General features: G+C 38.9%; 1 protein-coding gene across 11 annotated transcripts; it reads left to right on the top strand.

The window, feature by feature from the left end:
• Window positions 1-34918: 34918 nt before the first annotated feature.
• On the top strand, window positions 34919-129565 carry SATB1 (SATB homeobox 1). Of its 11 annotated transcripts, XM_072328287.1 has the most exons (13): window positions 56178-56927; window positions 57020-57089; window positions 59822-60057; window positions 63934-64110; window positions 65031-65157; window positions 65885-66008; window positions 84063-84174; window positions 86637-87091; window positions 95489-95701; window positions 104109-104264; window positions 124432-124635; window positions 125128-125223; window positions 127843-129565. In XM_072328287.1, the coding sequence occupies exons 3-13, from the start codon at window positions 59847-59849 to the stop codon at window positions 128323-128325; spliced, it is 2358 nt and encodes a 785-aa protein (XP_072184388.1). In that variant the 5' UTR covers window positions 56178-56927; window positions 57020-57089; window positions 59822-59846; the 3' UTR covers window positions 128326-129565. The 11 variants fall into 11 exon arrangements, with proteins under 11 accessions (XP_072184386.1, XP_072184393.1, XP_072184390.1 ...); XM_072328285.1 differs by lacking the exons at window positions 56178-56927; window positions 57020-57089 and adding an exon at window positions 34919-38349; XM_072328291.1 differs by lacking the exons at window positions 56178-56927; window positions 57020-57089; window positions 125128-125223 and adding exons at window positions 38310-38349; window positions 40557-40698 and having other exon boundaries at window positions 127840-129565.
• The last annotated feature ends 14614 nt before the right edge of the window (window positions 129566-144179 follow it).

Here is a 144179-nt window from a genome sequence, read left to right as displayed (position 1 = left end):
TTTCCAAACTAGTGACATGTTACAGAGTAGATTTAGACAGCCATTTTCTCACCTATATGCAAAATTAGCCCTTTTAATGCAACCCAAGTTGCAAAGTGGCAGTGGAAACTCTAAACTTGTGCAGGAAAATTAAAACTGGTAAGACAAAAGCCAAAACAAATCCCCCAAAAACACTAGTATTCAAAATGCTATGAAACCATAATAAAAACAGAGCTATTTAAGGGAACGGGACATCAGTATGACTACATGCAGAAAGAAAACTAGCACATGCATATCAATACAATGTTCAACCTCTCAGAAATCAGTAAAATCAACAGAGTGTCTGAAACTATCAGCCTAACCAAAAGTGTTGTCATTTCCAATGTGCAAATAAGCAGACTGTGATAAAGGAGTTGCTCCTCTGGCCCAAAATTTCTTGCTGTACTCTATACATCAGGGTTGCTTTAGCAAAGTGAACTGATACAGTGGGAATAGGAATGCTTAATCTCAAAGGCAGCTGTATTTTTAAATATATTTTTTAGCACTTTGTGATGTATTTGCCTGTGTCAGGAGACTTAAATATTTAAACAGGGTGACAAAGTTCATTTCAACCTCAATGACAGTCAAACCCCCTGACATCCCCCTTTTGTAATGTGAGCAGAATTTTCTTCATAGAAATAGCCTACCTCAGAGGAGCAAGGAAGGCAAAAAAAAAAAACTTCTGTTCCAACTTTAAAGCCCAGGAAGTCTTTGCAATTTCATTCTCACCCTTACCTACTTAGTCACCCCACCCATTTCCTACATAAAACCATTTACATATCTGACTAGGCAGTAAGTACATTCTCCATGGAAAATCAGATGCCCAGCTCACTGCCTGACACACAGGCAAGTGGAAGCTGGCAGCATTTCATGTTCCCCCAGGGACCAGGTGCTTTCAGGCTGCTCTTGGGCCTCCATCTTCCTGGGGCAGCCAAGGCTGCCTTTCCCTTTCCCAAGTACATGGAGGGGCGTGCCTGTCCTCAGGCAGACCTGGGGATGAGCAAGTGCCTTTAAAATGTGACAGAACGAGAAATGTGGATTTGCTGGATTTGTTTTCTCACCTGGTGTGGCCTCTGGGGTTTGGCGTGTGCTGGGTCACCTGTGTTGTCTCATGGTCTGCAACTAGAATGGCAAGCAGCAGGGCCATGTCATCAATAAGCACATCTGTACACTCCCTCACACACCTCCCTCCACCTTACACTTGCCATCTACTCTCTCTCACCTTCCCAAGGAGACATGATAATCCAACCCAGTGCTGGCTTTTCTGCACCCACGCAGATCCACACACCTTTATGTCCCCTAATTTAAATTTCTCTCAGGCATTCTCCAGTCAAGAGCACTGTTCTGGGAGAGTTAGTGGCCATCACACTGAAAAATATTAACTGCAAGGGGTAGTATCAGCTCAAGAATGGCAAGGTTTAATCAAAAGGAGCTCAATCTGCTGGAAATGTTTGGCTTTTTTTTCATCCCATCAGCAATTTAAGGGAATAAGACATTAATATGACTCAAGCAGTGGGTGTGTGGAAGGGCTGAGAGAAAGAGGGGCACTGGGAGCTCCCTCCTTGCTGTACACTCCTTCTCTGCAGCCAGGAAAGGAAACAGAAACAAAACAGAGCACCTGAGTGCTCACAGAGAGTTACTTTGCATGGAAAACAAAAATCATGGATAAATGGGAAAATCATGCTGCAAGTTCTGCCAAATCCCTCATCGTGTCAGGCTGGCTTTTCCAGCACTGGGATATGAAAGACGGTTTGCTGAACACCGACACAGTAATCCTCCAGACCTCACTTCTTCAAACGTGAGAATGACTGAAGCAACTGATTGCTCACTGTTTTGACATAATTGCCCACCTTCACCACTTCTTCTTCCTTCCTTCCCCCTTAGTACCTTCCTTCCACATTCAGCCAAATTGGACATGTTAATCCACACAGTGGACAAGATTTTAATTATGCCTTGTAGGAATAGAAACAGGAACTGCCTCCCACCACACAGCCAGCCATGTTGCTGGCCATAGGAATAAGCGGGGAGAAGCTGCAGACAGGAAGGGAAACCATAATGAAACAAGCTCTCTTCTCCCTTCTCCTGCTGCTTGCTCTATGCAGTAGTCAGTGTGGCTAAACTAGAACAAGAGGATCTTGTTATTTCAACATATTACCCTAGAAACAAAGCAAGTCTGACATGTTCCACTTCTCCCATGTTGCACGTTAGCTAATGACTGTCTTTAGCTGCTTTTCCATCATGCCAGTGCAAATGCTACTGTGCTACTCAGTAAAGGAGTGACTGAAACAGTACAGACTGAAGAAATGCTTTAAACACAATGAATGAAGGCCCACAAAACACTTGTATCCACTGCAGTACTGCGTGGAGTTGCTGGTATAAGCAGAAGGAAATCAAGGGAGCAAAGGAATCACAGAAACAGAATCACTGTATCCTAGAATCTTTAAGGTTGGAAAAGACCTCTAAGATCATCTAGTCCAATCATTAACCTATCACCACAATACCCACTAAACTATATCCCTTTGTGCCACATCTACACATTTCTTGAACACCTCCAGAGATAGTGAGTCCACCACTCCCTTAAGCAGCCTGTTTGAATGCATCACCACTCTATCAGAGAATATTTTTTTCCTAATATCCAAGCTGAACCTACCCAGCACAACTTTAGGCTATTACTCCTCATCCTATCACTGTTAACTGGGAGAAGACACTGAACCCCACCTCACTACAACCTCTTCTATGGCAGATGTAGAGAGCAATACAGTCTCCTCTGAGCCTTCTCTTTTCCAGACAAAACAATCCCAGTTCCCTCAGCTGCTCCTAAGACTTGTATTCTAGACTTTTCACCAGTTTTGTTCCCCTTCTCTGAACACACTCCAGCACCTTGATGTCTTTCTTGTAACTACAAGAATTTTGGGGTCCCAAAAATGAACACAGTACTTGAGATGCAGCATTATCAATGCTGACTACAAGCCAAGGTGCCATGGCCCTTCTTAGCCATCTAGGCAAACCAGTGGCTCATGTTCAGATGGATGTTGACTAGCACATCCAGAACCTTTTCCGTTGCAAAGTTTTCCAGCAACTCTGCCTCAAGCCTGCAGTATTCCATTGGGTTGTTGTGATCAAAGTGCAGGACCCAGCATCAGGTATTGCTGAAAATCATGCAAATGGCCTCAGCCCATCAACCCAGCCTGTCCAAGACCCTTTGTAGAGACTTTCTAACCTCAGGCAAATGAACACTTCCTCTCAGTTTGGAGTGATCTGCAAATTTACTGAGGGTACACTCAATCTCCTTGTCCAAAACATCAATAAAAATATTTAAGATGTCTGGCCCTAATACTTACCCCTTGGAAATACAACCAGTGGCTGGTTGCCAGCTGGATTTAACACCATTTGCCACCACCCTGTGGGCCCAGCCCTCCAGCCAGCTTTTACCCAGCAAAGAGTACACTTGTTCAGGCCATGAGACCTTGAAAGAATACTGTGGGAAACAGTGTCAAAAGCTTTACTAAAGTCTAAGTAGACTACATCTACATCCTTTCCCTCATCCAGCAGGCTGGTCACGTGATCATAGAAGGAGATCAGGTTGGTCAAGCAAGTCCTGCCTTTCATGAACCCATACTGACTAGACCTGATCCCCTGGTTGTCCCGCACATGCTGCATGATCTCACTCTTTATATTGTTAATGCGTTGGTAAAAACACTTCTTGGTATCTTGTACAGTGGTGGTCAGTCTAAGTTCTAGATGGACTTTATAATTTTCTCTCTGCATATCCTAGCACCTTCCTTATATTCTCACAGAGTTAACTGTCACTTCCTCCAAAAGTAGTAATTTTTTTTCCCTAGTTCCCCAGAAAAGTTTAGCCAGGCTACTCTTCTTCCCTGATGGCTCATCTTATGGCACATAGTGACACACTGCTTCTGTGCTTTCAGCATTTCCTTCTTGAGGAATGTCTAGCCTCTCTGCACCAATTTCCCCTTTAGGACTGTCTCTCATGAGACACAGCACTTTGCAGCCAGCTATCCCTTGATAATGTGTTGGCTTGGTTCCACTCTGTGATATCATCAGTGCCACAGTAAATAGGAAGATGTTGCTATTATTCTTGTGTGCAGTGCAGATATGGATTTCAAATCCCTGTTATAGTGACTCCAAGGCAGTCCTAAACACTCTACAGAGCCTCAGCCCTCCTCCTGCCAAAACCAGTTTCTATGTTTGAGACAGAACATAGCCAAAATCCATGACACACTCTGACATAGTCAAGACAGAGACCTTAAAAACACTGGAGCCAGAAATTCCCCTGGTACCCTCAGGCAAGTGGCTCTGGGGAGAATTTCTGGCTCTGACGGATGGCGGCCACCCAGGCCGGCACAGCAAGCTGGCACAGGGCAGCCACGTCAGCATGGCACGGTGCCCAGTTCATAAGCTCTTCCGAGTGAGTTTCCTCAGTGCCCTGGGTCACATCTTTCTCATGAAGATTTTAAAGGGATGTCATAACTATACATCCTTCCATATGCACAGTAAAGAATTAGAGCTTTCCCAGCCCTGTGTAATTATTAACATGAGAGCAATTAGATAGACAGATCAAATACCTTGTTATTAAAGCACCAATAAAGAACATTAAAAATGTCACAATTGGTGTAAGAAATCTCAATTCCAGAGCACTAAAAAAACATAACCTATGGACTGTTTAGTTTATACCCTATCATTTATGTGTTATAGAATCTGTTTTTCAAATTACACCTGTACTGTGCTGTGTGAAAAACTTCATTCGTTGTGTGAGCCTTTAGTTAAAGTGGAAGTGAAACCTAAGGTGCCTTGATTTTGGCTGATTTCATGCTTTTATGATCAGATCTTAAAATATTATTTTAAGTTCATCTAAAATATTAATTGGAGATTCTAATTTATAGACGGGTTTTTTGTCTGTTATGTTGTTGTTTTTTTGTTGTTGTTGCTGTTTTTTTCATCATCAAACTGATAAAGTAAGCTGTAATGAGAATTTTTTTGGATGATAGATGTCATTCTCCTGAGTAGTGCTATTAGCACTTGTCCAGTTTCGAGAGTATATATTAAGGAAAAAAAAGACACACATATGGCTTGGTGTAATTATGTAGCCCTTCAGATTGAAAGAACTATTTAAAACAACACAGCATCGCAATGCTACGTCTATCTTCTTTTAATTTCTATTATTTTTTCCAAGTCTGTCAGCTTTACATATGAATTTACATTTTGCCAAATTAAGTTGATAACACTAATTTCACAGAAATAAAGGCCAATATTCATAAAGTACAATAACAAGCCTACACATGCCTGAGTCTCTAAATGGGAAAGAGGATAAGAAAAGGGCTTGTTTTGGTAGGCAAACAAATTTCGGTTTGCATTTCACAAGGGATTATCATTAGGCTTGAGCAAACTCAATGCCTGTGAACATCTTACATTTTTTCTTATGGTCCACAGATTTTGCAGAGCTAGTTTGACTCTTTGAAGTAATTTAAACTTTTTATTTGTTTTTCAAGTAAGAATTAGAACTGTACTGTAATTTAGCAGGCAGGAGAAAACACACAACTACCTAATGTGCTGAACATTTCCTTGATCCACGTGTAGAATATAATACTATTATTCCTTTCAGAACCTCTGTCTGCATTATCTAATCCATTCCTCACATTACATTCATCTCTCTTTTCCTATGATGCTTTCTTCTGTTCTACTTTCCTTATCATTCGATATTATTGTTTTGATGGTCTTCTAAAAAGAAAAAGATACTAATTTCTGGGTCAGAAATGATCTTTGAATATTCTTATAATGAGGTAAAGTGACTTCACCATCCCTAGTTTTTTTCACACAACATTTTCTTAATAGTAAGGAGTACTCTGACAGAATATCCTTAATTAAAACATTCAACAAAATGAGAGTCTGTGATAGATGACTTTGTGGAGTTACATGGTACTGTCCCTTAAACAGTCACTGGGTCAAATTCTAGTGATTTTTGCTTTTTTTAACCCCAAATTATTTTATACTGTCTTGGTTTTCTTTTGGTGTACTCAAGCAAATTCAGACTTACTTAATTACCCAGAATCGTTTTGATTCACAGTCTTTGACTAATGTGTGTTACATTCTTGTCCCACTACGTGAATCCTCCCCCTTCAATCCATTTTGCTATAAAGACTCTGATAATGGTATGGTGTGATTTACAAGATGTGGTGTTGTTACATTAATGTGCTTCCAGTGAATAATTCAAATATTAACAAATTGTTACTCTGTTCTATGAATCAATTACAATTTCTTAATTTTAGAGTAGATCAACATTGCAAGTGCTGGTGGGTTTTTCAGTGCTTTTTATTATTTGTTTATTTTAAAGTGAAGGCATACAGATACTACTTAAAGATAGTTCAGTTGTAGAGAGATTTTCATCTAATGAATGAAGAAAAAGAAAAAGTAAATAACAATAAAAGATATACTAAATAAATGAAAACTCTTCCACTGTAATATTTGTAGCCCTTGATCACAAGCGATCCGAAATTTGGAGGAAACTGTCTAAAACTGGCACAAACAATTTAAAACATCCAAAAATACAAATCTGCCAGAATGTATGTATGCCACTGGTTGTAAATGTAAAAAGAAAACCCACTGAAAATGGCAAACATACCTCTGGTGCCAACTTTTCTTCAACTTCCCTGTAGCTGTAACTCTTCCATTTTCCAGAAAGCTGTGATGGCCAAGGGAGGGAGAGTGTAGTGTCTGTCTAAAGCTGCACGCAGAAGCTGGGTTGGGTTCAAACAAGTTCATTGATGATAATTCTTGGAATGACTTGTTTTTGGTGGTGTACTTTGATTAACTCTTTGAAAGAAAAAAAAAAAAAAAAAAAAAAAAAAGCTACATTTAGATTTTATGAGGTGGAAACCAACAGTCATTCTGTAATAGAGTGGAAGTTCATAGTTTACTCAGCAAAAGCTTGCTTGCTGATGAATTTTAGAAATGTTGGTCACCTCAGTACTTGAGAATCCACTTTCCTGGATTCTCTTAGTTCTCTGGAATGAAAATTAATAATAAAGTTTCAAAGTTTGAATTTCACTTATTGATCTCAGTATTCCTAGAACCATGATGTGAGCAAGGTCTCTGAGCAACAAAGTAGTTATGAACTTAGAGCAGTTTGTCCCTGACCCAGCAAGACACTTAGTTTCCCCTGCACTGATGATTTCAAGGACAGAGCCTGTGTCTCGAGGAACTAGCACAAGTAATCCAAAGCCCTCTGATGCCAAGGAAAGACCTTAACTGACCAATATGTGGCTCTGGGCAGCCTGATATGGTGGTTGGTGACCCTGCACATGGTGGGGGGTTGAAATTAGATGATCACTGTGGTCCTTTTCAGCCCAGGCCATTCTATGATTCTATGACTTCAGTAAGCTGTGGATCAATATGCAGTTTCAGACAGGAATGGGAAGCGCTTGATCATTAGTAAAGTAATATTAATATAGCATGCTAAACTTAGTTAAAGGTACAATGTAAAATCACAAAAAGCATTTCTACACATATGTGTTTGGGAATTTCAACTACAGTTTCTGAAGAATTATAACCATTTGAAAAAAAAAAATACATCACAGTCTTAATCTGAAAGGAATTACAAAGCTGTTCTCAATTGCATGTGTCAGAAATGAGCTTGTCAATTTTATGAGGAGAAATTATGTAATCTTGGTAGCAGCCCAGTCTTACCTTGAGTAGGCTACACCTATATTCTCATCTCTGCCTCTTATCCTGGGCCTGAACTAGTGTTTGTCTGTGTTCAGCTCACATTCCCAAAGGTCTGCCCTGTGGAATAGGGAACAAAAGTCACAACATGTTTTTTTCAGTCTTATGGGAATGTAAGAAGAGAATATTCTTTCATGGTATGCCACATGCCCATGTCCCTTGATGCCAGTCATCAGTAAATGAAAACAATATAGTGCAAGGTACGATACCTTCCATAGGAGAACATAAACCTGCTTGAGCCATTTATGTCACACTACATTGGAAATATCAGGCAGAGAGAGTATCTATATTTGGTATGTGTATATGCTATAACAATAGGAACTAGAAAAGCCCTAACTGTTTTTGTGATGATGTTTCTAGCATACGACAGTTATGGGAAAAGTCTCTGAATAATTTTCAGAATGAACCAGGTGTTGGCCAGCATTTCTCAGCATTGAAGTGGTCGGTAATAGAGTTGCAACACTGAATTATCAACATTCATTTCCTCTCACAAGAGGTAAGAACAAAAAATATATATATGAGTAATAAAAATAGTGAGAAAATATTCACAGTTGAGTCTAATGACTCAAAAAAAAAAAATTGTTAAGGTCTCATTTTATTTAAAGAGGATGTAAAATTATTGACTCAGGAATACCTGCAGAAAATTAAGAAAATGCATGAATATTTGTGTATTTGTGAGGAGCTACTTAGTTTTCTAAATTAACCAAGTTTGCCTCTTAAAAGTAATAAACTAACTGCATATTTATACATTATTTTCATGGAGAAATAGAAAGACCATATTGTCTTCCTGCTTGCTACAACAAGTTGCAATGTCATCAGTTAATGAGAGAATTAAATTTATCCTGTGTTTTTTAGCTTCATATAAAAGCCATCCTGCAGATGCTTTGAATGTCAATGTTTGCTTTTTCTTCTGCGGGAAATACATTTTGTGTTGTTACTTTGTGAAAATATCTTTCTGCCCTGCACTTCTCATGTATAAGCAGTTGTAATAGAAGGTTTTTATCATACCCAAAGTTTTTAAGTCATGCAATTTAAAAGAAACAACAAACTGGGGGAAAATGATAATGATAATGATAATAATAATACAATAAATAAATAAATAAACAGTGCAACATCCAGCTGTTTGTGCCCACTATGTGCAAAAACCATCAATCCATTTGCAGATATCTTCATGTTTCACAGATTTTTCTACAATTCTCATCACTTGTTTCCTATGTGTTGTTTGTTAAACCGTTCTTATGTGTATTACTCTGAAATTTCTCCTCCAAATGACTGTGAAGGGCAAATAGTAATTAAATCAGTACCTCTGAGTAGTGGAAACCCTGAGGCCACATCAAAATAGTCTTGGTGACCAATACCTGACGACTCAGATTGAACTATGCTTTTCTGAGAATCTTGTCTCAAAACATAAAATCAAACGTTGTTCTTTCCTTCATGTTTGTATGGAAAAAGTTATATAGAGAAAATGAGTTACAGCATGATGATGAGGTAGCTATCTTCTGCCTTCTGATTTGTTTCTAGTTAAAACAGAAAAACTTTATCTGACCTTGTAGATGCGTGGGGAGAGCTCTGAGAAAGCACGTACTATTTGTGGTATAGCTTGCATCCTGTCTGCAGCAAGGTTAATGAAAGTAGAGCCCAGGCTCAGACCTGCCCCCGAGGTTAACCCAGCTGGCCTTCTTGTGAAAGGGCTGTTTGTTTTGAAGCAGCAGGTTTTTGGTCTAAAGATAGTAGAGAGAGATGTCATTAAGTCATCATTAAATGATACAGAAAAATCAGCAATGAAAAAATGTTTCCTCCTCCCTATTCCCTATTCACAGTTTGCCTCCACCAGCTAGATGTTGGGCTATGAGATAAGCCACCAGATCCCTGGAATGATCCATGTAAAAACTCTCCTTCCAATTGCTGTGCAGCTGAAGTATTACTCTCACAGAGCTCATGCAGACCAAAGATCTCCGAAGAGCCAATGCAGACCATTGTGTCATATTCAATTCATGGATGTTTTTTCAGTCAAAAGGGATTAAACATTATGAAGACGATTTCAGGTTCATGGAGGAAAATGAATTGGATTTTGTGTGAGAAACAAACACTGACCCCCTAAACTTGCATCTATATTGGCAATATATATAAAAATGTAGGTGTGGTTATTTCAAAAAGAGAGAGTGAACCTTAGCAATAAGAAAACATGCAGGACAAAGTGTAAGTTTTGAAAGACAAGTGTTTTCAACTAATATATCACTACTACTTGCAAAATCTATCTCTACGCAATTTAAAGAGATTGTTAAAAAACTGCTAAATAATAGACATGCGAAAATGTTGATTGTATGCATGTAAGGTGAGCATCAGGGAAATAAGCAGATTACCTACAAACAAATGTCCACTTAAGTGTTTTGCAAGAATAACTGTGAAAGTAAGTTCTCAACGTCACAAATAAATAAATAAATAAATAAATAATTGAAGGTCTATGGTATTTTGGTTGCTAAAGTATTTGTATAACATGCACTGTATTGTAATTCTGTTACTTTCCCAAAACACATATCGTGCTGTTTGAGCTAAAGCACTTTTTCAAAGAGCTGCCTGCAGATGACAAAGTGAAAAGATATTGGCAGAAAAAATCATTAAGTGTTTGCCCTTATCAGTGCCCCTGATAGCAAATGAAGTCTCAGAGGAGTTTTTGGTCCTTAACCTGAATGTTGCAACTTTCTGTTTTTATTCTCACCATTTCCTGGATTAGAGAGCTCAGTTTCAAAACAACTATTTTATGAAATTTCATTTTGATTCCTGCAGAGAGGAAGATTTAGCATCATTTTCTCATCTGCTTCTTCATTTCACCTACCTTGCTTGGACAACTTTCTCTCCTGTGCTCTAGTTGAAGCAACGTTCCTCCTGCTCGTTTCCAACAATCTCTTTATTTCAGCTGCAGCACTATCAGATGGTGGTGCAGCAGTAACCTCATTATGTTTTAGAGCCTCTCATCCCATGTGGTAAGTACTCGAGACTTCTCTGACTAGAGAAAACTATTGGTGGGAAAAGCTTCATAATATCCTAGAGTGATTTAAAAAGAAAGAAAGGGAAAAAAAAAAAAAAAAAAGAAAAAAAAAAAAGAAAAAAAAAAAGTGAAATAAATAAATAAATAAATAAATAAAATAGATAAAGCCCATATTTATTGAAGCCTTCTAGATTGCAGGAAATGTTATAAGCCTACCAGAGCTCGGAGGAAAAGAGGAATGGTGAGCAGCTTCTCTACGATGCAATACAATGATTAAGATACTTCGCTGTTTAAGATTATGACTGTTCATCTTTTTCTGGAACAGAAATATAACTTTCAAAAATGCGAGTGTCATTTCAAAATTGCTGAGCTATAATATAACTTTTTCTTTAGTGTGTCATTTTACTTACACATATTCATTAGGGTCTTGTTCTCAGCTGTAACTTTCAAGATCTAATTTAACATGAATAAAATAATATTTAAATAATTAAAAAAAAAATTGAACTGAGATTAGAGTACTCCTATCTTCTGCAAACTCTTTGCCTCTCTGCCAGGTAGTGTATTTCTTCTGGTTGTGTGATTACCTACATGGTTCTAAGTGGCAGATACCTTGGCAGTATTTCTTTCCCACATCCGCACCTATGAAAAATCTTTAAAAAATGCTAATATAGTCTGAACCACTGAAAAGGAAATACCAAATAAAGGAACAAATTATACAGGGTCAAGTTTTTCTTTTGCTTTTCTGTTGTACTTCGTTTTTTTTTCAAACATTCCATTTTAACACCTGTTAGTTTAATTTGTGTTCCAAGCATTTTGCAGCCATTATTACAGTTTGGAGAATGACAAGAGGACAGTGAGAGGCTTGATGAAAGAGAAGATTTACAACACCTTTTTCGTCGTTAGTTTCATCCATATAATTATAGCAAAGCACTGAGTGGGTACCACTTTGCCATGCACCTGAAGCAGTTTTAGCTTGACAGTGCACTGATAGTTTAGTAACACAGCTCCTACTGTGACTGACGGTTGGTTTTGGACTAAATCACATACATTTCAATAGGAGATGGTGGCTATTGGCTAGTTCAGCCAAAGTCTATTTGGCAGAGCATATGAACCTTCATGAAGCTCTGTTCTATTTCACAGTTCCATGGGATGCTGCTGACTGCAACACACAGGTTTACCCTGAGATTAGCTACAAAGAGTAGGCAAAGGCAGTGCTACAGAAAGGCAGACAGCCACAGAAAAAGGTGTCTTTAGCTCCAGTGAAGATTACATATATGCCAGACAAAACATGGCAGCTGACCTGGCAAAACAGGTAGTTAAAACTATTTATAAAGTTTCTAAAGTTCAGCTGTAGGAAAGTCGTTTCTAGGGTAAAAGCTCAAACATCAGCTCACTCAAGAGAAAATTATTTTGGAGCACCATTTCTATATTTAACCTCTTGGGAAGGCAAAATGAATAAATTAATACTGTTCCTTCAACCCTTTCATCTGTTGTATTTAGTATTTTCCAAGAGACAGTTCAATGCCATATGAATTTGTAAATTACTGAAATGGAAGGCATTAAGTCTGTTGATTGGAAAAGGAGCAAATACAGTATTTCTATTGAAGAAGCCAAATCTGAAGGTGATCCAAGAATTTGCGTTAATGCAGGCTTCAGCCCAGAATCACAGATGAGTCTAACCATCAATCACCAGGGAGTGAAGAGAAAGTAAAATAAGACAGTGAAGAGAGATTAGATGGAAACATGAAATAAGTCCTGCCATCTGATCTTCACCAGCAAAGCCCAGCATAGTGGGATCTTCTGCATAAGCTTTCCAAACCAAGTTTTTCTTTCTGGGTGCACCAAGACTGAAAATTATGCCTTTCCAATTATCTGCTCAGACCCAGGAGAAAAAGGAAATTTTCATACCATCTATATATGGATACTTTATTCCAGGCATCTAGACCAGTTGCAATTCCAAGTATTTCAGAGTGGGAGACCAGGATTCTATTACTTTGTTCAGAATTAAGTATCAAATAATTTTGTCCAAATATCAGCCAAAGGCTGACAGGTATATCACATATCACAAGCACAGGAGAGCTTAGTCCTGAAGCAGAAACTGCAAGCCAGGCAGGAGTTACAAGAGTATCTCAAATGGTGCTAAATTCCTTCATTCAGACAACAGATATGAGAGCCCAACTTCTCTGTATAGCCCAAAGGAAGAAATAGGCACTTTAATTGTTTTGTTTGGGGCACTGAACTTAAGACAACATGATTGATTACAGCCCACAAAGTATCTCCAAAGACAGGCAGTCTTGCCTGCTCATCCTTGTACAGATGCATTTTCCTCCATGATAGTGACCTGTCACCCCTGCCAGCAAGGCCAAGAGATTGAGTCTACTTTTGGGAAATGCTGCATTCCTTTTCCCTTTGCTATCAGTCATTCTTCCCAAGTCATTATCGTCATTTGCTAAAAGCATCAGTAGTGTCATAACTGACTGAAGTAGGCCAATGACAACTTGATCTCTCTTAACTCTTCTACTTGGCCTCTCTCTGACAACCTGAAGAATTCACACAGGGAGGAGGAGAGATCTGTGCAGAGAGGTGGAGAACTTCTCACTCTTGGAAAAACTCTATGCTGTAAAAAAGGGACACCTGCCATATATGCTATCTGGTTGGTTTGGTTTGAATGAAGCAGAATCAGAGCTTGCAACATGACTCTCTGTCCTCCAGAAGAGTGTCCTAATAGCCACAAGGTTGTTGGCTTCTCCAGAGTTACCTTAGAACACTTGTTTCATCCTGATGTAAGGAGGGAAATTTCTGAATTTTTGGCAGGAGAGTAAAACCACCCAGCTACAGTCTCAAGGCATGCACCTTCTCTCCATGGGAGGTGAGCAATCAGGCTCCATGCTGTTCCCTCAGGTACTGGCCCAGCTCCATGGGCTGATAAGGAAGGATAATAGGTCTATGGCCCCACCTCTTTCACTTGCCTTTTTGACATTCTGCTCCCTAAATATGAGTGACAACAAAGCTGAGTGCAGGAGTTCTAGGGCTGCCTAGGACACCCACCAGGCAGCCTGTCAGGTCCTGTGTGGATGCCAGGGCTTGACTGGGAGGAGAACCTCAGAGTACAAATAACTTTGGAGACTCGAAATCACTCGCTTTCATTTACAGCCACCAGCAGCATCATCCTGGGTTACCTGAATTATGCCAGGGTGCAAAGTTTTCTGCCTATCCTGCTGTCCCTCTCCTGTCCAACATATCTCCTATGGATAGCTGGCAAACATGCCCTGTTGGAGGGGCAGGAAGGATGAGGAAATTAGGCAGACGTTAAGAAGACTCACGCAAAGCAGAAAGATAATGACTACTCCAGCCAGCACTGGCAGTCGCTGTGCAAACTTCCCCGCACAGCAGTGCCAACGCAGCTCGCTCCTGACTGTGACACACCTGCTTGCTGAGAGCTGTGCATCCCCGTGCCAGGGCTGCCCACTGCACCGTGCCTGTGACTGCACTGCTCCCTGCTCCCAAACAATGCGTGTGGTGAAGGGGAAACAAACATCTTTCTCTCCACTTTTAAGTGCAAACATCCAAATTCAGACCTGTATCTCCAAATAACCCATGCTTTTGCATCTTTGCTGTGTATATATACCAAAGCAGGAAGTCACAATTTTCTGTGCATAGAATCTTCTGTGTGATTTACAAAACATCACATGGCTCATTTTAGGAGAATTCATTGCTGGAAAATGATTTTCAGTGAATGTTTTATTAATCAACACATGTAAAATCATATCTGCAGAAAAAGAAAAAAAAAAGTGCTAAAATAAACACAAACAAAAATAATAGAACAATTATTGCTTGAAGATTCTGATTGACTATAAATTACAACTCTATTCAGCTCCAAGACAATTTATGTTTTCAGTTATGAAACCATTCTTGTTATTAACTTTCAGTCTAGTTTACTGGGGGAAGTAGGAACACACCACAAAGGCAAGTCATTTTAAACTATGTCCTAGGGTAGAAGTTTATTACCATTGTTTAAAACACAGGATAAGTTTTAAATAGGGATTTATTTCAAAAGATCGGGGCTGCTCAGGACAAGGCCAGTCAGCACGACCGCAGCTCCAGATGCAAAAGTGTCATCGTGCTTGGTATATTCATAAAGTGTTTACTCTCATTACAGTTTTCAATTTGTCAGTGTTTTACTGGCATGCAACCACAGAGCATAGACTGCTATTGCTGGTTAACCTTGTTATTGCAGACAAGTTACAAGTCCTGACAAGAGTTTGATAACCGTGCCTACTTATTTTAAGCTATACATGAGGAAAGGGTAGGAGGTTCAAAGTAAGTTATGCTTTCCTGTGTGAGTCCCCATATGATCACTCAAAGTTACTGTAAATATAAAAGCAGAAGGGTCTGATTGCCACTTTGTCATTATGACACAAGACAAGAAGGTAACAAAAAACACACACACATAAAAAAAGCAAACCAGAATCAAACATGAAGTTGAATTTAGAAAAATTTTGAGATCCTGAGCCTCTGAAGTAAATGTGTGAAATTAACTACCTATATGTGTGTTTGCAGGATGAAAGACTCATTAACTTGAACCCGGAAAAAAAAAAATAAAGGCCAAACAAGAAAAGAGTGGAAATTACTATTTTATACTGAAAAAATATCCTTTCTCCCCTTGTCCCTCTTCACCTCCTTTTTCTCTAACTTCTCCTCCTTCTCTTGACATATTTACAGTCCATTCACTTATCTCAGACCCTTGTTATATCCTGTTGATTTTAAAATTGCTGCATCAAAATAGTCTTTTTCTTGTTAATTAAAAAAAAAAAAAAAAATGGCAAAAAGTTATCATTCTGGCCTAATCCTTGACAGATCACTGCTGAAATGTAAGTATCTTACTATATGACCAAATGCTCCACAACAGTTCAATAATAAAGAATAAAATGTTGAGGAAAAAAAAAATAAAAAAAGAAATGAAATGTGGCAGGTCCTGGATGCTGCTTCACAGATCATGGTAAATTGGATAACATTCTAATATCTTCCCAAAAAGAGGAACCTAAACAAAGTGGTTTAGATACTCAGAATCACTGGCCAAGTCCTGTTTGTTTTTTTTAAATGTGAGAATTGTAGACAAATAGCCCTACAATTGGAGGATTCTTTTCCTATTTACAGTTTGTCATCTAAATTAGAAGGTCGCTACAGACTGCCAAAAATGAAAACTAAAAATAAAAGGAATAAAAAACATGAGAAAAGGTTAAAGAAAAGAAAAAAAAAAAAAGAAAAGTCATCCATCTTTAACAAGCATCTGCCAGTGGCTATCTGCACATCAATTCTGATTGTTGTCCTGCTGTGGAGAGAAGTGGTGCTGCTCTGTGTATACCTTTGATTTGAGCAGAACTTTCTTATCATTAAGGTCCATTAGTGTTCATTAGTGTCGCTACAACAAGAGCAGTTGAGCAGCCGACATATGGGAGGCAGAGAGGGAAGAGGCAGGATTCTGATCCCAAACAGCATCTAAAGTGGCTGGGAAATCTTGGAGTTCTTTTTCAATATAGGAGCATGCTGTCTCTATAAAATACAGTATCTTCCACACTGTTTTACATCAAGGGAGATCCATGTTACCAAACATCTTGAAAGAACAGAAAGGTTTAGCAGCTAAAAGGGGTAAATATCTTTTCCCATTCATCTGTTAATGTTCCTTCAAATTAGCTGTAGAGAAAAGATAGCTACTGGCTTCTCTTTCACCCTTCTCCACCCTATCATTTAAGCACAGAAAAGACTGACTGCTAATCAGTAAATTCTGTACTATCAAATACCTACTGTTTTACCTCACAGAAGCAGATACTGCAAACTGAACACACTGCAAGAAGTCATAACCATTTTAATGAACTACTTCCAATGTGACTATACTTCTGAGAATGTATGGTTTTTTCAAATGTGTTTACGAGTGAAATATGTTTCCAAGATTCATTATAACACATTTTTTCTTCCTAAAAAAATAAAGTTTATTATGTTTTAATTATTCTTAAGTATTTGAAAGCCATTTATTTTTTCTTCTGAAATCTGTTTTGACTAAAGGATTGTGGGAAAAAAATTAATAATAATAATAATATTCAAAATTGTCAATTTCTGGCTTTGTTGTGTACATGATATGGATTTTTGGCATTAGGCTACTTTAAAGTAGAAACTTCCTACATAACTTCAGAAGTTGAAGGTAGAAAATATATTCTTCTCAAAAATTACTTAGAAAAACTTCTTTTTCAAAGTACGAGCTCTCTAGTGCCAAATTTAACACCTTGGTAATTTTTTATAGATGAGTCACATGGCTCTAAAGTCTTGGATTGGGAACCTGACTCAGGCACTGCTGGTAATAAACATATTCGTGTTTCACATGCTGACCTTGTATCTGCTACAATTATGGGAAAATCAAATGCTTCTCTATCTTACATTCAATTTCTGTCCTATATTTCAAGCCACTTCTAAACTGCTTTTTGAGATTCATGCTGATGTGTAAACAGAACATTTCTTTATGAATCATACAGAGATGTCAGCACCTTTGGTTAACTTGGGTAAAGTTAACACATATGATAAACCTAAATCTTAAGGGACTTTTTGGGTCTGTGAGAGTGAAATGGCACATTTGAATTGATTCTGTTTATACATAGTGCGTAAGGGAGACTTATTTTTATACTCTGATACACTCAGAAGGTATCAGAAGGTGAAATATTAAGAGTAGTAAGGAATCAAGGGGTTACAGTCATTCAGGCAAAAGAAATGTGCTTCATTATACATGAGAGGCCATGCCAGGGTTAATCCCATTTTTAGCTCCATGGTTGTCTTCACGCAGCAATGTTACATAGCCTACGTAACTGTCATTGGGACAGTAGATTTACATGGCAACATGCTGTTTGGGAAAAATACTGCAGTTTAATTAAGGTTCAAGATTTAAAATTGTTGTTTTTTTTTTTTACAAATGAAGTGATGAACAGAACTTAAGAACTGGTATGATTAGCATGAGGCCCAACACCACATGATTCTTGCCCATCTATTTTACTCCAGTTATACCACTCACTGAAAATGTAGTCTGTCTCTGCCCAGGATCAAAACTGGATTCCGACTAAGGTTGTTGAAAATTTCTCTGAAAGAAAAGAAATAAAAATAATAAAGTATTCACTGCAATCATAAAATCATAGAAACAGAATCTTAGAATGGGTTGGAAAGGACCTTAATGGTCAGCTAGTCACAGACCCCCTGTCATAGGCAGAAATATCTCCCAGTTAGTCCAGGTTGTTCAAAGCCCCATCCACCTGGACTTCGATATCTCCAAGGATGGAGCATCCACAGCTTCTCTGTGCAACCTGTTTCAGAGCCTCACCATTTTAATAGTGAATGATTTCTACCTTGTATCTAATCTAAACCTATTATCTTTCAGTTTAAAGTCAGTACTCCTTGTCACATGACTACACACCCTTGTAAGAAGTTCCTCATATTCAGGAAGCCAAGATCTTTCCATATACACCAGTCTCAGTGCCCTCGATGAAACTGGAGAACCAGAGACCACAGATGTCTGGCTGGTTGTTTTGTATATCTCTGCAAATGAATGCTGGAGACATGAATCCAACAAAAATCGCATTCAGAAAATGAGACATTCAGAGGAAAGTACAGAATATGTTGGAAGATTCTTTTCTCTCAGTCATGCCAGGTAAAAATACAATATCTAATACATTGCAGGTCTGTACAGTCTTCCAGAATTTTCAAGTCTCAGAATGACTTGCATTCCTTACTTACAGAACAAAAACACACTTTAAAATTAAGAACATTATCATTCCCATTTCTTCAGAGTTTATATTTGGAAAGATGTGTCAGAGAAACCTTAAAGTTAAGGAAAAACTACACAAAATAAATTATGCATTAATAATTAAAATAGTTATTGCTACATCCCCTCTAGTTGGTGAACCAAGTGAAGGCTCTTTTTGCAACTACAGAAAAGGGTTTGAGTGGACATTAGTACAAATGTGTTACACACTAGAAAGTGAGTTATACCATGTGACCTGCTAACATGACTTTAAACCACTACTTTTGCCTAAAATGTCTGTTTAAACATGGTATGCAGATAGCTTTGGAAGTAATTCCTCCTATTTCCTTTCATGGAAATTACAACAGATACAAAGAGCACAATAGCATTGTTTGATAGAACAAATTTGAAGCTACAAAATGCTATTCCTCAACATAGTCACCACCATTAGCTATGCATTTTTGACAGCAATGTATGAGAGCACACTTGTAAAAATGTGCATCACCATCTGGAACATGGTTTTTCCTTCATGTCCCTGCTGCCACTGCTAAAACACACCACCCACCCCTCATTGAGATGACATCCAATGTCTGATCTTCATAAAATTTCAGCAAGCATTGATGAATGTCAATGACTGCCATTTTTTGCTTCATGAAGGAATTCAGTTCCACACCTTTGCTTCATACACACTTTCATGTCAGTCACCATTTTGTCAGACTGCCTCTCTGCTGCCATCTATCACACAGCAACACCTTGTAACGGGATATTGGTGGAAAAGCTCATCCTCTACTTCCACACCATCAGCATCCACCTCTGATGTTGTGGACTGACATAATAAAAGAAGAGGCATTACTTTCAGAGCAGCCCTTGTAATTGTAGCATTGCTCACTTTCCTAATGTTAATGATCAGAACTGAAGAAAGGAAAAATATGAAAAACATAAATAAGTACAAGTCAATAGGGAATACCTCCACAGTTTCTGGACAGACTGTCCAATTTAATGCAAAGTCACTAACTGTAACATTCTCTTATGGTATTTGAAAGGGTAAAAGGATTACCCTTAGCAATATCAGTTAAGAAGGTGTGCAGAAACAAGCTGATTACCAAAATCAACACAAATACTTTATTTTCAAGTCTGGAAATAGCTGAAAGCAATTGGAACTAGTACCTCATGCCAAAAAAATACGAATGATATCACTCTGGCATGGGGTTTATCAGCCAGCTCTCAAATTTGAGCCCAAACATTACTGAAAAATTGGAAATAAATAAGCAAATAAACAATCAAATAAATAAATAAATAAATAGAATTCAGTAACTTTTTGTTTGTTTATTTGTTTGTTTTTTAATCAAACACTTTTGCTATTGCTGTTTGACAAAGAACATATAGGAACAGGAGAGGAAAGGTCTGGCTGCTGTGTTCAGCAAGATGGAACAACAAGAAGTGCCAGAAGACTCATGAAAACAAACAACCCTCCCAACCCTGTTTGGTTTTATGTTTCCCTAGAAAGGAGTGAAAGTGTTCAAATATTGAGAAGCTTCTCCCTACAGAATTTGAGAAGGTCTTCTCAATGCTGATTTTTAGAAAAATATTTATTCCTTCCAACTGCACGTGTCACCTTGAACTGGATCAGGATCATACTGAGGGAAACTTCCCCTCCATATTTTCTGGAGCAGCTGAGGAGAGGTGGAAGAGTCTCTGGTGGCAGCGGACAAGCTGTTGTTGACTACACTGGTTATGTGGCTGCAGGAGTAAGTCATGCTCCTAGGAGGTTGCACAGACTTCTCCACCACCCTGTTACAGAGATTCACCTCCTGACTGTGCTCAGCCAGACAAGGAGGAGGGATGAGGCAACACAAGAGGGCTTTGTATGGGAGGATTTTGCCAACGGCCCTGCTGGTGGTCTAGTTCAGAGCAAAGCATGTGTTCCATGGGTTGAGTCTAAGGGAAAGCAGGCTAGCAACTGGTGCTGGTGGTAACATGGGGACACAGAGACCAGCAAGAATGGCCAGGCAGCTGCTTGTCACTCTTGTCTGCAGAGAGGAGAGATGGAGGAAGTGTCCTGAGCACTGTTGGGGTGAGATCTGAGAAAGGAGCAGGGGCTGAGGCTCTGGAGAAAGCAAGAGGCACAGGTGTCCGCAGCCGGAGTGCCGGAGGGAGGGTCACCTCGCCAGCGTGGGCCCAGATGGCACTGCACATGTCTCAGTCCTTGCTGGAGCCGTGTCCACTGAGGCAGCACCTAAGGTCACTGCAAGGCTTGGCAGGGACCATACAGAGCTCCCTCTCCCCTGCAGTCATTTGGATTTGGAAGGGCGGTGGGTCTGCAAATGGCAAACTGCTTTTCTCTGCTCTGGGGAGGGTTGCCTGATGACCTTGTAGAGAACAGTTCTTACCAGCAACTGCCTTAAATGGACAACATGACTCCTGCAGGTAAAAAAAAGAAAGCAAAGCAGAACACAGCTCTTCTTCTCCACATATACCCAAACTACAGACTTAGGTTCAACCAGACCTTGCCTAGGAGGCCACCTTGGCTTTGCTTGGTGTGAGATATGAAACCTGAGCAGCCATGAATAATTGGGACCTGCACTAGGAGGTGGAAGTTCTCTTCAGCCAGGCCCTGTGCATCAGGCACGAAAATGGCTCTGGTACTTGATAAAGGTCCCTGGCATGTGGACATGATGGCTGGTTGACCCGCTTTGGTGCTCTCAGCAGAGCTGGCATACTTTACCTTGGGTTTGAGCGTTATGTTCCTCCCTATTACCTCTCCCAGCTGCTCAGGTTGCCACATCTTCTAAGTGTGCGCACTGAGTGGGCAAGGCCAAGAGGGCTGGGCCATGAGTGAGACGGAGTGTTAGAAGGGCTTTGCCAAAGACACCACCATAATGGTGGGGGTAGGGACAAGTCCCAAGGCACAGAATAACACAGCATGCTCCAGGGGCCATGTTGACACACTGAGATCTTCCAGACATAGTGTAAGAGGGCCTCTGTCATAAGAATAGCACAAGGGTCAGAGGAGATGACCCTAAATGAGTTACTCAAACTTAAGGGAACCTGGAGTGACATGAAGTGGTAAGGTATCACAAATTCCAGAAATTGTCTGACTTGTATTGACTTGTTTTAATAAAAAGAAAGTTACAAGAGGATGTAAATAGGACCCAAGTATAAGTTGCAACTATACACCATTCAGCTTGACACAAGAGGGAGTGTAGGCTGCCCTGTGTTTATCAGTAAAGTTCTTAAAATATTAATATAACAGGAGGGGTACCAGTTCAGCTAATAAAACACTCCTCTTTCTTGTTCTTGCGTTTAATTTGCTGTTGAGGCACATGCCAAAGGTCTAGCATTTCACCTCATTTAATGAGTTATGACCCAGCACCATACTGATGCTCCTATATTCCAGAGATTGAGCATAGCTTTTAAGTACAGCTTCCCAAAAGATCCAGAGGGGGAATATCAAAAACCTGTTTGGTAAGCAGTGTGCCTGCATTGAGTAGAGGTAAAAGCTCAATTTTAAATATTTGAAAGTAACTTTTAAATCAGAAAAAAAGGTGTGAATTCTTATTACGCTCAGTTCCACAAAAACCTTTTACTGCTGCTATTACCATGTACTTTCCTGGGATGAATGTGTGGTTTACAGCATCTACATTACAATGTAAAACTTTTAGAATTCACACTTTATGCTATAACACACGCATAGACACTTTTTCGCTTCAGTCTTCTTTTGGATATGATTTCTTAAGGCTTGTCTACATGGGGGAAGTTAAGCAGCATAGCAATTCAGGGATAACTACTCTGCAATAGCTCCCTCTGGACATTTCATTGCAATTAAAAAAAAAAAAAAAAAAAAAAAAAAAAAAAAAAAAAAGGCTTTATTCAGAAATAATTACTCTGCCTTGTGAGTGGAACATTCTAGAATAAAAATCATCCTAATTCCTTGATAAATTGTATACAAGTTTTTGTCTCTTTGGTTAGGTTTGTTTGGTTTTTAACCACAGAATATGAATACTATACTAGAATACCTAGGTTGATGGGCCTTTCCTTGACACAGTGTTTTCCATTCTTAGTAACAGGGGATTTGTCCTCCTCTGTGTATCCTTCAGATAGGAAATCTGTAGCTGGAAGCCAAAGTGCTACAGATTTTGTTTTGAAGATTCGTGCTGGAAAATATCTTTTTCTCTGTGCGTTTCTAGCAAAAGAGGGCAATTGTCTCTGCCCCATAAATCCAGAAGAGTCAAATTGTAATTGAAAAGCTCGTATCTAATAGTGTTTTATCTCTCCTCTCTCCCTAAATGCAACTGGCTATTTATTTCAAGCAGTTAGGTAATGGAGATCAGAGAAGGCCATGATGGTTTAAGCCTGTTAAGCAAAGCTGAAATAGCTCTCCACCTGGCCAAGATGCAGGCATCTCTCCTGATCTTTTGTCACTGATCTTCCTCCAAGTTCACTCAAGCATCCCTTACCTCCTGTATTTATGACCTCTTATGTCTTTGTATTTTAACTGGCTTTGCTCTCAGGCTGTGGGTGGAGTAAAATGTGTAAAACCACCTGCTCATGATGCTGTGTTTCCATTCAGCTTCAGGAAAGAAGGGTTTATTTAGTTTAGTTTTTCTTTCTTTTTTTTTTTTTTTTCTTTTTTTTTCTTTTTTTTTTTTCTTTTTTTTTTTTTTCTTTTTTTTTTTTTTTTTTTTTTTCCCCCCCCTTTAGATGTGCCTAAGTGTTTCTAGCAGAAATTTACACAAACCTATCCATTCCTCATTCATCTTGTCGGCTTGCCTTTCCCTTTTAAAGACGTGTAATTCTGTTTGTAGATGATCCTCAGGGTCCTTAGTCCTTTCATAAAATATCCTTTCATTACCCTCCTTAGCATTTTTAAGATCTGGCATCAAAGACTGTTTCAGATACATAATGTACTAGTCCAGTGGAGATATTTGAAATATCACATGAGCCATAAAGAGTTAAATTCAACTAGCTTCAGTATGAATCAGAATGTGTAGACAAATTGCCAGGCAAAGAGCAAAATGCAAATATTGCTCCTGATTCTGTGTATACCAGCCTTTTTAGTAATTTTTAAACATTCTATATTATCTTTTAAACAACAGATGGTGTTAATAAAATTATAAACCACACCCCACAAAATGCCAAACAGCAATAGCATTCACCATGGAAATTATACAAGGTATAGTATTTCTGCATTTATGAAAAGCTGAGCGTGAAAAACATTCACACTGCAAAAGATAAGACCCAAAATACTCCATTTCTTGTTAGTGCTGCTTCAGCATTTAAATTAGTATCAATTACTGTGAATACAGTTCTAGATGTGCTTTAGCTTGTTCAAAAGTTCCAAAAAAGTAAGTTGTTATTTGTTATGTATTAGTCTCTCTCATTGCGAGTTCAGATGTGCAATGCAAAAAATAAAATAAATAAATAAATCTGCTTTAAGAAATGGAGTTTGCTTTGAATCAATTAAAATGAAAGGGAAGGATGACATGTTTTCTGTGAGCTCTGAGTATTAAATTACTTAATAAAGAAAAGTTAAATTTGGCAACACTGGGTAAGTAATCAGAAAGTAATGAAAGCGCTCTTAAATAGGTGACAAGTCAGAGCTCTATCAAGGGCCAATTCTTATTTGAGGAAAACTCACATTAACTTTGATCAAAATGAGAGCTTTTGGTAATTCCACAGATGGAAAAGAATAAAGCCCGGTTAATGTAAAGATCTTTATTCTACTGACATTTTCCAAAATTTTGTAAACTAGATGGAAACAGACTGGCTTTCTTCTTCAGCTTTAACTTGCAGCCTGAATATCATATGAACACTACAGTAGTTTTTCAGCTACAATATGGAGACATATGGACTAAACAAGTGTCTTCTATACATGCAGGAGAATGCCACCAAGCCTGTCATCACTTGGGTCATTCCACACTTCCTCTGCCTATTTTGAGCCCAGCCTGCTGCCTCATTGCATTATACTGGAAGGGGAATCTGTTTCTTCACTCCTCATACTGTCTTCTTGGTATTCACAAGCCAGTCCCCTTCCTTCCAAGAAGCCAAACAATCATGGCAGCTCAGCTAGTTATCTTAAATGAAAGTGAAGTATGCTTGTTAGAGAGCAGGGAAAGAAGTGTTGTATGGTGAACCTGAGTGTAGTAAGACTACAGCTTGTTAAGTGTGAACTCAGTCAGACTCTGCTCGTAATTATGGAAAGTAGTGATTATGTAGGATGAAAGTCTTGTCTCAGGCAACTGTTGCCAGGTCTACGTGTCTTCAGGTGTTCAAGCAAGATGTGTGGCTAAATCTTCCTAGCTCCACCTTCCTTTCATATTCTCCTGTGGCATGTGTGCATCTTCATTTTATAGTCTTCAGGGCTAGTCCTCTGAGTTTGGTTTATATGGGTCAAGAGACTCATGCTGTTGTTACCAGGATCAGAATCTAGCCATTTGTATGTCTGAGCACATGTTCTCCTTGAAACAAGTTTGTGTTAGTATATTCAGGAATGTTTCACACTTGAGTTCAGATCTGGTTCCAGCTGGAGTTCCCTTTTAATATTCCAAATCACATTAAGTTAATTAGAGGGTTTTTTTCCAGCAATTTCAGAGGGATTCCCTGTTTCTGTGTGCACATCTTCAGCTCGGCAAGGCACACAGAAAGCCAGGGTGAGTTCCAGGAACAGGAGATCATGCTCCGTCCCAGTCCCTCACCTCACTGCAGGACACTGAAAGGAGGTACCAAAGAAGGCATGACAGAGGTGGATGGGTGGTAATGTCACCTGCCTCCTCTCTCTCCTTGCCATTCCCCATTCCCCAGATTTCTCAGAGATTTGGATCTCTTTGGAGTTGGAGCTAAGAAGTTTGCACAAGCAAAGGAAAATAAAAGAGAAATTGCATGTGTTATAAGGCTTGGGCAGTGCGCACTGGTATTGTAGGGATGGGCAGTGGTGTAACCCCCATCTGCAGGTCAAGTTTGATCATTTAAAACAAGTGCCCTTTTCTGTCACATCTGGCTGCCTTACTGGATGCCATCCTCTCAAAATAGACAGCACAAACAAAAGAGATTCACCTCACTTGAACTGGGGTGATGGCTGGAAATCTTGCACAGCTGGTGACAAAGCTTACTTATTTTCATGGAAAGAAGACTGTAGCAATCAGGACAGTCAAATCAGTGCCTTTAATGAGAACTAGATTCACCCACACAAACAAGTTGTATGGACTCAGAGATACATATCTTCTCATACCCAAATCATATACTTCCTATTAGCACTACAATTATTACACAGGCTTACTAAGAGAAGACTATCTTCCTAAATATTTATTTAGTGTTGATAGAATTGCTTACAAAACCTCCCTCTCATTCTGAGAATCTCTTACAAGACTCCCTTGTTCCCAAGTTCATTATAACTATGTATATTATTACTGTAAATCTTTCTAATGCCTGAAATGCTTGGCTCTGAAGAACATTTTTATAATGAGGGTGGGGCAACGCAAAACCTTTCCTCTCCTAATTCATTGCTAAATTGTATTTGCAAGTTCAAATGCCAGAGTGATGAAATCACAATATTATTCATTGAATTTTGTTTGATTATTTGGTAGTGTTGTAGGGAAGGTATCCATAAAATGACATGAAAAGCAAAGCAAAAGAGCTTTAGGGGTTTTCCGGAACTTTTCTTCCGCACACATCAATTTTACTGTATGACTGTCCTGAAAGATTTATGCTTTGTGTTTTGAGGGCCAGGTTTTAAATGGCTTCACAGAATAAAAATATTAAAATTTAAATGCAACTTTAAAAATGTGTGTTGGACCTTTGGGCCGTCTGAAGAGGTCAAGTTCAAGACACTTATAAAAAGACCATTCCCAGAGCGACTGCATGGGAAAGCCTATTAACATTGCTGCTTTCCCTTTATTTCCCCTTTGATCATAAAATAAGGTTATGGGTGGCAAAAGCTGTAGCGGTGGGAAGATCCCAAATAGGATAGTATGATTTAATCTGCTGAATACAAAAATAATAAATAAAAAGACAACAACAGTGATACTGAGGGGTACCAAGCACGAGTATGAGCATGAAGTGTCTTGCTACAAGGAGAAGAAAAATAAACAGACAAACATAATTAAAAAATAAAATAATATTCAAAAATAGCACTGTACAATTTCATAATAGGAATCGTTGGTTAAAAAGAAAGAAGAAAGAAAGAAAGAAAGAAAGAAAGAAAGAAAGAAAGAAAGAAAGAAAGAAAGAAAGAAAGAAAGAAAGAAAGAAAGAAAGAAAGAAAGAAAGAAAGAAAGAAAGAAAGAAAGAAAGAAAGAAAGAAAGAAAGAAAGAAAGAAAGAAAGAAAGAAAGAAAGAAAGAAAGAAAGAAAGAAAGAAAGAAAGAAAGAAAGAAAGAAAGAAAGAAAGAAAGAAAGAAAGAAAGAAAGAAAGAAAGAAAGAAAGAAAGAAAGAAAGAAAGAAAGAAAGAAAGAAAGAAAGAAAGAAAGAAAGAAAGAAAGAAAGAAAGAAAGAAAGAAAGAAAGAAAGAAAGGAAGAAAGGAAGAAAGAGAGGAAGGAGTTTTTCATTGGACTTCTTCTTTAATTAGATCCTATTTTTTTCACATATTAAAAAGAAAAAAAGGAAACAACAACAGCAGCAAATATTGTTTAGAAAGCTTGTAATTTCTAAGTCAAAATAAAAAGAAATCCGCATTTGGCATAAGAAATATCATAGGACAATCTTCCTCTCATGCAAGGGGCATCACTCAAAATCTTTATGTTCTGTAAGGTGAATATACAAGCTCCCTTTTCACTATTTCTGAAGGCCAAGTAGCGACAGTGACTAATTTAGAGGAACAGAAGAAGTATATATGTCAGCATGAGTATCTCTGGCCACATTTTCACTCTGACTTTTTCTCAACTGAATTTTGGCTTGTTAGATAAATTTCATTATAGAAGTTGATTCTTTTTCCTTAGTTTTTCTGTCTGTGGTGAAGTTTATAAAATCTATTATATGAACTCTCTTCCTGATAAAGACATTTTGAACTTTGTGGATAATAAAAGTCTACAGTGCAGAATAGACTCAAGATCATTGATTTTAAATGGTTTCATAAAAATAAAAACAAAATTTGTCTCTCTAGCAGAAAACTCTGTTATTGTCATGGATATCTTAAGTGTAATCATTTTTTCTTTTAATTAGTGTTCTAAAGAGAAGAGGAAGTTGGAAATCCAGATAAATCTGTTATGAGTCAATTATGAAGACAGGATTAGCATATGCAATCAAGATGGGTGCAGCAAGATTTCATGGAAGAGTTCATGAGGAAGCAACTAGAATGCGTCATTTGCATGGGCAGCCTCCTTGGATTGTGTTCTTCTCAACCTCAGTATTGTTGACTTGACTCACTGCATGAATATTGCCAAGCAGTAGCAAACTATGATTTCATTTTTCTACTCTCACTAGTACATCTTACCTAGATGTGTGGTTTCGAAAAAGACAAACCATATAAATTATGGCAAACAGTAATGCTCTTTTTCTCCTTTCTGCAAATATACTTTTTATTATAGAATCTTCTCTATTAAGATACTGCAAGCATTAGGGATGGGATACTTCATCCACAGGTCACCTGAGCAAGTGAAAACTTAATCAAGTAGTAACTGATTAGTGAAAGATATAAAAGCAGTTGATGAACTCTCACCAAGTAGTATCAGATAACTGTATATATTCTAAAGCCAGTTGGAAGTTTACATGATAATACAGTTATTTATTCTTTGTTTTCCTTCTCCTTCTCCTTCTCCTTCTCCTTCTCTTCTCCTTCTCCTTCTCCTTCTCCTTCTCCTTCTCCTTCTCCTTCTCCTTCTCCTTCTCCTTCTCCTTCTCCTTCTCCTTCTCTTCTCCTTCTCCTTCTCCTTCTCCTTCTCCTTCTCCTTCTCCTTCTCCTTCTCCTTCTCCTTCTCCTTCTCCTTCTCCTTCTCCTTCTCCTTCTCCTTCTCCTTCTCCTTCTCCTTCTCCTTCTCCTTCTCCTTCTCCTCCTTCTCCTTCTCCTTCTCCTTCTCCTTCTCCTTCTCCTTCTCCTTCTCCTTCTCCTTCTCCTTCTCCTTCTCCTTCTCCTCCTTCTCCTTCTCCTTCTCCTTCTCCTTCTCCTTCTCCTTCTCCTTCTCCTTCTCCTTCTCCTTCTCCTCTCCTCTCCTCTCCTCTCCTCTCCTCTCCTCTCCTCTCCTCTCCTCTCCTCTCCTCTCCTCTCCTCTCCTCTCTTCTCTCTTTTTTCCTTTTTTCCTCTTCTTTTCTCTTCTTTCCTTATTCTTCTCCTTTTTGTTTTCTTCTTTTATTTTTGTAATAAATCAAATAAAACAAAAATGCCTTCTACGTGTATGAAGCCTGAATTCTCTAACATTTTAGAGCTGATTGTTTTACAGTTGCATCACCATGCAGTGTCTTAAAAGTCCACTATCTTGGTGGGGTATCTGTTTTATAAATAAGCTGAAGAAATGAGACTCCTGGGAGGAAAAGCTAATGTTTTCGTCACTTTGCATTTCCCAGAAATAAGAATTAGGCCTTTTAAAACATGATACTCAACAGAACATGTGTCTGTGATCCTAATTGTCCTGAAAAAAAAAGCTGTTCATGGCACTGCAGAACAATACATAGCAGAGTTTCTGAAGGACAGTCGCTGCTGAACTTGTTTCAAAAATATAGCATGTTTTTGCTTAGCTGTACAGATTGAGGGAGCTTGATAAAATCTAAACAATCATTTGTAAATCTCAAGCCTCAGTTACCATGGTTCACAGGAAGCCTTGCCCTTACTGCCAATTAAAACAAGCAGTTGTTTTGTGATGACTAGAACAGTATTGAATGTGAAGAAATAAGGAAAACTGCATTTAAGACACCACAGATAAAACTTGGCTAGAAGTTCACGTCTGTTTTTGGTGAAGTTCACACTCAGTGGTTAAAATATGTTTTGTGTAATATTGCTTTTCCTCATACTGCCCAAGATTTATTTCTTTACTAGTTCAAAACAATAAGTGATTCCTTCAAATTCAGTACAGAAAACAATACTACTTCACTACTAATTCAAAGTTTCTTGAAACAAAAACTGCTTGATTTTTATTTTGTTTTGTTTTTTTAAAATCATAGTGCACAACCAGAACTGATTCAATGAATATGAAAGATAGCACTACAGTAAAGACTCCAATCACTATAATCATGTTAATAATAAACCCTTATTTTAAGACAGAAACTTCAAAGTATGAAAACAAACACATCTTTTGGACTTTCTTTCTCTTACTGAGTCATGCTCCATTACATTTCTCTACACTGTAGTTGATCTAAAAGCAAAAAAGAGTTACACTACGTCAGAAATGCCCTACGTGGACTACATTTGGAGAGGGTGTAAATACATTAGAATATATCAATGTATATGATGAACAAATTAGGAAGGAGGGGTGTGTTTCAGAGACTTTTCAGTGTGTGCTCACTATTAAAATCTGTCTGAGATCTGCTTGGAGAAAGCAACAATTATATTTCTTATTAAAGAATATGCAATTACAGCCTTCTTTACACTTCCTGCTTCCTCCAACAATGAAGACCTGTCTGCGTCAAAGATTATAAAGTACTGTGCTGTTTCACTGGGTCACCAGACTGAACAGGCCAATCCACTTTCATGGCAATTTATTCCTGATTTTCTCCTGGGCCAACTTCTTTTATGATTAAACTGAGCCTAGCTGGAGATTTACAGCCTTGTCACTGAGAGAAAGTTAGTCAGAGTGAAATTAAATAGAATACTGTTTAAACTTAAACTACAAAAACTTTTGTGCATTCCCTTATGTGTTATTCTTGCATTTACTATCTTTAAAATCTTCTTTAGACACTAAAAAATAGAGCTCCAGACCTCCTACTTTTCCAGGAAAGTTGTCACAACCATAGCTGCTGCAAATGCTTTATTTATTAAACCATTATTTTAATTCCTTTTTGTTTATGGTATTTGTCTGTCATCAGAAAAAACCAGAAAGACCACAGTTCAGATTTCTCAGGATCATAAATGGTTTGATTAAACTGCAGATACTAATTAAGACCCAAATCTGTATCTCTATGCATATCCAGAATAACCAGCTTGTTAGCTAGGGAAAGCCCATGATATTTAGAATATTCCATGTTGTACGATGCAGATCACAAGTGGGAGGCTTTCAGGACAGCTTTTGTAACCTCCTCTTTAGCTACATCACAGAGGTTTGGGGAAGTTTGGGGAAGAGGTTTGTCACACATGTGACAAATGGTCTGAATTGTGCCCATACATCCTGTACGTGGCAAAAGCAGCCAGTTATGATGCAGCAGGGTTAATCTGTGCTCTGCACTGTTGTCATTTTGTCATCATTTTCTCAAAAGTATGTTGCTCCCTGATTTAAGGAGTAGACCAAATGAAATGTGTTTTTTTTTTAATGAGAAATAAACAACTTTGAATCACACTGTACTTTTCCTAACAATAAATAAATAAATAAATAAAATTAAAAGTGTAAAAGTTTTCATTTTAATTTAGTTAGCTTCTACAAATATATAAACTGAACCTTGTAACCTAGAGAATTCAAACCAATTTGAGTGTCCTAACCGTTACCGTTTCTAATGGGAAACACAGTGAGAGTTTTCACTCTAAATTATATTCAGTCCAACATTTTTTTCTGTGCTGTCCTTTGTGATACAAAATTAAAATGGACCATAAAATCTACTGAGGGAACAGTTACTAGCAGGCACTAAGTATTGGTGTTGATAAGGAACCAACTGCTATGAACAGACAGATACTAATTTAAATGGCTTATGGTGTAATCCAGTAAAGAATTCTGGTGCTACAAAACCTTGGTGTTCCAGCATCCTGTTTTCAAGCTTATTGTCCCCTATCTGATATCCAGAACCAAATCTGTAAGGTGTTGTGCATGGAGAGAGGTTTGGGCAGCCTAGAAAACAGCCAGCACGTTGTACTTTGAGCCCAATATAAGCTGACTGGCACTAGCAGAGAAAAAATACAGAGGTTTGTCCCAAATACAAAATGCTTCCTCACTCTAAAGCCAGGCCTTTACCCAAGGGTTACCTGTAAAGACAGGGCTCTTTACAGAGTTTTACAGGGCTGTCTGAGAGATGCCTCCATCCACTCAGTATCTACACCCTGATTCTTTGTATGAAAATAGGTTCCTGTGATCTTTCCTTCAAAACTGATGTTTCATTAAAACATAGCTAGAGGAGAAGCTGGCTTCTCATCTCCCCCTGTATAACAACTCTGTGATTAGAGCAGTCAGAAAATCACGGGATTCATTGCTCTTGCCCTGAAAGGCTCCAGTTCACCCTCCTCTCCCCCAGGGAAGGACTCTGACCATCAGTCTGATGGTTATTTTAGAAAAAGCATTCTTGACCCTTCTACTGAAAAGTGCCCTTGAGGCCCCACAACACATTCAGGATTCCTTAGATCATAATCTAATGTTTAGGCTATTCTCAGGCTTGGAACATAAGCTGAATTTTCCTGGGATTATTTCTGTCTACTCTATCTGAAATTGCTGTACACAATGCCACCCTCGATTAAAAAAATAGAAATATTTTTTAAAAAATTAAAAATATATTAAAAAATGGGAGCCTAGGAGTAGGGGTCAGGTTGTGCCAATTAGGTGATTTGGGTGGAGGAACAAAACATAATAGAGCTGAGTTCCAGAGGACTTGGGCATGAGCAGGCCCAGAAGGTAGTCTGGGATTACCAGATGGATAAGGATGAATTATGAGGACTAATGAGGTTGAGCAACTGCCTCTGTTTAGCAGAGGTTTTCTGGATCACACCTAAATTCCACATGAACTGCACATTTCACTCCATCCAGATTCTCCTGCAGTCTGAAATATCAATACTGACAGAGACATCTTGAGCACAACAAAATACTTGTTTATTTATTGGGAAAATAAAGAAACAAACACAAAACAAAACAAAAAAAACTCAAAAACAAACAAACAAACAACAACAAAAACCAGCAGTTGTTGAGGACAGTTTACACTGAAAGCACTGAGTTGTTACCTTCTCAGCATAATCCTGGCCAGCACTCAGTTGGCAGATTCTTCCAGGTGTGTCATACCTATGGTTGGGAACCATCTTGCAAGATTTAGAGCTTTACACTAAAACTGTCCTGTCTGTAGAAAAACTCAAAAGGAAGAATAATGCTAAATCCTATTTTCACTTCGCAATATTCCTGAGGTGAAAATACTTTTTTGCAGAAGTAACATGCTTGTTTTGACACTGTGACTAATGTCTTAGCTGCATGACTGAAACATTAGAGGAAGGCCATACCAAGTAGATGTGATACACACTAGACCAAAGACACGTTACTTTAAAACTTCCTTTTTTTTTTAGGTTATTTTATTTTGTTCTTTGTAAATTCTCTAAATTCCCAACAACAAGATGTACTTGTATCTCTGAACAGCTCTGTGGTAAGGTGTTTATATTGCCATCTAGAGTAGGAACAGCCCTTACACTGGACTTGTCAGGAATACAAGGAAAAGAGGTGATTTTCTTTTATTTCTTCTTGTTCCATAAGCCCATTTACTAAGATCTGATGGTACACTTTGTAATTCCTAGGCAGGTACTCAGAATAGCAACATGTGTATAACTTAAATATAATTTGTGAAATATATGCCATATTTGATAAAAAATATATATATATATATATATATAAATGCATGCAGTCAGAATCATATGATGACTTAATTTGCATAGATGTAAAACCTGAATTTATTATACACAACCTATATTTGTAAAAGTAGACAGTCACCTGGCTTCTCTGTACTGGTTTAATCTGGCAGTCCCTCACTAGAGGCAACAATTTTTAAAAGCAGCCAAGACAAACCAGACACCAAGTAGAAGGAGTAGACAATGTGCAGGAAAAAAGTGGATAGCACAAATATTAATACAACTCCTTCAATCCTTTCCGAAATGAGAATTTCAGATTGAGAGAAGGTGGAGAGGGCAATTAGGCAACAGAGAAGTGAGTCTGACATCGTTGACGCATCTGTAACAAGCTGATCTCTTCTGTGAAGCAGAAGTTTTAAGGGGAAATCTACAGGATGCAATTCACTTTTTCAGGTAATCACAAGATCTTCTGCAGCAGAGATGTGGAGCGGAAAGTAGTTACCATCTTGAAGAGAAGCTGAATGAATTGAGGTACTGTGCAGCATCAGGGCCTGGAAACAAGCACCTCCAGTGAACAGCTGGAAGAAACTCAAGACAGGCTGCAGAAGGACAGATGAAATTGTTATATTATTGGCATGATGTCCTTCTGAATGAACAGATTTTTTAGGAGAGACATGGGTAGTGAGGTGACACAGGCCTAAGTTCAGGAGGTTGGTGTCTAGCCAACAGATAGTAAATAAGATAATCAAAAGATTAGATAATCAAAAGATTGCAGAAATGCACTGAAAGGAGTAGCTGTGTTCTGAAAAAGTCATCTGAGTCTTTTCCACAGAGCCACCACTAAGATCAGAAATCAGATAAAGCTATGATACAGCTGATAATGGCCATTTGCATTTAAAATATGCATAGGACACTCCAGCATGGTTGTATTTTTTTACTGACATCTTCAACTGCAACCAGTTATAGTCATACTGGTTGGAGAATAGTTGTTGAAACCAAGTCTTAACATGTTATTAGGGAGCTGGACAATGATGGGCAGACTTTGCTAGTGAGCAGTCTTGCACTGTTTCACAGGTAAATAGCATGTAAGCACATTGCAGAAGTAAGGCTGCTGTTCTTGTAGGTTAAGAGGGGAAAAAAACCCTCAAATGTTATCTTCAGTTTCTGATGTGCTTAGCTTAAAACAAATGATGAAGAAAGCAAAAACATCATGAGAAATGCTACGTAGCATGCAACGGTTTTCAGTGCTATAGCTGTAGCTACACACTATGAGCTGGAAACAAGTCATACTCTATAAGGTTTGCATTTCTTGGGTGAAGCAATCTGAGCATTATGGAGAGTTCTGTTTCTCATCCATGATGAACAGCAGAAGATGACCCTCCCTTTTAATTATGGGTCAACATAACTCTTACATATACACACATTTATGCAGTATTTCTTCTTAATACTGACCATTTCAAGCTTCAGCTAACATCAGATAAGAAAAAACAAACAAACAACAAAAAAAAAAGAACACACGTATTTATTTGGTTCCAGGATCTATGAGGAAGCTTTTAACCCCACCCTACACCCTGCCCTACTCCACTCCCCAACTCTACTCTCTGCTTATGTCTAAACATATTTACATGTCTGAAAGGAACTGGAAAGTATCTGTAATGTTTCCCAGAGGATCTGATAGCTCTTCTCACACAAAAGCTTATTTCCAAATCATTATGCCACAGTAACATTTCAGTAAGGGGCACCTCAGGAAAGGCTTCTGACAGTTTCAGTCTGCAGATTCAACAGTTTCGTCACCTCACCTGAAAGATAAACATTTGGACAGAGATAGTTTCAGTTAATATTGTCCTTTGCTTGAATAGGTGATAGATCTGCAGTCCATATAAGACAGATAATATCAATAAGATAGTCTTTTGCTAAATATACTTTTACCACCATTCAAAGTCCATGAAACTCAGGAACATCATGTGGATTTCTAATGCTCCTTCGCAGGCTTTAAATCCACCAAATCATGAGTGAATTATTGTGATTCATATGCCACTTTTATTTTTGGCAGGCAATGTTGATAGTACTGGAGAAAGATTATTTGAGTGAGATCTGTATCCACTTTCCTCAAATCAGGACTCTGAAAAAAAAACCTCAGAAAGGAGCTGTCAGCATAAATGCATACAAATATATATAAACACATATTCTGTATGGGTTTTGACGATACAATTCCAGACATGAGGGATAAGCAGGATGAGCAGGACTTTCTATAGTTCCTGTAGAAGGTTGGGCAAGCAAATGTCTGGGAATGGACACTGAGGAAGAGGAAATATCTACGTGTCAGTAATATGAAAGTTATATTGTACACCTGCTTTTTAGACATGCCATCTGTGCTCAGTCATACCATAATGTAGCTTTGATGACATGCCACAGTTAAAGGGCCGGCAGAATACTTCTTGCTTCATTGACATGAGTGACACAACTCTACAAAACTCACCGCTTAATGATATAAATCTTAACTCTCATGGTATATGGTTGTCCCACATGCTTTTCAGTGCTTAAACCCACACTAAGTATTTTGCCGCTGAAAGCACTGAAGGAGAATTACGGTGGAAACCAATGCATACCAGGTAAGCAATAGCACCTTATCTACACTAATGCTGAACTTCTCTTTATATTGTGCTGGCCTACAACAACACTGTAACATCCAGTGGATATTGTTTACAATAACCTAATAACAAGCAATTCTGTTCCCATTACTGCTCACAATCTCACAGCAAATGTTTCTTGTTTCCACAGTAAACTGACTGCAACTGAAAGGTACCACCGTGCCTTGTCAAAAGTCAAATAAATCTTGTATTTAGAAAAGGAAACGTGATATATATATAAATATATATATATATAAGCATGAAATTTGACCAGTATACCAAGTCAATGAAAAATAATGTTTATACTACATTCCTTTCTTTAAAAACATTTTCCACAGCGTGCTTCTGAATCTTTAAGAGGAAGCATGGTCTAAATTCAGAATTCAGTTCCAGTGCTGGACCTACTCTTAAATCCACGTGTGGCCTCGGGCAAATGTGTTAATTTTCCTGTTTCGGTTTCCCTGCCTTTAAAGTGGGGATAACACAATGAACCCAAACAGCTTAGTTGCAATTTATACGAATGAGTAACTTGATTATTAGATTTTTGAGACATGAAACATGATTGTTATTAGGATTCACTGACCAGCCAGACAGGGGTGTGATACAAATAAAGGAGATGGGTCTTGGACAACAGGAGCATTCTGGTTAGGCAGACAGAAAAGATCAGCAAGGAGGCAGTGGAGAGTTGTGCCTGTAAAAGTGAGAACATCCCCATTGCACTGACTTTCTATTTATTGCCCCGTGGTACCTAGAGACCATGAAAAGCCAAGTCTTCTCTGAGAAGCGAATAGGTCCAAAGCGCTACAGCAGACCAGCTGCAGGCAAATAAATTTTTACCAGTGGAAATGTCAGGATTGATTAAAGCTTGAGCATTTCTATTTAAAATGAGAGCAGTGCTTGATACATTTTAAAGGGAGAAAAAGTGAGAGGCCTGACAGCGTGGAGATAATGGGGAGGATTCATCTGTGGGCTTGCTGCAGTAAAGTGGTATTCAGTGCACCAGGGCCAAATTCACCTCTCCATACATAGTATAAATGGGAGTGCCTTTTAATAACTATGAGAAAATAGTCTCCCTGCTAGCAAAGTCACTATTAATTGTTATTATTAACCTTTGGGCTCATGTATCCTCCATAGATTAATGATTATTCAATAACTGTGCTACAAGGTTGCACTTTCTAACACCAATTTATAGAAGAGCATAGCTAAGAAAAGCACCGAGGTATCAACTTCACAGTCTATGTCTTGATGCAGAGTTGCCTACAGGAACTGTATCTGCCAGATCCCAGAGCAGGAAGAGGAAATGCGCCTCAAAGTCAAAATGAAAGAGAAAAGAAAAAGGAAAAAAAAAAAAAAAAAAAAAAAAAAGATGGAGCTGACATCCATGGTCCCCTCTCTTCTCAATAGGGAATAAGCAGCAGCCTCAGCTTCCGGGGAAAGCTGCATTCATTGCCAGCGTTCACTTTCCAGGAACTCCACATTCAAATTGTGTGCAGTGGCAAAGATGGGAAAGAAGGTCTTAAAAACAAAAGATAAAAGTCCCTCCCCACGGAGAAGTTCCACGGATAAAGACAATTCTCAAACAGCGCTGTTGAGGAGCACATGGTGCCAGGTGACACAGCAGCCGAGACCGGGGCGGGGGGGATGAGGGGGATGCGCGGTTCCCGACAACGCGCGGCGCGGCGGGACCTGACAGGGCGGTGACCCCAGAGGCTGCGTGCCCTTATGCCGTACGGTCCGGTCCCGGGAGGTCGTCACAGCGGCTCGGAGGTCGCTGCCCAGGAGGGACTGCGGGGGGCATCGTCGGAGGGAGGGCGTGGAAGTAAATAAAGGAGCGAGGGAAGGATGAAGGCAAAGGAGGAAAGCGGGGAAAGAGCCGGGAGTGCGGTGACAGAGAAAGGGGGGGGCTGAATGCGCGAGTGTGTGTGTGTCCCACCTGACTCCCCGTTCGGCGGGGGGGCACACGCACATACACACAAACACACACGCAGCCGCCGCGCTACAGCCGCCGCCGCTCGGTCCCCCCACCCCTTCTCATCGCTGCCCCCCGCCGCGGCGCGCAGTAGGGAGGCGTAAAGCGCGGAGCCCCGCGGCCACGCTGTCCCCGCCGCCCCCCCGCCCCCTCGGGGCAGCGCGCCCGTCCCCGCCCGGAGGGGCCGTGCGAGGCGGCGGCGGGGAAGGGGGGGGGGGTGCGCTGGCACACGCGCAGCCATCCACGCACACGCACGGGCAGGACTGCCCCGCGCCGGTACCTGGTGCTGCCCTGGTGCGTTCCGGCCGGGCTCCTCCTGCTGAGGCAGCGCGGGAGCAGGCGTGCGTGCGCGTCTGTGTGCGTGTGTCTGTGTGCGCGTCTGTGTGTGTGTGCGTGCCTGTGGCTGTGGCTGTGTGTGTGTGTGTGCGTGTGTGTGTGTGCGAGAGCGAGCGAGAGCGAGAGAGGCTCTCCCCCCTCCCCCTCCTCCTCCTCGCTCTCCTTCCTTTAAACGCCCACTCCTGATGGGTGAAAAGACAACTTGAACTTCAGTGCAATTAACTTCGCCGGCGCCTCGGAAGCCGGAGGTGTCGCCGGCCTCGCCCGCCGCGCTCCCATGAGTGAGTCGCTCCCGCTTCTTCGGCGTCGCTCCTCGGGGACGGGGGGACAGGGGCAGCCGCCGCGGGTCCTGACGAGGCAGGGGCCGTGCGGGGGGCGCGGAACGGGGAGGGGGGGGGGGGGGGGGGCTCCGTGCGGCGCAGCCTCCCGGCAGCGGGACGCACACCTGCCGCCGCGCCTCTCCCAGCCACCGGCCCCGTTCCGCGCCCCGGCCCGCCGCCTCCGCCACGGGAAGGGGGGAGCGGGGATGGGGCAGAGGGAAAAAAAGAAAAACCCGAAAAGTTTGGCAAAGTTCTTCCGCGTCTCCACGCGCCTTTCTGCCGCAGGGAGCAGAGACGGCAGCAGCCCCGACAGCTCGGGGTCCGGGGATGGGGTGGAGGCTTCTGCGGGGTGCAGAGGGTGCGCGGGCGGCTTCGGGGAGCCGAGCCCCGAGCAGAGCGGCGGAGGGACCCGCCGGAAAGCGTCCCCCCTCTCCCACCCGTGGCACGACCCGGTGCTGTTGCTGCCGAGGGGAACGGTGCCAGCAGTTTGTCGCTATGATCCGGGATTTTATTTTCATTTTTATTTTATTATTATTATTATTTTCCGTTTCCCGAGCCCGGCAGCCGAGAGTTGGCTCACATCGGCGCGCCTTGGTCGCCGTCTGCGCTCGCTGCTCGGGGAGCGCTCCCGACAGGCACCTGCCCGGCATGGAGTTTCCCTCTGCCGGGCTCCGGGCTTCTCATTGCTGGAGAAACTTCACTAAAATGCAAGTTTGCTGAAATACTTTGCACTAGCTCCTATACCGAAACGACTCGCAAATGATGAAAGCTCTCCGCTGGCTTTAGTCAGCCCAACTGAGCGCGGTGCTTCAGTGCTCAGAATTCAGACGCAGATGCTGAAGGCGTGTGGTCGGGCAGCGCCCTGCCCTGTCCCTCTGCTCCCCGCCACCTGGGCAGCAGCAGCCTTTTACTTCTACTTCCTATTATTTCAGTGCAGTGCATTCGTGTATTTGTCTGTTGTAGTCTGCTGGCAAACATTAGCATTCAAGCTTACATTTTTGACAAATGTGCAGACAGGAATAGCATGAATAGGCATCTTAAATATTAACAACCTAAGCATCTGTTGTAAAACAAGTTTAATATATTTACTCTGTTTTTCTCACATTGTTAGAAAAGGTTACAATAAGTGTAAAATTTCAGCTGTAGTTAGCACAAGGAGTGCTTGGATCTTTCACTATCTCCTCAAGCATTCAACACAATCACCAGATAGAAATGTGGCAAATCAGGCGCACCATTCAAAGCCAGCTTGAAACAGTAACCGTAGAGTGTAAAGATGTGAATATAGGGTGTTCTTCCTCATTTGTACCTGCAGCACAATCTGCAGAATTGTAGAGTGCTCTCGTATTCCTATATGCTCTGTAATGCATTTGTACATCCACTCATTTTCTAATTCGTTCTCTATTTGAGATTGTTATTGGCATTGCCTCACTTTCCAAGTCAAAGCAATGGTTTGTGTAGCAATAACACAGAGCAGGTAGCAAAATGAGCAAGCAGAAATGTAACATGTTCACGCACAGGCATGAATCTAAACAAACAGCACTCAGACATCATGAGGCAGTGGAAGAAAAATTAAGATCACGGGCTGGTGTGCTATGTGTGCCCACTCCTGAATACAAACAGCTAGTGGAAAAGCTACAACCTACTCCCAGGAATTCCTTCATCCCTGGAATAACATTGTTCGGAGTAGAACAAGAGCACAGAGTAGTGAAGTCTCCAAGCAGAGTGTAGAGTTATTTCAGGAATCAGTGCATTCCTTCCCTTTTTCCCACAAGTTCAAATATGTAATAAATAAGTCCTTTGTATGCAAAAGAGTTTACTGGAACAAAAACTATTTAAATGGAATGCTTTTTGTGTGTACACTTTGAAAAACTAGCTGTTTCCTTTTTATATTCTTTGTTCCTAATACTTTAAATAGGAAAGTGGCTGTCTCAGTTTCTCCTCTCCTGTTATTTCAGCAGCACACACCAACCCTAACCTGCTGCACGCTCCCAGAAAGCACTGTAAAGCAAAGCCAACCTGTAACTCACGAATGGGACGCGCTGCTCTGCCAGATAGAGGCTGTGCCACATGAGCCAAGAGCCGTGTGTGAGCAGAGCATCTCTCATTGCGCAGCGTAGGCCCCGCGGGGCAGCTGATGAGCATTTGCCCTCTGTGGCTGCACTTCACAGCTGAAAGCGGTCCTGCCACTGCCCAGTAGCATCGCAGCCTTCGTCCTTTGGGACCACTGGCAAGTCCATCCCAGCCCTCAGCCCGAAAACCTCACAACAGTGGGAAAGTCCTGAGCGAGCACTGACTCATCCTACGTATCAGGTTTGGGGGAGAGAGGGGTTCAGATGCGTGCGGCTGCTGTTTAGGAGATGTTGGGCTGAAGTCTAGTGTTCCTTGGGAGTGATGCCACATTTTATTGTCATCATTTTTTTTTTTTTTTAGTCATTTTTTAATCATTGTCAGATAAATTCAAAGTCCTTTGTAAGGTTTCAAGTGGTACTTTGGGGAAAAAAAAAAAAAATCAAGGAGATTATTTTATTAATAAAATAGATTATGTTATATAGAAAAAATATTAAGGATGTTTATTAAAAGTAGATTTCTGAATTAAAAATGGAAGGAATGTGACTTCTGAAATGTTCATCGCATTTCTAGGAACTACGCTATTTTAGCATAGGCACTACTGAAGCATTTTATTGCCTTCTCGTGCATAACTGCCATTGCTCTCTCTAGATATATTTAATATATATCCAATGAAGCCACAAACTTTCCTTCCACAACAGTTTAAACACATCTGGAACATTTTACTTTCTTATAATTTATGTTAATAGATGTGGAGTGTATATACAATCTTCTCAGAAATCATTGCTTTTTCCAAAGGGGAATTTTTTTACTTTCAGTTGGGGAATATATTTATAAGAACAAAATAACTCAAAGTATGGGCAATTCTATATATCATTTTATTTTCTGTTATATTAGCTTGATTATATAAAGCTTTCATTTAGAGCAATGGGATGATGAAATTACAGAGGAGTGATTGGCTTTTGTTTTTTCAAATGGTTCAAGTTGAGGGCTGCAAAAATGAATGTTTTTGGTTAAGTTCGTTGGGTATGTAATATTTTTCATAGAATTTTGACAAATTAATTTAATAGAAAAGCCACAAGCCTCTTAGCACGAAATGCTATATTTTCAGGTAAAATGGGAGTTCTGCTTTTGCCATTATAGGCATCAGGCTTCAGTAATCTGCTCCTCTTGTGGAATGAACACTTTCTACTTAAAGCTATCATGCACCTACTGTTTATTTACGCTGCATTAAACTGACAGCACAGCAATCAGAGGAAAAATATGACTTACTTTCCTGAAGTAAACACCGGTTTATAGGTTAGTGCATGTATTTATATTCCTGTCGCCACTAAATAATGGCTGTCTCCGTTTTAATATCTACCTGTGGTGCTATCCATGGCAGCTGGCTCTTCCTTGTCTGAAACGGAGGAAAAAGAAAAGGAGGGCAGGGGAAGAAAAGAAAGTTTTCTAATCATTCCTTGGGGACTGTAGAAAACTGATTCAGTGTTCCTTTCTGTGGCATTCAGAAGCCAGTTTTAAAGACACAGTATTCGGTTTTGCTGGGTGTATTTGAATTGCATCTCAAACAGTGAAAACAGAATTCCTTAACAGTATTTGTCTATCCAAGTCACTGAAATTGTATATTCAGGCAACGGCAGATTAAGGGCAGAAGCATTTTATTAATAACTGAAAGCACATATGTGTGTGTGATGAAAAATGTTCTGCAAATCTGTCACTATGCAATCAAGTGCATTTTTTAAACTTTGGTTGTCACAAAGTTGCTACTGATTCTAAAAAAAAAAAAAAAAAAAAAAAAAAAAAAAAAAAAAAAAAAAAAAAGGAAAAAGTAAATCAGTTTGATGGATAAAAAGTAACTTACAGTTCTTATTACTTACTACATTGAAATATTGCAATTTTATTAAGTCCATGTCAGTAAACTCCATTGGTACCGCTACTCTTCTTGATCTAGAGACCTAAGTATCTGGCTCTTTAGCTGAAGTTAACTGCAGAGAGAGTGACTCTCAGTTTACAGAAAGCATCCCTAAATTTTCCATCAGAGTGTTCCATTAATAGTCTCTATCCAAGATGTCCATTTTCTTTTTTTTTCCCAAAGAGTCTCCAAATTATTATATTTAACACTAAGTTAGCTTGTATGTCACTTCTCTTATGAGCAGTACTAGCATCACAAACTCAGTAGCAGCTGACCACAGTTTTTAGTTCATACCTCAAAAAGGATACGCTGTAGTGATCCCTGCTGAAATGTAGGTGTTTTCTAACTCTTGCCATCCTGTGGCATCTCAGCTTACCACAGTTATCACCAACACTTTGTTACTTAATTGATATCTACTTGCTGCTTCACAAATGTTGACTTTCTAGTGGCTCCTGTGCTGCATACTCTCAATAAGTATAAATTTAGAGATTCATTTCACAGGGAATTGCCAGTCTTGTTGCCCATGTGCTCTGATCTGGTTCTTGTGCTTTATACCAGCTGTAATCTGTGTAATATAGTAGGAGTAGCATAGCAGTAGTGGAGTACGGATGTAGAGCAGAGTTACATACCTCAGGCACTGTCTGAGTTGTAAATACACTCTTTTAAACTTGCTGGGCCTGACTTTCCTCTCAAGCATACTGGGGGATATTTGCAGAGGTCTGTAGACCTCTGTTTTGACAGTTCTGATATGGGCTCAAACGTTACGTGTTTGGATGGATTGAGGGACATACTAACAAATGATATAGCATCCATGTCAAGGTCCCCTTTCTATTATTTATTTAAAATGCCAAAATACCACAGTTTCTTCTGTAATAAATTTTCCAGTAAGACTATGGACAAGAGTTTATGCCAGGGTTGGCATAGGCCATGTGAAGGCCCCTCACAGGAGTGTGGGCCTGCAGCTGACATTGAGCTGTGGTAAAGCAGTGTTGAAAATGCTTTTCCTCAGCTGTAGGTTTGCAAGTGTTTAGCTCTAGCTCTCTCCTGCTTTTCTGTTATGAACTGCAGGCTAGATGAACAGATGAATCTGCTCATCTGAAGGTAGACCTCAGTCACCTGAACTGCACCTGGGAGCAAAGCTTCAGGATGGGCCCCATCTATCAGCCGTGTTGGCCTTGCATAACTCCCAGCCACTATCTGCTCTATCTCTTTCCCTTGGCACATTATGACATGATATGACCTGAGGAGATGAGGGAGGTGCTTTAAACCTAGAGTGCACCTCATCTTCCCAGGATCCTGCTCTGACAGGATTTATTTGGCCAGCAGCAATCATTTGTGTGTCGTTCCACTTGCCGTTCCATGTAAGAAGTGGTGGTGCATTGGGATTGTGTATACCCAGAGGACTGTCTCCTGACCTTTTGTGGTGCCCGGGGTCCTGGTTTCAGCTCTGACACTGGCAAGATATATGGTTTTAGGTAAAGCACAAACTGTAGCATGTTTAAAATCCTCAATGTCATGAGCCCATGGAGTGCCAAAGCACTCAACTTCATACAGAACAAGGGGAAGCTGCAGTACACGGTCTCTCTCAGAGACCTTAATATGTCTTTGGTTTATTTACCTATTCGTAAAATTAACAATACACATGTTTCATAAAGCACTAAAGGATTAATTAATTCTTTATATTTGTAAATCAGTCCCAGAATGGAAAACATGGTAAATGCACAAAGAATTGCTGCTCTGAACTCCAACCCGCATGCAAAGGTATTTCCTTTTCAGTAACTGCATTTAGAATATGTCTGTTTGTAACAGCCAAGTAATTAAAAACATTTGCAAAGAGCAGGATAAAAATTCTAAATATCATACATGGCCCGTATTCCCAATTTTAATGCATCAAATAAAAGGCAGAAAAGAAGGAGAGAAGGGAGAGTGAGAGAGTGTGTGCACACAAACTCGCGGGGAAACCGAAGGTAGATAAAAGAAGTGAAGAGAAATTTTAGAGTGAGTATTTAAGTGTTTATAATCAAAGATTAAATTAACATCTTTGTAGAGATCTGTATTAGAAAGACTTCAAATCATTAATGCTTTTCATCATAGGTGGGCTTCCTTGATAAACGTAAAGTTTCAAGAACAATTAGAGGCATCTTAAAACTTTAAAAATGACAGTTCTAGCTCCTAAGGATTCAATGTAATATAATAATACTGTATGCTTTTTAGTCTTCTTTCTGCACTAGACATTTAATTACAGTCTTTGTGAGACATGTTATCTGTACAGTAACCAGTGCATAAAAAGAATGATATATACTTCTACATACAAGCTCTTGCTTGCCAGCTTTCTTTTTAAGATTACAGATTAAGATCTCCAACCCAGAATGTTCATGTCTTCAATCAAAACAATTTTAGACAACTTTCAAGAGGAATGGGACATGCACTGTAATAGTATTTTTTCTCTAGTTAGCTTTATTTTTACAGTAATACTTGAACTGTTGTTTAGCAAGGGTTTCTTTTCTGTGCAAGAGCCCAAAGTCAGCATTTCTTTGCTTGTTCAAAGGATGGACTATAGAACAACAAATGAAAAAGCATGTTTAACTTGCTTATTGAGATGTAAGATTAAAAAAATGTAAGAGTAGTTTGGTAGGTTTTTCACATATACAGTTTAGAGATTGGAGGAAGTTTTGAGTTTGCTTTTCCCGTATCAGGTGTTGAATATCATCTGAAATACATTGCAGGTAAGGTAAATTTAAGAGGTTTCTTACTTTGTCCACACATGGCTGTGGAATAGTGAATGTGTTTGTGAGGAAGATCGAGTACAAGAGAGTTTGCTATGTGATATATTTGCAGATTCTGGTAATTGTACAGCATGTGGAAGATGTTCCTCCACACATAGAGCTACCCTCAGTTCCCATGTTCTGCAATGAAGTCTCTTGCAGGACAGGGTAGAATGGGATCTGCATCCAACCATTTCAGAGCAGAGCTTCCCCTAATTTCAGTACTTGTAAGAAAATCTCATCATAAAATCAATAAGCTAAAATCAGTCTCTGTCCCATTGACTGCATAGTATTGACTTTCTTTTTCTTCTTCACGACTTGCTGAATGCCATAATCCTTTTGGCCATTTCATTATCTTTTTAGGATAAAGGATAGAATCATTTTATAATATCATTTTTTGTATTTGAAACTTGTGATTCCACTACTTTATTTGAATTGCACGTCCTGTGAGAACCTGACTTCTACATTACCAATTAAAATAACTATTAGGATACTCACAGGTGCAGTTATTATTTTCTAAGGATTCCAGAAGAATTTCCTAGATACTATGCAGGAAAACCAAACTAATGGAAGTTTTCTATTTGTGTGGCATGAAGAAAAATATGCCTTAAGATGTGTTGTGCTGTTTGATAAATTGCATTTCCAAGCAGTATTTCATATGGGTTCTGTCTCTTTAAAAATGCAGTCTCCTCTATTTGCCCTATTAATTGTTGATATGTTGCCATCCACGAGACAAAAATTAGAGCTGTAATTAAATAATCATGTGATGCTCCTTAGTGCCAGTGAGAGCAAACTCATTTTTCCAGGCCCTGATGGTCACTGATTATTGTATTACTACTGGCTTGCTTTATTTTTTTTTAATGGCTCTGTATTGCTGGGTTACCTAACCACTGCCCTTCTTTGCAAAATTAAAGGAACTGAAGAACATTAAGACACTCAATTGGCCAGTAGTCTACAGGGACAAAAACTAGTCTTACCTCCTCTGCTTTTTGGTCACTCCATTGGTTCTACTGGGAGCGCTACATCAGTGGTGTGGTTGTGTGCCATTTAATTTACACTGGTGTTTTGGCTGGGATGGATGCATATAGGGAATGCCAGGAGAATTACAAAAGGAGCAGGGTATTAAAATTCAGAAATGATTAAAATTGAAATAAAAGGATGCTGCTTCTTTGCCAGTACTCTGGCAGTCATAATGACACATAGAGATTAGTTTCCACCTTCATCTTTTCCTTCTTTCTCATTTCCTCTTGTTTATTGTTGACACATTTTCCTTATGTCTCTGCTTCTCAGTGTTTTTTTTTCACTGTTACATATTCCTACTTTTTCTCTTTCCTTCAGCATGGAGAAGCTTACTTAACCTTATTATAACAATAACAGAATAGGTTATTAATATTTAATATGCACATGATTAAAATTTCTCTCTTAAACATAGGTCAGCTCTATTATTAACTGACATGTTATTTTTCATTAAAAAAATTTTTATTCTGCCCTTACGGTTTCTCAAACACCCTTTACTTTGGTGGTGATTTAACACATAATGTTTAGAAAACTGTGTTAGGCTAGTGAAAAAAAAGAACTTACCAGTCATGGATAATCAATTATGCATGAATTCAGATATAACAGATGGAAACTGGTGAGTTAAAGTTTCTCTTTAGCTTCATGATTTTTTTGTTTTGTTTTTGTGACACCTGTCTCTTATGTATAGATAAACATCTAACATAGCATACTGCTTTTCATGCATCTTTGTGTTTTTTGTTTCTGGGTTTTGCATTTCTTTTTTATTGTTGTTGCTTCTTTTTGTTTCTGCCAATGTGGCATAAACTCATTTTCCCTTCTTTCTAACTTAATATTTTTAATTTGTTTGTCTGCTAGCATTTCTATACCACCTTTCTTTTGTAGAGGTGAATTATCTTGTGATGAAGTTAGTGTTTAAACTTCTCATAGTCTACACAGTGTCATTTAACCCTAAAATTGTGTCAGGAAGATATGTTAAATTGCATGAGTTCACTTTTGCCTTCAGCTGCCCATGGCCTATAGTGTTACGACATGAAAGCAACAGGGTAGACTATGGCTGTGCATATGTATTCATATATGCATATGCACACATTCTTGTGATTGTGATACTTATATAGGCGTTCCCTTCGAAGGCATTAATTAAATTTCTTTCAATCCTTTGACAATGAAACAGATTGCTTTACTGCTTTTTATTAAAAACTTCAATACAGACTGGGCATGCCATTTGTTTTGGTCATGGAGAGATTTTCACAGAACTAAATCATGCAAAAGACAATAACCCTGTGCTATATCCCCACAGCAACAACCAACTGATATTAAGTTAAATATTTATTTTCTCTCTCTCTCTCTCTCTTTTTTTTTTTTTCCTTTTAACAAAAAATACTGAAAAGAGCTCAATACACATGCACAGATGTGAGATGGTAGTTTATTTATGTAGTTGACTCTTGTTGCCATTATGGGGAATTCTTTTATTTAAGGGTGTTCTGTGTTTCAGAAATGCTTGGGTAAGTCAATTTGAACTTTACTTTTCTGTGACTGTAAACATTTGGAGCACTCCTATGGTACAGAGATGTTTTATACCTTTATAACAGTGAAAGAAATCTCAGTTGAGAGAATGCATCCTGTATTTTTCATGAGCAGAATATAGAAAAACTGCTCATGAGCATGTTACCTACATTTTTGGAGGAAAAGTGATAGTATGGGAATGAGATTGTAATATAACCTGCCAGAAACAAATTATATAGAGAAGAGATCCCTAGAAAACGAACATGGACACCGTGAAAATAATTGACTTCATTGAAGCTGGAGCTCTGCTAAGAACCTTCATGTCCATGCCTCAGTTTATCCACTCATTTGTTACTTGGATATTATTACATCAATATAAAATGCAAACATTTTTCATTTAGAGATCATTTTTTTTTTTTTTTTTTTTTTTTTTTTTTTTTTTTACACTGAGACATTTCTTTCAAGTGCTTGTATAAGCATAAATAAACCATCATGAATACTATCCTCATTTTCCCCTAAAAATGCCACATTCCTTTGGGTTCCGAAATGCTCTTGTGCATTGCGGCCCATTTCCATTGTAGACTCTAGGAAGGAAATTTTGAAATGTAATTGGTTTAAAAAATAAATACATTAAATATTGGATCATGTTTTTATTATAGTTTCACTTTTTCTTTTTTTTTTTTTCTTCTCTGAAATCATTTAAAATCAGTGCAAGTATTTTGAATAAGGTACTTGGAGTAACATTTTAAAGTGACTTGTTTTTGCCTTATGTTGTTTGCATTTAAACTAAGCATACTCTTGACACATGTATAGGTGACCTTTATCTTAGTGACACTGCATATGCTAAACATTTTTTATTTTAGCGCCTAGATATTAACAGATACCTTGTTCCTTAAAAGAACTGTGAACATTTAACAGCTAATTGTTCCTGAAAAGAACTGTGAAAAACTCATTCATTTCGTCTTCCTTATTGCGGAATCTTCTGAGTTTGAAATTGGAGCAAATCCTAGAAGAAAAAGTGAATTCGGCCAAAACCACCAACTTTCAATTTGTTTTACACCAAAACCACACATTTTGCATGTATTTTATGTACAGTGAATATTGACTCCTGTCAAGTTTGGCCATAATTAGATGCAGTTTTACTTAAGAGGTTTTGAACCTTAAAGAAAGTCTAGAAGAACCTGGGCAGAGTTCTGAGTTAACAATGAAACTGGAAACAGGACATTTCATGTGGTTTTGGGTTTCATAATGAAAGTTTGACATAGTTCAAATCATCAATCAGTTCTAACCATTTCCTTAGACTTAAACTCTTCCATATTTTTTCAGTTTTTATTCACACTATCAGGTCAAAGAAAAAGATGATTGTTTGCCCTGTTGATGAGACGTTCTAATGTAACAGATCGATGTTGTTGGAGCACACAGTGAAAACACCGGAACCCTAGCTGACAGTGTTAGTCCTCCTGCAGTGCTAACCGCAATGGTTCAGATTGTTTTCTGCTATACTATGCACTTTTGCTTGGGCTGTGTGAAATCCTTACTCAAAAGTGTCGCAGCAAACTTTTGTCTTCTTTAAAAGCTCTTTTTTTTTCTTTTTTCTTTTTTCCTTTTTTTTCCAGTTGAGGAAAGAAATGCAGTGGTTGGTGGTGATGGAAAAGGAGTCAGGAAAGGGAAGAGAAGCTGTGTCAGTCAATCAACAAACTGCAAAACACTTTGGAGATAACTTGATGTAGCCTTGCTCTTAACGAGCAAAACCAACAGAAACACCACTGGTTTATGTATCTGGGAGTTTACATATCTTTAAATTAAGAGAACTCCTGTTCAGATATATCCCTAACTGCTTATCAACCAACTCTTCTATAAGGCAACAATTACATGCTAGTCTCTTACCTAGGAGTTATCTAGCACTGTGATGATCCTGGCTTTAACAGAAACCATTCCCTTTTCATCTCCTCATGTCTCATATTAAATATCTTCTCATTATAGTCATGAAAATTATACCTCTAGGGGAGAAATTTGGGAAATTAGTGACCTGCAGAACACACGATTATGACATAGGTAACTTGGCTGATCCTAAGATGCTGGCTTTCCTCCTTCCTTCAGCTGCTTAATTGCATTAAAACAATTATATAAAACTCCATTGCTTTTTTGTTGTTGTTGTTGTTGTTGTTGGTTGGTTGGTTGTTGTTGTTGTTTCTATGTGGAAGTAGTTTGCTGCAGTTGCCACATGGAAATTACAAGCGTGACTCATCAAGAATCTACTCTACTGTTATGGATGGTAGAGGATATGGTCTAGAAAATGCTTTAAAAAAATAATAATTGAAGCTTGTAATTTGAGGTACTTTGGAAATCCATAGTTATAAAAATATTGTCTTATATTAAATACCATGCCGTTAGTGTTTGTGGAAGCTGCAATGCTGATATGCTTGGGGAGTGAAATCTTCTTACCCACAGAGCAGGTAGCGATTGGGCAAGTACAGAGTAAGAGTTATGTGATTAAGTCATTAATATTCATCTCTGTAATCTTTTATGGGAATGTGGATGCCTGCATACTGCAGTTTCAACCATCTAGACTCCTCGTGGCAGTCAGGGGTAGAAGAATTCCTATTCTCATTAGCAGTCATGTTCACCCTTCAATTCCTCCCCATGCCAACAGTTTTTGGCTTTTCCTCCATAATTTTCTTCCAATAATTTGACTTGTGTAGCAGCAATGGGCAAATCAAAATGACTGTTGGGGCCTCATTGGTATAAATGTATGCATTTACTTTGGTTGTATCTTAGTCAACATAAATACAGAGCTATGAAAGGTGCTTGTGCAAAATGGTGCGGTAGTTTGACTAAAAGCAATTTGTTTTACCCTAACTGCATCTTGCATATTCCTGTTCAATCCTTCTTTTAAAACAAAATTCCATTATTGAAATACACTGCAGAAAATGTTTGCAGGAGTAAACGAGCCTCACCACATAGGCAATCAATAGGGAGATGTCTGTTTGTATATGATTTTACATATCTGCAAGCTGGCGGAGACATCCAACTACAAAATACTGCACCATGGGACACTGTGTAGATATCTGATACTTTCCAAGGGATTTGGGGTCCGTAAACTAATGAATGCACTACATGTAGCCATATATGTAGATTTTTCACCTCTGGCGAATATGGTAAGGATAATTTACTTCACTTAATAAGCAATTAAGTGCAGTTCAATACAGCTGACTACTGTAAGTTAAATATCCATTTTACGTAACTGTTTCAGGACACTGTATGTAAGAGAGCACAAACGAGCAGAAATTGCTCATGCAAAATGTGAGAGGGGACGACAGCTTGTGTGTGATGCCTCTCGGTGCTATGAATTTCATTTCATAGCACTTTTGCTTTTTGACAGGCATACTCTCCAGGCTGGGGCAGGTTGCAGTGAAAAAAAAAAAAATCTAGATCGGTGTGTAACTTGGGAGCTCAGCGTGGGGAATGCGGCTGAGCTCTGTGATTCCCATCGGGGTGCACGGAGACCTTGGGTGGGGTGAAAGTTGCAACTGATGCAGCCAGGTTGGCTGGAGAGTTTCAGTGGTGTCAGGGGAAAGACAGAGGGGAAGTCAGTTTGAGGAGATTGAGAAGCAACTTCCATCAGAGGTGCAACACTTGGTAGGGTTTCAGAACTCAGTCCACAGCACAGCACCACTGTGCTGATGTTTGCACGGATAAACATGGGAAAGAAAGGATGCATCAGAACCTTTAATACCTCTGTCTACCCCACGTAGCAATAAGGTGCAGGCCACTAGGGTGCAAACTACCACATCCTTCAGAAAGTCAAGGACTATTATTTTCATTGTTTTGCTGTCCAGCAGTCACTGCTACCCACATATGTCACCTCTCAGTGGGGAAAATACTGTTCAAATCCTCAGCAAAGTGAATTTCTTGATGGTTCTGCTGCTACAGCACTTATCTGCAACACCTCCAGTATGGGATGGAGCTGATGAATTACCCAAATGGCTGCAGAGTTGTCAGAAATACGTACATGCAAAACCCAATCAGCCTGATCTCCCCAAAGAAATCTGATATAAGAGAATACATAGCCATACTGGTTTTGCTCTGCTTTCAGGTCCTTTCTGTTCTCCTTGCCCAAGAGCCAAGCCTCAAGACATGCCCTCCTATTTCCTTATTTATTTTAAACAAGAAAAGATTGGAATAGAGATATTAGAAGGCACTGAGGTACCTAAGCCACAGCATAGAACTTGTTTTGTTTTGCAGCCACTGAGACTGCTGCTCGAGAGTTAATTCACTGTGAGGTTGAAGAAGCGCAGTCCAACTTTTTAACTATTTGTCTTATTTCAGCATAACCCAGTATGAGACACATTTACGTATCAGACATACAGTGCAGCAACTTTATTAAGGATTAATAAGCTTTATTAAGCATATATTTGTCCGCTGTTTGTTGACAGGAAGCTATGAAAAATGTGATGCTACTCTTGCTGCTTGTTTAAATGATTGCCTGCATACGTATCCATGACAATATCTATTCATCTTCTCTTCTTTATATATGTTTTTATTATAAATATCTTTATTCTAGTGGAACATTTTAATATCAAAGTTGACACAGTGAAGTGTAAATTGAAATAGGTCAAATGAAAATCAGATATCTTTATCTTGAGTTTATTCCAAGTTGGGTATTGATAAGAGAGATCCGATTGCTGCCCATACATTAGGATGCAGCAGCCCTCAGTTACCCATGCCTGCTGGTCAAAGCCCGCATTCCACGCTCCGCCTGCCAAGTCTGCGGCAAATAACTTTCCCAGACATAGGTGATATGCAGAAATTAAATTAATCCGCGTTGTGGGGAGTTTACAGGGCTTAGCACATATATGCAGTTTCAAGAAGGGAGTGATTTTCTGTAATCATTTATCTCAAGCATAGGAAGCATATGCATGATTATATAATTAACAGAATATTTGTTTGTCAGTGTTTGGTTAGTGCGCATAATAATATCATTATTAGGCCTTCTGTGCTCCTGTATTATCAGATTGTTATCTCCCTGCTCCTTTAATTCACCATCTCTGCTTTTTAGATTAATCACTTTGTTTAATTCTGAACATTTTAAGGGCTTTTTGACCGTGAAGGGAATGGCTTGTGACACCAAAGCAGAAGTTACTTTAGAGCAGATTCTAATCTTTTTGTTTTCTTGGCTGTTGTTATTGTCGTATCCGGTAATCACTTCTGTAGGGTGGTGCTCGAGTCCCTAATCTTGTTCCAAATCGTTATTTTTTTTAATATCTGCTCTATTCTAACCAGCTCTGCATCTCTCAATTACCCTCAGTGCCCCTTCTGTCCATCGCACTGCAGGCAGCAGTCACCCAACCCAAAGCCCCTCTGCTTTCACATTTTTCTTCCGTGGTTGGCGCTGCTGCTGCTGAAGACGAATGTACCAGGCTTTCCTGGAACAGATCAAAACTGATACAATGCTGATACTTTCCATTGTGCTCATGAAGTTTTAATTCTTCAAGTTAACACTATCCTTCCTCCAAGGGCTCAGAGATACCGTTAAATAATTATTCTTTGTTTCTTTTTTTTCATTATTTTATTTATTTATTTATAACATTCCATCTACCATCCTGGAAGAAGATAGGTTTCTAAATAAACAACCGCGAGGTATTTATCCCTTGATCGTGTATCATGGAAGGTGTCGTCAACATTTTGCCTTGTTTTTCTTTGTGAAATATGTTTCTTGTTGGTGCTTTTTTTCTTCCCACCCCTTTCAGCACTCTCAGTAGCGGTCTTAGTAACCTTTTTCAGGACATGCAACATCTGTATAACTTTTCATGTTTCCTATGCGTTCCACCTCCACTTCTCTGCCTTGACTAACAACGTTATGTAACATTGTACTCATTTTCGAGCATTTCATTTCTTTGCTTCTGAGACTATAATCTATTTTGTGCCTTGCTAGATATGATAAATATTTCATGTATTTCACCCTATTACCATTTTCTTTTTCTCTCTGTGCCGTCTGTGCTTATTTCAGTAAACATCAGCTTCTTTCTTTACCCAGCCCTGATACATTCCCCTTGTTTTACAGAAATATACATAGTGATAATTTAGCTCTTCCTACATGTATTGATTTGCCTGTTCTTTGTGCAGAGGCCATGCCATGCTAATCAGCCTCCCCACTCCCCTGCCTTTGCTCCTTCAAGCGTATGTGTGCAGTTCACGAATCCTCTAAGTTGCTACCCTAACAATTCTGGCTGTATGTCTGCTTGTGTAGTACAGTTCATCCCTTCCTTGCTTGATGATGCAACTCTCCTTTTCAGACACAGCCTAGGCAAACAGAGTGCAGTTTATCAATAAAGAACTTTAATTTCCCCCTTATCTCGCGGCTTGTACAAACTTGTTGCATTCAAGTTTGTCTAGTTGGGTTACTTTTTCCCGAGTGCATTGTGGGAAGCCCTACGTCTGGCTGGCAGCTATTGATTTTGTCCCCGCGTTACCATCTTCCAGGCTTCGCCCCTCTCTGCGCACCCGGCGGTGCCAGTCCCGTCCCGCGCTGCGGAGGCGGAGCCTCAGGGCCCGGCGGGGCGCTGGGGGGTGACCCCTCCGGGCACGGGGGGGTGGTTCCGCCGCGTGTTGGCAGGCGTGCCCGCCGCTGTTCCTCCAGCTCTGTCGGTATAAAGCTAGGAGGGGGGAGAGCAAACTTCCTGCCCCGCTCGCTCCCCCGCCCGCAGCTCCGCACTGCCGCCGTGCACCTGCCCACCGCACAGCTCCACGAGGCGGGGCGGGGGCCGCGCCGAGCACGCAGGCAGGATATTGTTCAACCTTCACCCCCGCCCCTCTTCCTCCTCTCTCTCCCTCCCCGACGTTCTTCGTCCCCCACACCCCCTCCCGCCGCCGCAGGCCCCCATCTGCCGCCTGCGGGCGTTGCGCGGTGCTGCGCGCTGGGCATTGTGGCGGCGCGGCGCAGTAAGGGCCGCCTCACCCGCACCCAGCTGCCTGCAAATTCGTGCGCGCCCGGAAGCCGCACGCCCTCTTCCCTCGGCCCCCCCGCCGCTTACCTACCGGCGACCCCCCCCCAGGCCCGGCTGGCCCGGCCCGGCCCGCTCTGCTCCGCTCCCCGCTGCGGCCCCTCCGCTCTGCCCCCCCACCCCCGGCTTCCCAGCTCCCTTCCCCCACGCCTTCACCGCCGCCGCCTCCTCCTCCTCCTGCTCCTCTGCCACTTTCTCTCTCTCCCTCTCAGGACGCGTCGGATGATCCGGGGCCGCCGGGGAAGGGCTCCGGGCAGCAGCAGGGAGGCTGCGTCCTCCTCCTCTTCCTCCTCCTCCCGTTTTGGGGGCTGTGGAAAAAAAAGAAAAAAAAAAAAAAAAAAAGAAAAGAAAAAAAGAAAAGAAAAAAAAAAAAAAGAAACCGGTGGTGGCCTCGGTGTTATTTTGTATTAAAATGAGGAGGAGGAAGAAGAAGCAGCGGCAGCGGCGGCAGCGAGCGGTAGCGGAGAGGAGGAGAGGCTGTGAGCAGGGGACGGCGGCGGCAGCAGCAGCAGCAGGAGGAGGAGTAGTGATGAGTCAACTAATAATTTAATGGGGACAGAAACAGGGAGAGGGGGGGGGAGCGGAGCTAGCAGCTCCGGCCGGGGACACACATACACACACACACACACACAGATATCCGTGTAACATCCAGCAACAACACCGAACCGGCCTAAATCACCACCGTGCCCAGGCAGCCAGGGGAAGGGAGCACTAAAAAAACAGACAGGGAGGGAGACAAAAAACAAAGCCTGCCATTATTATTCTTTTTTCCATTATTATTGTGGTTGGGTTGTTGTTTTTTTTTTGTGTGTGTGTGTGTGTGCGGTTGTTTTTGTTGTTGTTGTTGTTTTTTCTTTTTTTCTTTTTCTTTTTTTTTTCTGGTTCGGATTTTGTTGTTGTTGGCTTTTTGCAACCTTTCTATTTGATATTTTTCTTCCCCCCACCCTCACCCCCCCATCTCGCTAATAACTCTTATCGGGAGTTCCCAGATTTCTATTTTTATTTTATTATCATTCTTTTTCTTTTGCTTTGCAGACAGGGAGCCCGATTTATTTATTTATTCAAGCACTGATCTTTTTGTGATTTTTTTTTTAATTATTATTATTTGATTATTATTATCGTTATTATTATTATTATTTCCTCCCCCCACCCCCTCCCCTCCATTCTCGTTTCTCCCGGCTTTGGACTCGCAGGGAGTGCAACCTCGTCACTTTTTGTAGTGGTGCTGCTGGGTGCTTCCTTCCTCCCTCCGCGCTTTCTCTCCCTCCTCTCTCTGCGCTCCCCCCGCGCCCACAGCAGCCCCCGGTAAATGAGAGGAGACAGGTCCTCCTCTCTGCATTTTCTTTTTTTTTCCCTTTCCTCCCGGGACCGCAAAGGCGAGATTAAAAGTGGCGTTTTAGTGCCTTTTTTTCCTGCGATTTTCTCGACACTTTTTTTTTCTTCTTCTTTTCTTCCTTTCTCTTTTTTTTTTTCTTTTTTTTTTTTTCTTTTTTCTTTTTTTTTTTTTTTCTTTTTAATCTCCAGTAGCGATCTGCGAGGCTGAGGTTTCCGCAGAAAGTTTGGGGGCTGTTACGGTGTGTATTTCTGCGGAGGGGGAGGGGAGCGGGCTCCTTCTGTGTGTACTGCTCCTCTGGGTGCCTATTGGAGAATAATAGTGTAAGTGACAACCTAGAAGTAGACTTTCTGCTCTTCACACTGGATAGAAAAGCTGCCTTTTTTTTTTTTTTTTTTTTTTTTCTTTCTTTTTTGGGGCTTTGATTTTTTTTTTTTTCCTAATACCCCCCTCTCTCACTTGCATTGATTTTATTTTTGAAAGGACAGCCAGACTTAAGTCACCTCCCACCTCCATTTAAACCTGCTACTTTATTCTTATTTTTATGATTATTCTGAATTTTGAGCACTTGTCTGATCAATTGCTCTTCAGCTCCTTCCTCCGCCGCTCTCTCAAAAGATATTTAATATAGATTTTTATTTTATTATTATTATTATTCTTTTTTGTCCATTGCCATTTTTGCTCATGGCTACTCTGTTTCTCGCTACCTATTTTTGCCCCTCCCCGCCAAAAGGAAAATAGCAACAAGAAAACAAGAGAAAAACAACAACAAAAAAGAATATTAGGGGAAGTAGTCTCAGGTCTGCTGCCCCCCGCGCCCCCCAGAAAGGGGGGACCTAGGAAAACATCACTCTCGAACTTCTTCCTCCTCAAGAGCTCGGGCTGCAAAGGAAACCTCCTTTGTTTTTGTTATTTATATGCTGTCAAGTTTTGAAGTGGTGAGTTTCGGGTCGGTTTTGCTAATTTCACTCCGAAAACTGCAGTGTTTCTGTTTCTAGATAAGTACTTTGCTTCTTTGTCTCTTTAAAAGGTCACAGCGAAAGCTTGGCCTGGATCGCGAGAGCCATATGGAACGGATAAGTGCGGAGCCTCTCTCAAATGTGATTATGGGGTTTTATGGGGGAGGGAGGGAAGAGGAGGGGAAACGAATGGGGAGGGGGCTGGTTCGGGAGGAGAGAAAGAACCGGGAGAATAGCGTCGCGACAAAAGGGGACCCCGGCCGGCTCCCATTCAGAAATTGCGCGGTGCGCCCGGGCGCTGGGAAACCGTGCCTCGAAATTGTGCTCGGCCCCGAACGCCCGTGCTGAGAACTTGTAGTTGGGAGAGATGCCTGAATGCGAGAGCCGGGGACAGTCGGCCTGGCAGCGGAGCGGAGAATAGTTGCTCCCTGCAGCCCTCTCCCTGGGCAGGCCCCGCTGGTTGGTGCTCATCACTATTCCACGCTGAGGTTTCAGTGAACTTTAGCCTTGGGCATGGAGTTTAAATGAGTAAATTAGGTGTTTTATGTGCATGTAATTTTGCTTTGTAACATAAAGCTTTTTACAAGATGACTAAGCGGGGAAAGGATGCCGATGGGTGGGTATTCCGAGGCCGAGTGAAATGCCCCATTTGGTGGTTGGGTTGCAGTCGGGGCAGTAACTGAGCAGCAATCTATCACTTTTATGCACTGTACATGATGGAGTGCGATTCTGACTCATGATGACTAGATACTTTTTGTAGCAAAGAGCCTCGGTGCATTACAGTACTTCTGAAGTAGCCAAAAGTGACGAGGATTTTCTTGTTTGAGGCTTTTTTGTTGTTGTTTATCCCCCCTTCCCTTTTATTTTTATTTATTTTTATTTTTAATTTTCAATCCTCTTATTCTTGAGAGGGACCAGAAAAGCAGCTCTGTGGCACATCAGCATCGTCAGAAACATCGGAAGATGTTAAGGGTTTGAGACTGTAATTTTCTCCTTGGGCTGCAGTTAACACAGTAAAAAAGGAATATTCTTCCCAAAGTGGCTAAAATAGGCACGTTTCCCGTTAATGAGACATGCGACCTAAAGCAGATGGGATCGAGATGAATGGGAAACCTTAGTGTGTCACCTTAGACTGCAAGGAAAAATAATGATTTTCTAAACTTTGACTGTTCTCTGGAATTCTTTAGGTTGCTTGTAAACGTTCAGATTAATATATTACCTCCTTCTTCACTCTATCGAGAAAAGCAGTGCAGTGTTCACACAAGAAAAAACAGCTTATGGAATTGTCATTGCTGTATATACCAATGACATAGAGTAGTATATATGAAAAAAATCCCAAGATGTTTAGCCTTTAATAGCTTTGCGATTGAATGTGCAGAAAACGTGCTGAATTACTAGGCAACTGAAAGAAAGTAGCAATTATCAGATTCACACCAGTCTTTCTAAACAGAACTTCCCCTGTATTAGTAGCTGCGCTCAGTAATGTAAATACTAGTTCATAAATTAATGTCTAGTCACCTGTCCTTAGTGATTATCTTATATGCATGGTGCAATTGTCAGCGCAGTCACTTCTTTCTCTGTCAGAGAAAGGCAGGGTAAAATCCCTGACAATCATAACAGTATTGATGAATGAAATCATAACCTGAAAGATGTCTCGCTTGTCAGCAATTGATGGCCCCTGTACTTGGTAAAATAGATTCTGATGAGTGGCAAAAATCCTCGAAACTTACTCCGTTATGTTCTAGGCAAGGGGGATTTTTAGTGACTTAACTGGAATTGTTACTCACGGACTGTGGTTGCGAAAGTTTGTGAAAAGGGAAATACAGGCAAGCTAACATACACCTTTTCAATAACAAATTACGAAATTACTTCCGAATTTGGGTTTCATATAGCTGTGTGAGTAGGTAACTCCACATCACCATGAAATCCTTTGTATTTAAGGCTTTCAAAAGTCCTGTTGAAATTGTGATATATATATATATACATATATATATATATACACATTTTCTTTTTCAGCGCTGTGTTTTGTAAGATGCTGCCTTTCTTCCCGCTTAGTTTTAAAATATAAACTAAAAATAAGAGACTGTTCTATCTAACAATTAAAGCCTAACGTCGTAAGAATTCTTCATATGCTTATCTTAAACTTTGCAGAAGTTGTTGAACTTTCCCTAAAAAAATCAATCAGGCAACTCAAAGCAACCGCCTCTCACCGCTCTTTTCCGAAGTGAAATTCTCTTCTAATTTTTATTTTTAAAGTGTGGGAGGGAAGTTGTAAATGGACAATGTTCTACTTCAGTAACAAATCTGTTGCTTCCTCAGCTAAAGTTTGAACAATCTCCCTTTTGTTGTGCATCCATTTTTTTATCAAGTAGATTGAGAATAGTTTCACTGGTATCTGTTTCTTTCTCTGTTTCTCCCCCTCGTTTTTTGTAACGCAACAAAACCAGCCAGGATTAATAACAAACCTTCCTGTGCGATTTGTAACAATAGCTGTGTTGGAGCACGTATCTTGACAAACATCATCATTTCTATAAGTCTTAGTCTCTGTCAGCTTTATAAGAATATCTGTGAAGGTTTTAATAAAAGGTTACTGTAGTTGGCTTGTAAAAAGTAATTCCATCAGATTATGCTGTAATCTCTCTGTAAACTGGGGCACGGGGTCATTTTTTTTTGGAGAAGTTTTCGTGTTGTTTGTTTTTTGTTTATTTTTTATTATTTTTTTATTTTTTAAGGCATCTTCTGCCTTGTTTAAAATAGTTATTTGTTCTTCCTTATGGGCTTATGATGCATATAGATCTCTGTACATGTGCAGGCTGTGTACGTATACATATGCGCACACGTGTACAACATATATTTTTTTTGAATCATGGCAGGTGATCTTTAGAGGCGGGACTGAGTATGGATCATTTGAACGAGGCAACTCAGGGGAAAGAACATTCAGAAATGTCTAACAATGTAAGCGATCCGAAGGGTCCACCAGCCAAAATTGCGCGCTTGGAACAGAATGGGAGTCCATTAGGAAGAGGAAGACTTGGAAGTACAGGAACTAAAATGCAAGGAGTGCCTTTAAAACACTCTGGACACCTGATGAAAACTAATATTAGAAAAGGTAACACTTTTTTTAATTCTGCATTTGAGAAATATGAATTATAATATTTGTGGGGGGAAGCATACTTTTGCGGATTCTACTTCATTTATATTTCAGGATTAAATCTCCATTTGAAAATACTATATATTCCCAACTCTGATATAAATCACATTTGGGAAATGTAATCTTCATGCTTGGGTGGAGCATCTTGCTTTACAGGGTGGAGTCTGATTTTTGCTAAGGTAAAGGCTAGCTGTCCCGATTAAAGCAAATTCCTATATTGAAATAGAAGTAATATAATGCATTAATTCTTTGAGTAAGCGTTGGGCTCAAAAACGCGTATATCTGTAAGAATAAAGACTGAACCCCCAAAACAAATTCTCGCCTTTCCTCTGAACGATGGTCCAATCTTGGGAGGACAGCAGTATTTCCATAACAGCTGCAAGATGCTTCTTTTTAAAGAGAGTGTGGAAATCTTGAGGTATCGCATTGGAAAAGTCATTTATGATGTCAATCCTCGCAGTTTATTTTCTTAAGTACAATTCATTATTGAACAATGAACAACTTGGGTGTCATATTTTTCAGTGGCTGGTTTGCAGTAATTAGACATTTACACAAGGAAAAGGCACATTTAGAATCACTGGTGTTTGTATATGGATGGCTTTTGTTTGCTTTAAAAATACTTTCAATGGACAAAAATCTATAAATTTTGAGTACTGAAATATATAAATCCCCCGCTTTTTTTTTTTTTTTTTTAACCATGTTCTGTAGGCTTGTTAATTTAAATAAAAACATGCTGTATGTAGTTTTGCATGTGTGTTAAAGCAGCCTTTACTTCTGCGTAGTCGGTACATGTTTATAATCCAGATTTTTCTTGCGTTTGCTAAGCTAAGTGCAAAATGCAACCAAGACTATAAAATGCACAAAGTTAGAAGGCAGAGGAATTTCATTGTGTCTGATGCATAACATTTATCGTACAATCATTTATTTTTTCCTTGGTTTGGCGAAAACAAAGAATATATTGATCCTGAGATGAACAGACACAGCAGTCCGTATTGTTAGATCTTTATCTATTAAAAATGGCAAAACAGCACTTCAGCAAATTCTTTGGCCTCTGCTCATGATTACCCTATTTATTGATTGTTTGCCAAGAATGTACGCATCTTAAGAAAGCCAGGGTAAGAGCATTAAAAATATAATTTATTACGGCTTTTCAAGCAGAGTGCATTAATATTGTACAGTGAAGCAGTGGGGCTATATAAAAAGGACTTTCTGACGCCTGCAAACATATAAGTTCCATAAATTCCTAAATAGGAGATTTCAGCTGTCTCTGGTATTATGTGATATTTGCACAGCAAACTTTAATGCCAGGACAGTTTTAGACAAGGATTCTACAGACTTCACTGCTCCTTATGGTAGACGTGCTGTTTACACAGACTCATAAACCTTCAGCAAAAGCTCTAACACTGCCTTCAGGTTTAAATCATGCTGTATTTTTAGCAGCGAGCACTGACCAGTGCTCTCCCCTTTAATACTAGAAGGTTATGGAGTTGCTGCAATTGGAGGTCTTGCCAAGTACTAGCAGGAGAGATCAGCCAGCTAAGGTTGTGCTCTCCTGTACAACATTTTTCACATTAACAGAAGGACACGAGTGACAGTTTGCTAAAAGATTTAGTAGCTTGGTTTGTAGTCAGATGATACCTGTGTCGATGTGCTACCAGGATCCACCTCTGATATGCTACACCGGACATAGGAATGTGGCCAGGAGCTTCTCCTGTGCTGTTTTAAGTACTTTTTTTTTTTTTTTTTTTGGAATGCTTTAAGTCCTGGGAGCACATACATGTCAAAAAGTGTGCTGACACACAGTACAGTACCTGTGCATTGCTAGCTTTATCTGATCGTAACCTGATTTGTAGCAACTGATAAAGGAAAGGACAAATCTGTCTCAGCTGTTTTTGAGTGTGTATGCCCTGTTTTTTAAAATGAAGGTTTTGTTTACTTTTGATCTTCAGGTATTAGCAGTGAAACTACTTAAGAATTTTGAGCCCTTTCTTTCAGTCAGATGTTAGTGGGTGAAACATCAATTGTGAGAGTATGAAGGGGAGGGGGGAAACAAAACCTTTTTGCAGATGAAGTGTGCGTGTATGTTTTGGAAAGCTCTCTACAGCTTAATTAAAAGCAATGAAGAAATCGCCAGTTTGCATGTACTGCTTTTGCTTTGTTTTTTTTTTTTTCCCCTTCCTGACCAGTCTCAATGAGATTTAAAAAAAAATAAAATTAAGGAAAAACAAACAAACAAAAAACAAGACAAAAAGACAAACAACAACAAAAAAAACAAACATGTAACCCCCCTCAAAAAACCCTCCTTCCTGCACTGCCTAAATATTGGCAAGCCTTTAGTCCTGTCTTTCATGCTGAGCCTATTGGGCAAATTGGAGTGAGTCTGTGAGCTTTTCCTGCAAGCCTGAAGGGGTTTGTTTGCCAGGGATTGACTCTCTGGTGAACAGATGTAGTTTAAATATACAAGCTTAAAAGGTATCTTTTTTTACTGTGATTTCTTGCTGAATGTTAGAGCACAAATCAACAGACGTGATCTTAAAGCATTTCTGTTGTCAACAGTTAATCTCCTCTCTCAGCTGCAGGATGCCTTGTGCACCAGAGCAGGCTAGGAGGCTCTGTCAGTCTAGAGGGCAGTGGTTATAGAGGCATTAACATTGTAGGACTAATTGGAGTTCCTGGGTGCCCTGTTAAAATAACCCTTGTCATCATTTATGCTAAAGATGATACCCCTCTGGCAGGCTGCCATAAGGCGGTTTGGTACATCTGCTTTTAACCCTTTGGTTTTCAGTCTCGGGGAGATTCTATCCTGGGACAGGGCTAAACCTGAGGCTGTGGGATAAGGTGCCCTTTATAGGCTGGAGGAAGGGAAAGGTGGTTTTTTCCAAGTCTCGAAATCTGACTGCTGGGAGGGATGTTGTCTTCCCTAAAACAGCCTGGGTTGTTGGTTAGTAATTCTGCCTGCTGTCAAGAAGGAATTTAAAAAACAATCAATAAAAAAAGAAGGGAAATAAGTTGTTTGCTTAATATTCAGCTCAGAGGCAGAGGGAAGGGTCTGTCGTGAGATGCTACGAAACTGGAAATTAGTAATTGGTTTCAGGCATACCGAAATAGCAGTGAATAGCAGGAATGTTGAATGCGTGCATATGAGGCAACAGGAAAAAAAAAAAGCCTGAACTGCAGGTATGCTCCTTAAGACGGCGTTGGAATCATGATTTGTTTCTTAAAGATGCAAGTGAAAGTAGTGTTGAAGTGCACTCAATGAATGAGGCATGAATTAGCGTTAACTTTTGCCTTGTTTCCTTGGGTGCCCTTTTCAGAGTGAATGTATAACACGCGAGGTGATTTGTTGTCAATGCTGAAGGTAACGAAATATTTTTGGCAGAACAGAGAAAGTTTTAGTGTTAACGAACAAAATTATGTGGCTGGTACTAAAATGGCTCACACTGAAGACATCTGCAGTGTGTATTTAGGTTCTCGTGCTGCCTGCTACTCACAACAAATCAGGCAGGACAGAGAGAATCAACTTCTCTTCAGTTAACCTTGTGATTCCTGCAGCAGGTAATTTCTTCATCTCTATCCCATTGAGGAAGAAAATTTGCATTTCTGCTTTTCATAGAGAGTGATGTTTTGCAGAACTTTATCTTTTTGAAGGAGGGCGAGGGGAAAGGACGCCGGGAATATGTTTATCAAATATTTGTGATGATTCCTGGTGCCTGATCTGCCTGTTCATACAGGTTTTATTTACATAACGCTTTGTAGACCCACGGACTCTACTATTACTTCAGTTTAATATGTGAAATTTATTATTATTATTATGTATATGTATATTTTTTACAGGAAGTATGCTTCCAGTTTTCTGTGTGGTGGAACATTATGAAAATACCATTGAGTACGATTCTAAGGAGGAGCATGCAGAATTTGTGCTGGTGAGGAAGGACATGCTTTTCAACCAACTGATCGAAATGGCATTGCTATCCCTTGGATATTCTCACAGCTCTGCTGCCCAAGCTAAAGGTAAATAAGGTGATGAAATTGTACAATTAATTGTGTTAATTTGAGGGGCTGTGGGGGAGGGGCAGGATTTCTTTCAAGAATGCAATGCAAGTCTCACTTGTTAAACTTCTAGCAGATTCTGTCTTTATCTTTTTGTTTTTTTCCTTAATGCATTTTTGTTAATGCATAGTTTGTTTGTGTGGAATGTTGAGGTAGGTTGTTTTTTTTTTTTTTTTTTGTTTTATTGTTTTGTTTTTCTTCCTTTTTTTTTTAAAAAAAAAAAAAAAAAAAAAGAAGAAGAAGAAAAAAAGACTTCAACTGAATCATTAGTATGCTTATTGACCTTAATAATCTGCTCCACTGAGGATCCACAAGGAAGTGTAAAGCATATTTGAGCAGATGGACTGTTGAGAGTCAACTTGCATTTATGACTGAATATCCAGCTCTGTATCTTTTATTTTGTTCATTGTCATTTTATAGACTGCAAAGTACTATTATTATTTTTAACTCAGTCCTTGCATTGCAAAATCCTTTATAATTTATTAAGAATGGCAGCTATCATATCATGTCCTATTGAATTTGTGGGTACTTGAGAAAATATGCTTCTATGCATATTAAAAGGTTCTCTACTGTAATGCATTTCTATAATTTCATAATATAGATAAAGAACATCCTTGGTGATGTTGTTGGGGGGGGGGGGGGGGGGGATGGAATTTGGGGGAGCTGCTTTTCTGATGGTTTATTGTGCCAGATGTCCAAGGCTAGAAACAAAAGTAATGATTTTGTTAGAATTAGGTATTTCTTTTTGCTCCTAGGAATTAACAGGTAAATAACTTTTTATTATTACTATTATTATTATTATTATATTTTTATTTTTTACTTTCCTTCTTGCACTCCCTCCCCTTACAAAAATAATGTATATATTCATATGTATCCCACAGGGCTTATCCAGGTTGGAAAGTGGAATCCAGTTCCACTCTCCTATGTGACAGACGCCCCTGATGCTACAGTAGCAGACATGTTGCAAGATGTGTATCATGTGGTCACACTGAAAATCCAGCTACACAGGTAAGTTGAGTACCAGTTCTGGGAAGTGAACTGTTACTTGTCTGCTCTTCAGGTTAATATTGCTTGTATTTAATTCCCGCTGTGCCATGTGCTCTAAGTACAGAGGCTTATCTAAATTCCCTTTTAGTTACCCTAATTCTTCTTTAACTTACAGCATACCATTGCAGAAAACTTTTATAGCTCTGATACATAGATTTTCTTTGGATATCTCATTAAAACTATATTGCATTTTAGTCAATTAAATGATGCATTACAAGAAGGCATTTTACATAAAGTTTACTTAAGAGAAAAATATTTTTGCATATCATGAACAGTACCATCTGTGTGCATTTTGTAAAAGAATGACTTGCTTGCACTTATTGTTGCTGTCTAGGTTCTTAAATTTTGTGGCAACAAAAAAGGAAAAAATGGTTAATATATTAATGCTTTTCATGATCAGTCGTGAGAAAGCATTACACCTTAAATTGTTTTACCAAGCGCATCAGAGCAGGAAGGTAGAAGTAACATGAAAAAATAGTCGCCACATGCAGCTGATGTATAATTCATGCATCAATACAGCAGATGTGTTGTATAAAGTAATTAACTAATCGGAACAATCAGGAGACCGAGAGCAATCTCCAGATGCATCTGCTTGATGCGCAAAATGAAATCTGTCTGTCTTAAAGGAATGTTCTGCAGCAGGATGCAATCTTGTAATAATCCCTTTTCTAATCTGTGTTTCAAATAGTTGCCCTAAACTAGAAGACTTGCCTCCTGAACAATGGTCTCACACGACAGTAAGAAATGCTCTGAAGGACTTACTGAAGGATATGAACCAGAGTTCATTGGCCAAGGAATGTCCCCTTTCACAGGTACTTAGCATAACGTGTAATAAATAATAAAGCACTATCGGCAACACTGATGTGAGATTTGAGATTTCTACAGACTGCAGCAAGTAGTATCTGTGGAGCAAATCTGCCAAAAATGCAAATTCATTTGACCACTTCATGATCTTTATAAATATGCCTGATTCATTTTGAACGTAGTCTTACCACGTTTCCCATGGGGAGTTAAGAAAGGCTGTTTACACCACACCAAAATTGTCTCACGGCAAACTGGATTTTAACTGGTTTTTGTCTTCAGTCTTTGAACTGCTTTGATGTAACTACTTTTTTCAAGCACATGTGTTCAAGATGTTAAAAGACTCTCTACTTACTGCTGTCAAAAGTACTACTGAATCTGAATGCTTGTTAGATAACCTGCAGTAGTTTTAAATGCTAATTCATAAAATGAGACAGTCGTTGGCATGCTGTATAAGAGGGGAATGAAAAATAAAGCTCTTTGGATGATATGTTGTTGTTGCAAACAACCAAAGGAAAATCAGCCATTTATTAGTTCTAATCAAAATAGATCTAAACAAAAAATGAAATCTCTATTTATGCGTTGTTAAATGTTGAACCAGTGCTTCCTTGAAGCCTTAGTCATATTATCGTTTCTTTGTTGTTGTTTTGTCAAATTACTATGAGGGAGCAACTCCTTTTTCTACACAGTATGGAAGTCAGCGGTACTGTGGTGGGAACTTTGTATTTACTGTTACCGTTTAGATTTCAAATTGTATTTTCTTGTGGTGCAGTAGAGACATAATTTGAGAATTTCAACTACATGATACAAATTGTGGTAGGGAGAAGAAAAAGGAAGTCGAGTTATTTTTATGGAGATTTTATTTCTTTTGCTTGGAATATGCAGTATTGGTTTCTGAAAGACTTCAGTTAATCTATAGAGGACCCGACTCTCTCTGTTTTTCCAGCAGATATATTAGCAGGCTGTTTTCCCATCACTCTTTCCCCCCCCCCCCCCCCCATGATTAGATTGTTTTCAGTGATGTGGCTCCAATATAGGAAGTTTTGAAGTGGAAATAATCAAAATTATCTTCACTGGTTGCAAACCATTTCAGTGATACGTCTGCAAAGTTATCTTGCTCGTACCTATTATAAAAGCATGCGAGCTTTTGCAGTTATGGCTCTCAGAGTCTGCATATAATTTGGTATTTTTTAGTATTACAGTGTTAATTTTTACTTTAGACTGATGGAAAGCCAGTAAATTGTATAGAGATGGAATATTTCTTGTATATGTTGGCATATGGTTTCATATAGAAATCTTGTGTATATACGTAGATGATGCAGTTATAAAGCAGAAAAACAGTTTTTAAAATAAATGCTTTGCTCATGACAGTGTCATGCTACTGGAGAGATTCCAGTAATTACTATTTAAAAAAGAATTTATATAAATCGTTTTGTTTTTTTTGTTTTGTTTTGTTTTTTTATAATATCATAATTTTAATGGACAAAACCCACCTTGCCTTGTAACTATTCCTAAGATAGCATCTGAGATTAACGGAACCACAAATTATGGAATTCTGATTTGAGGATGATTGTGTATTATTTTGCAGTCTTTTTGTTATGTGTGCGTAAAATAATATATTTAAAGATATCTTTATTTATGTGGTTTGAGGCATGCTTAGTATTTTTGTCATCTGTTTATCTTTACCGGTGCTGCAGTGGTTGGATTTCTTAGGAATTTAAGGTTTGTTTCTTTCTTTGTTTCTGGTAGCCCATTTCTTTAAAGAGCACATCACATTAAATTAAAATACATTTATTTTGTCTTAATTTTTTTGGAAGAATAAATGCTTGGTCAAAAGTCCATCAGTTGATCTAAATCTTCCTGTTTCTCTCTGTGAGCTTGCAGGAAGATATGGTGATCCAACAGTGTCCTTTTCAGATGACTAAATTGATGTAAATACTTCCTGTATTTCCTAATCAATAACTAAATGTATATAGTTCCTACACAGGCGGGTTTGAATGTGTCTATTTTTATTAAACATATTCAAGTTTGTGAATTACCTGCAGTGCTGTGCTGCTGTATCAGAGGTGAGAAGTGCAAGGCACAAGGTGGAAAGCAGTGTATTCTTAGAGGATTTGTCAAAATACCAGCATTAGATTCTTGTAAGAGAAGACCAATGGTCTCTCATGTGTACTTTCATGGGCATAGATAATGCCATATGAAGTGCTCCATCACAAATGCAAACTAATGCAATGGCACTGTACCATAAGTTATTAACACTGTTATGGATATAATTTATTAACCACAGAAAAATGACTCAATGTGGAAACAAGATTAGTTATCGTTTTCTGTCACTGTCATTAGTGGTACCTTGTTTTGTATAGGTACGAAAGGGTTTGTTGGAGAGTATTTAAGCTGCTGTGCTCAATGCATGGCATCTCTGGAGCTCAATTTTAAGCATGAAAGACAGAATCATCATCTTCACTTATAATTTACCCTTTTTTTTTTTTTTTCTTTTTCTTTTAATTCACATTGCATCTTTGTTAGAAAATTGCTGTTTTTTATGTAGAATATTGATAATCCAAAAATATTTTTCTTTACCTTTTTCTTTTAATTCACCTTGCATTTTGATATTAAAAAATTGCTCTTTATTTTTATGTAGAATAATGATAATCTATGAACTGCAGAAATAGTGAGCAAAATATTTTTTCTAGCACAAGTGTATTTAGTGTCTTGAACACAGAACCACAAGGAAGCCTCTAGAAAATTTAAAAGCAACTTCAACTTGAGTGAATTTTTTATTTTTTCTGCATTTGTTTTCATGTCAAACTAAAACGCTGGGGTGTACAGATAGAAACACTTCATGCCTTTCTCAGTAAAATGCCACTGTGACTTTTCCGTTAGGAGTGCTGAATAGGCAGGCTCTATTGAAGTTACTTCAGCTGTCTCATGCTGAGACTGCCATGGCCATCCTGTGATGACCAGGTTTACCACTTGCTGTCGGAGCCCACATCACAGGGAATTCCCATGGACTGGAATAGGAGACCTTGAGAAAAGCTGAAGCAAATGCACAGCTCTCAGCTGTCGTGAAATCAAGAGTATAGGTCTAGAGACATTCTCATTTTTATATATATTTTTTTTAATACTAGGAAAACAAAGTAGAAAGGTGCTACAGATTTGGCATGGAAAAGCTGAATCTTTCCTGGATTATGTGCTGTAGTGTATTTCGCTGCTTTTCCTCAGATTTGCAGATATTGTTGCTAGAGACTACCAGCACATGCCTAGTGCCGGGTGAAAGACTTCCTGTGTTTGATATGCATGGCTAGCTTCATTTCTACTTCCTTTCCAGATCTCTTTTGATGGGGAAGGGTGACTTGGAATTTAATCCAGGGCTCAGTTTCCAGAAATCTTGTGCATCCCATTAAACCTGTGCATCTCACGAGTGGCTAAGATCTTGTTTGCCTCTTGTTTTTGTTATTTAGTTTCTTAAGAGTTATAAAAAATTGTTCTACCATCAGTTTTTATTTTCAGTGCCATACAGTGAAGCTGTACTCTACCACATGGGTGCTGCTCTAAAGTGATCAGGCAGTGGGTCCTGTTGCACTTATTTAATGTTATTCCTACCATCCCTCTGTTCAGCCTTAGTTCTAATATTTTTTTACTTCATTTTCACAGTTTTGCTCTGTTTTGGGTTTTGGTGCTGAAGTCTAAAATAACTGAAATACTCCAGACCCTATGTTGTTGTTATTAATAAGGATTTTTAGGAGTTCATTATTTTTTCTATTGACTTATTTTCTCTTTATGTGAATATGTGTTTGCATATATATGCACATGCACACAAAAAAATTAGAAGTTAATTTGGTAATTCTGGAACAAACTTTTGGTATGATCTTGAAGATTTAGATGTACCCCTTATCTTGAGTTTCTGTCACCTTTCCAAGGCAGGGAGATAACAATTCACCCACCAAACTAGGAGATTGTAGAGATTAATTAGTATCTGGGTAGCGCTTTGAGAATATGGCAGTGATCAAATGACATTGACTTTCCAACTGATATTATCTTAACTATTATTTTTTTTTTTTCTTTTCTACAAAAAGATTTTCAAAGTGATTGCTGTTAGTATTCACAAACAGGTTTGAGATTTTCACTTCTTTGTTTTATCGAGACACTGTAAAAGCACTTGTGAAGAAAGGTATACTAGTCTTCCTCATAACATCCCAGAACACAAAGTCCATTTTTGCTTTTCTTTTTTTCTTCTGTCTTGCATGTCCTTTGAAACTCTGAATACCTAGCGTAACTCTCAAGGCAACCGATAGCCAATGCATTATGGAAGAGAAATTCTAGGACTGATGTATAGTAAAATCTCATAGATTAATATTTTTAATATAGTTGGAGACATGAATATTTCCATCTGTGATACTTATGTACACAGTAATTTATATATATTGTGTTATTCTTTACATTTATTCTGAAAATGTTTGTGTGTTGCAATTAGCTTTCTCCCCCTCCCTCCCCCCCAGTGTCTTTTACATAATTCTGCAGTAAATGATCAGGGAGGGATATATTCCGTAAAATGTGTGCTCCCACAGAACAAGTACTGGTATGATACTGAAGTCTGAATAGTTCTGCACTTGTGATAAATATAGACATCTTGACTGCATTTTGAGCAAAATTCCATCCTGTAGTGAGTGATTGCAGGCATATGACATGAGCACGATGTATATCACATACCTTGCTCTTTGTTCAAATATCCTGCCCTGAATTTGCATGCTGTTTTATGCAGATATCATGCGGGTTTTTATGTGATCTGGCAGACATGCCAGGAAGAAATCTTGCTCGCAACATCGGTGTTTCTCAGTTTACCTGATCTGAATGTACCTGGCGGTCAAAGCAAACAAGCAGCATGATAGAGATATGGAAATCCTCTCACCTTTCCTGGCTGCTTTTCTAAATATCTGAACATCCATCTCCATCACAACCCAAAAAAGTTACTGTTACTAAAATTAAAATTTCCAGACCTATAAATAACCAAGGAATGAGCTATTAAGAGTTGCCAAAATCCATATGCTTTATGAGCATTTTTTAATTCTTTCTTCATGAAACTGGAAAGTGGTTTCTGCCCTCCCCTTTCAGTTTTACCTGCCTAGACCTGAGACCAAGTAGTTGGGCTTTTTGCTGCTTGTACTTTATTTCCCTTTCCTCTCTTCATCTCCTTCTTCTGTCTGCACTCCTTTCCTCTCCCCCCACCTAGTAATTAATAACCTCAGTAAGGAATGTAGCTCCTTTTTCTACTTTAGTAGTTACTGTAGTTTAGGTTTTGAAGGTGTCATTAATTATTTTGGGGAAGTAAATCCTTGAGGGCCTGGGCTCAGGTCTTGGCAGGCAGGTCCTTTCCAACCCACCCCCAGATGCTCAAGAGCATTCCCTCTGATGTCTCTTTTAGCTGATGAGGTATTGAGATTTTTTTACAATGTTTTCAATTAACTATTAAAATTTGTGCCCAGGATTTTCAGTCATCCTTATACGATGGGTGCATGGAATGAGATACAGAGCCTATTACTGGTGGGATGGGGGAGAGTGAGCTTTGATCATGATGCAGGTCTTGCGTGGGCTGTTCCATTGCAGCTTCTCCATAAGGACAAGTAGCAGGGCTTGGTTTTGTGGTGCTGGAAGCCCACAAGGTGAACCTTAGAGGTACACTGGTTTTAAGGACTTTCTCTGGATGCTCCAATTTTCATTTTGTCTGCAATCTTAAAAATAACTTTTCTATATGGGATACATACACTTCATGTGCTGTTTGTTGACCTCACTAGTGTTGTATTTCTGTTGAGGGCAGTGAGTTGAGTTCAAAATTCATATTGCTTAATCTTTTGATCATTGATTTTTGTTCATTAGATAAGCCTAAGTGCTCTCGCTTTTGCAGTTGTACCCATCAGATTGTTTGGGTAGCAAATAATAAAGTAGAAAAGGCATTCTGCGTCTTCATTCAGTTTAGTAACAATGAAGATATTAAAGTCCCTTTTAAAAACAATTGTGATGTCAGCACTTAATGCTTCTCAAGCAAGTGCAGTTTCTGAGTTCAGAGAACTCTGTAATGTGTCAATCTTAGTATCCATCTGCACTGTCGTGAGGTCAACTGTTTCTGCTCCTGAAAAGGAGAAGTCCAATGCTGAGATGGGACTAGTGTTGATTTAATCATTTTATTTTTTCCCTTTGAGTCAGCTGTACAAAGAAACAAGCAACTATCTTCTACTAAGTTTTCATGTGGACAAAGTACAGAAGTCATGCTTTTTGATAAGGGAGTAGAAGTTCTGTGACAATCTTCCCCACTTAGTGTGCAGACTTGATGTTATAGCTCAGCAGTTTTGCAAACTGCGTCATGTAAGGGGTTATCTGTTCCATACGGCCATTAAGTTTTAGGGAAGTGACAGAACAAAAAAGGAACATGATGTGTTTTCTTCATATCTGTTTTCATTCTGTAATGGGTATGTACTGTCAATCTGAGCCCTACTCTCAGCTTCTGTCTTCACTCTTTTGGTGGTCTCGAAAAAGTTAGATCAAATAATTTTCATCATAAATATTTGCTGTGGTGTTCTTACTTTATATACATGTATAAATATATGTATATAAAACAGAATTCTGTATTCATTCATTCATGCTGCTTAATGCAGTCATGGCTGAGTATAAACCCTGATTTTCTTTCCATAACTTTATTAGAGGGTTAACAAGCCATTCCTCCAATGTTCTTTAAAACAAGATTGCAAATAAGTCTTTTTCTTCTTGCTATTGGCAAATTGTTGGCTGAAGAGTACTGCACAAGTATAAACAACATGAGAGATCCTTTAACATAACATGAGAGAGCCTTTAGTCGCTTTGCTCCCTAGCTTTGGAGCTCATTGCCAATTGAAGTAAGGAAAGCTCAGGCTGTTGGGACTTTTAAATCTAGACTTAAAAGTTATTTGTTCTGTTTAGCATTTTTAAAATGATTCTATTAGGAATTGTATGTGCTTCAGTTTTAATTTTAACTCATAATGATTGTAAAGCACCCTGGGATGCTTGCATGAAGGGCGCTACAGAAATCCAAGATTGTATTGTACTGTGTTGTAATGTATTGTATTATTACATGGTGCTGGAGTTGGACCACGGACAATTCATATAGAAAGCATTTGAATACGTAGCTAAAGATAAGGAGAAGTATGTGTGTGGGGGGGTACTGTCTCTTCATGCTTCTTTTCCCCCTTTTCTCTATCAGTTATTTTATTAAACTAAATTAACATGGCAGCTATTCCCTAAGAAATGCCAGCATAATTTACTGCTGCAAAGGGGCTCAAAATGTAAACCAGATGATAAACTAAAAATAAAAAAGTCCACATTAAGATTTAATTGCATTTCCCTTTCTATATTACGTTCTTATGTAAAATACATTACAATACAGTACTTTCTTTATCACTTCCTTCACTTTTAACTGAATTTCATTAACAATAAAGAAATATATTGTCTCTGTTTCGGTAATGTCACTTGACAGTTAATCCCTTAACTTGACGTACACGTCTTTAAGATTTTTTTTATTTTTTTATTTTTTTTATAAAGAACATGATAGCACTGACTGGAGCCAAGTATTGCACAACCATGTGATTTGCAAGTTTCCCAGCTCACAGCTTTGCCAGTGCAGGTCAATTCACACCTGCCACACTTATGCCATTCTGGTCCTCATGTTGCTTTTCCTCAGTGATTGTCAGAGGTAGGGAGAGTCGTGCATGCGGCTCATTCCTTCCTCCCCCCTCTCCCCACTCCAAATGTGTGGTAAACCTTGTGCATTGGAAGTGTCTGCTCAGGAATTAAATGGAGTTTAATTTCTGTCCATTAGGAAACAGCTATCCACATCGCCAATTAAGCCTTCTATTTAAGGGGCAAGTAGATACGTATGTCTACATCTTAATCACTGCTGCGATGGGTTTGCAGAGACCTTCCCTGACTGGTTCAGTTATTACTAGTGGTGGTGGGAGGCATGGATATCAGTGCGGTTATAAAACCTACCCAAAAGCTGTACAAATTCTGTAGGTGCTGGAGTGTTGCTGTCAGCAGATTTAAAGCTGAGGTATGCCTGCGTCAGTGCACACGGTGGAGGCATAAAGATCTGTCTGGAGAAAACTGCTTGAATTTGTAATGCTCTGGTAGCAGACAGGAATGAGAGAGAAGCAGGACCCACTTATTGAGAGGTGATGCCACAGGATGAGCACCTCTCACTTTGTTAGAACAGACTCGTGCAGTTCTTGGCTCTAATTGCAACACAGAAGAAAAGAGACATGTTTCGCAAAAAGACCCTGAGCAAAACTCTCAAAGCTTGCTTCTTCCCACCTCCCCACCCCCCCCCCCTTCCTTTTTCTTCTCTTTTTAATTAATAACAATTTAGGAAAACCTAAGGCGAGGGAGACTTTTGTCTCCCTTTCTTGGGACGCTTCAAGAACAGCGCAAACAGTATCAGGTTCCCCTGGTGCCTTGCAGCGGTTATCAGAGGACAGGTTTTTCAGGACAGCGGCAGCCTCAGACCTGCCTCACTCCAGGACTGGAATATCAGAGTCAAAAAGAAAGAATTCTCTTCTCCAGGAATAGGAGCACATGAAAAGCTCTCAAAGACTTTCCTCACAAATTCACATTTCTTCGTTTGTCTGAGTTATTATTTATTTATTTTCCCAAGTACAGAGATTTCCTACACTGAGAGTTGCAGTTCTTTGTAAGTTTGTGAAGAATGATTACCTATGTGCTAGGAGGCAGAGGAGCTGCTCTACAGTCAAACCTGTTCCTGCTTTTGCCATCTTTCTGGAGGATTTGTTACTTTTCAGCAAGCTACCATAGAGAAGGATGGATTTTGCGATGGTGAAAAACTGAGATACATGTGAAGGACATCAGTGTTTATGTCCTTTCTAGAGGGAGAGATTTCAATTCTTTAAATTTACCGTGTGTGTTTAAATCAGTATATCTGTACTCTCTCAGAATTGCGGGATTTTGTATTTCTGTATGTATCCCAATAAAATCCCACCATAACATACTTGCCAGCTAGTATGTCCCCAGGCTTTTAAAGCTGTGTGCCCAATTCTGCACATTTTGTAAGGAGATTTGTGTGCAAAACCTTATCTAGGATAATTTTTGAATGAATGGAACCTCAAAGTGCACGTGCCTGTTCCACACAGAAGCTAGCTGGAACATTTCTCTTTCAAGATTATCAAGCTTTGCATATTTTTATGTACTCTTCAGAGCATCTAGACTTCTCACAAACTCTTGTCAGTGGAAAGCAACAATGCAGAGGATAAACTAGTACCTTGTCTAGCACAGCTGCTTAAAGTGTCACCTGCATATGATTTTACCAAGCAGAAGTTAAGAATCCATAGCAAATTTCACGCTATTGCTCCTTTTTCTCCTTTTTTGGTAATTCTTTCCTTTTTTTTTTCTTCTTCCCCCAGAACAACAAAATTTGATCATGTATTTTTAACAAGGTAATATCCTCATGAACTGGGGCCTGTAGGATTAAGAATAATCAGTAGTACGGGTGGCTAATAAAGTGGCACAAGGCCTGAAACGATAAATCTGACACTTAACCATTTAAACAAAAGATAGGCAGGGGATGTTGCATTTGGCACTAGAGGGGTATTTAAGCAATCAAAGGCATGAGAGAAGCTGGGAGCTGAAATCAATAAAGTGCAAACTAAAAGCTAGTCCTGCATTAAAAAAAAAAAAAAAAAAAAAAAAAAGTACTCATCTAGTGAAACAGATTATCATTATCATGGGATGTGGTGAAAGATCCAGCACAAGAAGTTTTCAGATCGATATCTGATGTTTACTCTAACTCAGCCACAGGTAACTTAGCCAAATTCAGTAACTGCTGGATGAACTTCTAGGGTCTGTTTTTACGTGGAGTCCAAATAGATTCTCAAAATTGTCCCTTTTGGCTTTAAAAATCTGCAAAATCTTCTGTAGGAGAGGGAAAAGAGATCAAAGAAGGGACTTATCCTAAACACCAAAAGAAATTGAGCAAGACAACAGTTAGTGCTACTGAGTCTGATGACTTCTTGTCTGGACATTATGCCTTAGGGCTCAGCTTCATGCCAGACATCTGATGCTTTGCCTAGCAGAACAGTGGAATCCGAGAAGAGTCTTGCTGAAAATCATGTCCTATTTCCCAGCAAGGAAATCTTCCATAACATGGTGGATAATGCTAAGCAGTTTTGAACAGCGTTTTATGAAAACTGTAGTGAAAAATCACCATTTTGGTTCATTGAAGATAGATTATCTGCATCTCTATCAGGAAAATGTATGATTTGTTTTATTTTTGTGGAAATATTTTGCTTGCCAAAAGCTGCATTTAATGCATTAATAGATCTAAAATGTCACCTGCCACACAAAGCATTTACTTTAGGAAGCATGTGCATTTGGATTGTCTTTTCCAGATAGGAAGCAAGTCAGAAGCAATCTGACCTGGTTAAAAGGGATTTGTTAGAAATAAAAGCAATCCACTTGAGAGGAAGATAGAAATTGTATCTCATTCCAGTTTTCCACCAGTTTAATCTGATTTCCAAAACCCCACCAAGACCCAGCCTTCATTCTTGCACGAGAAATGGTGATTTACCTTGTCTATATTGCACTGTGCTACTGTCTGGTGCAGGAGCAGCAGCTGGGGATGGGAAATGCTTGAGGGAAAGGTCTCTGTAATCATATTCCAGGGCTGAGGAGGAGGGATGGAACTTATCCTGGAATAGATCTACTCTGGCCCCATGGACTCAAAGCACTCTCTGTGGTTGGAGCTTCATGGGGTTAGCTTCATCTGGCAGAAAATCTGCCTCTGTACTCAAAGATGGCTTTGTGATAGGCACTAAAGTGGGAGTAACAGGGACAGGCACCTGAAGATGTGCATTCCCAATTTACTCAAAAGCAGCAGTGCAAAGGAATCCAGTTACTTCCTACAAGTATTTCAGTCAGATTGCTGGCTAAAATGGATAGTGCTTGCTTTACCCACGGAGCTCTCTGACTTCAGAGCTTTTCCTGCAGACATCACTGAATCAAAATCTTAGGGCATAATAATACACCCCACAAACTACAGGGATGTTTTCATTCAGTGGATTAAACCAAGCATTAACTTATTAAATTTTGATTATTTTACATTTTAAGTTTTATCCATATTTTTACTACTAAGTACTTAGCATTTACAAGGCGTACAATAAAAATCAGGATGCTTGTAAAGATTCATGTTGGACATCTGACAGTGAAAACTAAAACACCTTACTTCTCCTTATCTTTTACAGGTAGAGGTTATGACTTTTTTTTTTTTTTTATTTCTTCTTTTTATTTTTTGTTTAAGTGTAGGGCACTATGACATACAGCTTGTAAAGCAGTTAGAGAGTCATTTCAGATCTGAATTAACATTTCCCACCTACCTATCTTTCTCTTTCTTGAGATTTTATCATTTGTAAATGTAAGATTAGTAACTTGGGAAGCAGTTTCTTGTTTGAGTTTTATTTATATCCATTAGTGGGAGATGCTAAGAAAACATTGGGCGAAAGCTGCTTGGTCATGCAACAGCTAGAAATTTATTTTACCAAGTGGCAAACGTTAATGCAAGGATCAGTTCCTTCAGATACTGAATCCTCATCTCTGTATTTCAAAATCTTCTGGTGTGGGGATTTATTTATATACACACAGTTTATCGAGAATCTTTTTGTAATCTTCATCATATTCAATGCAGCTGAATGTTTATAGTAAAGTGTGCTTTTAGAATTCTTAAAGGCCATATAGGAGGACAGAAAAGGAGCAGGAAACCATTTATACTATATAAAGACAAGAGAAAGGAGGAAAAAAGTGCTTGTGTATTAGAAGGAAAGCTTTTGTCATCATTTGAAATATACCTTTAGGCAGTTTTTAACTTGTGTGACCAGCATTTGCCATGCAAATCCTTAATTCTCCTGACCCTGGCAGCAGTATAGAGGTCAGATAGCCATCCAAGTGCAGTGCCAAAGGCACAAACAAAGGGTTTTTTTCTGCTCTGTCCATCTGTGGTTTTTTTTTGTTGTTGTTTTGTTTTGTTGTTTTTTTTTTGTTTTTTTTTTTGTTTGTTTGCTTTTTCCTTATTCTACGTGTTTATAGGGCATACACCAACAAATTCCATTGCGTTACTTTAACAAGTAAAGGAATTCAAGGACCAGCAAATTTAACGTTGTTCTTCACCTGCAATTAAGCCGTCTATTTTGTGATTCCTTGCCTAAACCACAGCTGGTGACTGGATGTTTCTGAGCTACAGGTCTGGTTTTACCTGAGGTGGCAGATGATTGTTCTGTGCCATACTACAGTACTAGGAACAATGTTTTGCCCTGGTTGGGTTTTTGCAGTATGTGGGCTGGCAGAGGCACAGATAGGCTAAAATCTTTGATTTGGGGATAATCTTATGTTATCCAATTGGTGCTTGAGTGTTCATTCTCATTTGAAAAATGCTGATGTAAAGTCTCCTGGGAAAGAAATAGTCCTCAGAGTTCAGCTTTCATAAAAACTGATGTTTCGATTTCTATGTAAAAAACAACAACAAGCCAAACAAACAAACAAAACCCCCACTGATACAAGCTAAAACTGGGGAAACAAGGTTCATCTGTCCTTTGAGAAAAGATCTCTCCCCCCACCCAAATCTTGAAGTTCTGCTCTGCGACTTTCTCTCTATTCAAACTAAGTCTAATGACAAAGACTGATAACATTTTTCCTTTTTCTTTCTTTTCTTTCCTTTTTTTTTTTTTTTTTTTTTTTTTTTTTTTTTTTTTTTTTTTTTTTTTTTTTTTTTTAAGGTATGTTAGGGTTGCAGGGCTGGAAAATGCTATCCTGCTGATGTAAAGTGAAGGATTCATGGGAGAGAAAATAGGATAGAGTCTTAAAAGTTTGGCTTTCAAAAATTGATCCAGTAGTTTGACAGATTGTTCAGTAAATGTTCATTTTATTGAGAATTATAAAAAAAGGTGCTTAATGCGTCTCTGCCATTAATATAATATATTAAAAGGTTACTGTCAAGATTAGTGTTCCAGCTCTGAAAATTGACTGTAAGGTTTATGGACAGCACTGTTCATATTCTGCTAGGAAGACAAGGTACCTTCTACTTATCACTTGACAAAGCCATTATGATGTTACAAAGCTTTATACTGAAATCTTGATAAATAGTAAAACGTAAATAAAATCCCCTTTGGAAAGCAGGAGAATAGCTCCCTGTGTCTTATAGCCAGATTTAGCAGATGCGGGTTTGAATGCAAAGCAGTTGTGAAAATAGCCAGTGTCAAACTAGTGCAAAATTAAACTTGCGGGGTGTTCTGTTTTCAGTGGCTGTTATTGTTGAAGTGCTCAATTTCAAAAGCATGCATTCCTTCCTACAGAAAAAAAAAATCAGATTCCTTAGTTGAAATTAATTAGCATTCAGAAACCAGATAGCATGTTTTTGGGTATTCATGAGATCTCTGTTTGAAAAAATGTTTTTAACTTGTAGAAATGTGTTGCAACACACAGATGGGAAGAAAAAGAAAAAAAATCTCTTTAGCAAGCACTGTGTGTAAAAGGAATATTACATTTTGCACGCTCCTGATTACCCTGTGTAAACAGTTTTTGACATCTGTCTTTATAGTTTTCGAGGAGAGGAAGACTTTGTTAAAAGAACCATTTTTATACAGCAGTCACCATTTCAGTCTTGCTTTACCTGTATTATGAAAGCAGATGGTCTGCATGTCTTTTGAATATTTATAACTATCAAAAACAATCTCTTGCTATTCACCCTTAGGCTTATGAGATGTCAGGACTGTTCTGGTTGAAAAAAAATCATCTTGGGTGTTTACAGAAAGAGGATTACATTAAGCTGAAATGACTATACATTTTCCAGTTTAATATTTGTCCATCAGCTGTTTAATCGTATTTAGATAATTGTGTAAATAAGTTGTTGCAGCCCTTGCCCCTTCCACTGAGCAGGCTTGAAGCTTTAAACACCAATGAATGAGTTGCAAAAAAGCTTGGATTTTTTTCCTAGTTAAACAACCTGAAAGGCCTAAATAAGTTTGGGTTATGACGCTCCTTCAGAGGGGAGTGCTTCATTTGCAGAGGAATCTCCAGTATCTAATTCAGCTGAGTTGTTTTTGGAAACTGCACTTTCTCTCTGCTAAGTCTGTGTCAGTATGTGTTTGTTCTGTGTAAATACTGCAGCCCAACTGCCCCTTCATGAGGCATGAAAACACCTCATTCTGCCCATATAAAAACAATTTTAAGGTTATTTAGGGGAAGTTTTGGGACTGTGGGGGTTAAAAGCTTTTTTGACTGGAAGCTGAGCAATCACTGATAACAGATTTTGCTGTGGTTGGTTGATTTGGCAGAAAAGCATGAACAGTTTTGGTTTAGATGATTGAATTAACCTGATTAACATTGTTTTTGTTGGTTTGCAAAAAAGGACAACGGTATACTTTTAGCGATGATCGAACAATGATTCACCTGGTCGGAGAACAGTGCTGGGGAAAATGTCTGTGAAATCCCTCCCTTTAGCACCCACAACTGGCTGATGTGACCAGCCAGCAAGAAACACACAGGTCCTTCCCCTGCCATGCAGGATGCTCCTTCCCTTAGCTTTTGTCACAGCACCAAAGGTGTTTTATACTACTGTCTTATCAGTTTTTATTTGATGGGCATAGGAAAAGAATCCTGCTTGAGAGGTAACGTCTTTCCCCAATTTATCTAAGAAATTATGGTGCCTGTTTTTCAAATCACTGATGTTTATTAACCCTTAGAGAATGGGTTTTGGTTCAAGCTACATGAAACAAACCTCAGCTTGAACTTTGCAACAAATTCTACCCTTACCTCCACACAGTTGTTGGATGCCTAATTATAATTAACTTATTTGGCTAAAAAAAGAGCACTTGGGCTGCAACAGATGGTATCATTCCAGAATAGTGAGATTTCTGTGAAGGTGGCACCATTTCAGACTAGATCTTCTGATTCTCAGAGCAGGACTGAAAGCTCAGTGTTTGAGGGGAAGAATGAGGCAAGAGAGGGAAATTTGTGATCTTGAAGTCTTGCAACTTGCTTTCAAGGGTAAACTTCTGGGAGATGTGTTAAGACTGAGGACCAGGTTTTGCCTTCTATCAGTTTTCTTGGCGACATGTGAAAAAGAAATGAGATTGACTGGTGAATGTGAAGCATTCGAATATGCCTGATATTTGTATGATGCATTCATATTCATCATCCTTGTACATGGAAAGTGTCTGCCTTTGTGTCTCACAGATAAGGAATTACTATGTTCAATGGTACCTTAATATGTGTTGCAATTGCAGCCATTCTTACTTTGATCATCAGTATGCATAAGACTAGACACTGGGAGCTCCTCATATGTAAAGACAAGGGAAATAAGGAAAATGTTAGTATGCCTATAGTCTAGAGGGTGGATCTCTGAATACTACCAACTCAGAGGGTTTGATACTCAGTTCTAAAATGTAAGCATAGTGGGAATCTGTATATATATAAACTGCTGCTAAAAACATATAGATATTATACAGCAGTAGGAATTGTATAGGAGTTTCTACAGCAAAGTGCATCTCTTTGCACTGACATAACAGCAGCTTTGATAAGAAGATAATAAATAAAGAATAGAAACAATGAAATTCAGTGTTGTCAAGTTATTTTCTGAGTTAACAAGGTAGTAATATTTTATCTGGCTTGTAAAATTTTGCCTTCAGTGAATTAGTAAATAAATCATTGATTCCTCCTGATGAGGATTCTTAGCGTAGGTAATATCACTTGAAAGTTTGCATGAGTGTTCTCAAATAAAAAGGAGCATAATTTTCATTTTAAAACAAGAAGATAATGTCTATGGCTTTTTTCTTTTGTTTTGTTTTGTTTTTTTAATCTTCTTAGAAGGTATGGAGTAAAATCCCATTATTAGCCATCATAGTCTCAGATTCACATTCTGTCAGAGAAGGCGAAATTCCTAGTAGTGTTGTTTAAACACACTAGTCCCCTGTTTGATTGTAAAATAAATTAAGTGCATTACATTTATTTCTGAAGAAGCAGAGGATGTTAGAGACAAACATTTCATTGTCATATCTCCTTTGGAAAATGACACGGAAGTGAGAAATAGGAAATCCTAGATCCATTGGCAGTAGGTAATTTACTAAAATTATTATCAGTCTACGTGTTTCCATACTTACCAAAGTTACTTGAGCAGGAGAAGATATCCGAAGTGGCTAAAGTAAAATAAGAGAAAACCACCTTGAAATCTAAATGGCATCCACAAAATGTGCTTAATCTCCTATAGGAAAGTGGCCTATTACACTTGCAGTTCTCCATTTTGCACGAGTAGATCTACATGTTTTGCAAGTACAGTAATTGTGCCTTCATAGAATTTGTAGTAGAATTCAGATTCACAGGACATTTTTAACCACACCTTATGTATCGTGGGCCTGTGTTTAAAGTGGTGTAATCTGTAAAATAGTTTAAACAATGATTTTGTAAGTACTGGACATTAATGATATTGCTATTATGCTGAAAATTGAAGTTGGGTTTAACTGAGCTCAGTTCAGGTCATTCAGGCTAAAGTCTATTAAGATTTCAATCTCCTTTTATACCACTGTCAAAAGGCTTATAGTTAATTTCAGAAATGCCAGATTAATATCAAGGAATGGTAAGAATCTAGTGATTCAGAGAAACTTTAAAATAACTGCCTGATGAGTATTGGGTATCCACATTTGGCATCAGTTATACCGCCTCACTCTAGCAGTTCTGAGACTCCACAAATAGCATGCTACTGAGTATTGTGTTAGAAAACGAATGGTTGTAATCAACTTCACTATGATCAATAATCAAGATGCTTTTACTTAGAAGCTGAACTAGCCTTATACAAGAAGAGTTACAGTAATGTTTATGGCATTTTCTCTCCAAACTATTTCTTCCAGTGATTGTTGCAGTTTGTGTAACAAAGAGTTCATACTGTACATTGATTTTACGACAGCAGAAATACTGCTAAATGTTACATGCTGAATAGCAAAGAAACATAATAATCAGAGCTTTGTCTTCTTGAATGTCATTGTTTTCTCAATATGCTGGACAATTCTTGTAGTTAAGCTAAAAGTAACTACTTTCCTTATAGAAATGTGAAGGTTGACAAAGTTCAGTCTGTTGAAATTACATTTGTTAATTTTGTTGTTCATACATCACATACTGAATGTAATTTTCATGTTGAAGCAGTGCCTTATTTGTTAAGGCCTTTTCTTAATTGATTTTGTAAAGGAATATATGATAACTGAAAGTTTTAGACATTGTAAATTCCACTGTTTAAAAACTGGTTAAAGCTGAGCAGAAGACACATTTCTCATTGTAATTATCTGATATCTTTAGAACCTCTGAGGAAAAAAAAAGATATATTTTATGGCTAATATCCTCTTACAGAGTTAGACACAACAATAAGAATTTTTCATATGTCTTTTTCTGTGAATCATTTGAAATACCATTTAGCAAAAGCAAGTCCAGAATTGTTTTGGGTTGTGACATACATATTTTATTCTTTTAGAAAGCATTTCATTTTACCACCCTGCTAATAACTCATTCAGACAAATTCCGGTCCTGCGATTTTCCAGGATCTATTCTGTGTAAGTGTTACAAAGGGAATGGGAATGGATTTACCAGGGTTATTGCTTGCATTTCTGGAGTCAGTATAGTATCTGTATGCTTGTAAACTTGTGTTGGTATGTGAAACATCAATCAAATTCAAAAGCAGAAACAGAACAAACAAAAGGCATTTTCATGATTAGTATCTTCCATCCTGAGCCCATTCTATGGCCTGATGTTTCTTGGTCGATAACTTTGTTCTTCCTTTAGTACGTCTGCTTTTTTTTGTTCTCATTTATAATATACCTTGGTTTGGTTTTATATTCAATTAATGAATTTTTAAAAAAGCTTTGGACAACAGGATCAGATTGCAGTATGATTCTCAAACTATAAAAATATAATAGTTTCAACAATTGAAATTATTTGTGCTTTGACTTGTGCTGCTCTGTATTACAGATTTATTTTTTTCTTCTCCCCTTTTCACACAGAGTATGATTTCTTCCATTGTGAACAGCACTTACTATGCAAATGTCTCAGCAGCAAAATGTCAGGAATTTGGAAGGTGGTATAAACATTTCAAGAAGGCAAAAGATATGATGGGTAAGCAAAAAAATAAAAATAAAAATAAAAAATTAAAAATTGCTGTGATGGTGGATACATACAGTTATGTGTCACATTGAGGTCCGTCACAGTCATAAAAGAAGCCAGGTCCCTTTATGATAAGTTTAGGATGCTTTTGATGAGTAGATGTAGAAAGTACATATATAGTGAAAGAATTCATTTAAATAAATATTTGCTATTGAAACAGCCTTACTGACTTGGGTTGCCAGAGATGTAAAGCTGTCATTCTGTAAATCTAGAGATCTTCTGCAGCCCAGAATAATTGTTTTAAAACCTGTTCCTGGAACTGTAATGTGCTGAATTTTTCTAATGTATGATTTTTTTTTTTTTTCCTTGCTCTGGTTAATGTATGTATAAAGAAGGTTTCCGTAACTATCACTGCATTCTAAGAAGAATGCTGTAATTTTATGAATTTAAGACCGATTTCAATTCATTTTAGCAAATAGTTGTGACAATTGTTTGCTTGTTTTACTAAACTTGAGTGAATTACTGGAGAAGAAAATCCACCGAGACATATTAACTCCATTGTACCTTTTATCTTCCTGTATTGTCCATTTTAAAAACTATTTCTTAAATCTGTTAACATAATTTTGAACGCTTTATGTCAGAAAATTTCTACATAGCATTCAGGAGAATGAAGAAATGGGACCTCAATTTGGACCAGATTTTGAGATTGACTTAGCTTTTAGTATTTGAAGCAAAATCATTCATCTACCAAAATGAGTTCCTTGCCTTTTTATAGCTTAAGGCTGTAATGAAGGCCATGAATCACTTTTGTGATAATTGCTTGAATTACTGTTTCAAGTGAATGGCCCACATGGGTTGATCTCTACTTTCTGCTGGTGAGAACAGGTGGCTTCTTTCCTTCACCCAGTTTGTATATTCTGTGCAACCCTGGACTGTACTCAGGGCTTATGATCTTCTTAGGTGGTGGCGAGACTGCATGTGGTTTCAGATGGTCCATGCTGGTAGAGCTCCTTCATGGAAGGTGACCTTTCCCCAGCGTGTCCTTCCATATCCATTATAGGAGTAATTCTGCTGTGGAGCCCATGAATATGATGCAAATTCTGCAAAATGCTCCTTACCTGCCCTGTCAAAACAGTTTCATAGTCCCTTCAATGAGGACACTGAAATCGGCACATGGGAAAGATATGTTTGTACAGTCCTACATAGGACAGTGGAGGATGAAGGGCTGTGAGTGCGAGTCCAAGTGCTGATCTCTTATTCCAGTTATTATTCCCATGGATAAAAGCGTGATCTTTTCTGAGTACCTGTTGGTAGAGATTGTAATCACTATAAAAAGCACACATATTGTCTATTCTTGTTAAATACATTTTACTAGTATAAGAAAAAATAGCTACAACACTTCCATGAAGATGCTAGATTTTTTTTTTTAAATAAAGCGTGTTTTCTTAAAGCTATTTCCAGACCAGCATTGCTAAATCTTTGGAATTGACATATACTGGCAAAAATGTGACTCATTTACATTAACCTAGAGTTATTCTATATCTTCTTATCACGCACAAGAGGCAAACTGGAAGAACTCTTGAAGTTTAAAAAACTGTTGTTAATTAAAAAGGAGGGCGTGTCAAGGCAGATGAGTTAATACAAGAAAAAAAAAATCAACCATGTTGCAAGTCACTGAAAAAAAACATGCATACATGGTTGCAAGATAAAGCAGCCCATCTGTGTAATTTACATAAATTATACTAGTTCCTAGCAGTCCCATACAATTGATGCAGCATCTAGAAATTAACAGAGCATAGGGAGGTCCACACCCCACCCTGCTTGTTACAGATTTCCTATGTCTGGGAGCTGCAGATGTGGGGGCAGGGACCCTACAGGAGTAACACAACCAGTCACCAGGGCTTCTCTTTCCAGTAAAAGCCCTCCTTACTCCTGGCACAGTCACCATTTTGCTTGCATCTTCTGCACCATACAGAGAAGTTTCCTGTATTTCCCCTTCTCCTGGTTGTTTGCTGCCATTTCTGAAACACCCTATATCTATCACTGTGGGAATGCCCTCTGCAGCCACCAACTCATGGTTGGCAACTGGTGCATTGTACCTTTGCAAAGCTCTCTGGCAGTGACTTTTTTCCTATGTGTATGATTTCAAACACATTGTTTTGGTCTGATATTCTGCTCTTTGCTCCAAGGACTCAGTGTCAAGGATGAGCAGTTTGTTGTACTGTGGGTTTGATTTTCTTTGTAATATCCACTACACCATTATTTTTTAGATTAATTTTGAAGGCAAATAGCAGGTTGTAATTGTAAAATGTGTTGCAATAGACCTGTCAGTCTAGGCTAGAGAATACTGTAAGCTCAACCCCGAATATGCTGTTTTATCTTTATTTACTTTTGTTAGCATATCTTGAAAGGAACATGAAATTTGTGATATTCAGTCTTATTTTGGCTTTTTCAATGTTTCTTTTCTGTCATAGTTGAGATGGATAGCCTTTCTGAACTATCCCAGCAAGGTGCCAACCATGTCAACTTCGGTCAGCAGCCGGTCCCAGGGAACACAGCCGAACAGCCTCCATCCCCTGTTCAGCTTTCTCATGGTAGTCAACCATCAGTTCGGACCCCGCTTCCAAACCTGCACCCTGGACTTGTATCTACTCCCATTAGCCCTCAGCTGGTAAACCAGCAGCTGGTAATGGCCCAGTTGCTTAACCAGCAGTATGCAGTGAACAGACTTCTAGCCCAGCAGTCCTTAAACCAACAGTACTTGAACCACCCTCCTCCTGTTAGTAGATCCATGAACAAGCCGTTGGAGCAGCAGGTCTCAACAAACACAGAGGTGTCTTCCGAAATCTACCAGTGGGTCCGTGATGAACTGAAACGAGCAGGAATCTCACAGGCAGTATTTGCACGTGTGGCTTTTAACCGAACTCAGGTCAGTATCTCTTTTTCTTACTCTTTTAAATCTAAGAGAACCCTCCTTTAGCTCTCTCCCTCTCTTTCTCTCTCTCTCTCTCTCTCTCTCTCATTATTAATTCATATATTTAGTAATTATCACCTTTTAAGTGTCTTTCCTCACTTCTGTCTTGCCACTTAGCTCCTGTGAAGGAACCACACTTCCTTGCAGGACCAGTGTTCATGTTGATACAGTACAGATATGCAGGATGATAGGCTTGTGGAAATACAAGCTGTGGGAATACATGCTGTTCTTAGAGGTGTCTTGGTTCCTCTCCATCTTCCCTGGAAAGGAAATGAACAGCTCTTTGCAGAACCATACTCAAAGTCACCCAACAAATTGCCTTTGTGTTATGAAGGTATGCCAATACGGACCATGTGCATGCACTGAACAACCTATCTTCTCTTCGAGGTGCATCTGAGATAGTCTTTTATTCTTGTTTGCATTTATTTCTATATTTTTTTTGTTGAAAATCATAGTAATGTGACTCTTAGCAACTTTCTGAAAAGACTTAATTAAAAAAAAATTAAAAAAATAGAAGCTTTATTTATAGGTCCTCTATTCTTTCATGCGTTTTTGCAGTTTGTAGTTTCTGAGATTGCCCATGTCCACGTCAGAGCATATACTTCAGCTCATCAGTGCAGAAAAAATTAGCCCTAGCAAAGCTGATAAGTAACACTAAAATGTGTTATTTTTTACACCTGTTTTAGAAGCTAACCCTGTTATAATTTATTCTACTCTATGAATTTAACTTAATGCCATGTTGCGTGGAATTTAATCAAGCATAAGTTATGGAAGAAATGTCAGTATACTCAGAGCAGCTAATAAGATCTTAAAAATTTTGAAGTCTGTTTTTTAACAGAAAATAAAATAGAACTTATTTATAAGAAATATATATATATATATTTAATGTGTGTAAGTTTGCTTTGGATTCCACATTTTTAAACTTAGAGCATGAGTATTTGCTCATTATTGAGTATGTTAAAAATATAAAATTTGTGATTCTTTTGAAAAGTTAATGTTTCTCACTTGGAGAATAAAAACTGTTTCATATGCACTAGTACCAGATTTGAATCAGCATGCCATTTATAATCATTTTGAGAAAGATTATTGCCTCAAATCAGCTAAAAGGAATGCAGTCATAGGGTGAATTATCTGTAGAGTTGTGTGTGTGTCGATGTGTCTTTCCTCTTAACTACAGAGGGGATTTTCAGGTCCAGATTTCATGGGATACATGAACTTGTGCAACTTACGTGAGTTGGGTTCAGGCAGGGTCAGTTATTGTATTTAAAAATAAGTGACAGAGATTTTTTTTTAATAATTTATCTATTGATACTATAAGGTATTGAAATACTATTAGCTGTTTCAAGTTCCTGTGGCTTGTAGCTGCCATCTTACCTGAGCAAAAAGCTCAGCAAATAATTTGAAAAATAATTAATTCATTATTTACTTCTTTCTCAAACTTGCCTAAAATCAGTTTATTTTGTCCCAACTCCCCCTTCCAAAGCCATTTGTTCAGTTTTTGTTAGCTCATTTTCCATACTGTTTTTGGTTTATCGTTCAGGAATAGTAGTTGTTATCTAAAGTACAAGAACAATTGGTTCTGACTGGACCTTGAATTTGTATGATGTGTTTTATGAAGATGCTCTAGAGATGGGATGAATGCAGCTGTAGAGCCAGATTTCTAGTGAAAATACTAATTTCCAAATATTAGACATTTTTCTTACTAACAATGTTATTCTTATTAACAACATTTTCTTAAAGTTTTATTTTTCCACAGACATTGTAGTTAACCAGCCTGGTAAAAATATACTCAAGGTCACCCAAAACTAGGAGGAAATTCAAACATGAACATTAAAAAAAAAGAAAATCCAGTGAAAAGATATGAAATATTTATATATGTAATATATTTTGGCAATATTCAACCAAATAAACTTGAAAGAACACAGAGTAGTATCCCCATATCCTACAAATTGTGTTAGCTAATCAAATTAGTATTTGCAGCTAGCTACGTAACTATCTGTAGTATTTACTATTTATTGTGGCCAACGAAGGGAATAGAAAGGAAAAATACTAGGAGCCTAGGCAACATTGGCCTCAGTATTGTAAAGAAATAATTTATACTTTTCACATGCGAGTGGAGCCTCACTGAAACATAAAGGAGTTTGTTATAGACATATTTCATCTTTGCAAAACTGGAAGTTGTCGTTGTACCCTCAGTAACAGTTGTGTAAGTACATATGTACCTGTGTTTTTTACATAAAAACATTTGGATTTGTTTTGGTTGCTGTGCTTCAGAATTTGTCACACTTTATTCAAGGATTCATCACATTTAACTAAAATTTAGGCAGCATTTATTAACTTCTGATATTTATAAGTCATTTTTTCGAATATTGATATCATATCTTCTATCTTTTATTATCATCATCATCATCATTATTATTATTTTGCTAGAGCAAGTGAAAATTCATGTTTAAATTCATCTTTATTCTAAGACAAAAAGCTAACTCAAAATGTCAATGACATCTTTAATACTGCCATAAGCATGTTTGAGCCTTGTTCAGGAACCATATCGTTGGTTGTTGAAGACAGAAGAACTTAGGAGTTCTGCACAAACAAAATAAGAAAAAAAATCTGATGTCTAGATATGTTCTCAGAGGGATTTGCTTTCAGTGTAGAAGTTACTGAAGGAAGTCAATTATAAACTCAGAGTAAATTAGCTTGGTGTTTTGGTGTTAAAAATGGACTTCAGTTGAATTGGCTGAAGATGTTTGTGTATTGCTTGTTATACATGCTTGTGCTTGACAGTACAACTGCAGAAATTCTGGTTTTTGGAGCAGTGGGAGGGAGAAAGTTCTAGCAACTTAACATCGTAATTCAACATTTGGCCAACATTTTCCAGATTTTTTTTATTTGTGGGGGAAAATGTTTGTGCCCAGCCTAAAGGAAGGAATTAAATTACCTCTGAGGACTAGATTGTTTTTTAATGATCATCTATTTATATGGAGAAAAAAGCTCAGACACACCTAACAAAATTGCAAGGACGTTCTTCTCTATATTTCTTCTTGGATGATTTTCCCCCTGCCCTTACCTTCAACATGAAAGTTTCAAAACTGTGCAGTTCTCAGGAATGTGCCTTGGAGGTTTAATCAAAGGGAAGTCCAGAAAGCTGTGACTTGCAAGCACCAAAAATGCACAATGGCACAATTGTAGGGAGCAGAAGTAGCTTTGGAGGCTGGGGCTCTTCTCCCTGCAAGAAATCTCACAGCAGTCCTGCTAGGAAGGCTTCAGTGCACAGTGGGCTCTGAAGTTTTATTTGTCCTTCAGCAGTTGCTATTCCAGCTCACTGACTGCAAAGAAACAGACTGAATCCTGTTAGTGCCCCTTTGTAGTGTATTATGGAAAAGTTTGTTGGGTCAGGATCTGTGCAAATGGACCCAAGTTTTGCTTCAACGTTGGCTACCAAATGTGTTCACCAGTCTCTCAATTTGCTAGAGTGATTTTCGTAAACTGAGCTGTAAATCCAGTTAGTTTCAGTAGGTTATATTTCAGTTGACATTCAGCAGAATCAGTAAATTTGGTACAGTTTCCATGCAATGCCGATGCACTGTGTGGTTCAGCTTTTTCTCAGGCTCTTTGCTGGCAGAACTGGCATTTGTGGTCAGCCTGCTGGTCTGGGTGGTACTTGGCAGCCTTGGGGTGCATAGAAGGCATCAACATGTAGTGCCGCGTGCCAGCCTCCCTGCAGAACTCTGGCTCAGACTGCCTCTACACAGTTTCTGTTAAACTGTAGGCTCTTCACTATGCTTGAGTCTTCTTACAAGAGCTAGAGTGGATCATCAGCATTTATTCCTCTTAACCATCTCCAGAGTCCTATGCAAGTAAACAAACTCCTCTCTCATATCTGCAGTGTGTTTGTAGATGCAACATGAGCCACGGAGTGAAAAGCCTTGGTTCCTACCAGTGTGTGTGGCATTTGACTTGGAGGTGTAACTTAAACTGGTGCACAGCAGGGTGACATCTCCGTGCTGCGCCAGGGAGGAGCTGTTAGCCTTGGTTGTGGTTGGAACTGTAACTCTGAGTTGCCGGTCTTACTTTATGTACGCTTTCAACCATAACATTTGCTGCATGAGCTCAAGTTCTGCTGTACAGAGCTGAGTGACCTCCATCTCCAGCTTGGTGAAAAGTGGAGGAGTGCTTTCTGCTGCTTTTGCCATGTCTGACTATTGTAATTTTCCCTCTTCCCACAAGTGACAGTTTTTCATCTCAAGGTTTTTGAGTTCTCAGTGTTTCTGCCAAATACTTTTCTCTCCTCCTTTTTCCTTCACCCCCATACTTGTTTAAAATATTAACTGCCAGGATATATTGCATTTTGTTAATAGATAATGCCTCTTCTCCAATGAGAAAACTTCTGTGCATTTAAGACTGTGCCCATACTAATTCTGGGCAACGGCTATTTCAAGGAAGAACACTTGGATGCAGTCAGTGGATCCATGTAATTTTAAAACAACATCCAAGTTTACACGAACCACCTTCTCAGGCGCTTTTTTTTTTTCTTCCACTTTGTCTTTGGCACACTTTATTTTCCAGTAAAATGAAAAATGAAGATGGATTATTCAAAATTGATAACAGTAATGGACCATCATGTAATGTTTTATTGAATTTGAGTTCTGTAAATTATGTGGTAGAGAGAAATTTGCCTGCTTAAGTATAACAGAAATTGCCACTGTATTCATATAATTCTTCGTACTGTAATTTAAGAAAAAGCACACTATCCATATCACTATTGAATAAAAGGTAAAAAGGTGCTATTACACTATCATGACAGCTCTCCTCTTGCTACTAAGCGACATAGATAAATGTGTCTGCTTATAACTTACTTGGCAGGGATCCAGGCTTGTGGGTGGAGCCTGCAAATAATCCTCCACCTGGACATGGGGTTTAAGCACCCTGCAATGAAGGCAGATAGCATTCAAGGATGTTCTACATATTTTGGGGAGGATTTCGGCAAATTGCATTTTTCTTCTGGAGCTTTGAAGTTCTACGAGGCTGATAAAATCTATTTGAATCAGTGATTATGTTCAAAGAGGAGACAAACTGGGGGCCAGACAGGCAGTGTTTTTGTTCATATTGGCAGGCACTTTAGTTTATCTCCACTTTTAAAGAATTCATAATTAGCTTTTGAAAGCACTGATAATATTTATTGAACATTTTTGTGCAATTAGTAATGAATTATACTTGTGATAACGTGTAAACTTTCTTTTTTTCAGTGGCTCCTGGTAGCATCTTAAGAAAATACATTTTCAGTGTGAAAGAATAACAGGGAGGATGAGTGAAGGGGACTCGGCCCCTGTCTTCTCCTATAACCCCTGAGCCAAGTAGCATTGGTGTATTATGCAACCTGAGGTACAGTGTCAGGAGACCACACCAAGACCTGCAACTTAGCAAACCACTTCAAGCCTTGTAGAATGAATCCAAGATATAAGGGTATTCTTTCTAGGATTTTCCCATTCTGCTTTCTGTCTAGCCGTCTCTAGATGAATTTTGGTGCCCAAAAAGTTGAAGCAGTAGGATCAAAATAATATTTGGAGCAGGCAAATTGTATTGCAAGACATTCCCCATGCCTTGTACTACACTGTTATCTTCTGTTATTTGTGTAGATATTCTGACATTTTGGTTCAAATGCCCTCAATACAAACATCTCCTTACTCCTTCTCCCCATGCTCTCATCTCCCCTCTTCTCTCCACGTGTGTCCTCTGCTGTGCTCCCAACTCATGCAAAGACTCATGCCAGTGATGGGGAAAAGAGAGGGGAATGAGGACTTAATGCCATTTCTACTCACCAAGAGAGATCTTGCAGATATCGTTATAATGACAAATGCAGTAAAAGTTAAAAGCAAAACAAAAACAACAGGAAAACTGTTTTCTTTGCTTATTTCAATATAGAGTAAAAGGCTGTGCAAACAAACAAACAAACAAACAAAAAAAAAACCAGCTTTTTCTGCCTTTTTGTTTGTTTGTTTGTTTGTTTTTCTTTAACTACCCACTGTGTGGCAAAGACTTATTCCAGTAACTCTTTTCTAGTATGTGCTAAAGTAGTTTTCAAGGACACTTTATGTGTTTGGCTGTTGGTAAGGAGTCTTCTCTCCTGCCAATGATCAGTCCACTTGAATTTAGCTTTCCTTTCTTCATTAAAATCCTGAAGCAATTGTTTTCAGCACAGTAGCAGTCAGAAATCACACATTTTTGCACCTCAGTCATACATCTTGTTCTCTGCAGACAGCTTTGTCTTCTCACCAGTGATACAGAATCATTTTTGATGCTCTTTGGAGGATGGGTACTGTAACTCTACCACTGACAAACAGTGACGACAGTGTGTTTGGAGTACTTAGAAGTACACAAACCATGTAGATGGAAATTTAACCTCCACATTTTGTAAAAAGTTTGTTGTTGAGACTAATCACAAAGAAAATTTTCGAACTTGGTATACATTTTAACTGAAATGATGCTTTTGTCTGTAACTCATTTATTTACCTCCTAAATAGTTTCTACCTGGACACCAGAAAAGAGGAGGGATGAAGAATAGTGGTAAGAAAGCATTCACCAGATTTTTTTACTCTTTTTTTTTAAATCCTCCTCCAAATTACTTTCCAGGCTCAGTGCTGGGAAGGCAGTTTGTGTTTTCCATCCCACCTTCCTTCTGTTTGTGCAGACCCATATGGAGACTTGAGGACCAGGCTGGCCCCAACATTGTGTTTATCACCTCCAACCTCATTGCCTGGGGAGGCAGAAGGGTGACGTGGAAATGCAGAGCTCAGAATTGTATGGGATGGGTGCTGAGCTGCCTAAGCACAGCTGCCTGGGAGCTGAGGCTTTGCAGCAGCACCTCCATATGGGGCTTTTTTTTGATAAGAAGGGACTTTTTGGGATAGATGGAAGCTTCCCTAGGTGCTGTGAGCATAAGACCTCTCTACAGAGAAGGCAGGAGCTTATGTTTGGGCCACTGCTTTCTGTAGGAGTGGATATCTTCAGTCAGAATTGTTTCTCTTAGTCTTACTGCTTCTTCTGAGTTAAAGCACAATGCCCCCCTTAAATGCAACATCTCATTAGGAAAAGGAGCACTGGGTTGTGTTCTTTAATACCACATTCATGTTCCCTTGTTACACTCACAGCAGAAGCCTCTCCTAGTCCCAGCATGGTAATAGCATTTATTTTCAAAAGAAATTCATGTTTGCTTTTGCAAAAAATTAACAGTTTTCTTACTGCAAGCCTTGTTACTTCAAGACAGCAGACCATTTTGTACACCTGACGTATTTAAAAGGCAAACTTGGCAGGAGGGAAACTTTGAGAACCTGTTGATGTTAAACTTCTAGTAGCACCCACAGGTTCATAAATATTTCATTTATTAGAGTAATTAGGTCTCACAGACCTGCTCCATTGCTGAGACGTGAGATGTAGTAATTATGTAGGGAACCTGGCGTGATTTGTGTGAGATGGCAGCATGCTGTCATCTGCAGCCTTCTGTGTGTGCCCTGGGTGCTGGCTTTCTTTCATTCCTAATGCTCTCTTTGGTGTATCCTTGTTGGGCTCTGACAGTTGTCCAAGGACATCTCTAGTAAAGGAACTTAGGATGAGGGACCTATACAGAACATGCCCACGTGAAGCCCAGGCGATGGACTGGTTAAGAATTAGAGTAGTCCTGATGAGGGAATGGAGACAGTAGGAGGAGAGAGGGACAAACCTCTTTCTTTCCTTGACAAAGCAGAGGGAGTGTCTCTTCAAAAGCCAGTGGTCAGTTTTGTCAGCTGTTATTAAATTTCAGTATAAAACTTTCACATCTAAGTACTGCCTTATTAAAAATATGGATCTGGGTCCATTAAGAAGTACTTAAAGAACATTATGAGTTTATTATTTCAAATTAGGTGTGAGATATCACTTCTTTCGAAGAGCTGTTTAAGCTGCTAGTAACAGGGAAAGCCATATCTTGAGGTTTGCTGTGTGCTTTGTCTGGGAAGCCTGAGAACCTCATCATGCCTCTGGACTATGTGTGTTTCATTTACTCTTAACTTCTTGTGATTGTCTGGCAACTGTGAAAGATTTCATGGCAAGTTAAGCCAGTAAAAGGAAGGAGACCTATTAGGCAGATTCAGTTTGTGTTGTATGTAAAACAGATGCTTAATAACATTAAGAGCAAAATTGAGGCTCTTTTCTCTGTTACCTAAATTGCCATTAATATATTCCTGTGTGGAGCTAATAGTCCGTTTGGCTGCTCTTGTTCCAAGCCCAGTGGAAGGAGGACTGATGAGCAGCGGCTGTGCAGGGGACAATTGTACCAGGCTAACTGTCCAGCGTTTTTTCTTTTTCCCCTCCTTACAGGGCTTGCTCTCAGAAATCCTCCGAAAGGAAGAGGATCCCAAGACTGCTTCGCAGTCCTTGCTCGTAAACCTTCGGGCTATGCAGAACTTCTTGCAGCTGCCAGAAGCTGAACGAGATCGAATTTACCAGGATGAAAGGGAAAGGAGCTTGAACGCAGCCTCTGCCATGGGCCCCGCACCTCTCATAAGCACACCGCCCAGCCGGCCTCCACAAGTAAACTGCTCTCTCTGTATTTTGGATTTGCTTGTTGTGCTTTCTTCATGTCCTGCTGGATGATGCCTTTCTTCAAAAGAGGAAAGATTTTGCAGTTGTGTTCTTTAAACATTCACAGAATCATTATTTGCCGTGCATGTCACAAATTAAATTTAAGAATAGTAATGGATGATAGTAGCAGTTCATTACTAGCTATTTTCTAGTTTTGATATAAACTCTATCCATTAGGGCCCCCACAGAGTTTTTTGCTTTTTCTATTGAGATGCAAGCTTTATTTGGTCTAGGATCACAGTGTCTTTTGGTATCTTTATTTATTTACTTATTTATTTCCCCTGTAATTCTCAGGTGTTGTTTTAATGTTAGAGTTTTAAACAGTGATTTTGAAGGATTTGGATCACTAAACTGAGTGGGAATGAAAGCAGAAGTATGAGCATATTGTATTGCCTTTAGAATTATATTCCAGAAAACAAATAGGTTGAACTACATATCTTGGGGAGATAAGACTCCCTCCCAAAATGCTGGGGAGACCTTCATCAGGTCAAGCTGTTGACAACTGGGTAACAAAACAGTCTTGCACAATCCATTGCTCTGAAAGTTTGGCATATGTGAACCACAGCTTCATTTAGTTTGTGTTCAAATGAAATTCCTATTGATTTCTGTAAAATCTGGTGCGACTTTTTCTTTAATTCTCCCAAAATAAGAAAGTCTGACAGAATTACATGCATAAATTCAGCAATGCAGACCTTGTGTCTGTCAAGGAAACTCTTGATGCTGGTTTTAGGGTGTGTGAGAAATAAAGGAATGCAATTGTGAAGCATTAAAAAAAAAAAAAAAAAAAAAAAAAAAAAAAAAAAAGGTACCTTTTCTGAAATAACTGGCATTGCTGTAGCTAAAGGTTGTACCTTTACAAGGACAAAACAAACTGATCTAGAGATATGTGGGTATGATGCTTTACTAGGGTCACCATACAAAGCAAGGCTTTAGAATTGTGGAAGTTTTGTGGTGGTTGAGTATAAAACACAAATCAGTTTTTTAACTAAGCAGGCTCAAGCATATGCCTATAGCTGTACAACCTGTAGTCTATATTTATTCTGAATACTACATATTCCTACAGGTTATTTGCCTAATTTCCAATGGATGCCAAGGATCATGCTAAAGTAATGAATAATAAGGACACAGGAAAAGGGAGGACAGATCACTTCTGACCTGCTATAGTACTTTTTACAAGAAAAGAAGAAATATTAACAGAAAGAACAGACTGTGCTAATAGTCTATTTTTGCTATGATTAACTGAGTTTAGTCAGTAAAATCCACTAAAGATACTCTTCAAGATAAAGTAGGAGAGTCTATTTACATAGCAATGCTTTTGCAGGAAATAGTTAAATATAGATAACTGTGTTCAAAACAGCTTTTGAGTTTGGATTAATATCTGTACATACTCCCACAGCCCAGGTAATTCAGAGTAAAGGCTAACCCTCCTTCTTAACTTATCTCTTGCTACCAAGATAATGTCTCACTCTGTCTCAAGTGGTCTTGGGCAATTTCACAGCTAAACAACAGAGTTAATTGCAGGACCTTCCAGAAGGATGTCGAGTCAGAGGTAGTCCTTGTACTGGTTTTAATTTACACTTTAAATTGTATAAATTTGCAGCCTGAAAGTGAGACTTAGGGTTGTTTGTATTTTTTTCTGACAAAACATAACAAAACATAACATAAGTCTAAGTTTTATTTTATTTTATTTTATTTTTTTGGGAGGGGGGTCTGTTTCTACTGTGTACTTGTTTACATTTGCATGCCATTTTTTTTCAGTGGCACTCAGGAGTATTGTTAGTCTAATCACGACAGTTAAAAGTAGAAACAGCGTACGGTTTTGTTTGGATCCTTTTTAAAAGGAAAACGGGTTAACAAGGAATCCTTATAGATTAATACTTGAGAAGTATGGAACAAAACAAGCGTTTTTCTAACTACTGTATTGGTTGTTTTGTCATTCGACAAAACATGAGCACTTTATCTCCTAGGTGGATGAGGGATGTGAAAACATCAAAGTCTGGGTGCTGCATGACTTTTAACATGTTGCCAGAATTATCCACTTATAAACACATGTAGCACTTGCCAGCTGCTACAAAGTGGTTTGAACCCTAAGTTTGAATATTTAAATATCCATCTTAGTAGCACTAAGTACAAAACTGAATGCTAGAAGTAACAATGGAATTATTCTAATAATTGTCCTAGCAAATATAATTTTACAAATTGTAGCAGAAATAAACAGTAGTCAGGATTCTGCAAAATTATTAATGCAAGCTAGTTCTCTGATTTCTGCCTACCTCCACCCTACCCCAAGAAAACTGACCACAGTTTATTGCACATTTGATACTAAGGAAATAAAACTACCAACATGCTTATTACTAAAGTTATTATGAGCAATTATTTAACATTCACTGCATAAAATACAGCATAATATTTTTCTAGCTTAGCTGTGAACTACTTGGATAACTGTTGAAAGACAAAACAGACCATTTATCCTGACAACAGAATTCAGGCAACAGCCAGCATATTTAATATTAAGTCTTTAGACCAGTGTAACATTTGAAACAATTAAACTATGAAACCATGAAAAATGGAAGCTAATATGCCACACATGAAGGTTTATTTTGCAATTGCAAGTTATCAGTTTCGGAAGGATGTGAAAATAAACATCCTGAAAAGAATCTATTTTGCATTTTTGTGTTGCCAACTGGTGGCCAGACAGTAAAGCAGATTTAACCATTTAGCAGCTGGGCTTGTTCTGTGTGAGTTTTACATACTGTTAAATGCAAAACAGAAAGCGTGACCTTGGAGGTCTGATAGGATAGTAGGAACTCACCAAGCAGAAGCCCTGGTGGCTGAGTTAGAAGGAACTGCACTGAATTTATCTCATTTTTACAGCATTCTTACTAGTTGCTACTTGAGCTAATGTATCTGGATTGTTTCCAGTTCTTTTTGGAAATCCTTTAAGAAGCTCTTTGTCCCCCTTACTTTTCCTTTTCTCCCTGACTTAAACAAAAAAGCAAAATCTTACTATTTATTTATTTATTTATTATTATTATTAATTGAAATCATTAGCCTTTAATGCTTGAGCATTCAGAACCATGTTTAGCTTTCTGAGCTGGTCAAGTTTTTAAGTCTGTTATTATCTTACACACTGGTGGGCTGAGTACAAAGAGACAGAGTGCGCAAGAATTTTCCCTTGAATGTTATTCACCTTAACACCTCCTGGGGCAGAATCTTGTCTGTCAGGCTCTTTCCTGGGGCAGTGAAAGGTATAAACGTTAGCATCTCCATCAGGTAGGTACTGCATGGAGATCTAATTCAACCTATCCAACAGCCTCTCCCCTCCCCCCAAAAAAATTCCTTTCTTTTTAAAATTTCTTTATTCATACACTTTCCCCCCTCTTCAACACCTTCAGCTTGCAGATCACACAGCATCTGTCCTTACTGTGGTACTCCTAAGTCAAGTGCAGTGAATGGGTGTATGGCAAACTGCTTAGAGATGGGAGGATGCTTCAGGGGGTGCTGAGTGTTGAACTGTTTTCAGGATGTTTAGAGTTCCCCAGGTTGATGCTAGGGATGACCCCTAGCATCCTACCAGATTCTTCCTCCTCATCAGCTTGGAGAAAGGCTGGAGACAGTGGACCAAGTTACAGATTTGTTTTCATGTATATGCTGATAGCCATCCTACACATGACCTCGGTTTCAGAAGAGCTGAGGAAGAAACTACTCTCCCCACCCATATTGCCCAAAGAAAAACTGTGCTGACTCTTGAGGTCCATCATGATCCTGTGTAAAAACAGAATATGTACAGACTCAAGAGCAGAATACAATTTTAGCAAGCCAACTTTTTAAGAAATATCCTCAAATCTTGCATGAGTTAGTTTTGACTGCTCATTTTATACAAATTTTGATTTTCATATTCTCCTGGCTTCCCTTTGACCACACACACATATATATATAAAGTTTTTTCACAATAAAGCAGTTTCAGAATGCATCCCAGAGAATGCATGTCATTCTTAAAGACTGGTGTTGGGTAGGACACGGCTTTCTTGGGGCTTAAAGACTGGTGAACTTGCACACTTGCATTTCCAGGAACTGCAGATAATGCCCACTTCATGAAATTTCACATTGGAGCCCTGGAGTTCACACATCATTCATCACCACCAGCAAAATTTTAATTTTTAAATTTGAGATTTAGTTTGGTAGTCCTTGTGCCAAGTTGCACTTTAATGAAACTCAAAATGAACAAAATAATAAATGCAACCCTCTCCTTCCCCCGTGAAAACCACCATGGAGGAGAGTTAATGGAAACACTGACACTTAACTATAACTGCACTTCCAGGCGCCGCAGTAATAATGGAGTAGTAAACCTTGTCCTGATAAAAGCTGTTCTGAAAGCAACAGCATTTATTGTACCTCCTGTGCTATTTGCAGAGTAGAACTGAAAAGTAGTTTGTTTTGCCTGGAATGAACTACTTTATGAATTTTAATGCACGATGTAATATTAAAAGCTAAACCAGGATTAAAGAAGATTTTTGTTCTCAAGCTAAAACAGTACTTATGAGAATGTGTTGTAAAAGATTTTTTTTGTTTCAGTTTTGATGAGGAAGAAATGAACTTCCATGTTTGTGAAAACCACGTTGGATTGGTTATTCCTTCTACAATAGCCTCTACTTTGTTTAGGAAAATCAAATGAATCCTGATTTTTTTTTTTGCCACTGCACTTGGCTTTTTTTGATGAGAAGATATATGTCTAGGAAGGCCAGGAGGAGACAGATGTGCTATTCTTTTTCCAAGTATTTTTAAATGACTAAATTGATTGGTGCTAGGAAGATGCCCAAATGAGTTTCTGATTCTCAGTATGTTGCACTTATAAAATAATGCTCTCTTGTTCAGTTAGTATTTGTAAAATTTGATTACTATCAAGAAAAAAAAAAAAAAAAAAAAAAAAAAAGAAATAAAAAAAGCTAATCTATGATTTGTTTCCTAAACAGAAAATGTGGCTATATGTGTGGGTGTGGGTGGAGTGAGAGGTTGTGTTTAAGCATAGATAAGATGAGAGATTATGCTTTGTTTTGTTTTTCTATCCAAAATGAATACTTTTTCTACCTCCTCTCCCAAGTCCTAAGGTTGCACTGTTGAGGGCTTTTTGTTTTTCAGTGTTTGTTTCTCCCTTTCCTTTCCCTTTCCATTTCCCATTTCCCATTTCCCTTTTCCTTTCCCTTTCCTCTCTTCCACACTCCTCCCCGCCCCCCCCCCCCCCCCCCCTGCTTTTTTTTTTTTTTTTTTATTATTGTTATTATTATTATTTTGAGGAGGAGGGCATTTTTTCAAGGTAGCTTCAAACAGCCTCTAGCTTGAACTCAATTCTGAATTCAACACAGCAGGCTAGATGCTTGCTATGTATAAATTATGAAACTGTTTTATGTATGGATATTCTCCAAGAGGTTAATTAGCATTACTGCATGGAATTCATCAGACCAGAGCAGACCAATGGTCCATCTAGTCCAGCCACAGTCTATACCTGATCTTTAAAGAGAAACTGTTAAGAAGCAGGGGAAGAATTTTTTATACTTGGCCAGTGATGTAAATTGGAGAGGGAAGGAATATGGCTGTGAACTACAACTCTTGATAATCCCCAAGCCTACCATTTTATAAATTTAAGACTTTCATTGTCCTGAAGATATGTGGGCTAATATGGCATTTTGATGCAGATATTAGTGTTTTCTGTTGTTCATTTTCCAATATAGTATCAGCAAAAGGCAACAGGGCAATATGAGCCTTTTTCTTTCTTTTTTTTTTTTTTCTTTTTTTTTCTTTTTTTTCTTAAATGTCAGTGACACATTAGATGCCATTGAGTTTGTTGTCTTGTGTACAAATAGTTGTGATTTGTCAAACAGAATGAGGATTTTAAATAGTTCTCTTAGGTTAAAAGCATATCCATACTAAATTGCACATGGAAAAATGTGGACCAAGAGTCACAATATAAATTGTATCCAATGAGGTGTGTCAGTTCTGGTTTTTAATGATCAGGCTGTTCACTCTACAGCTCATTTCAGCATTGTATGAAGTACTACAACATGAAGCTGTCTTTTGAAGCTGAGTGGTAATCAAAAAGGCAACATGCTTACAGAAAAAGACATTTTGATTAGGATTCAAGAGCAAAGAGCTTTCTTCACAAAAATATGCCGTGGCATTTTACGTCCTGGGACAATACTTTTCATCCTCTTATCTTTGCCTAAGGACCTTACAAGATTAGTTGTTACAGGTATTTCTTTTGGGAGGATAACTTCACCAACATTTAAAGCACTGGTCCGAGAAGATGAGTTAACAAAGCCATTGCTTTTAGTTTTCTGATTAACTTAGCATGGTTTTTACATGTTCACAGTGATTGCTGTCTCCAGTAGGAAACTTCACATTCCCATTGGTCATCAGTTATCTTTTAGCGAGTCCTTTTCATTTAAAGATTATAAAATTGCCACTGATTTTCACTGCATGGTATTCAGGAGATGAACCTGCTCATGCAAAACCCTGTGCTAATTTGCTCAGCATGAGGCATGTGTTTCTCCACCCTGAAGTGTGAAGAAGAGGAGATTCATGGTGCTGCTTCTCATGCTGCCTGTTGCCTGGTTCCTCAGACATTTCTGAGCAGCCACCAACCCAGGCTCAGCCATCCTTTGCTGCAGCATCACCCGTAAAAAACCACACTGCAGAAAAAGGATTGCTCCTGCAAGGTACCAGTTGTTTGCAGATGAAAGCATGATTTTTGATAAACTCTGCTGAAATCAGGGATTTTTTTTTCCCCCCATTTTCCTTCTGATTAAGGACTCCTGATTTCAGACACTAGAAAGGCCAATGCCTGCCAGTAGGAGGCAGGTGGATGTATGCACCTTGTCCTTGCTGAGGTTTCACATTTGCTGGTAATGATCATACATTAGCACAGCTCTGTAAATGCCTGCTAGACAAATCAGGCTCAGCAAAAGTGGCATGCACTCCCAGTTTCTAGGCTAGATTATTTTATCTTAAAAGTACCACGGAGGATAGTTAAACTAAATTGAGCGTGACTTTTCTGGGAGTGTTGATTTTCCTAAATATGTCCCTCATCCAAAACTCTTTGCCTCTCTTGTTGTGAGACACATGACATGTAAGCTCACATAAAGTGAGATTAGAAGATGAATTATCATGCTGTCATGATTTCCCTTTGAACCCAAAGGGACTTTAGAGCACAGAAAGATGCTGACTTGTACTGGATTTAACTGATAGTGAAACTGGTTTTGGATGAATCCTTGAGAGCAGGCTGAATCACCCTTTGGAATTGTCTGGCTCTGTTCATTAAACTTAGAGGTAGCTCAGATGACTAACTTAGACTAGACAGCTAACTTCTGGATGACTAAATTAATTAATCTCCCAACAACTTCAGTATGAACCAGCAGGTTCGAACTGAAATCTGCAGGTCTGATTTTGCATCATCACCTTGAGGGTTCTTGGCAGAAATCCAGTCTTTCGTCTCCTCTGAAGGTCCACTAATCTCAGGCAAGTACTGCAAGAGGAGCTGCTAAAGAAAGGTGCTTTCCTTAGCTGTTAAGAATATTGTAGGGATATTCTGAGAGTACCTGTTGATTTTTTTACCTCTCAATGGAAAGCACATAAACTGCAGAGGCAATGAGCATGAAAGGGGTAGTGTGGTTATTCTGTCATATTTACATGTGTTTTTCTTTAAGCCAGGGTTCAAGAAGAATAAATATTTTAAATATATGTATATGAAGTATATAAGGGAAATACATGAAGAATTAAGAGTTTTAAGAAAGCTCTAATTCGATTTCATATGTGATTGAAATATGCGTTAAATTGTTCTTAAGAATCTTAATTAGTCTTAAGAATTAAACCAATCAGACAATATTTTAAAAAGTTAAATCTGAAGCAGCAGATTTTCTATGGTACCATGCTTTGAGTGTATTGGATGTGAACAGTGTCTGTTTATTTGTTTAGTCCTAAAATTTATATCAGTAGAGATTATTTTATGCCACAGTTATAATTTTTGCTTAATCTGTGTGGAGCAAGGAAATCGTGTAACGATTCACAAGTCTCTACAAGACTGTTTGACAGGTTTGCACATAATTTGTCTTATGACATGGAAATTCACAGTGGTCAGCTAATGGTAAGTCATATTTTGGATGCATTCACATGTTTCAGTTTGCTGAATTTTCTCGTTTCCCAGTTGTCAGAACTTACAATGCTAAGTCTTCAACAAACTGAAAGGATGTAAGAGCAGTATGGAATAAAAGGAAAAAAATGGAGAGGAGAACTGTTTAGAAAGGGAATGAGAGGAAAATGACTCTTCCGTAATGAAAATTGTCTCATAATGTATATTTTCCAGGTTAAAACTGCTACTATTGCTACGGAGAGGAATGGAAAAACAGAAAATAATTCCATGAACATTAATGCTTCCATTTATGATGAGATTCAGCAGGAAATGAAGAGAGCTAAGGTGTCTCAAGCACTCTTTGCAAAGGTGGCAGCAACCAAAAGCCAGGTAAAGTTCATTGTACGCAGAAGAATTACTTTTCTCCCCTTTTGTTTTTGAGCTGTTTCCGTGTAATTTTTAGTGACTGGTCGTGGGTTAGCCTGATGGCACAGTGCCTCAGTTTGGAGCTTGTGGGAGTCCACAGGTAGAGACTGGGTACCTTTTATTCTGTAATCAGTCAGTTCTAAAGAGTTAGTTTAATAAATGTGTAGTTGACACAGATGAGACAAAAGCTGTGTGCAATCCACCTATAGTGGCACTAAAGAAGACTAGGAGCTTCGGTGTTTTGCAGTTCTCTAGGCTGTAATGAGGAATGCCAGTGTTCTGATTTTTGCTCAAAGGAGTCAGAAATAGGGATTGGTGAAGCAGACCCAGCACTGAGGTTGTGCACTAGAGGTGGGGCAGAACTGTCTGTGTCTAGAAAAAAAGAAACACATTACAGTCAGATCAGTTACATCTAAGAAAGCTTGTGTAGTCTCCGTGTAATAGGGTGGCTGCATGGTTACCAGTGTGTGTATACACACTTATTGTACATTTTATTTTAGGCCTTTGTTGTGTGGTCTTCTATCCTGCTTTCTTTAACTGATGTATTTCTTTCAAGTTCAGTGGCAGGAGAGGAAAATCAGTGAGCACCTGTTGATGTGATTATCATAAGTCACATGTCTTCTGAGAAAGATCACTGGAGTATTCAGAAGCATTGATGTAGCTGAGAACGTACTTAATATGCAAGTCGAGCAAATGTATAGAAAATGGGAGCAACTAAAGCCACTGCTATGTCAGCACTTGATAGAAATGGTTAAAACACCAGTGCTTACAATGTTAAATTTTCATGTCAGATTAGTTATTAAATACAGGTAGACACATATCCTATACTTTTCTAAAGTTTCTTCATAGAAAACAGCTTCTTCCAGGGTAAACTGTCAGTGATCAGTTAGATTCACTCTTGTGACTTCAGGATTTCAGTGTTGATTTTCTTTATAATTTTATTTGATCTTTGACTTTTACAATGTTCACGTTTTGGAATTTATTCCATTTTATTGTACGGAAAGGTTGTTGTCTCTTAAGTTATATGTTGTAAGGAGCATTTTAAGGGATAGTTTGGAAATGTTATATCAAAATGATTAAACTCAAGCTGTGGACTGTAAAAATTACAGCTTTATGGGCCACATGCCTGCCTACCCTTCAATCACTGTCAAAGTGATAATTTCTACAATAATATGTTTCTTTTATTGTGGGATTCTAAACACCAAGTGCTGTTTAAACATTAAACTGAATTGTTTATGTTAGTGCTGTACTCAGTGTGTCATACATCAGGCCACTATAATCTCCCATGGAATGTAAAATTTCTGTCATGAATCATGGCTTGTATATCAGAAATTACTGTAATTTTGATTGGAAATTACAGGGCTCTCGAAATGTTTCTAATTATGATAGAATGTTATAGCAGCTCCCAACCTGTGTGCTCCTCAGATGTCTTTATTTACATGTCAAGACCAGGAGCTGGAGAACTGTCCATTCTCTACACCTTTCCCTTTACTGTTCTCCACAAAACTAAGGTATGAATCTCAGCTGTTGGTCCACGTTCTTTTGATCTGAGTTTGTGTCTTGATGTGTTTAAGAATGTAATCTTAAAATTTCTATCTGGAAAAGCTCTTCCAATTCTGATTTGAAAAGAAACAGTTAATCCCTTTTAAAATCAGTGCTGGAAGAACAAAAGCTTCCAAAGGATGAAGTAGGGGTTTTTTTAGAGTATTAGTACAAAAACTTAGAATCTTGTGCAGGCTGTGCTACTGAGTGTACTGAACAAACAAGAGAAAACAGTTCTTTTCCAATTCATTGTGGGGATTGTCTTTATTTTCAGAGGTTGTTTTTCTCCTGTATTTAAGCAAAATAATGTTAATTTATGCATTTAGCAAGAACTCAAAGCTGTATTTAGCCAAACTGCCATTTGTAGTAGAAACTTGCTTCACAGAAGTAACCTGATAGGTAAACTGAATGTGTTTGATCTTCTCTTAACAGTTGAGTACTAGAGTCAGACAATTAATATTTATAAAAATACTAAAAATAAACAAAACCAAAAACAGCTGTAGGAAAGCCATGTATAGGAAAGGAAACGTGTCATGCGAAAAGATCAGCATTGGAGCTTGTTGATAGTAAAGAGAAATATTTCTAGGCGCAAAGAAGTCTCTCTTGCATGAACTAGAGACTTGTTCAAACATATCCTTTAAGAGGATCTCATGGTTCATTGTTCTCTTTAATTTGAGGATATTGGTTTCTCACTCCAGAGTGGAAAACCTGGGATAATCACTTCCAGTTATAGTACGAAGTCTAGAGAATACATAGTAGAAAATTATGTGATGGTTAAAAATTTTTGTTTTAAACCTCACCAAGAAAGTTTCATCTTAAACCTCACCAGAAATGAATATTCTTCTTCTCTTCCTTTGGATATAAAGACTTGATTAACTTGATTGAAGTCTTGAGCTATAGCACAAAAGAGTACATGACTGAAAACAGTGACCTGGTGGACAAAGATAAGAGTTTGCTGGAGGGCTTTATTTTTATTTTTATTTTTTCAGAAACTGTTTTTTGTCAATATTAGATTGTGTGTCTAACTAAGCAGCTAGCATCTGCAAGGTGGCTTGGCTTGCCTGAGCCAGGAGACTGCAGATAATGTTCTGCTGAGTAGAGCACTTTGAACAGAAGGGCTATTAAATGATGTGCTACAGAAGTTTCTATTTAGGTAGTGCCGAGGTAAAAATCAAGCATCCTCCCTTGTGCTGTGTAAGCACCTTTGGTAACAGTTACCTGGTGCACTGGGGGCCATGCATGGTCCTGATGTTTGACCTGGATGCAGCAGAGGTCATAGCACAAGGATGGGATGACGGAAGCAGGAAAAGATTGCAGCGCTATCAGTGAGATCATGCTCTGCCCTAGCTGAGTGAGGATTTGCATACTTGCAGTTTCATAGTGCACTTTGCTGCCGACTCATTCAAAAACTGTTTCTTGGCTCTCCTGAAGAAATGGATTTGAATCAGTTTGGGTACTTGGATAAGAGGTTCCTCCTGGTTGAATTCTTTTCCCATATAGCAATGCACACAATCTCTATTTCAAAAATTCCCACGTATTTCAGGATCAATATCTTATCTGCAAAATAAATTCAGATTCTGTTACATTCAAAATACATTCCTTAAAATTTACAATGTTTATACTAAGGAGCTGAGGAAGATAATATATTTCAAATTACTGAAATACATAGTATTTTGGGGGGGATTTTGGAATTGTAATCAGCAAAACATCTAGAGTCAATATTTAAAGTCTTATGTTTTTATTGCCTTTAGTCTTCATAATAGGCCTAAATATTTTTTGTTAGGTTATGTCGAAAGGAGAGCTTTAGAAAAAACATATACGAATGAAAGACCGAAATGTTTACCACATTCTGTCTCTATTTACAGTGTTTTTTAGTGGAAGAAGGGCAAATGCTAACAATATTGCTTTCTAAAATTTAATCAGTACACCTGAATAAGTCAAAATGAAAAGAATCCACACATAAAATTTTGTGTAGTATGCATTACTTTTAGAATTTAATCACATTGCCGTTTTATTAAATTTATTACCCAACAGTCTGATTCAAATAATTCTGAGAGCACATTCTTAATTTCGTTACTTCAAATAAAAAAAGTTGATTTGTGTAATGATCATTAAGGCATCATGGTTCAGTAGCTGTGCATTGGTTACAATGTTTTCATGTGGGAGCTGGGGATGAGGGGGTTTTTTGATGGTGACAGATGCCGAAATCTAATTTTCTTCCATAAAAAAGAAACATAAAAAAGAAACAAAACAAAAATAAAACAACCCAAACCTAGGAGCCCTGAGAGATAAGGGAAGTAGAGACTTGTAGTGCTCCTGTATGTTTGCTGTGTCTTGAGAAGTTAGTTCTATGGCGTACCCTGGAAAGATAGTGTGATATAGGGAAAAAAGCAAAACTTTTCTGCTTATGTTGCTAAATCTTTCTTAAATTTAGGAAATTGCAATTTGCAAAAACTGAGGTGATACCAACTTCCATATCTCTGAGTGCCCTGTGTGCTACAGTACATAGCTGTTAGTTTGCATTATTATGCCTAAATAAGTTTATTGCAGAATAAATAGGTAAAATGAGTACTCTTTTGCATCTGCAGTGCTGAGGGTTATTGTGCATGTGCAAGTGGGTGTCACACACCCTCTATCCTCCCTGAATAAAAATGTCTGTGTGTTGAAGCCTTTGGCAGCTGGGGCATTTGGGTTTCCCAGGATCAAGTTCTGATTTTAATGTCAAAATAAAAATCATAGATTATTTGCCATTATTCCAGAATCCTTATATATTTAAAGAGAGTTTTTACCCGTTACTTTTAAGCTGTTGCATAATGTTGCCTAATTTCCTATCCCTCTGTCCCTGGCTTTCAGTTCTGTTAGGCAGTTATACCATTTGCAATGAGCGGTTCTGCTGGGAGTACAGTGGTTTAGAACATTCTATAGACTCCACCCTAAGCCATCACACAAGTATTTTGTGTGGTGAAATTCTATGAGATGTGTGTGTTTTCTACTGGCCTTGGTATTCACCTGGAATTCCCTCCTCTGAAATTGTGCCTGAGAGGGAGCACAAGGTGGGCATTGAGAAGAGCATCTCCCACTTCTGCATAGATTGGAAGGAGTTAAATGGGAAGGGAATGCTAAACATTGGCACTAAAATTGCTTTTGGTGTGCAAATACCGTGCTTTTCCTGACATAAATATTTTCAGAATAGGCCATTAGAGTTCAGGTATATAAAACTCTGCTTTTGCTGGAAATTTTAATGTTGTAGTAAACTCAGAGATTTATAGTGAAAAATTGATGTCTGTTATCTCACTTTTATCTTTTAACCAGCAGTTTTATAAATGCTGTATCTTTGATCTGATTTTTTTTTTATTTTTTATTTTTTTATTTTTTTCCATCTAGAGACTAAGCTATATACTCTAATAGGAAAGTCATTTTTAAACAGCTTCCCACATTGAACAAGCACGGTATTGTGGATCTGGCACAAAGATGTAACATGCCATTACCACAGATATATAACGATCTATTCAACCATTTTCCAGTGGGGGGAAAAGAAACCTTTTTATCACCAGGAGTAAATCTCTGGTTACAACATGGCTTTAGGAGGGAGGTCTCTATTTATTCTCAAAGCTACTTCCTCAGGAGGCTGCATCTCATGCAGTCCTAGGGTGGCCTGGCCTGAGGCTCAGTCCTTCACCCTAATTCTGCTTTGTCTCCCCTGTACATCTGAGTCACTTCCTGTTTATAAATCTTGGCTTAAAACCTCCTTTCTCCCCACTCTCAGCATACAATGGGTTCTCTGTGGAGTGGGGAGGGATGCTACAAGCAGCCCTAAGGTAGGAACAAAACTGCACTCTGAGGCCTTCTGCTGCTCTTCTTTTCCACCTGGAGATAAGTCCCTCATCCTTGCAGGAGGGCAAGGTAGAAGACATTAGCAGCAGAAGCAAACCATACAACAGCCTCACCTTTCATTTTCTTTAACATTTCCCCCTCTCCCCCGTGGTGACTGCTCTGGCAGCTGACGACATGCCATGAGCAGCAAGAGCTGGGATGGGAATGGGTGTCAGCAGGGACAGGAGAGAAAGAGTGTGAACCGAGAAAGCAAGATGGGCTCCTGTGCTTGATCAAGAATGGCCCCATTAAAGCAGTGTCATTCAGTGAAACTGTGAAACTTGGCAGATAAAGCTGATTTGCTTCTTTCACAAAATATCATATGGCAGAGTCAGCGTGTTCTACCTCACCCGGGTCAGGAGGAAAGAGGTTTTTGGATTTCTGTTGCAGCAACAAAGGGAGCGCTTAGAGCACTCCAGACTCTTCCTCTGCCCTTGTCTCAATTTTGTTTATATAATGTCTTGTGAGAAATAAAGGCTAAAAGCTTAGGAAATTCCTTAAGAAAGTTTTTAAAAAAATTCTCAGATGACAGAAAAATGGATTTCAGGTAGCAGGTTTATTGCTCAATCCAGGTAGAACTGGAGTAGGACCAGCATCAGTCCTGATCACCTCTATTTTATGGAGATGATCTTTGTTAAGCATGTTGTCTTCAGTGAGTCTTGGGTTCCCACTTGTAAAAAGTAGACAGTGGCTTCTTGAATCAGCAGTGATGCACCAAAGAGGAACTGCCTTAAAACCTATGAGGTGGTTCACATCAGTGTGCAATTGCCCACACAGATCTGCATGCAGAGGAAAAGAGCATCAAACTCTGATAGAGTTGAAGCCAGTGAAAAAAGGTTCAGCTTGGAAAATACTTCACTCATAAGAAAGGACAATTTTGACCACTTCAAACCATTCCTTGGGGCCTGACAGCTCTTTGCAAACAGGGCAAGTGTTGGGTTTGTTGACACATGGATGAAAATGCAGCTTCCTGAACATGCCCTACACGCGGGGTTAGACAGCTCTGGCAAGAGTCTCCCAGAGAGGGCTGAGGATCTGGTGGCAGTTTCAGGAAGTATTTGTGCCCTAAGGAGGGATTTCCCAGAGGAATGCAGTACATACCTGCCCTGCACTATTTGGGAGTTAATGCTTAACACTGTCATAGCTCCTTTTTATAGTGTGTCCCTGTCAGGCACGGGGCTGAGGCTGCTGGGCACCAAGCAAGTTGTGGTCCCAGCTCACAGGTAACCAGGTTTTGGGTTTGGTGGCTTGACCCAGTCTAAGAATCAGGGTGTGGAGGAGAAGTGAGGAGAGCTGCAAGTTCAAATCATCAAATGTACAAATGACGGTAGAGAGCCAAGTAGAGAAAGCTCTTCACAAAATACAAGATTCTGTTAAGGAAGCAAGAAGGCACAACATAAGGAATGTTTGGTACATGTTATTGCAACTGAAAAATCAGAGTACGGAATGAATTATAATTTAGCATAATCCATAATTTTACAGTTTTCATTTTGAATTATTTATTTTATTTGATTTGATTAAAGATAAGACGGGTAGACGATGTATTGAATAGCTCTTCATGTCTTAATGACAAATGAAAGATGTCCTTATTATAGCTTTCCAATTTAAAAAAAAAAAAAAAATTATTTGTGCTGTTTCTATATAATTCCCTTTTCTTTTTAAAGCACATTTCAGATATGCATTGTGTACACATGATTCCATAACCCATCAGGCTTCAGTGTTGCCTCAGTACCTCTGATTCAGTAAATCAGATCATAGGCAGCATGCTGTCATATAATAAGGTGTCTGATCCTTATTACCAGTTTGTTGATGCACAGACTCCTTCAAATTGACCATTGCAACACATGGTTTCCCCTGAAACTAGCTGTGATAATTAGCGTGGCTCTAATGAGACAGAATGTCACTGATCTTGTGCTGAACTGTCGAGTATCGACGCTACGGATGGGAACTGTCAAAGCTTGCCATCTGTGACAGAGCTTGGCATATTCCATTTGCAAGGTAGAGCATGCTCAATAGACTGTTTTTAAACAAATGGTCCATTTCTTGATTAGAGCTCTGTGTTCTGCTACCATGGAAGACTTTATATTAGAGAGAAACTTTTTTTTTTCTTTTTCTTTCTTTCCCCCCCCCCCCCCCCCTCTTTTTTTTCTTTTTTCTTTTTTTCTTTTTTTTTGCTGGGGTAAGCTCATTAGGAAATGAAAATGTTACTAATTCTCAATCCGGTGCCTACAATCCTTTTAACCGTGGCCTATAAGCTTTTTGAGCAGTGCTGGGGGGAGCCCACCATGTATTTATTTCTTTTTCTTCCCCTGGTTGTCCTAAGGCAGTTGTTCCAAGGCTAGTGCTTCCTCCGGGCTTTTACCTGATTTTAAGCAATGAGGGATGCGGAAGGATAGTTCAGAAGGATAGAGGAACGCAAATTAAAAAAAAAGTCTCGGATCCCATGATGTGGGACTGCATGCTGGCAGGATGAAAGCATGGAGATGGTTGAGAGAGCGGAGCAGCCAGGCCCCCGTGAGCAGCCCTGCAAAGTGCCCTGTGAGGAGTCCAGCGCTGCTTATCATTCCAAAATATGCTTTGTTGCTTTTTATTTCCTCCTTCCCTGGCAGACCACACAGGGCTTGTTCTGAAGAACATTTTCACTAATCTGATCAGGCAGCCAAATACGCCGGGAAAACTGCTTTAATGATCCCACTAATTACCTCAAGTCAATATGAACTGTATTATTAGACTGAGGGAAAATATTCCATTAGGTCTCCCCCTTGGGAGTTTCTCCGCTTTGTGATGTCACCGGAGCCTTCGCCCTCTCGCTTGTAATTAATTTTATTTACACACGCAGGCACGCACAAGGTCACACCTGCACAACCGGAGCTGGCCGGGGAGCGAGTGGCACTCAGGCTTAATCAGATCTGTCATAATTACCATTCTGCATGTTTCTGACACACGCTGTGAAATATTTCAATTTAACTGCCGCTACCAGCACAACCAGATGTAGTGTGAGTGTGGCTGCATTGGAAATATTATTCCTCAGGATAAACTCTCTCCTCCTCCTTTTTCCTCCCACCCCCTCTCCCTTTTACAGCTAATGTGGCACAGAAGCTGATGTATCCTGTAAATCTTGAATGCAGCGCTAGATTGATAACAGCAGATTAGACAGTTTAACCACAAACAGCTTGTTCATTTTTCACAAATGAAAACCACATGTGGTGTAACTAAAATTTCAGGCTCTTTTTTTTTTTTTTTTTTCTTCTTTTTTTTTTTTTTCCCCCTTTGGTTGTTGTTTCCTTTTGTGTGTGTGTTGAGGTCTGCTTTGCGCTGCAAAGCAGTGAAATAAAAGGATAAACATATAGGGGTGAAAAAATGCCGCTTTCTTTGGAGATTATTTCTCCACGACCTTTATTAAAAACCTTCCTTGCTTTGGCAAAGACACTGGATATCACACAGGGGGTTTGCCTCTCACTCTGAGACATTCTAATCTCTGTTTTTTATGCCCACTTATTAAAGAAGTCATCCTACTGTGCTATTTTTCAAAATAACATGCCAGCGAACACCTCGCTATACCAAAAATGGAGCCACCTGAATTTAGTGGAAATAAAATCCTCTGCCCAAGTTTTTCTTCATGAATTCTGGCTCTGCACTAACTCTTCTATTTACCTCCTCCTTTGGGGAAAAGATGCTGCTTTTTGAAGAATTGTCAAAGTAGTGAGAATTTTGGCAAAGAGTGAATTGATTTGTTTTATTGAAAACATTCTGGTATTTCTGGTGGAAACAGATTATGATTAGTTTTTATGAATCAAGATGTTGCCTTTGAATTGATAACTTTCTTTTAGAAATCCATTTTTTTCGGTTCAGTTTTTCAACTCCCCCACCTTAAAACAGCCTTCAGTACCTAGTAAGGATTTGTAAAGCCATTTCCCCTTTAGTAGATCATCATTGGCTAGTTTTTCTAGATGAGGAAAACTAGACGGTTTTGATAGAAAGTTCTACCAATCCTTACAGCAGGGAAGAAACTTAAGTGTGGTGTGCAACTGAATGGATTCCCCAAAAGATTCTGCAGGTATTATCAGATAGGATGGATGGTGCAGCACAGCTGAGAGAAATTCATCAGACATAATCTGTAATACAACTTCCAGAGGAGGTTTGAAATAAGTGTCTACAGTCTGAGATCATTTTATCCATTACCAGTTACTTGTGATGTGGTGCCAATATTGAAAGTGCATGAGATGTGCTCAGAGTTGGTTGAAAAAAGGGATGCTGGCATAGGGTACTTTGGTGGCACAATTTGCAGAGGACAGTTTGGCTACCCAAACACCCCACAGCCTGATCACAGAGCAGGCAACCTTTGTAGGGGAAGTAGGAGCCCCAAAGGTGTCCTGACTGCAGATGTTTGCAAAATAAGTCAGTAGTAAGGCAAGAGGAGGGCAGGAAGGACTCGCAGGAGGTGAGATCACGTAGAGCATGAACTGTCAGGTTTCTCTTAAGGGTCCAGAAATCCAGCTTTCATTTATTTGAATCTTTTATTTCTAATTTCCCTTTCCTAGGTAGAAGTGCTTTGGTTCCTGCACTCCAGATGCATGAATCAGCTCCTCCTCAGGCAGCACCTGCTGTCTGCCTGACAAGAGGTGCTGTTTCTGGCAGGATGGATTTCCTTAATCTCCTCCCTGTTTTTAATATCCTCACCTTCTGTTTTGTTTTCCTCTCCACCTTCACTCATCCCGCTAGCTCTCCTGTTAGCCTTTCTTTGACTTCTTCCCATCCTATTCATCCCCCATCTACATTCTCATCATTTTCTTGATTTTCTAGCCACCCTTCTTCCCTGTTCCACTACTGTTCCCTCCTTGACAGAGCTGCATACAGGGCATCCCACATGCATCCCCACTCCATCTTCATTCCTCAGATTGCCCATGCATTGGGCAGGCGACTGATTCTGAGGGTTCAGTATACTGGGTTTTTAACGTGAGGAAACTAAAGCATTTAAAAACAAGCTAAACAGGAAACGGCAGGGGAAATTTTGCCCTGAGCACTACAAAGCATGCCACTGCAGAGATAAAGGCACCTTCTGCAAACAGCAGCACTCTGAGAAGCAATTTGCTAAACAAGTGACCGGTTAAAATTCAGGAGAAGAGCTGCTGGGCTAAGGGAGGAGTAAGGAAGAGTAGATCTATGTTTTCTCCCTTTTCATTACACCACTAACTGCAGGATTGCATTTGAGAAGACAATGAAAATAGTTTTTGGGATATTTGTTAAGTAAGGGTTCCTGGTCTGAGAGGCCCAGGCAGAATTCCCGGATATTTTGGACCTCAGCTAATCAAGACTTGCACAAGCATCACTTGCATCTGTGGATTTACTTAGGTGACTGGTGTTAGCTGTATATGAGGGTACTTAGCATCTCTAGTGTGTGTAATATGCATATGATACAGGAATTTTCTGCTATTTAAATAAAAAGTTATTTTCATTTTTCATTTAAGGCAGCTGGCTCACTTCATCTCTAAGCATCCATTTATTCTTCTTACTTATCACAAAGAGAGGAACCAAAGGCTCAAACTTCTTCAGGGCAGGCAGAAAGACAAACCCCACTGCCTCTTTTCATGACCGGCCACCTGATAGTGCCCTGCTGTTAGCTCCCAGATACAGCCAACCAGGAAGGTCTAACCCTTCACTCCAGCTTCCCTTTGCTCCAGCTTTTCTGTACTTATGATGCCCCAAGAAACCATGCTACATTTTGGAGAATTTTAGCTTTCCTAGGGCTTTGCTGCCTTTATTTTTCCATGTGTGTCATATTTGTTTCTGTTGGTTTCTTTCTCATTCACCTAGCTTTCTGTCTTTCACAGGTGTAAATTTTAATCATTTTTAAAAATGCATTGAGAGATTGGACATCCTTAGTTTTGTGACCATTTGTGTGGTTAACAAAATGTTAAAATGAGAAAGTTAGGGGTAGGTTTGGTTTCAGTTTTTTTTTTAGGACTCCCTCACTTTTGGCATGATCAGAGCATTGCATGTTGTTCACCACAGATATGGGAGCCTCAGGATCCAGCTGAGCTGCACGAGAAATGTGAAGAGAAGTCTTCTCAGTGTATTTAAATGATGAATTAAAATATACAGGAAAAGACTTAGGACATAAAAATGTGTGGAGATGTGTGAGGAGCAGTTCTGAGATGTGTTTTTTGGGCTGACACATCTCATCAACCGTATGATTCCTCAGTGCATGGTGGATCTTCCTGTGATCCAAAATGAATTCTGGAAAGAATAAGGCATATGACGAGGAGCCACAGATTTAAATTACTCCCTCTGGGAAATTATAATCTTAAAAAAAATAAATCTAACGATGTGATGTGCACGTTAGAAGTAATTGCGGAAGTGACACTTTGGCCCTACAGCCTTTTAACCAGAGGCCTTTCCCCCAAAGCAAATGTTAAATCTCCGTACGCAACATAATAATAAACATTTGCAGTTCAGTTGTAAATTGATAGTACTAAAAAAGATTTTTAAAACTGCCATGCTCTTTGTGTTAAAGACTTCTCTCTAACTAAACTGTAGATATAGCTTCCATACAAAAATTGATTGCACATTTAAGAATAAATAAATATGGGCTATTAAGGGTCATGGTTGGATTTAGGGTTGTATTTACTTTCAAGGGAAGCATTGGTATTGCAGTGAAATCAGTACTTCTCCCTACTTAAATGAAAGATAAAGGGTCGTATATTACCAGTCACCCTCTGTGAAACCCACTGACCCATTTTATGTGCCTATACCATAAAAAGTAATGTACCAGACTAAGACTGACTTATTTAATAATTAGCACTTTTTTTCTTGTGTGATTTTTTTTTCTTTTAATATATACTTTTTTTTTTTTTTTTTTTTTTTTTTTTTTTAAATTGTTAAGTCCATTTTCATCCTGCATATCTCTTGGTTACGATGCCAATTGGACTGTGTGTGTGGAAAAGGAAGGATATGGAGCAGAGGAAGGCAGAATAAAGCTTCACCCACTGTTTTTGCATCTATTACTTTTTCCCTTCTCTTTACATATGAATGTAGTTGCATTTTATGTAAGATTTTCAAAGGAATGCATATTATGTTTTTGATTAGAGTTTGTGCCTATCATTGCTAGGCAATTGAAGGCAATACTGTAGAAAAGATACATTTGAACAAGGGAAAGGAGAGGTGGAGGAGGCTGAGAGCAGAGAAATTGAGCTTGGGAGAAGCCCTTAATTTAGTGTATTAATTCCTTCTGAACACAACTAAAAAGTAATGATATTTATGTTGTCAGCCAGTTTTAGAGTTAGCGGGTTAGGAGTGCTCTGTTTTTTCTTCCCATGAGCTGCTGGTACATCTCAAGTGTTCATGCCCTGGGACCACACATACCAGCTTTGATAGAGCCTCAGCTCTTAAGCCGACAAGTTTTTCCGTAGTGCTGGCTCTCAGCCACACACAGGGGCTTCACTTAGGGAGAGGTCTGATCCAACAGACAAGACTGCAGGAGCAGGGCAACCAGATCTCTAGGTCATTTTGTTTCTGTACTTGTTTGCTGCCTGTCATTGAATTTTACAGGTTGCTTTAGCAAGTTGCCTTTTTAAAATATTTTTTAATTTTTTAAAAATTATTATTTTGTTTGTTTGCTTACAATGGAAGGACATCTTTAATTTGTTAGTGCTGCAGCTAGAGAGGAGAAAAGGCAGAGGGAAGAAGAGACATTAGGAATCCTTTTCCCCTAAAATGTCACAAAAAAAAAATTGCAATGAAATGCTGTCAGCCCCACTGCTGGCAGCTCGGTCATTATTTTTTTTTCCCAACCCAGGGAAGAGGTGTAGGTAACATGCAGACAGATGGTGCAGCTGAATAATAGGTTGGATAAGAAATTTAAGGAAACGGCATAATCTGTTTCTTCAAAGGAAGTTTTTCCTGCTAGTGAAGTTTACCTTTCTTCTGAAAAGCCCTATGAGGTTGTGGGGTTTTCAGTTTGTTTGTTTTACTAAATCTCATCTATTACGATGGCAGATACAGATTTACTTAAAATTCACATCTGGCTTCCCCTTTCAATGTTCTAGTAATGAAAGCAAATAGAAGAGATAAACCAGAAATAGCTGGAGATAAAGGACAGCTTCAGGTTTCAAACTTTCTCTGATTTAGCAGAATGCTCAAAGGCAAAGCTCAAAACTTAGAACTGATTAGTGTGAACAAAATAATAAAGCAAACGTATTTCTGGGGACATTTATTTTCTCTTTAGGCCATATTTCAAGAAGGGACATTCTTATTCTACCAGCTCTGCTCATCTGGATCAGGATGAACTGCAGCTTTTGCTTCTTGAATTACAAGCACAGAGTTTTGTGAGCAAAACAGAGCAATCCCAAACTAACATTCATGGCAGCTTTCAAAATGTCTTGAAAGCGTGTGCCTTACAGAAGTCAGTTCTCAAATGTACTTGAAAAGATAAGCTAAAATGAAAAGCTTTCCAATAACAACTGTGTTGTTCACTATCAAAATCTACTAAGCCTGATAGATTATTATTTTTCCTTAAGATTTTATGAACTTATCCAGCAGTCTTTCTTCTAACAGACTTTGTCTCATCTCGGAAACATACAGGTCTACTCGGCTTTGCATAGAGGATAACCAGGGCAACTTCAGTTGTTTAGCCAAAAAAGAAATCTGTAGTCAGAATAAATTCTCCCACAGTCAGGAAATTCCAGAAGAATATTTCAGGTTAGAGAGGACCACTCTGATCATCTGGACTTGTACCCGTGTCTGAACCCACAGGCATTTCACTCAGAAAGAAGTAAAATTTCAGTTAATAACAGCCTGAAAATGGAATGCTCCCCTTATAGACTACACTATGGATGGTCTGCTGTATTTTTCTAGATAAGCTAATGCAGAGCAAACCACATTTTCATTATGAACTAAAATAGAGTCCATTGCTACTTATTTCTTTTATTTCTTCGTACTGAAACAACATGTGCTGGATTTGCTTTATGGTGCCATAGGCAGGAGCTTTTGTATTCCAAACTCTGAATATTTGATCTTGTTGAACACTGTGAGAAATCTCGGTTGAAGGGTTTAATGCGTTTTCCAATCAATGCGTAGGGGAAATTTGGCCTTATCAATTTAAATGCTGGAGATGTTTCATTGCATTATGGAAGAATCTTTGCTAAGCAGAGATTATTCTTAAGAACTTCATAACATTTAAAGGTTAATATGTTAGGTAAAGAACAATATCTTAAGACAAACATTTTTATTACAGGACATGAAGGGATAGTTCTGATTAAATTACATGATTATTTGAATGGGAAGGAAGACAAAGTGCATCATTTCTTGCCCTCAACTTTAATGCCTTTAATCAAATAATGACCTTCTGGAAATAGTTAATTTTAAGCATTTGGAAAGATCAATACCACTTTGCCACCAAAAAATGGCCCAGATGATGAAATTTGATGTATTTAAAGTACCATTTCACCCTTTTAACCTAGTAAATAATTTAAAATGCTTTCAGTACTTCTATGCTACCATTATGTATCTCATTCGAAGTATTATGACTATTCCAAAAGCAACCTTTCTCTACAGTGAGCAGCTTACAAGTTAATACTGAAGCCTAAGACTATATGCATATATTGTAGTGGTGATGCTGGCCTTTTCTTCTTCTCTTTTATGCATGGATTCTGTTCTGAAAAGAAATGGAAATATCTATGATGAACACAGCCATTTGGAACAAAACTGAGATTTGTAAAGCAAGTTGGACGGCTTTTGAAGGGAAAAAGTCAATATTTAAAGTTTAGTTCATGAGTTCTTTTCCTTTGTTTTGTCTATAAGCTTTTGTGTTAAAGGTGAAGGATTTGGGTTGCTCAGACAATTAAGAGCCCATTTTACCAAGTGTAATTTCATATCTGTGTTCTATAAACTGGAGTGCCTTCAGCATTGTAAATAAAAAAATTGCCCTCTATTTAGCATGTTTGTGGGCAGATTAAAAACAGTCTTCATTAGCATAAGTAACACTTACAGATTCTTTTAAAAGTAGAAAATTATTTGCTGAATGATAAATTGCTAGCTTTATAGTTAGTTGCTGAAAATGTGCTCATTCAAAATGCCTACTTTAGTTTAGTCTACAATACTCAATTTTTTGAGTTCGAAGTACTGTTTAATGGATTATGTACTTAGTCTTTGTTCACAGTAGATGCTGAAATGCAATTCAACTTTCTGCTAAAATGTTTGTATCAAACACCTCCCTATTTAGACTGATTTCTTCTAACGCCATATATTTTTATTATACTATATGCCCCAGAGACTGATACAAAATAATGTCAGATATGCTATACCAAAGAAAAGCTGTTCACATTTTAGTATTGATAGTGAAAAATGTTTTGCCTTCTTGAATTCAAATTACAGCTCTTTTTAAAAAATGTTTGATTCTTTGTTAGTTTTTCTGTAAGAAATATTAAACATTTGGCAAATGATCATCGCTATAGCAAATTCACCAAACAATAGAGTTCAGTTGCTTCACCGTAGAGTCCTTTCTTTCCGGACTTGTTTATTGCTGTCCTGGAAAGCTTTGCCCAGAGAGCGTTTTTCATGCTGGTAATGCTACCCTCTTTGATCTAGTTAGAATTGGTATTTACACCTTAAGTACAGATTTCAATTATCTTTTTTATTGCCTTTCTTTTTTTTTTCCTCATTTAGTAAGAAAGATCCTGGAATGCAAGAATAGATTTTTAGACACTACGTGACAAAGCAGGATGTTTTATTTAAGCAAAGCTCAGCTCAGACTGTATAAAATACCATTTGGATACATAGATAAAATGCATTTATGCTTTAAAATAAGGGTGCTCATGGGTCTTGCAGACTCTAATGCTTGGCAGTTATCCTCTTTGCGCTTTTCCTGCATTAGTTTGGCAGTTCAGCTTTCACACATTTTTTTTTTCCTGTAATGTCTTCTGTTTCTTTACTAAATCCCTATCAGAAAACCAGACAGAAGACTCTTATTTATTTTAAATATCTTAGGTTTAGCATCTTTTTTTTTTTTCACCATTTTCTTGCTTACTGTAGCAAGACCTTTGCAGATGGTACTTGGTTACTTGAAAGTGCATAACAGTATTTTCTTTGTAGCAGATGGATTTAAGACTTTTAGTTCCCAATAAATGTAGGTTTACAATACATAACTTTACAGGATTTGTGTTGTATATAACAGGTTTGAACATATTATCTCAGAATTCATCTGCATGGCATTTTCAGTTTATCCAGGGCCCATGCCAGTATTTTAAGTAATAGGGAGAGCATAGTGATTGATAGCAGCTAAAGGCGTGATTTTGAATAGAAACAAAGGTTTTAGAACAGAAGGTGTCAAATTAAACTTTGTCAGTTTGAAAAGTAGTAACATCCTGAAAGTTCTGCAAACATATTTACATGTGGCTAATGTTTATATTTTGCTTTGTACTCTCTTTATATTCAGTGTAATGTTGCCTGGCAAATTTACTGTGTTTTAAAATCAAGGTTTTTCCCAATGTCATTGCAGTTTTGGGGGTTTGCTTTGCTGCTTAGATATATCTGCCTAATTATTTTAAGGCATTTTTAACGATGTGCTATGTGTGCTATAGAAGCTGGTTGTCATCTAATTTGAGTTATAAACATTTCCTTATTATTTTACTATCCTTTCCACTTCTTAAAATTACAAAAACAGGGGAAAAAAAGTTGTCCGAGACCTCCTTCAGAATAAATTTTCTTAACTAGACAGAAATTGCTCTAAACTTACGGGAGTGGAAGAGGAAAAAAATCAGCCTTGTTAGGTCCATTTGTGAATTAAACTACATTAGCTACAGCGCTGCTGTAGCTATTTGATCTTCTTTAGATCAAATAGAGGCAAAACATACAAATTTTGCAGAACTTAAAATTCAACATTAGAAGAGTCTGTATCATTAGTTTTCCTCAAAGTTACCAAAACATTTCATATATTTTCAAGTAGCTGACTTTTATGAGTGAGCTTTATGTTGGATAGAGAAATCTGAACTCAAATTAAATGAAACACAAGAAAACATTCTGGTGTAAAGTTTTTACCCTTTTAACTAAGTAAATCCACAGAGTTTCTGTTATTGCACATTCACTTTCTCTTCTGAGATTATTTTTGAGATCGACTTTTACAGGCATTTTCACAAATAAACGAAGACCAAAAAATTACTTACTTTTCAAAAGAATTCACTCAGTCATTTCCCTGTTGCCCATCACATATTTCATCAGAATAGTTGTTTACTTCTTCATGGATATGAAGAACAGAGTGGAAAAGAGACATTTTATTAGAATAGCAGTCTATTCTATGCACCATCAGAATCTGAAAATCAGTGTTTTTGTGTGGCAGAAACACGCTTCATCTTACAACTCATCAAATCTTTTTTAGATACTTACTTTTTAGATGCCTTTTTTTGTAGTGCAAAGGCTAATAGAAAAGTACTGGAAATGCTGGAAATGTAATGTTAGTCATCAGCAGCTACTAAAAATAAGGGCTGATCTACTAAGTGTAGAAACAGAAAACACGATATGAGGAGAAGGAATTTCTTAGTTAACGAAAGTGTTATGAAATATATTCAATCAGCATAAACCGTGTTTGCTTAGGATATATTTTATTATTGGTCACTAAAAGAAAGTTTCCATTGTCCTTTTCAAAAAGAGCATCTGAGATGCTCTTGCTCACCAGACAAAAGAAATACAGTTTCTAAATGTATGGTGCAGTTCCTTCTTAGGTCTGTGAGTATACCTCTAGGAGGTGTCATTGGAGGGAACAAGTTTTTTACCAAATTGATGTGACTGCTCTGCTTTTTGTTTCATCACAATTGGAAAGAGGACAAACAGATGTAATGCGAAGCAGTGCAGACTCCAGACAACCAAAAGACAATATTTTTTCTGCTTCACGGCAGACCTTCTCCTTTTTAATTAAAAATTTTATAACCACATTTCAATTAAAAGATTTCAATTTTGTTATCTTCATCTTCTCCCCTCCCTCCCCAGTAAACCACCTACACTCCCTGATTGCACCTTTAACTTGCTGCAGAAAGCTAGTAGTTGTACACTTATTCCCTTGGAAGCATGGCAGGCAGAGAACCATGAGCAGCATGTGGATTTTGTTAGGGCATGGAGGGTTTGTGTGTTAACTTGTTAACACATCCCCTGGATCCTTATGATGGGGTGGCAGAATTCACAGACTTTTGCTCCTGTTTTAGAAACACAATTTGTGGTTCCATCTTGGACAGCCTGTACGTTATATGTTTTATAGTATGGCATTAGGCCACATTTACCAACCAACTTTTTAAACCTGGGGTCAATACCCAGCATCTGCATGGCCAAAAACTGCCCCATCCCTGGTTTGGTCCCTGCTCAGATTTTTGCCTTTTCATATCACCATCATTTGTCCTTTCTGTTATCTCTGTTTCTTGGGGGCATATTCTTCTGTGTCATTTGTTCACTTTTCCACTTATATCCAAGAGCATATACTTGAAATCTTTATACACACCTCACTAAATATGTTCTCATACAGTATGAATGCATTAAGATTATTTGTTTACTTTCATCTCTTTCTATCATGGCAATATTTTTACACTGCATTTATTAACTGCTAGCAAAAGATATGAATGTCTTCAGGAAAATGACGTGTCTATATTGTATCTATGTATCTATTGTGTCTAGTAGTAAACTAGTCTGGATAAACCATTTTTCAACTACCAGTAGATGAATGAAGGATCTAAAAGCTTCTGTACATTTATATTATTTGTTGATTCAATAAAATGTCACATTATCTTTCCCACAGCATTAAGAAATAAAATTGCACAGACCTAGTTTTGAAAACAGATCCTGGAAGCTAAAAGGAAGAAATAATGCAGTTTGCATGCGTGTAATAGTTTGTTTCTAAATTTTAATATACGAAAATATGCTGATGATGCACACTGTACTTCGTAGCTTGTTTCCCAAAAAGATAGCAGGTTTAGGATAGGTGTGCTTTTAGGCATCTTGCTGTTTGGTTACGTGGAAAGGGTATTAAGGGTAAGTCAAAAGTGTGAGGTTACTTCATGTCCCCCTCGAGCCCTATGCAAAAGTGTGAGATTGGTTTTTCTGGGTCTATGAGAAAAATACTGAATCATAATCATTTTCAAGTAAATTCACCTGCAGATGCACCTCTACTCATGGTAGGCAGGAACACAATATTACTTTCCTGCATCTTGTCAAAGAATTCCTCTCTTTTAAAAGGACGTTAGGGAGTTCCACTATTGTTATGATTTACATCAGGCATCTCTGTGGTCAAAGCAGGTACCAGAAGTACTTCCTTTTCTAAAGAAGTAGCACAAGCATTTAAAAACTGCTCAGCAGCTGATTAACCAGCTACTAAAACACAGTGTTGGTGCTCTCCAATGGATAAACAGAAGAAAACTGGCAGTAGACAGAATAAATGGCATCAGTGTGTTGGGGAGGAGGGGTTGGGGGATTCTGCCTTGACCAATGGGTTTTTTGAACAAACAGCAGCACCATGGTGTGGGACAAGTAAAATATGCTTTCCAAAGTGCTTGCAGGGGTCTGTGCAGTAGGGTGGCAGTCTCAGTGTGTTGATGTTTACTTCACATCCAACATTTACAGGAAAAGCTGTGACTTGCTGGAGGAGGTGAGAGAATGCAGTGCTGCTCAGGTCTGCATTTCACCTTCACTTGGCCCTTGCAAGGCAAGGAAAAACTAATGTTTTGCTGGTGTTATCTTCAAGGGATGGCTCTGTGAGCTGTTACGTTGGAAAGAAGATCCTTCACCAGAGAACAGGACCCTCTGGGAGAATCTCTCCATGATCCGAAGGTTCCTCAGTCTTCCTCAGCCTGAACGCGATGCCATTTATGAACAAGAAAGCAATGCAGTTCATCACCATGGTGACAGGCCTTCCCACATTATCCATGTGCCAGCAGAACAGATTCAGGTTAGTTTACCTTGGCCAATCCAGCAGAGCACTAAGTAAATAATGCTTTAAACATAGCAAAGGAAATTAGTGTTTCTTTCCTCCTGGCCAGGCTAACTACAGGTCTCCTGGTAAGAGATAACAGCATCCTGCCGTCTGCCACTTGAATTAAAAGACAAGTTGGTGACCACACAGGCTTTTTCTTTTGGTTTGGGTTTTGGTTTTTCCACGCTTGTGTGACAAAGCAGCTTGGGCATAGCCATGTGTGGTCAGGACAAGCCTCCCATGTTAGCTGCCTCTGTTAGATGGGCCTCATGAGAGAGGGATGCCCGGAGCTGGGCCTGTGGTGCCAGCACAGCGGGAGGAGGTTATAGAGCTGCTGATGAAAGCTTAGCTCTGTGTTCAGCAGCCGATCTCCCCAGGCTGAAGTGAGGGAAGGGGACCTGATTCCTCAGCCCATTTTAACCCCAGCTGAGCCTGGGATGAGTCAATGTTTGTTTGTTTTTCCTTCAGAGCCCCTCTCCCACCACCCTTGGGAAAGGAGAGCATAGAGGCGCTTTCTTACCAGGCCTGCTGACCACTGGACCTTGGCTGGGTGCTGCTCCGCAGGTGAGCTGGCACAAGGGCAATGTGCCAGGGAGAGAACTTTGGTTGCCCAAAGAAGCTGGGGGTGCCCCAACCCTGGAGGCATTCAAGGCTAGATTAGATGGGGCCCTGGGCAGCCTGTTCTAGGCAACCAGGGGGCTTGGAACTGGATGGCCTTTAAGGTCCTTTCCAAACCCATGCCATCGTGTAATTCTATGATCTGCAGCTCTCTGAGCTGGAGGCTCTTTAATCCTTCCTCACGAAGACCTGAGGTCAGCTTTTTAGCTGCTCCCTGTTACAGGGCAGATATTGCCCCTATTTTTCAGAGTTCACAACCTCAGCTGAGACCTTGGTGTACCATTTGTATCACCTGTGCAGAAAAATATTTACAGAACTAAGGAGGATAGAGTTATCTCACAGCCAGAAACAACACGAGTGTATATTAAAGATAAAGTAAACTGAATAAGACAATCCCTTAGGATATCAAGTACTAAAATAATCGTGAAAGCCTGGAAACTTGCTGTTTGATTTAGCAAAAAGAGAGAAAGATCTATATTAAGTAATAAAACAGCACTTGTTTGAAAAAGTACATTGTTTTTAATAAAATCACTTCTTAGAGGGATAAGAGGAGAAGCTTATGCACAGTATAAACACTGTATCACTATTCTACTTACTTAGATTTTCCTGCCTTCTTGATAAAATTTTTGTGTTTGATCTCACAAATATTATTCACATAAGCAGTTGCACTGTAATCTCTTAATGTGACTTGTAAGTATAAGGATTGGGGGACTGGGCCTGAGTCTTGTCTGTGTTCTTCTGCACTCTAATTGTTGACGATGCATAAATATGTAGCTCAGACTCAAGATTTCAAACTGTATATACAAAACCTCCAGTCTTGTAAGAATTTAATGTGCTGGGAGCAGTCTTGAATCTCCGTGGGTTTGAAGCCTTGAATGGGACTACTCTCAGACCATAAAACATGAAAGAATGTGAATAGGGATGAGCCAAGAGCCCAGATTCCATCAGCATTTGTGTCAGACTTTACAATAACAGGATCTCTTCAAGCAGAGGCTGCTGAAATGGGTGTTGAGACCTACACGAAGTGTCCACAGCCACAAGCAGCACTGCAAAATGAAATTTCCAATCCAATATTTATACTACCCCTGCAATATCTTGAGCTACTTGAGGTCTGCAAGTGAGCTGCAAGCAAAAGCTTTGGAGCCACTTCTGACACACAAAAAATTGTTGAGGGAAAGCTCGCAAAGGGAAATGAAAAGTGGTGATAGCAACTGCTTGTTTTGCTGCTGTTGTTTATTAATAATAACCGGTGGTTTGTACCATATGACAAGAAATTTGCTGACCCAAAATATCTACTAACCAGTGCTTCCTGTGCTGCAGAGCAAAAGAATTGTCAACAAAAACAGTAGCTGATAAATTTCCTTTTGATTTTAAACGTGATCTTACGGTGTACTGTACTCCAGCAGCAGATGAGAAAAACATTTCTGTCTCTGGTGCTCAGTGCCTCACCTTTTAAGAATGTTTCTGAATCCATGCTTGCAAAATTTCATTTTAAGCTCTTGTTAATTATTTACATCATGATTTGCTTTATCTTATTCTTCTGATGTGCATACTGGCTCATTTTTATTGCTTGAGTTTTTGGAATGCAGCATGTTCCCTTCTAATAATAATAGTGCAACTTATTTAAAGCTTTGCATCTTACTGCTTTATAAATATTAACTAAATAATCCCCAGCACAAACATTGCAGTAGGTAAACAAATTTGTTCCCTGTTTATATGTTGGGATTCTTGAATGCAGACAAGACAGACCCTCTCCGTGGCCACAGGCAAGATGGGCCAGTGCCAGCCTAGGAAATAACGAGTTGCTGTCTCCTGATCTCTTTGTCCTTGTGAAGACTGGGTTTGGCAGAGTGCTGCTAGGCACTTCCAGCTCTCACAGTCTGTAGTAGTGCTTGCAAGTTCGGGGAAGCTTCAGCAGCTGCTCAGCTCAATTTGGTGGTGGGATATTTCCACACTCAGCTATAAAGCTCTTCTCCTCCCTTGATCTCCCCTGTCCCTCTCTCTAGCCATTGCTAGAGATTTGCAGCCCTTGCTTTTGGGCACCAGCTGCTGCTGCTGGCAGAGCTCCTGTGTGTTTGCCCTCATCTGGCACTTTTCTCACTTTGCCCTTGCTACAGTTCTGGCTAAGCTGGTCAAGTTAATCCTACACTATGTCACCTACTTAGCATTTTGTCTTGTCTGCACTTGACTCATGAAGCACGTTCATTAAACTGTGTCAGCTTAACTACACCGATGACACGTCATCAGCATTTCCAACCACACAAAGCCAGGGTGCCACTGCTCTGCCCGCATCCTGACAGCCCTTTATCCCAGTTTCTGCTTACACACATGCAGACACATGCAAGATATGCAGAGGGTTACTAATTCTCTTTTATTTTGGGTTCAACGTACTATCAGCAATAATGAGCCCTTTGTTTTGTTTTCCTTCAGTTTACCAAGCAGTTGCTTATAGCTTTGCAATTGTTCCCATGGATTTTCTTGGTAAAACAAAATGGGAACAAGAATTCATGTAAAATAAATTAATAAAATTAAAATTAAAAAACTCTGTGCTTTTTCTTGCAGCAGCAACAGCAGCAGCAGCAGCAGCAACAACAACAGCAGCAGCAACAGCAACCAGGTCCCAGACTCCCCCCAAGGCAACCGACAGTAGCATCACCAGCTGAATCTGAGGATGAAAATCGTCAGAAACCCCGGCCACGAACAAAGATTTCTGTTGAAGCCCTAGGGATCCTACAGAGTTTCATACAAGATGTGGGCCTGTATCCTGATGAAGAAGCAATCCAGACTCTCTCCGCTCAGCTTGACCTGCCCAAGTACACCATCATCAAGTTCTTTCAGAACCAGCGGTATTATCTCAAGCACCACGGAAAGCTGAAGGACAATTCTGGGTTGGAGGTAGATGTTGCAGAATACAAGGAGGAAGAGTTGCTCAAGGATTTAGAAGACAGCATCCAAGACAAAAATGCAAACACGCTTTTTTCAGTTAAACTAGAAGAAGAGTTATCGGTAGAAGGGAACACAGAGATTAATGCTGAATTGAAAGACTGATCTAAAAGTATTATTTTCTTTCAACAGTGCCACTGGTATTTACTAATGAAATGAAAATTCCATCTTGCGTTCTGTCAAAAACCTTTATTATTCATTGTTTGGCCAATGAATCTTCCAAAACTTGCACAAAAGTTGAAAAAAGGATAATGCAGACTGCACTAGATGTTTTACTCTGTTTTACAAACTGCTTCGCAGCAACAGATGAAGCGTTGAGGATTGTTTGATATTAATTTGTGTTCACTGGATACACTGTGAGTGTACCCAATAAGCATGATACCAGTGATTTTGATTCTGGAGCCTTCAGACAAGCATTACAACTTTTGTGATTTACTGTTTTTTGTTTTCATTATGTTCTTGTTTTTAATTATTACTGTAGCACTCCACACTTGATCTTTGGAAACTCACATTTATTTAAAAAATAAAATAAAATAAAAAGAGTTTGTTACTCTTGTTCTATTGTATGTTACAAAAGAACTATAGACTGTGGAATGCAGTTTAAAGATAACATATGCCAACAAATGCCTTGTATTATATGGCACTGCCGTAATTCAGATTTGTTTTCTTTTGGAAATAAAGGTCACTGTATTTTTTTTTTTTTCCATTCTCATTGTTACATGGTTTTAAAGAAAATGAAAAAGAAAATGTGAAACACAATTTAGTCCTCATTATTTATTTGTAGATCCTGCAGCATCATGTTGTAATTAATTTTTTTGGAAGTTTCCGTTAAATGTAATATTGCTTCTCTTGTTATCATACTGATTTTTTTTTCTATTTATAAATGTATTTTGATGGGCAGTAAAACAAAGTGTCTTAAAAGTTTTAAATAGAGAAAATGTGCTTTACACAGTTGCCTATAAAAAGTGCTCTATGTTATCCAAGCAATTCATACTATAAGCTTCACTCTTATTGTTGTATGCAATTTTTACTATCATGCAAATAAGCTTAGGTAAATAAAACTAATAGATCACCTTAGAAACTTATGCAATTAATGTGAAAATAATTGATGTTTGCAATGTGTCTTCCTTTGGTTTACAATCAATTTTAAAGCTACAGCTGTATAAATTTTCTGTATAAAGGTGTATTTCTTTTTTATGAGTTTATTGCTATGAAAACACCAGTTATTTTGTTACAGCTGGCTGTTTTTATAAGTGTATCACAATTTTCTTTATGCAGAAATGTTCTGACTAGGAGTGGTTATTGACTGTAACTACACAATTAAAATTGTTTGTATGGTATGATACGGCAGGGTTTGTCTGCGTATGTGTATGACTGTGAGGAATATAAATTGGTCTTAGTACAAACTGTACCTTCTTGTCACCACTTTGAGGATGACATTTCAATTGTTCTCTTTTAAAATCACAAGCAGATTTTTTTTTTTTTTTTTTTAATGACCTTCTTAATATTTGAATATAGATAACATACTTCAAAAAGAAACACGGTTTGGTTATGAAAATCATAACCTGTCTTCTCTAGGTTTAAAAACTTGCCTGCCCAACAGAGATAGCAGGATATTATTGAGTCAAAAGGCTATCAGGCATAAACATATTTACAGTTCCTGGCAGTAATGCCCTAATAATGGATACAGCTGGTTTTCTTTTACACTAGAATTATGCTAACACTATTCCTTGCACTAATGTATAAACATTTAAAGCAAAAAACAAAAAACATTAATAGTCAAAAAGTACGTAGGAAAGATGGGCTTTGCACATTTCAGTGCCCTTCTAAGCAAGATTATTTTAAACAATCGCTAATAAGGTTCTTGATGAAGCCGTTGCAACTGGTGAGCTTTGAACGTATGCAAAGTCAGAGAAGTCTGCAGCTGAAAGTTGGAGTGATGTGCATGCTGTTTTCTCCATTCCTAGGGAAGGAATGCCATGTTCAGTGACATGGTCACTGGATCCAGGTGTGCCATGGCCCAGGCTGTGTAAGCAGATCTGACCTACGGGGTAGTGCCACCAGCACCTTAAGGGTGACTGAAGAGCCAAACACCACTCTCCAAAGGGCTGCTTGACATGGTAAAAAAGAAGTGAAATCACTTTTAAACTGATGCATCCACATATCCAGGGTAGAGGGGGAAGAAAAGATTTTTACAAAGTATATTCCCCTTTATACTTAAAGCTAATACATGCAGCACTCCTAATATTGGAAATGGGACAACAAATCCAACACTCTATAAAAGCATAAGAAGAAATATTTACAAAATTGTCTTTCCTATTTTGAAAGTAATTTCCTTTTATGTTTTATGGGTGCTGAAGTAGAGGCCATGATTATTATAGCTGTTTCTTTTCCATTGTATTTGCTTTTCCTTGTCCTAGCCTAGCTGAGGTTAACTTCCAAGTCAACTGACCTGTGAAGTCATATATTACCTCCATAGGGGTTTGGATCCTGGTGGGTGGGCAGAAAGCATGCTTTCATCTTGGCCTGAGTGACCGAAAGCTTCTTTGTTAAATCCTTAGCAGCATCTTCAAAGGTGAAACAAGTATTAACATTGCCAATGTTATGCAGTTGTAGGAGGTTTATACTGTTAGGAGTTAAGCTACTACAATCATGTGTTACCTCGACTCATGGACTGGTTAGACTACCTAGAAAATACCTTATGTCCTTTTCTGTTCCCTTTTCTCACCATCTGGCATAATCCTATCAACAAACTTTCAGTTTCTGCAGTGATTAAGAAATCAGCCTTGATTTCTGAAACAAATAAGTTTCTTCATAAATGCAACATGAACTGAGAGATAAAAAGACAATTTGTTGGGAAGTTGTGAGTAAAACTCATTTCTGAGTAGGACTTCACCAGGAGTATATGAAAAGAGTATTTTGTATGGACACAGGGAAATGTGAGGAAATAATAAAAGTATTACTAGGAATAAAATGTAAGCTGTGAATAAAGGCAAGTGCCCAAAAAAGAGGGACCTGAGTGCTGAGTGGGGATACCAGGGCTTAGCCTTTGCTATAAAACTGAAGTTAAGTATGGATAATGTTTTGTGGTTTTACCACAAAAAGTGGAGTATTTTTACTCCCCACTGATTCTTATTAATCTGTATTTAAGTAAGTGACAAGACTTATGCGAATACCCTGGAGTCTCCAGTGAGTGGTTTTCTGGACAGAAATATACCAGAGAGGGGCCAACTTCCAGGAAGACCATGGCCTGGTGGCACTCAGGTACCCCAGGCATGGGCACAAAAGTTGTTTGTCATTGTGAAGTCTCCCTGCCAGGGAGACTACAGGATTTCTTGAGCTCTGTTTTGCATCACTACTTTAAATTGGTTGGATTATATGGAAAGATGTGCAGGCTTTAACGGAAATTATTTAAAAGATAAAAAAAAGGTTTTAAAAGGATAAAAAGGTGCAGCTAGTGGAGAAGGATGGTTCCCTTCCATATGGTTTCAGTGATTTTCTGATTAAGCACCTTGGTTGTGTGCTGGGAAAACACCAAACCTTGCTGCTCAGTCCATTCGCCAACACAAATGCCCCATACATTAACAACAGTATAAGTTACCTACTGCAGAAGTCTACTTGAGCATCAAGTATTAGCATTTCTGCTTAGCGTCGACTGTGTTTTTATGTCAGATACATTGCAGAGACCAAAGGTTTTTTGATTTTTACATAATGATTTATATTGTGCTTTGAGTAACAGTCCCATGGCAAAGCAGGGATATAAATACGCTCCCAGGCCTTTTTTGCGCACAGATGTAATTTTAGTTTGGTCTCCTCACAGTGCCTTGCGTCCACACAGTCTTTTACTACAACAAATGAGCTAATAATTCAAACTGCAATAAGCAATCCTCCTTGGAGCAGGAGCAGTGCTACTTGGCAGCAAGTTTGTTTGCTCTGAGGTTCATACAGGAGCCTTCCGCCCTCCCCTGCTGGCAGCCCTCCCACATCCCACACGCATTGTTCTGCACCGGCCTGGACCCAGCACCTTTCCTGCCCTGGGTCATCCTGCCCAGATGTTACCTCTCCTGTTTACACACAAGCACTCAGGTTTATGTGCCACAGCTTACTGTAAGGTAGCAAGGACTGTGTGTGCCTGATGTCACCCAACCCCTGGATAGAGTCATGGGTGGCCTGATACAGTGGTTGGCAACTGTTCAAGACAGAGGAATTGGGACAATTTTTAGTGTCATTTCCAACCAAAGCCATTCTCTGATTCTCTGATTCTATGATTCCATGACCACCACCCATGCTATGAGCCACATGGCTTTGCTCGAACAGCCCACTGTTCTTGGAAAGCTGGTGCTGTCTGGAGCAAAACTAGACCAGGAATCCAAGAGAGAAGCAGGAAAAGGAAGAGGAAGGTGACAGAGGAGAACGGGAGGATCAGCAAAGTCATAATAGCTTCCCTTGTAAAAAACAAATGATTTTGTCACAGTCTACGATAGTCACCCAGGAATGTTATGCTGTGCTACCAAGACTCTGTAGAAAATGTTCTTGATCAGAAACGTATCATGGTCTCTAACGAGAGAGCTGGGATATCACAAAAATCTCCTCACCTGTCCACAGTAAAAGAGGTCCCCTAAAAATTATGTGCTCTGGTGCCAACCCTCTATGCAGGACATAAACCTTTTCATCTTCAGCTGCAGGCTGGCAGCAGTCATGGTAAATGAAGTTGGAACTCTTGTTTACTGGTCAGTTGTTACTCCCATAATATGCTAAAGCAACACCCAGGCTGTAAAGCATTCTCATTATCTTGCAGGATGCCATGCAATCAGAAGCAGCTTCAGCTCCTCCTTGAAGTAGGTGTACCATAGGAGTTGAAAAAATGCTATATGGCCTGGATTTTTATCACAGGGAAAGAGAATAGAAAAAAGATTAAATAACCATGTTAATTCTATTAGCACTCAGAGCTATATAAGCATGCACAGTTTTTAGGTAAAGGTTTTGGGTGATTAGGTTATCTTCTCAAGAGGCTTCAAACTGCTACTGGCATCTTAAGGGATCAGTTGCAATGATTTAAAAGTGATGGGACCAGAAAAATGCACACAGAATGCTGCTAATTTTGCAGCAGACTTTCTTCCATAATAGAATTTAAGGCAAAGAGCATGCTGTTTTGTTACTTACATTACAAAATAAGCAGCATTCACAAGGTCAGCCTTATGGATGCTGCTGCTGCTCTTCTTGTACATCCTTTCTTACCTCAGCTCAAGGGGGTACTTAGCATGCCCCAAAATTGCTTCTCCCTCCTTTCCTCTGCCACATCCCCAGGCAACATTTTTACACAGGGAAAGCACTTTAGAAAACCCCCTACCTTAGGGCAAACCCCAACAGGGAAAAGTAGGCAAGGATGTCCTTTCAAAAGTGCAGGAAAAGTAATTCTTTATCATTATCATCATGACAGCTTGGATTGGGAAATTAGTACAGGTGTTGTTGTTGGCTTGCCTTAGTGGGCAAAATGCTTTATCCCCAGCCTAATAAGGATTCAATATCTGCTGGGAGGCTGAAGGAGATGGAAAAGTAGGAGAGAGGAGAAGAAATATCTGGCTGCAAACTCAGTGGGGTCAGTCATGCCTGGTGATGACTGGAGAATTGCACTACTTTAACCTGAAGGAGATCCGAGTTAGACATTAGGAAAAATGAAGTGAGGAGCACTCATGGTTCACAAACTGGATGTAGGTACAGAAATAACCTGTAAAAAGTCAGAAAGAGGGATCAGAGCTACTAAGTTGCTTCAGAGGAAAAGTTAAATATAGAAAGCTTGCAAAAAATGGAGTGGCAATTTGCTTTCTTAATAAATTCCTGCAACATCATGAGTAGTGAATACAGAAAAAAAACACTTGTAACACAAATGGTGATGATGTTTGAAATATAGCAAGGGAAATGGCTGTTCTGAGTGTGCCTAGTCATGAGTGAGATGAACTAAAGAGGTCTGAAACCAGCACTGTGCTCTTGTTCAAGTGTGCTCAGTGCTCATTGCACATTTTACTACCTATTCTTGTTCATAACCAGATGATTTTAAAACTAGTGGACTGAATGATTTCATTGAGGAGTAAGTCACCTGATTATTTACAAAGTGTTCCCTCCCACACATCCCAGCACAAAAACTTTTACCCAAAGCACTCTCTGGTAATCACCATGGTACATGTGCAGTCCCTATTCATAACTGTGCTTTAACTGCAGTGAGAGTTAATTGAGGCTCCTTTGACAGGCTCCTTTGACACAGATGGTAGTACAAAACCAGGCCATTTTTGGGATGGATGCCACCTTTCTTTCAGTCTCCCTTGTAGCCATCTCACTTTCACTCATGTTTAGCTAATCTGTTCCTTTCTCTTTCCTGTTCTCTTTCTCAACTAGAAAGAATATATTTGCATCATTCCCTCATGTGACATCAATCCAAAGCTATGTAAGGTGCATTATGGGATGGCCAGGAGAATATTCATGGGAATGTGCTGGTTTGATCCCAGGTCTCGTCCAGCTGTGGTAGTGCTCTCTGCAATGCACACCTGAGAGCAGGGAGCAGACAATGGATGGAAACTGCAGTACCTCTCTAGGTCTCTGTATGACACAAGAACACAGCACCATTTGTAAACACCCTTTTTGACACAAACACACACAAAAAAAAGGGCACCATGGGCAAGCAGATCAAAGCAATGTGATTGCATTTCAAGTCTGATGCAGCTCATTCCTGAAGCCAAGGTGAATAGCCTAATCCAATGTATCATTCCTGTGCAGGCAGACCCTCAGGCTGGCATCATGTCCCATGGAGCACTGCTCCAGCATGCAGCATCTGCCACTACTTGCCCTAGGGCTTGGCATCCAGCTGCCCTGTTCTTCCCTCCTCCCTGTGGAAGGTGCTTTGCACAAACTTTGATGGTTGAAAACTGGGCTGATTCAGGCCTTTTAATGCACTGACTCTCACTCTGGTCAGTGCTACTTGATCTCTGATCCACCTCCTTGACCTTCAGGCATTCACAGGGGCAGATTTACAGTGATTTAGCCTTAATTTTTTGTGCTCTTGTTTGAGCAGATATGATTCTTCCCACTTACCCACTCTCTCCCCTGGTTAATCAATACATCAGCTGTTGACAACAACCACTGCCAGACAGTTAGTAGATGGGACAATTATTCTCACAAGGACTTTTATGTCCAGCCTTTAACCTACAACATCCAGCACAGAGCAGCTGCAAGAGCTCTGAGCAGCAGATGCCCCTTTTCTACTTCAACTGCTGTGTCTCTATCCTTTTGGTCTCTGGCTACTCAGCTGGTAGAAATCAAGCAGGAAGTATTTCCTACCCAGTGAACAGTGGTTTCAAACTTTGATGGTCTTGGATTATTCTAAGCTCTTTTTCATTGTTTTTCTTTCTTCTGGGCTCATAGTCATGATGTTTATCTCATCTGTGCATGGGAAGAGGGAGAGGAATGGGTAGGCTTGACTTGTGCTAACTGTTGGCAACAGTTGTTTAATTTTTTACAACATACACCCAAGTAACAAGGGACTGAGTAAAATATAAATAAATATGCTCTTTGGAAACCCTATACATCTTTATGGCCTATGATACCTTCAAATCATGGAAAAACACATGTTTGTTTGTTTGTCTTTTAAAAAAATATTTTGGTGGGAATGCTACCTGCCATTGCTGTAAACAAGGTCAGGAGGCCAAAATTAGTCTGTCCTATTTCACGCAAAACAGTCAACAACTTAAGATGTTTTTGCAGTAATCAGAAAATTATTGACCGGTGTCAACACCCCCTTTCTGATAAACTGTTGAAATGTTAATATTCTTGGCAAAATTGTTTTTGCTCTAATTACTGTATCCATCTGCTCTATAAGATTGATTATACTGTGAGAATGTTTGTTCTCTTGTCTCCTGCAATGATGGGCCTCTCCTTGGCGCAGAAACAGTCCTGCCTCAGCTTTACACAGACACGAATGTGCAGCAAAATCAAACCAGCATTTAGCCCCAGTAAAGCTGGATAAAAATCTCTTGAAGGACTTTATGCAATAGACACTAAATGGCTCTTGGATGGACCATCCCTTGGAAAGCTGTCGCCATGGCCAGGAACAAAATATCTGGCCTACATCCAGCACAGGAGATCTGTGATCTATAAGTCCACCAAAATACTACAAGCCTACAGAGGCTTGGCACACCGACAGTATTCCTGATTCAGCTGAGGAAAAGTTTGGCTAATTGGAGACACCAAGTCTCCTCTGTACAAGCTCCTTGGCAGGATGCAATCAAGTTGTCTGTGGGGGAGGACACTCCCCATACTGCTTCCATGAGCACCTGCAATGGCTAATGTTATCTGGATTGAAATAGTTATTCCTGGAGCCAATGTATAATATACATCCTATCTGAAGCATATGCCAAAGAAGTCTTGGTGTAAAGTTATGTCTGGTATTAATCATTATTAAAGCTATTCAGAGGAAATAAAAGAAAGAAAGAAACAAAAGGAAAGAAGGAAAGAAGGAAAGAAGGAAAGAAGGAAAGAAGGAAAGAAGGAAAGAAGGAAAGAAGGAAAGAAGGAAAGAAGGAAAGAAGGAAAGAAGGAAAGAAGGAAAGAAGGAAAGAAAGAAAGAAAGAAAGAAAGAAAGAAAGAAAGAAAGAAAGAAAGAAAGAAAGAAAGAAAGAAAGAAAGAAAGAAAGAAAGAAAGAAAGAAAGAAAGAAAGAAAGAAAGAAAGAAAGAAAGAAAGAAAGAAAGAAGGAAAGAAAGAGCAGTGGAAAAGTTATTATTTTCTTAGAAAAATGCCATTTTCCTACAGCAAGTCTGGGAGAGATTCAAAATTGCATTTCCTTTTTGAACAGGCATTTTGAAATACATGCATAAAGAAAGTAATTCAAACTCAGAAAAAATAAGAAAACATAATTTCTCTTTGAGCCTTCTTAAATAGAGGATATACTTTTTCTTTGGAACATGATACTTTTTTCACAGGCAAAAAATAAAAATCAGTAAAAGCATTTATTTCAGAGGTATGATTTTCAGTGAGAAAAAAACAAAACAAAACAAACAAACAAACAAACAAACAAACAAACAAACAAAAACTACTCTTTTCCATGTACTGAACTGCATAGTCATGTCTAACGAGTTCAAAGCCACCCAGCTATCAGACTGAGATTGCTTTCAGGTTTCCACATTGAAAAGATTTTTGGTCTTTGTAAAAATCTTCCAAGTTCTTGCCTCCATAAGGTGTACTCAGTGCATATGTCCTTATGCTTATCCTTGTGAAAAGAAGCATAAAGGTTAGAAACTTCCAAAAAGGAAGAAGGAGTTTCTAGATGTTGAAGAAATGGCTTTTTCACAGTTTTAAATTCTCAGCCTATGACTATACACAACCTTCTTGGAAATGTTATGCAGCCTAAAGAGCCTTTACTGGGTAATCATTCTCACCTTCATGTCATGCCTTTATTTGTGCCAGCAGGGAGTATTAAGCTGTACTTAGCTAACACAGGTTATTTCCAAGGCCTCAGCTAATGTACCATGCAGGAAGGTGTTCAGAAAAGTTTAAGGGAGAGAGGGGAGGGAAGTCTAACAATACTATTGTTATCAGACTTAATGGAGAAAATGTTGAGAAATAAGATTTTTTAAAGAAATTCCTCAGGGAAAAAAATATATATATATAAATAAAAGAGGGAGATTTGGTATTTTTGCTTGTTCAGTGTGCTATTTCACTGCCCGCTGATTTTACTGCATGTAAGAGAAATGTATGTAGGGAGCGAGTGAGTGCAGCCCATCCTCAATAAAACATCTCTTTCTTGTCATTCAAAGCATTTATCTTCTCTTCTGGCTTCCCACAGCAGCTTCCAACTCTGAGAATTGCAACACAATGCCACATTGCTGCTACCAATGCACTCAGCATGCTAGAGCAGGAGGAGCACAGAAGGGTTTCTACAAGAGAAACATAGCAATTCTTTCCTTATTCCAATTAGTTTCTCAAGCCTGTCTACCCTAGCACCAAAAATGCTCATTCTGCCACCACACCCACAAATCCATTGAGTCTTTGTGTCTTGTGACCACCGCTCAAAGGACTTTTCACCTGGAAAAGACAGATTTTGGCTATTGAGAAAGCCACGGAATGACTGACAAGATCCATTTCAAATAAGATTTTTACTTCAGAACATAAGCCCTGAGTAGCATATGCTGAAGTCAATATGGATTTCCAGCTATCTGTCATTGGACATCATTGGAAACCCATCATGGAAAGAAAATATGAAGTTAAAGGATTCTAAATCCTCCTGAGCCCATTGAGCTAGAAATAATTCAGCTAGATGTAATTATGTTGCCAATCCAGATCTACCTGGTCCACTGCAATCCTAGTCACCCAGTCCAGCTGCTGACTGTTCTGATGCTCTTCAATGGCACATCACTTGGGTATGTGGGCGTCCTCATGACACATCTTTACAACCGTGTTCACTACCCAGACAGCAATACCTTTCTGTAACACAGTGGCCCAGATGGGTTTTGTCACTGTGCTGCCAATAGATCTGTTTCCATTGTTGTAACTACTCCCATAGGGCATCTGCCACCATCCAAGAGTTAGTGAAGAGGTAGTACACTGGCCAGTTCTCTCGTTCAGTAATATCTAAAGCCAGCTGAATGGCCTTCTCTTCTACAAACTGGCTCAATTCACCTTTTCCTTCAGTAGGAAGGAGAAAGAGGAGTATTAAAAGTCATAATCTCTAGCTCAGACAAAAATAAACCCCTAAGAAAATGACACTGACCACAGTAGAGACCCTGTGCTCAACAAAAAGCCATTGGGAAACCCAGAAATCCCCAGGGAAGGTAGGGTTTCTCTAGGTTTTCAGCTGCTACTCTTTGAGCAGGGGCCTGAGTATATTCCCTGTGTCCCCTGAACAAAATACAGGGCTGAATGCAGTGTGACTGAATTAGGCTTGATAATTTCCTGTCTGCCTGCAGTCTCAGACTGACATCCTGACGCTGTCCTACACTGAAGGACTATTTTTGAAGCTACCTTTACAGGCACACTGGATGCAATGCAGTTTTATTTTTAAATGAAATCTTTGCTTATGAAGAACAATCCCACAGCTAGGGATGCATACTACAGAACAAGAGAGTCTGTGGGGGACCATGCTTATCACAGCAAAATCGCCTTCTCAACTGTTCAGTGCTGCTGCCGTGTCATGTTACAGTAATAACTGCAGATGAAGAGCTTTTAATTCATTGATAAAAGCAGAAGGCTGGAGTAGCTGGCTAACTGTAATGAAGCTTATTATTCTGTAGCTAATTTGTCGATTATATTAGGGTTTTGTTTCTGAGCACTTGTACCAGAAGACAGTATTATCAACATAACATCTAAACATAGAAGGTCCTGGGAAGAATGTTAATGAGCTATCACCTACCTCTGCAAAGGTCTTCGTTATTAATAGTGAGTAGCCTAAGTATAGATCAAAACTCCCTCAAGAGCGTGCAACCTGTGTAAAATATGATTACTCATTTGGAACATAACCAGAAAGTAATGGCTAAGTCATGTCTCATTTATAAGTTTGTGGTTCCTTTAATGATGGTAAATGGATGAGGACTCAACCAAAGCACCCTGGTCCAGCAGTGGGATTCCCACACACCTCCAGCAGTCACAGCCACAGCTAGGAACCCAATCCAGGGAGAAAAGCTGTACATCAAAGAGCAATGCTGCTCCCTGTCCACTGCCTTTCTCTCTTCTGCCTCCTTATTTTGCAGTCTGGAAGTCAAGAGCCCCTCAACTGCTGAAACTGTGGACGTGTTCCTTCCCTTAAATCATTGATCCCCTAAAGGTAATAAAGAGTATACTGGTGTACCTCTTTCTGTGCCAGGACATAAAAGCAATGTCATGATACACACGTGTAAAGAAGAATGAAGCATATGACATCTAGATAATCAATGATCACTATGATCTAAGTGCACCTTTGATCAGTCAAGTACCTGGGCATCTTCCTGCAAATATTGAGAATGGGTTTTTGTTTTCTAAAATTTCTTTCGAAGTTTCAGGGGGAAAAGGAATTCTTCACATCTTCTTGCCTCGCTCTGGACAATCTCCTGCCACATCCTGACTCATTCTGAGGGCTCATGAGAACATTATATTGCACTAAAAACACTGAGCCTCCTTAAAGACCCTTGTGGTAAGAAACAGTATCACTGAGGTTTCTAAGGGGAGGAAGAGCAGGAAACAGTTTAGTTGTTTGGAAACATCACACATAATACTAATTATTGCTAGGCTTATGAAAAAGCCATATATCAAGGTAGACATTGGCAGGTTCAAGCTAGACCAAAGCACAGCAGAAACTGCTGTAGGACATACTTTGGTATTGTATGGAGCTGCACTGTAGTTCAGAGGGGCTATTTATCCTAATCTACAGAAGCCTATAATTGCTTTGCAAGCTCCCTGCCTGTTCAAGGGTATTACAAGCCTCAGAGTTTCTCTTATGCATTGTGTCCAGACAGAAAAACTGATCTACTACTACTAAGAAAAAAAAAGAAAGAAAAAGGAAAAATGCAACAAAACCCTTGTTTCCTTTAAAGCACAGCACAAATTATTCTGCATCAGGTATAACCTCTATTTTTTCCATTCTTTAAAAATATTGCTATCAAAAATTTGTTTTCATGTTCTATCAGCGATGTGATTGTTAAAATCAGATTAAAACTGCAGTACCTGACTGACTTGTAAAGGCACTAATTTCTAGAGATATTAATGTGAAAATGACAGTAGCAGACATCTAGCTAGATGGCATCTTCTGTCCCCAGAGTCAGAGCTGTGGCTGGGATGAGGGACATGCATGAGCATCTCCCTGGGCAGCCCAGAGGGGATGGCTTGGCTGCAAGGGTCTGGGGTATAAATCCAACCTTGCTCATCATTTTTGCACAGCCATCTGGATGATCCCTGCCAAGACAGGGGCCCCTTGGAGATAGGAGCAAAGAAACCTTCCTGCCCAACCACTTTGGCTGCGAGACCCACTTAATCAGACCCTTTATTTTTTTCTTGAAAAGGGACATTTGGGGGTCAGTTCCACCCTAAACCACACAGTCTGTGCTCCAGCACATGCTGATTAGCCATGGAACACCAGGCTGCCAAACGCAGCAGGCATGCTGCATGCCAAGCAGCTTTTCAGGGCAATGCCTGAGCTGCTTCCGTCCTGGTCCCACAGCAGGGTATAGAGTCTGTGCATCCTCACAGAAGGGTTCGTTCTCTGTGAGAGGTGGAGGACCAGTCTGTGGAATCCACAGCCTTTATGAAAGGTGCAGGAATTTTTTTGCAAAACAGCTGAGGAGATGGACACTGAGGGTAAAATCTCCTCCACAAGCAAATGTCAATGTACCAGCATGACATCCTTTGTGTGTAGGGTATTTTGCCTATTAGAGACCAATCCACGTAGCCGCAGGCAATCTAGGCTCCTTAGGGAAACAGAAGGTTGCCTACTTAGACTTATTAGGATGGTAAATGGCTGAGCAGCTGGACGAACAGGCAAAAATAAACCACCTGATATTCTTCCAAGTGCTATACAGAAACCATCCCCATTTCTCTTCAGTCCTCTTAGCGTTGCAAGGCCAAAGGGATTTAGATGTTTAACATTCAGGACACTGGAGTCCAAACTATCAAAATGTGAGCAGGCAGCTTTGAAAAACTGTGTTTTACAAGTGACAGTCCAGCTGACTTTCCATCCGACTTCTGAAAACAGAGTTGCCAGGGCCTGATAAGGTAATCTAGAATAGCCAGAATGTTTTGAAGATCACAGTCACAATGATCTGGCACATAAACGCTAACAGGGAACATAGGACTCACTTCCCAACCCTGGTAAGATTCAGGAAGAAAATCACAAAGTTTTTCCAAACAAGATCTACTTCAGTAAGGAAGAAAGTTCTGCTCAAACCACTGTCTAGATGGAACAAGGCTGTAGACACCAAAACTCAACTACCAGAAGAACCAGCACTGTGCTATGTACCAATCACCCAGCTATGACAAAATTTTAAGGATTTATCTACATACAAAAAGATTAACTCACTTTGTGGTTAATTATTTCCTGTGTTTTTTTGTTTTTTATTTTCCATCAGAATAATGTTTTTTAAAAAACTTTTGTGTTTTGTTTTTTGTTTGTTTGTTTGTTTTGTTTTGTTTTGTTTTGTTTTGTACTGGGGACTTCACATAGAGTTTTTATCTGTTTAGGAACAGTGCATTAGATATGAAAAGTTACTACTTGTACATTGCCTTGAACTTGTGTCCCTTATTTTTATATAATAGAATCAGTCACTATTTATTTCCTTTTCTATCATTTCAATGCTTATTTTTTTTCCATTGGAAGACAGAAATTCTATCCAGCAGTATGCACTGTAGATTTCTTTGCATCTTTATATTGCTATGAAGTTGAGGGAGACCCTGTTTGATTGCCAGCCCACCTCTGAAGCCTCCTGTTCTGCAGCTCTTGAGCTTGGAGGCCAACATTTTCCAACAGATTGTGTAGTGCTAAGTATCTGAATCCGTATCTATACATGTAAATAAAGTTAGCCCTGCTTTTCAGAGGACTCTCAGATCCCATCAGTGGGAGTTTTTATGGACAGAAGACTGAATAAGCATTGCAGGATTTAATTAGTACTATTACCCAAAGGAGCGCTTTAAAGATGGCTATATCAGAGGATGCTGATACAGTTCAGGAGATAACTGTTCTTTTTTTTATTCTGCGTATAAGCTTTCAATGATGCTTTAGAGAGGAGGATATTCCTTCTTAAATATTAAGTTCAGCTATGTGCTGCTTGAAGTAGCATTTATTTGAGTATTACATCACACAATAAGGATGTCAGTACTTAAAATAAAAAGCACAAAATCCTGGAGTCAGAGTAAGAAAGCTTTGTTTCTTCAGAACTATGCTTAACTGCAGACTTAGTGGAAGAACAATCAAGGACAGTTAAAAACACCTTTAGGACTTACATGTAGCACAAACCCACATAGCTTTTCTAAATGAAAGGTACTGTGCACAGGTCTGTGGGCTGCATAAGAGATCGCATCACACATATCCTTGGAAAAGGAGGAACTCTGAAGTCAAAAACCACCACAAAATTTATGACTGTCTTCAGCTGGTGTCTCAGCTGGCGTAAATCAGCATAGTATAGCTCTGCTGATTTGGATGGAGTGATTTTGATTTACACAGGCTGTACTGGACTGCTGTGCAAATCTGCTTCTTACATACCTAAAGAAAAATAAAATGAAAAAAATAAGGAGAGAAAGAAAGGTTTCTAGATTTACTATAGAAAATGAGACAGTTAAATCTGCATCTATGTTTCCTTTAGGAACTAATAGTTATTTTAGTGCTTGACAGCCTTGAAGTAGAAGGCAGAAGTTCAAATTTAGAAAGTGTCATGATGACATTTAAAAATATTTGTGTAAAGAAATTAAATTGCAAGGACATGTATTCTTGTGCATCAGATGACTTCAGTTGGACACCTCAGACTCTGTTTATACTCATGATCTTGCTACATTCTTAGTTTTCTCTCTATTATATGCCTGCTTGCAGTGGGGCTATGATGCCTGGATGACTGTTTGTGTTTGGGTCAGGTATTATGTTGTTCATATAATGAGGAAAATAAATTGTCTGCATAGACCAGCCCTAACAAACAGTCAGACTACTTCAACCCAGTATTATGTAGAGTAGGGTTTGATGCAGTGGGTTTTGTTCTTTCAGGAAAGAAGAGAAAGAATATTGATGTAGAGCACGCATTTTAAAAGAATGTAAGAATACAGGACAAAAATGAGACAGAATAAGTGTGATTTCTTTCTTAAAAATGGAAAACTGAGATTACAAGTGTCAAGAAGAAAATACAGAAAAGATAGTATAAGGAATAGTATAGGTTCCCTGAAAGGGACTTACTGAAGATCCAAAGGCCTGTCAGGAGAAAGGTAATAAATAAATAAATAAATAATCACACAAATTAATTTTAC

This window comes from Excalfactoria chinensis, chromosome 2, assembly GCF_039878825.1.
Source record: "Excalfactoria chinensis isolate bCotChi1 chromosome 2, bCotChi1.hap2, whole genome shotgun sequence".
In the NCBI taxonomy this organism is placed as follows: Eukaryota; Metazoa; Chordata; class Aves; order Galliformes; family Phasianidae; genus Excalfactoria; species Excalfactoria chinensis.
Note: the sequence above shows the minus strand (reverse complement) of the source record. Positions and strands in the feature narration are given on the sequence as shown.

Coding starts and splice junctions, on each gene's coding strand:
- SATB1 (XM_072328285.1), top strand. CDS start 59,847: ATGGATCATTTGAACGAGGCAACTCAGGGGAAAGAACATTCAGAAATG. Junction 64,111..65,030: donor CTCTGCTGCCCAAGCTAAAG/GTAAATAAGGTG, acceptor TGTATCCCACAG/GGCTTATCCAGGTTGGAAAG. Junction 65,158..65,884: donor CTGAAAATCCAGCTACACAG/GTAAGTTGAGTA, acceptor TGTTTCAAATAG/TTGCCCTAAACTAGAAGACT.